Here is a 144,179-nt window from a genome sequence, read left to right on the forward strand (position 1 = left end):
AGTCCACATTTCAACATCAATATAACAAACAACAGCTTCAAAGAGCACCTTCCACTTGATGAAATTTTCATGTCCATACAACCTTGGAATCTTGTTAGTAGAAACTTCTTGCTCTTTGTAACCAGACATCTATTTGGATTTTTTAGAAGATTTTCGCAAAAACAAAGAACAATAGCTGAAAAGCTTAATAGATTTAAAAAAAACTCTTTTGAAAAATAACTAGATCTGTGGATGAAATCCTCAGATCTGATGTATCTAGTCAAATAAGAGAAATATCTAAAATAAAAACTCAAACTTTAATATAAACGAGAAAAAGAAGACACCAAAGGTTGTAGATCTCGAAGAGAAATGAAGAAACAGAGTTGCTGAAGTCACAGATCAATGAAACAGTGCTTCAGCTGCCGTTATTCTTCATCTTCAAATCTTCAACAAGAAGCAACTATTATACACCCAAATAGCAGGACACAAGCTCTCATACCACTTGTCGTTCTCTTCGGATAACAATCACTACACAACTGTCGCTACCCACACTGTGAGATGTTGACAAGACAGGTTAACGTCTTGCTAGTTTGAGTAAAATTAATATCGAGTTAATGGCAGAATCACTAATACAATATATATGTTGCTTGAAAATACTAAAGTATACAAACAAAGACTGTTACTCAAAGATTTCCATTGTAGAAATATTGTTACAAACGGGAGTCAATCAGGGTTACAGAAAGGGAATGTTTTTGTCAGGACGTACTAAAGAACAACCATTGATATTAAATCAGGAATAATATCGGCTGTCTTAATCGTATCCCTCGTCTCTTCTTCATTTTAGGAATGCCCTAATTATTCCTTTTAATTAGAAACTCTAATTAATGAAAACTGTCATTCCTTCTAGAAACTCTAATTAATGATACATATCAAATTACAAAGATTCTAAGTGTAAAACAGGTCTTCGGGTAAGCTTTGCAGCTTTTGTCTTCTTCGAGCAGACTTGGTAACCAAAATTGTGCTGGGAACAGTTCTCCGAGTGGACTTTACTTAGAATATTTCAAAGAAAATGTTCACCTGTTAGACTTCAATCTTCTTAACCATAGCAAACTTTGCCCGATATGATCCTACGAGCAAACTTGTTCTTCTGAGATTCCTTTAACTCTTGTTAATGAATAACGTATAAGCAAACACAAGTGTGCTGGTAACACTGGAGACTTGTGCTGGTAGCATTGTAGCTTGCTCGGAGTTGAACCATGCTTGACAAAGTCCTTAAGATATTCCTTATCAATTTTCTTCAAGCATACTCAGACCACTGTTTATTAAAGAATAACATTGCTAGATCTTCCAAAATACTTGGCTTTAAAAGCTTGGTTTAGCCAAGAGCTTGCTGGGAAGCAAACCTTGCTTGACTATGAAGAACAACCTTGCTAGACATAGTGAACCATGCTCGGGTTGACACTAAAGAAGACTTCAAGAAGATAACCTTGCCCGAAAGGCAAAATACCTTGCTAGGCTTAAGTAAAAGCTTACTCGGAGGCCCTAGTGTGCCCGATGTCCATACTTAGCCATTTTCAGGGAGGTTGAGAAGATTCCAATCTTCCTTATGCCATTTTCTCATCCCAACATAATCGAGTGTGCATACATACATTCGATTCTTGTTGTAGCCGAACATGTATATGTAATCTAGCTTATTATGCTTTCATGCTCATCCATGTTGTTGGGCTATACTTATGTATTGAACAAGCATATTGTATGCGAGCAGTCCTACGTAATCGAATGCATAGTATGTATTTGAATTACCCTATTGCAATCGAGTTTAACTTTGTAATCAGACCATCATGTAATTGATTAAGCGGTGTAATCGAGCTCTGGCCTTATAATTGATTATATGCAATGTAAATGAACCAACATGTAATCGGTTAAGTAGTTTATTTGAGTTCCGACCTTGTAATCGAGTATATGCGTTGTAAGCGAACGAACATGTAATCGATTAAGCCGTGTATTTGAGTTCTGACCTTGTAATCGAGTATATGTGATGTAATCGAACCAATATGCAATCGATTAAGCCGAGTATTCGAGTTTTGACTTTGTAATCGACTATATGCAATGTAATCGAACCAACATCTAATCGATTAAGCAGTGTAATCGAACGTGCTACTTGTTCTTGTTGAATTCGAACGACCTGATTCCTTGGTTCATTTTATCATCATTAACATACATCTCATGAACTTATTACACTATTATGGTTCGGTATTAGCCCATGAACGTTTCCCTAGCCGTTTTTGTCTATATTTTGACCCGTATATATGTAAAATTTTGAATCTTTAGCATAAGAACATTCTAAGCTAGATCTGGGGTTTTCTATAAACAATCCGTACATCACCGTAGGTTCGTTAAATTCATTTCAATCATCAAGTTTATAACTTTATGATTTATCTAGACCCGATCTACTCTAGGATAAAGAATGTACCTTTACTCGTTTCTAGGTTACGGTTTAGCTTGGTTAGAAACAATAGTCCTTGTATCTTGCTTAAATATCCGAGATCTATCAATCTTTATCTTGTTTTTTGCCTTGGATTTCTTTCTTAGCTTGCGGCCGTAAATGAGAGTGTATGTGTGTGTGTTTGGAGTGTGTAGAGAATAAGATGGAGAGAATTGAGGGTTTTAGGAGGTTTAAGGGAGTATTATACTCTCTTAAGCCATGGACTTAAGGCAAATCCCATCCCTTATTCCATCTTTCCCCACCCAAGTCCATACTCATTATATTTTATCTTAATTAAATATTAACACACGTTTCACAAATCCTAACTTTCCTTTATTTAATATTATAAAATTAGGATGTTACATAATACCCGAACCCAATAAAGTAACCCACTACATTTGGGGTTTACCTCGGGAAATTAGAGATATGGTAAGATCTCATTTGCCTCAAGCCGCTAATTCAGCCATGGAATTAGCCGGTTATCTTATTAATGATCTTATCAGAAATCAGGAAGAGGATATGAATGGCAAAGGAAAGAAAGAAGAAACCGGGGAATAGAAAACAAAGAAAACAAAGAAAAGGAGGAAGGGTCGTTTAAATTCACAAGACCATTATGCCAAAGCTGTGGCAGAAGTCATCACGGAAATGTTTACCGACCAACCAACTTTCCCAAAAATATTCCATTGATCACATGCAACTTTTGCAAGAAACTCGGTCATTTGGAAGACGATTGTAATAGGAGAACATTTGTATGTTTTATTAGCGGAGAAACAGACACTTCAGCTCAGATTGTCCGAATAAGACAAACAACTCAAGTGGAAGCGGTGCTAAGAAAGGAAAGGCTAAGATAAATATGTTAAACATACAAGATCCATCCGACAATCAAAAATAGAAGTAGACAAGAGTATGCCAAATGAATGTTAAAGATCCAAAGGCATTAGAAATAACCCTATAGAAATGAATTGGTAGTTATTCGCATCACTACTGTTTACATTGATACACACAAAAACAGAAAGAGACTTTTGAAAAAAAATCAGTAATCTAAACTTGAATTTTAGATTTATTTGAGTATCAAGTCTTGATCAGAAGGTAATTGCGAGTCCATTGATGTTCATACTGTCATGTATGGTACAAATTGAGGATTTAATCGGACAAAATCTGTGATGAATACAAAATGACTAATTGAACTATAAATCTGATCAGTTTAAGCAATTAGAGAATTAGGTTTTGATATCAATGTCTTATCGATGATACTGAGATCAATTTTAATGTAGGAACATGATGTTTTGGTTTATTTGATAATTCAAATTTGATGTTAGACTTTGTCTGTCCTTAATAATTTTGACCTTTTACTAATTGGGTCAAAGAGACCATTCGTTGGTTCACATTCGTAATCAGTAACGAATGAATACTTCATTCGTGTTACTAATAACAAATTTCTACACATTTGTTGTGATATGTAACCAATAAGAATCATTCGTTAGTTTATCTAATGATTGAGGCTTGATTGTTTAATAAATGTGTTCATTCGTTTAAATTGATTTAACGAATGAGATTATTCGTTAATGATTTTAAAATATGAACATGCCTATTCGTTAAAATTTAACGAATGAGAAAGAAATTTTGATCAGAATTTAGAATTTTCAACAAATGTTGGGAATTTTTAGGGTTTTCAAGTATAAAACCAAAATTAATATGTTCGACTTTTACAGTTATGGCAAAGGAAATGAAAGTCGACGCTCCTGATCCTGCTCGAGAACAACCTGTTTTTCAACAAATAGAGGCAGAAGTTCAAGCTATCAAGTTGCCATATGATAAGAAGAACAACATATGTATGTTTTGACTGAAAATTTCTTTGGACGTGTAATTTTCGATGACATCATTGCATTCCTTAAACGTTCAAGGACTAATTATGTCATTTTTGCTGTAACACCCCGGCTAAAGCGGAATACGCCCGAGTGTGACGTACGGATTGCCCAAAACACATGTGACACTATTAAGTGACAATATTATCATTAATGAATTTAAACACCAAGTACACAAGTTTGTAACAAGAAATACAGAAAATACAAGAACAATTAACATCTTGACCATTTATTAATATAACCTAAGTACTAATGTCTTTGTCTCGGCAACATCTTCTAAATAAGGTACCTGTAGCATATATATAAAATAAAGGTCAACTATATGAATAGTTGGTGAGTTCAAACAAGTTTCCAACTATATGAATAGTTGGTGAGTACATAAAAATCTACAATTCCATGAACAAGTGTAAACGAGCAAGTAACGTCCTTTCCAACTGGGATTGTGCACCAGCGTACTCAGATAAGCGCAAGTAAGGTCCTTTTCCAGTTGGGGTTGTGCACCAACGTACTCGGATAATAAGGCCCTTTTCCACTCATAACAACACATGTATTGAGCGCAAAAGGGGGCGTATGATCATACTATATTGAAGTAATCCATGTGCAAGTAATTTTGAGCAAGTAACAAGTAAACACACAAGTCCATGTAGCAAATTGTAGTTTGTAAATAGTGAATAATAAAATTGTAATTTGGATAGGATATATATGCTACCCCCAAAAGTAATAAAAGAGTAAAAAGGGGGTGTGAGAAATTCACCTTGAAATTGAAGACAAACTTGAAATACAAGGGAAAGTGTGTAAAAGGAACCGAAGCAAATGAATCTCACAACTAAAATGAAACATGCAAAATAAAATATTAACTAACAACTTATAAAGTAAACAAATCTATTTGCCGGAAATTAAAAGTGTTTAATGTATATTTTGGAGTTTTGATAATTTAATATTATTGTTAAGCTTTAACATATTTTAACGAATTGTTAATAAATTATGGATTTAATAATAGTTTAAATTATGAGATTAATATCATGTCCGAATATTATAAAGGGTGCGGAAATATTGTGTCAACGATATATTTTATTTTGAAAACGAAGGTGTTAACAGAGTATAAAGTTTAATGAACAAAACATAATATATATAATTTAAACGAGTTTGACGAGTTTGAAAGATTTATATGTTTATGAATTATGGATTTAACGAAATTTTAGTCTTGAAAGTAACTATGCTCACGTATTATAAGTTTAACGAAATATTAGTTATTAATATATATTACTTACGGGATTAATATTAACTTTGAATTTATTAATGTCTATGGCCTTTACCGGTATATTTTAGTTTAGTATAAACGTTGTCGTTTGAAATTTATAAAGTTTACAACGATATTGTATATATATTTATATATTTACTTCACGAGTTTTAACAAACGTTTCGGGTTGGAAACAGCTTGGCTTCCAGATGAAAGGTTAAAATAAACCAAAACAATTTTTATTTAATTAAAAATGATTTTTATTTGATTTATAATATATATGATTATTATATTTAATAAACATAATTTAGAAAAAAATGCAAAAAGAAGTTGCAGTGACCCGAGTTTGAACCCGGGTCTCCATGACCAGACTATGTGTACACAACCACCCGACCAAATCTGTTTTTGTGTTTTATAACTAGAAAATAACATATATTAATAATAGCCAAACTTCATCTTCTACACTACCAAAACCCTAGGTTTTAATTCGTTCATTTGGTTCCAGAGTTTCTAAATCTGTGTTAGGGGTTTTGTAATCGCTCAAAACTATAACAATTCATATAAAATTACCTGGTAGCGCTGATAATCGACGATGAACGAAGTTGGCCGGAATCGGGTCTTATAAGAACAATTACGGGTTATTGAGAGTGTTTTAGGTTAAAACGAGGATTGCTGCAGTTTTAGATGTTAGATTAGGTTCTGTTTATATCTCAATTGAATCAATTTGCGTTTAAATCGTGTTATTTTGATTTTTATTACTACCGACGGTCTTAGTGGTTAATTTGTGTTAATTGGATCGTTAATGACGAAGTTAATCAAGTAATAATGTCTACCATTAGTGGAGGAATCGTTCGGTATGGTTTAACATATCAAACGGAACACGAAACGATGTTTGGTGTACCTCCGGCGCCGGTTTCCGGCCGCCGCAGGGTCGCCGGAAAATCGTGAAAGATGGAGGCACGGCTGCTGCTGTGTTTTCATTATTATTATTATATTTTGAATCAATTTTACACATTCAGTCCTTCATCTTTCATGTTATATTAAAAATATAAGTTAAAGTATAATATACAAAAATGAACCTTGGACTTGGGAATGTTATATACACTTTATGTAAGTTAAATACTTTGATTTATTTTCATGTTATACTCGTATAGTACGGGACTCGTTTAAGTATGCATGTTTGAAGTTGGAGTCTCGTTTTTTACAAAACGAACTAGGTAATAAATGAATAACGACTATAAACGTCGTAATTATTAATAATTTATCGAACGGTATTTACAAATACATTGAAATGACGAAACGGGTCGGATTATCGAATTCAATTTAAAAAATACATAAACGAATTAGAAATATATATATATATATATATATATATATAATATATATATATATATAAATAGAACAAAACCAAAATTTTAAAATGGGTCGGGTTTTCGGGATTGAAAAGTAACGAATGTTACATTTACTAACGTCCCAATCTACTTCAGCATAATCACAGCCTTCTAGAACATAGCTAAATACGTTCCATGAGAAAATCATATTGGAATTATGGTGGAAGATAAGAAGATCCTGATCGACGAGGTGCTGATATGTAATGTATTGCAGTTTCAGGATACTATCGATGATCATTGTGAGTTCGATAATATCTTATCAGAGGGTTGTTTGGGCTTTTAAAGTATGTTGGTACATGTTTGTCAGTAGTTCATAGTCTAGTATTTGTTATCGAGTCTGTAATATAGTTAATGGTTTGTTTATGTTTTGTTTTGTAAACTAGCGAAGTTATCAGCAAGTTCGCTATGGCGAACTTGCTGATTTAGCGAGGTTACTGACAACTTCGCCAGTGGCGAAGTTGTCGTGTTTAAATACACTGTTTCAGCCGAAACAGAAGAGAACGTGAGTTAGGGTTTTGGTTTTACGTTTTGTTTCGTTTTGTTCTCTGTAACAGTGACCTACTGTCACGTGTTTGGTTATTAATATAACGTGTTTGATTCTTTGCTCGTGTGATTCTATCTCTACACTCGTAACTACCTGCGCAGGGATTCCGCACCTGCGTTGTTAGCGATATCCCGTGTACGATCCGCGTTCAGGAACCTTCAATTGGTATCAGAGCCATCGGCTCGATTGTGAGGTTCGGGATTTCACGCGGGTGTAGATTTCGTCTCATTTCGGGTGTTACCGGGACGAGTTTTTGGTGTGTTTAATCATTCAGCTACCTACCAGTGTGTTTAAGCCTTTAAACCTTCAAAATTCTCGTTAAAATCCGAGTTTCAGATCTGAACTGTTCTTCGTGTTCATCGGGCGAAGTTACCGTTCATCGGGCGAAGTTGCTGAATTCAGGCGAAGTTGCCGTCACTGGAGATTAGGGTTTCGGCGAAGATATAAGGATTAGCGAAGTTAACCACAACTTCGCTTACCTCATAAGTTCGCCTTAGCGAAGTTACGAACAGGCGAAGTTGACTTTGGGCGAAGTTGACTTCTCGGCGAAGTTAAAAAAAAAAAAAAAAAAAAAAAAAAAAAAAAAAAAAAAAAAAACTTTGGGCGAAGTTGACTCTCGGCGAAGTCTGGAACGCCCGCTTACACGAAAATTTGCCCAAGCCATTTTTATCAGTCGGGAAGTCCTCAGAAAAAGTTTGGCAAAAATAAATTTTTTTTTTTCGACAAAATTTCCCGGAAATTTAAAAAAAAAAAAAAAAAATTAGTCTTCAAGAAGGATGTCATCAATCAACATCTCAGACTTAGTCAAAATGGAATTCGAAGCGGGATCTGCTACTAAGGCCCCAAGATTGCTGAAAGTAACCGATTTTGTGGCGTGAAGGATAGGTTCATTCAGTATATTAAATACCAGGATGCAAAGATGTGGGTGTGCATCCAGGATGGATATATTCCACCGTCAATGGAACACGAAGGTCGGGATGTGGTAAAGAAGTACAGCCAGATGGAGGAACAAGAGAAAAAAATGTATGAGGCCGAGAGCAAGGCCCATGCTGCGATTACTATGGCTCTTCCTCAAGAGATTCTCCATACATTCAGGAAGTACACTTCTGCACGAGAGCTTTGGGATGCTCTTGAGAATAGATTCGAAGGGAACGCGGGTATTCGTGCCTCGAAGATTAAGCTGTTAAAGACCCAGTTCTCTGTCTTCAAGCATTTGAAGAACGAATCGCTCGATGATATTATCACCCGATACTATCATCTAATGACAGAGCTGAACAATTATTCGATTGCTTACCGAGAAGAAGAGATCGTTGAAAAGCTTCTCGATGCTCTCCCACCGAAGTGGGAAATGTACACCGTTCTTATGAGGGAAGACAGAGACTTTCCTAATTATGATTTGGAAACGGCAGTAAACAAGCTCAGAACTTATGAGCTTAATATGGTTCGAAAAGAGACACCAACTGATCAGGTTCAAGACCCTGGTATGTATGGTGCCAAAGTTAACTCAGGCTCAAGTTCGAAGTCTGAATCTGCTGCTTACTACTCCAAAGGAGAGTCAGGAAATGTGTCAGTAAACATGAACGGTGATGTTTGCTTTGTTGCTGGAGGATCAAGTACTTCAAAGCCTCAAGCATCACGAGTGGTTTCTCTGAAAATTCCTCAAGCAATAATTATTCCAAGATGCCTATGAGTGTCAAATCTGCTGAAGAGCAGTTTGCAGTCTATGCATCATTTATTGCTTCCTATGAAAACTACATCCAAGGGAAGATTATGGACCCTGCTGTTCTGGATGAGGATTATGACCAGATCGATGCTGATGATCTGGAGGAGATGGATTTGCAATGGCAAATGGCAATGATTGTGAGGCGAATTAAACGTTTTATGAAGAAAACTGGGAGAAAGTTTGTTGGTGGTAGGCCTGGATTCGACAAATCCAAGGTAAGGTGCTATAATTGTCAACAGTACGGGCACTTTGCCAGGAATGCAGAAATGAGAGGGTTGAACGAGGACAAGGTCGGCCTACTCAACACTCTGGAATTAAAAGAGAGATTAACGCCATGTTGACCAGAGAAGCAGGTGAGTACAACTGGAACCTGCATTCAAATGAATCTGGTGAGCAAGCAAACATGGCTGAGGCTGAGGTTGAAGAAGGTCAGAAGGTTGGAGAATGTAAGAAGGTTGATAGAAATGAGAAAGCCACTGAAGAAGAAACAGCTTTCATGGCAGATGACAAGGATAATCGCTCCGAGGTAAGTTCTAAATCTTTCTGTACTAAATGTGAGAACTTGTCAGAACAACTTGCTACAATTACTGATCAGTATGTTAAGTTGGATGCCGAATTTAAAACCTTGAAAGAAGATCATCACTTCACAAAGACAAGAGAAAATAATTATAGAATAAAAATTAAAGCTTGTGAAAAAGACGTTCAAAGTTTAAAACAAAATTAGCTGAAAAAATTGTTGTGATCGATCTAAGCTACGAGGTTTTAGAAGAGAAAAACCAAGTTAATCGCTGAGAAAGAAAAACAGATTGCTGATCACCAGGTAAAAGTGGTGGCACTAAATAGGAAACTGGAGCAATTCCGGAACTCCACTGCCATCCTTGATCACCTTGTGAGTGATCAAGGTATCTCTGCAAAGAGGGGAGGAATTGGTTATAACGAGGTGCCACCACCGTATAATCACAACTACACTTTCAATCCTAGTGTTCATGAATCTGTTAATTCGTAGCTGATCCGACAAGTACTGCTAAGGAAACTGGTAAAGTACCGGAAGTTAGTAAAGGCGAAACAAGTTCGCCTGTCTCAAAAATTAAAATTTCAAGTCCTGTCTCATCTGATTCGGATAAGTCATCCGAGTCGGGTAAGACAAAAGAGAAGGAAGTATTACCCACAAGTGGAGAAAATGCTAAATCAACTAATAAGAGTACTCCACTCAACCCATATGTCCCACCTTATGTGAGACGTATGGTTAGTAATACTGCCTCCACATCTAAAACAACTGCTGACAGGAAAGCTGATTATAGATGTTGTTTTAGATGTAATCAAACAGGGCACCTTGTTGCTGATTGCCCTCTGAAGCAGCGTTTCAGAGAGGTAGGCCCTCGAAAACTGAGACCAAGGTTTTTAGTAATCGTTTACATGTTAAAAAAAGAAAACCATTCAAATTTGAGATATAATACCGGTTTCAAAGAAACACATCTCGTTTTCACACTACTAATAACCAAACCAACTGCTATAATTCTTTAATTCTCTTAATGTTCGTCGGTTTGGTAGGCCTCACTATCAGTCTCCAAGGAGGTATCCTTTAGACTCGTGGAAATTTTTATAATGCTAACTTTGGTCAGCCAAGGTGTGTGAGTTCGGTTGAGAAGGTTAATCGACCCAAGACCAAGAGGTCTTGGGTCCCCAAATTTTAATAATCTCTTTTATTTGTGCAGGAACAGTTGAACAGGGTTTCCAATAATCTTTGGGTTGTGGACAGTGGCTGTTCCCGGCACGTGACTGGTAACAAAAATTTGTTACAAGATTTAAAACTGTTCAAGGAGCGAGAGTCAGTTTTGCCGGTGAGAGTGGAGGCAAAATATCAGGAAAGGATACGGTAACTAACGGGAAGATGACGTTAGAAAATGTGAACTTTATTGAGCTAAACGGGATGATCAATCCCGAGTAACCATGTTTTTCTTCTGAGTAAAAAAAAAAAAAAAAAAAAAAAAAAAAAAAAAAAAAAAAAAAAAAAAAAAAAATCGTCACTAATCGCTTAAAATTATGTCGGTTATCTCAGTTGGAAGGACATGTCTTAGATATGTTTTGGTCCTCATTTTCTACTTGTAGATTTTGAGGATAGCCATTAACCTGATGACTGAAAGTGACCGGGGCGATTTATGATGTGTTTTCTTTCTGTCGCTGAAAATTAGTCGTTCATACTTAGTTACAAGGACACATACTAGTATGTGGTCGGTCCAGTTGATCCATTGGATCTTCAGGATTGCCGTTTACCTGAAGACTTTGTCGTGATCGGGGCGATTGAAGTCAAAATGTTTTTTTGGGAAATGAAATTTCCTTTCAAGTCTATTACTTCGTAAGAAGTTCTTTGCTGTGTTTAACAGAAAATTGATCCAACCTTGGAAAATGATATATATACTGATTGTGTGGGCTTAACTAGTGAAGTTATTAAGCTTAAAAGACTTTAGAACAATCATTGTATGTCATGGTGATTTTTATGGTGCGTAAAAGTGTATGTGATACTAACTTAAATTACTCGAGTTTACGTGGAAACTTCTTAAGAGTTTTGTATGTCTTCATACAGATCTTTCCGAATGATAGGCAGAAAAGCAACTACCCAGTCATACACGAGCCCGTGAGTGTTCTGATTCCCGTGAAGAAAGCATTTCAAGACACTGCAGTGATCCAGATTCGGGACTTGCAGTGGTTTCATACTCCGAAGTCGATAAAAATGTTTATAAAAAAAAAAAAAAAAAAAAAAAAAAAAAAAAAAAAAAAAAAAAAAAAAAATACGTGTATATTTTTAAGTACTTTCGAGACATAGTAACAATCAAGACTTCTCAAGTCTGGAGTTAGAAGAAAACGGGAAGCAGACATCGTGTATCTACAAGATAATCAGACACTATGGGTCGAAGTCAATTCGGGGTGACTTGGGTATAGCCAAATACGCTTTGAGAATAGATAGAAGACATCATTATCTCTGAGATGTTGCCATCTTAAATTTTTGAGCTTAACTGAACCTTAATCCGTATCACAGAAACGATGAAAACCATTTAAGTTATTTACATGCTTACAACCTGTCTCTTTATGTCATAATACAGCTAAACACGGATCCAAGTGACAGTCACATAATTAGTATGATTCCTGTTAGGATCTTTTCTAAAAACGTAGTGGTCCCTGACTAGACTGAAATTTGATCCCTTATACTTTAAATGTTTTAAGTTTTTGTACTTAGATAGTTTTATGTTTTTCTAAACTGGTTACTTGGACTTGATCGTTTCATTTAAATTCTTAAAGGGAAGTTTTATAACTTAATTGAAAAATATTCAAGCCTAGTGGAAGCAATTCAACTACATGCAACCCTCCTGGTTGAGCATGGGAAAGTTATAGATGTCTTGAAGGTGTTCTTGGCATCTCAGGGGGAGATGAGGTGTAGAGGCGACAAGCTGAGGACGCAAAGAAGAAATGATCGAGACAATGATCCCAATGCACCGGAAGGTGCAGGTGGTGAGCTGCCAAGAACCTCTCAGGATCTTGGGGCTTCCACAACTGAGGGGGAGTCAACTGATGCAGCGGGTGATGATGTTGTGGATGTTGATGACGATGCTGATGTTGAAGACGTCATCGATGCTTTGAAGGAGTTAGATGAGGAGGAGGTTGATGACTTTGTGAATGATGATGACGATGATGTGTTGCCCGTGGAGGAAATTGAAAGGATTGGAGAAAATATTGATGTGGTGAATGTGTTGGAAGAAGGAGAGATCGTGGATGACGCAGTGGAACATGAGATTCCAGCTGTTGAAAGAGCAGATTTGGGAGATGAGAATGTGGTAGATGATACGGTATGGGAGGAGCAACCAAATTGGAAAGAAGGGTGTGCTCAATGGTTTGTTAAAACTAAGAAGCCTGCAGTGCCAACAATGTTTAGAAAGACGTATAATATAAAGGGCTATGCAGAGTCGAAGAAAGGTATTATATGCTGGTTGTACGACAAAGAGTTGAAATTATTTGTGATCAAAAGGTACGACGGCATTCAATACTTTAAAAGATTATTGAGATCTCTAAACTCCCTACCGGAATGCGAGGTGAAAGAGTTAGCAAGACTGGGGCTAATTAACAGAAGTAACGATAATATGGCGAGAATTATTGAAAAGATCGTCTGGAAAGAAGCCATCAAAGACAAAAAGTTTGAACTGCTAAAGCCTCAGAAAGGAAGATTGATAGAAGATAAAGATAGGGGAATGAGGGCTGACGGAAAACCATGGATGGTTATGAAGTATAAACCAGTCCGACATCTGAAGGAAGTACCAATGAGAGTCATGCCCAAGAATGTCCTAACAGATCTGAAATGGTGGTATGTGGATTGCGAGACAGCTGAGGCGGTTATGGAAGATGAGGACGAACAAGAAGTTCTTCGGGTTTATGACCCGATGCATCTTGTTAATCTATCGCAGGCTGATCTGGAAGTGCTGAACAACAAGAAGATCTTCTACATTCCTGCTTGGAAGGATCAAGCGAGGAAATATCAAGGAGTTGTGTCGGTTTGTGTGAGAGAAGGGGCGCACGCGTGAAAGTGCAAGATTACAAGACTCAGAGATCAAGATATGAAGCTACTGCCAAGGGGGAGTCTGTTGGTACATGTTTGTCAGTAGTTCATAGTCTAGTATTTGTTATCGAGTCTGTAATATAGTTAATGGTTTGTTTATGTTTTGTTTTGTAAACTAGCGAAGTTATCAGCAAGTTCGCTATGGCGAACTTGCTGATTTAGCGAGGTTACTGACAACTTCGCCAGTGGCGAAGTTGTCGTGTTTAAATACACTGTTTCAGCCGAAACAGAAGAGAACGTGAGTTAGGGTTTTGGTTTTACGTTTTGTTTCGTTTTGTTCTCTGTAACAGTGACCTACTGTCACGTGTTTGGTTATTAATATAACGTGTTTGATTCTTTGCTCGTGTGATTCTATCTCTACACTCGTAACTACCTGCGCAGGGATTCCGCACCTGCGTTGTTAGCGATATCCCGTGTACGATCCGCGTTCAGGAACCTTCAAAGTACAAAGGCGAGTTGATGAAGTCCCAATACAACAAGGCATACCTTTGCGAGCATTATAAGTATGTACTACGCGTACAACATTGTCTTGGTGGATGCAAAGGAGGTTTCAATGAATGAAGTATTATGCTGCAATCTGCATTCGTCGCTTTGGTTCTGAACAAGCCGTTCAACTTCTTCGAGCTTGTATTCAATCATCTTAAGGAGAATTGTATGACTTGTCATGTGAAGAACAAGTTTCTTAGGTATCCGAGGTTCCTGCATTTGATGATTAATCACATGGAGCCGAATCTGGTGAAAGATCCAAAGGATTATAAGGATATTTTGATATTGGAGCATATGAATGAGGACACGATGAGACGCGTGAGGACTTATCGTGGTCAGATAAATGAGTACAAGCCGAGGTACAAGAGGCTTATAGGTCATATTGCTCTACCTAATTATGTAGCTCCGCCTAATGATCGTTGGATCCACGACGATTCAGATTCCGAACGTTAAGGTGGTGAAAGTGGGAATGATGGTGGTGGAAATGATGGTATTTGAGGACATTGTGGTTCTGATGATTAGGGTGTTGCGGTTGCGGCACATATGCATAAAGTAAAAGGAAAGGTTGTTGCTACTGAAAAGCTTGCTAAGATGAGAGCCCAAAGAGAATCTGGTGTTGAGATCGTGGAATCCCATCCTAGAACAACGGTTAATGTAACGACTCAACAAACATTAATGGTTACTACTACGACGAGTAGCCCAGTTGTTACATTATCTACAACAGTTTTGACTGATCCGCGGTTCACATCGATTCCACAAGCAATGTGTATGTGACATTCGTGACAAAACGATGTATATTATATTCACTATGTAGCAAGTAAACGATAAATCGGTTAATTCGTAGTGCTTAAACGAGCAACCGACCGATATTATGACCCGTATACATACTGAGGGGTCATATACGAGTTATAGATATATTATAGAGGCTAACATATTGATATTTAGGCCCCAGTATGTTTAAAACTCTTTAAACGAAAAAGGTTTCGTTTATCGATACGCTATAAGCTTAAACGCAATCGTTAATATCAAAACGAGCATTGTAGCATCCGTTAAGCCGAAAAAGATTTATAAAACACTTATATGACATGTTCTAAGAAATCTGTGAAAATATTTTGGAATTTTACAACGAGTCAGTACGTTTTTCTTATTTTACAAAAAGAAGCTGAAAAACACTCGTTTCCGCGCTGGTTTTCGCACTCGAACTAGTTTTCTTGCGAAAAACCAAACCCGAATTAAATTTTGGACCGAAGTTTACGTATGGCACAAATACCGAGGCACCATTGGGCCAAAATGGAGGCCCAATGGGCCTTATACATTGGCGGCCGCAAAGGGGGCAGCCCACCCCCCTTCTAGTATTTTCTATATAATAAAAAAAATTAGAGATATTTTAGACCAAATTTTCCAGAAAATACCTACCCTTGCTGTTCTTCTTCATCCTCCAGCCCAAACCCTAAGGTAAATATTGATTTTTACATTGATTTTAACCATGATTAACATAGTTTAACCATGAAAAATTAATCCTTGATTAGTTTTAAACATGTTTAACCATCCAAAAAGCATAAAAATCAAGTAAAATCATGTTTTGATGTTAAACATGTTTACAAACCAGGAACATATACTTTTTTTTATCAAAAACGCGGATTAGAACATGAATACAACGTTTTTACGGTTTGAAAGTTCGGTTTGAACCCAAAACCGAAACCCTAATTATCAAGGCTGTTACATGGATGATTTATGCTTGGTTTGATGTTATATGATATGTAGATACACTGAGTTTACAACCCGAGACCCGGAAAGTCGTTTAAGCTAGCAAAACTCAACGAAAACCGACAAGGTAAACCCGTAACACTCGTTTAAGGGCTGTTTAGTATTAGGTTGTAACGTGATTGTTGTTAGCTTGTGAAAATTTTCAGGGACATTAGGGATCATATAAATGAGTCCCTGTTCAAATTTGGTAATTTTTCTATAAACGGAGAATATTTGGTGAATTTATTTCCTTTTATGAGATTTTATTTGGGAAAATATCTAAACATATTGAAAAATTATGAAATTTGGATTTGGAGATTAATATGAGATGGTAAGATCAGTGGTAAAGTTTGGGGATCATTGGAAATGCCTAAGTATGGTTTGTGCAATTATGATTTAACCGAATTTTAACAGTCGAAAAACGCACAAAAATGCATTTTTTTCAAAAGATTTAGGTTCTGGAGATTTTGAAGGGGCTATTTAATAACATTGAGGCCATTTTTTAAAATTATCAGATTTTTCGGAGGTCGTTTGATATAAACGGGCCATTTATTACACGGTTATAACCTATTGAATGAATTTTTATAAATAAATAATTAATCATAAAATTTCTGAAAATATTTTTATAAAATTCTACATATTTTAATGTATTTTTACAAAAATTTACATAATTTATATATAAGTACATATTTAGTTATGATTAATCAAAGATTTAAATTATTATTGTTTTAACGAAACCGGCAGTTTGATGTTTAACGGACTGACTGGTACGTCAAAATATCAAAAGTGGTCAAATATTGTATTTTTGGATGGAATTGATAAAAACGAACTTTTTACGAGAATTCCGGACAATTCGGGTGGATTGTACGCGTCTTGTATAATCAAACCCGTGTGAAAACGGAAACGAACCATGCGATAAATCCAGATACCGAAACCTTAAAATTCTTTTATAAATTAAATCATTTTATCAATCAATATGTTTACTTAAGTTTTTATGATCTTACATATTCCCTAAACGCGTAAACGATCAACTTGGCTAGGCTCGGAAAACGGTGAAACTGAGTCAAATCTGATTTTAAGTATTTCACAGTATACAACGTCACAATCTAAGACTATGGTCATGTTTTTGGCCTAACAGCTATAACCAAACTAGTTATACAGCCCGATTTGGTTTAAACACTGTACTAGAATTAACAGTACAATACCGATTATAGGATACAAGCTATAATCGAGGCAAAACACTTATTGACGTATATTACCTGCTCGAACTACAATAAGGTGAGTTTCACGACCCCACTTTCTAAACTGTTTGATGAACTTTTGGGGTGGAAAGCATGTTTACATATACTTATATACTTGAAAACGTGTGATGATGTGAATTATCTAAGTACTAACACTTGACAAATCCCCACAAACACAAGTGATTAACTTCGTGCCGGTGACGTGTGGATAGTACTATCGGTTTGACAAACCCAACTGACAGAGCCGGTGGGGTATGCCGGAACATGTTAACCCAGTTGCACATTGTCATTTAAACTTATTACATACTGCTATGTGGTGTTAGACATAGTACATACTTAGGGCAAAGTGGCTGTTAAATGCCAACGGGAGAGCATGGGCAGGGGTGGCCATGTGTTTTAGCTCTTTTCGGTTTCACTTGTGGCTTAGTATAATACATCATACACATACATGTATACATACACACTGTAAACTTTACGAACTCGTATACTGATTTCGTTGATACTCGTGAAACTTGAAACTCACCAACTAGACGTAGTTGACCCGTTTTAACATGATTTTCAGGTAAAGCAAAGGTGGAATGATTTGCTAACGTTATTGGTGTTAGGAATGAAGTTGAATAGCTGTGAATAGACGCAGATATATAATATTGAATAAGAAGCTCGTAAACCTGTTATGTGATTCTCATCTAGTTTGTAAACATAGTACCAACCCATGTAATATGATGTAAATTAGTTTGTGAATTTCTTTACAAACAATGTTGTTGATACCAGTATTATCTGTTACATTCCCGTTTTACACTTCCGCAACTACCTAGTCAGAGTGTGACAGAAGTTGGTATCAGAGTCATTGGTTATAAAGAATTAGGTTGTCCCTTAGGATACCCTAAGATAACCGTAGGCTCGATTAACTCTGGGAATAAAATAATATTAAATAATATACACTGATGATTCTCGTGATGAACGCGAATGTACAAGTGGTTTATTATGGTTCGAAACGTAATAACGGACTTGTTTGTATGAGGGAATTCGAGAAGAAGTCGGTAAACAATCCAATAAGTAAAAACAGCAACATATGTGCATAAAATATAATAATAATAATAATAATAATAATAATAATAATAATAATAATAATAATAATATATATGTATATAAACGAATATTTGTGTTTATGTGTATAAATACCTGCATGTATTTTACTATGATTAATATAGAAAGATATTATTCTTATTACTAACCATTGTGCAGGAATATGTCAAGATCTACTGATCGTTTATCTAATACCCTACCAATATTGTCTGAGGAGGAGGAGGACCCAGAAGAGGAAACTGGGGAGGAATCAGAGGAAATGGAAGAAGGTTCAGATGCGGTAATTCCTGACATGTCCGAGCCCCGGTGCGGAAGCGTGAATAATAGTCAGTACTAATCAACGGTGTGGAGCTCGGATCTAGGGTTAGGATCGAATCTAACTCGTATTCACTCTTGAATGATGTTAATTGGACGGATGAGGTGTATTGGCAGAGAGCCTGATTTTATTAACAATCAACAATAAAGTAGGATGAATAATTGTAATCAAAACACAAACAAGATAGAAACGGTAGTATGAAATATTAGCCAAATGATTCTCATTAAGATGAAACACTCATACATACATTCATACATAAATATCTCAGCCGCCACCAGGAGAGCTCATCCTGGAGGCAGAGACTCTCTCAAAGGGATAAAACCCTAAATCTCACACATACACAATACAGTCACTCATCCTAGACAAATGAATAAAAACATCTATTTATACTAGCCTAGCATGACTTGGTCTTCTAGCCATCCACCCTTGGTTGAGACCAAAATAATATATTTTTCACCCAAAGATTAATTCGATGTGTCGGTCTAAACATAAGTTCCAACAATCTCCCCCATAGACCGGTGCCATCGAATTTCTTCCATGATCACCTCATAACTCGTTGTCTTTCATTAAAATTCTCCCCCTCACGTTAAGCTTCTCCCATTGTTCATTTCGAATCATCACTCTTATATCACTTTTAGATATAGTTGTATGGGCATATGAACGAGGCTTTGAACTTCAAAGATCAACTTCAAGTAACAAGGTTATCACAAAAAGAAATAAACTCATTGTGATCATCAAATAATCTTCAATTCTTCAAATCTGTTTCTTCCCTTGTAACTCATCTTCAAACCATTCCCTGAATCAAGATAGCATTCAAGTCAACCATAACCCGTTCTTGACTGTTCAAGTGACTATTTCATAGGAGGTTAGACTCTACTGATCATCCTTTCAACATTGTTGCTCGTGATGACTCCATCTTCTCATCCGTACTAGGAAATCTGAAAAACTTACAATGATGAAACGTCTTTGAAAAACCTTGGATTATTGATCTTGATCAACTTTTCCTTAACTTGAGTCTTTTACTTGATTTGAAGCTAGACATTTACAATGAAATTCAAATATTTTTACTCCCCCAATTTCGTTGCTATTGTTTTTAATAAATGTGTCTTCAAATCAAGTGTGGGTGAAACAATCTTGATCATCCTCATCAAGATTGTAAAAATCTCAAATAAACATATTCAAAAGTTGGTTGACACTAAAAGTGATTAAATCCTTAAGCTTGGTCAACACTTGTTCTTGTAAAGCTTTTGATGAAGTCGTGAAATTGGATGAGGTTTGAATTCCATAAGCTTGTTGATGATTGGAGAAAAATTACCAAAATACCCCTGGTATATATCTTCCGTATAGAACAGCTTGGTCAAACGGTCAACGGCACCAAAAATCTCAAAAGTTTCTTTAAAACTTTGAAATGTTTCACAAACTCTGTTTCCTAGCACATAATGTGCTTGGGAGCACTTTCCTAGAACAAAGTATGCTTGGTTTCATTTCCAAGCACAAAGCATACTCTGATTCAATTTTCAAGCACAAAGTGTACTCGGAAGCAAAGTGTACTCGGAAAGCAAAGTGTACTCGGAAAACAAAGTGTACTCGGAAAGCAAAACACTTGTGATTTTTCAATTTTTCACTTAACACAAAGCATGCTCAGGAGCAAAAGTGTGCTCGGGAGTACTTACTATCACAAAGTGTGCTCGGGAATACTTGTGATTTTTCAATTTTAGCACTAGCACAAACTGTACCCGGAAGCACTTTCCTAGCACAAAGTGTACCCGGAAATCAAAACACTTGTGAATTTTCAATTTTCAACTAGCACAAAGTGTGCTCGGATTACTTAGTGCTCGGATTACTTAGTGCTTTTTCATTTTCCACCAAACATGCTCGGGAGCAAAAAGTGTGCTCGGGAGCAAGGGTGTGCTCGACACAAACTTGAGTTTTCTCTTCACAAGCATACTTGTTCAAGACAAAACAAAGTATGCTCGAAAAAGAGTGTGCTCGAATAAATAACAAAGTGTGCTCGAGACTTAAAGATAGCTTTCTTGAGAAGACAAAGGATATGCTCTGGGTTTCACAAAGTGTGCTCGAATTTGATGTGCTCGATATAAGATGTGCTCGAAATAACCTGTGCTCGAGCAAAACAAAGATGTGCTTGGGCAAAACACCTCATGTGCTCGAAGCAACACTTAGTCATTTTCCATACTCGAGTCCAATCTTATTTGTTCATAGTGTGCTCGAGACATCAAAACTTCATTTCTGCGACATCAGTCTCTGATTTTCCCTTGCAGAACCTGCTCGAATATTCACTTTGCATCTGCTGCAACAAACAATGATGAAATTGCCTTTAGTCCTTGTTCATTCTTGACTTGTACATTCTCCTTATCAGTTTGTACCATCGGCAATATTTTTCAACAAACATCTACTGTTCTTTGCATTACGAGCACACAAAACCCTAATTTTTCAAATCCAGAAACAAGTTTAGTAATCTGAAATTAATCACTATAGCCTTATCCAAGTCATCTCGAAACAAAGAAACCTATCTTCATATCATAATCAACCTTTTCAGATCTAGAAATAATCAGATGAACAGTGTTGCCCCAAAACGAGCCAAATAACACTGTTACATCAAATCTGGACCATTTTGACCAAATAAACATGAAATTGATGTTGGATCTCCAAACGAGTCATCAACCCAAACATCAATCCATATACTTTTCTTCGAATCATCAAATAATTTCAAAACCCCCAAAAAAATAATTTCAACAAACTTCATCATTTAACGTCCATGGTGGATTCAAAAGCGAAATGAATCTGTTCAGCGGTTAGTCTGAACGATTCGGTAACCCAGGCTCTGATACCAATTGACATGTCCGAGCCCCGGTGCGGAAGCGTGAATAATAGTCAATACTAATCAACGGTGTGGAGCTCGGATCGAGGGTTAGGATCGAATCTAACTCGTATTCACTCTTGAATTATGTTAGTCGGACGGATGAGGTGTATTGGGAGAGAGCCTGATTTGATTAACAATCAACAATAAAGTAGGATGAACAATTGTAATCAAAACAAAAACAAGATAGAAACGGTAGTATGAAATATTAGCCGAATGATTCTCATTAAGATGAAACACTCATACATACATTCATATATTCAATCAATTAAGAAATATCTCATCCGCCACCAGGAGAGCTCATCCTGGAGGCAGAGACTCTCTCAAAGGGATAAAACCCTAAATCTCACACATACACAATACAATCACTCATCCTAGACAAATGAATAAAAACATCTATTTATACTAGCCTAGCATGACTTGGTCTTCAAGCCATCCACCCTTGGTTGAGACCAAAATAATATATTTTTCACCCAAATATTAATTCGATGCGTCGGTCTAAACATAAGTTCCAACAACTTATGATGGCCTATCCACCTGACCCAAATAGAGTTACTATTATCCAAAATGTTACAAACATGTGTTAGCATTAAAGCATTATTCCAAACTCTTATAGAAGGAACAATCAACCCACCCACCTTTTTAGGCAAACAAACCACTTCCCCTCTAACGTTAGCGCTACCCATTCTAAGATCACCTTGATAAGAATTCGTTCAATACCAACAATACCCTACCAGCATAAGAAAGAAACTTGTTTTTCCAATTATTAACCCTAGCTTTTACCTTATCCACAAGAGTCTTGCAATCTGTTACATAAGGCGTTTTTGGCAACAAAGGCATACCAAAGTACTTCATAGGCAAACTAGGAAGCCTAATACTCTGTTTCCGAGTTAATTTAATGGAAAATAATATGAAATGGACGGAAGGAAAAATACTATTGTGTTCCAAGGGATTTTTTTAAGAAAAGAAAATAAAGAAAAGGAATTTAGAGTAAATTGTGTGCCTAAGTTTATTAAATAGAGGAAAGGAAAACAGATGCAAGGAAAACAATGAGAAATAAATAGCAAGTTGAAAGAATGCGTTTTCTTTCTAATTTGGAAAGAAATAGGAATACAAAGAAAAGAAAGGAAAAATAAAATACGAAATAAATGAAGAAAAAAAATTCCTTTATTTTCTTTTCTCTCGTTAAGTAAACTCGAGAACAAAGCGTAAATGACTAAATCTGAAGAATATCATCTTTCAATTGCTCATTCACACTACCAAAAATAACTTCACTTTTAATCATATTTGGAACCAACCCGGAAACAGTACTAAACTCCATCAAGGCCAACTCAATAATCTTAATAGTCACAATAATCCCCACAAAAGACTCTTTTTGATTAGGCATGCAAACGGACATGATATTAAGTAACCTGATCGTGAACTGTTTAGGTGAATATGTGGAAAATTTTTTACATCATTTTTCTAAATTTGATTTTATCATCATCTGCTAGTAAATTTGCCTAAGGATTTGTTTCCTTAGGCATCATTTTACATTTTTTTATAAGCAAATTTATAATCTTAGCATCATTTTTATACAATTGTATTAAAGTCCATTCTACATCCGTGAGTTCTAACGGATCTACTAGACGAATAATAAACTCACCGTAATAACTTATTTAACTACAAATCTACTAAGTTTAACAACCTTGTCGCAACGCGGGAGGGTCTAATAAATTTTTATATAAAAAATACAAAGTGGTTAGTGAGTTATTTCAAGTTTTTTAGCCCACTCAATTTAGGTACTATGCATTTTTTTCAAAGAAAAATACGTAATATACTTTAAAATTTATATAAATAGAACAAAATCAATAATTGAGTTTACTTATTTTCACATTTTTGGTTGTACATAGCATCTTTTGGATTTTAAAATTTACTATGATTGATTATTGGATACCAATAGTAGTTAGAGCATTCTTATGGGTTATAAATAGTAAGAGAATTCATAGTCAATCTCTCTCATCAACTTTATAACTATACTAAAAATCAATTTTTTTTATTTTTTAATTAAATAATATCTTATTATATATTTATCATTAAATATTCTCTACTCTATTAACAACCACTTTTAAAAAATATTAAAGAGTTAATAACATGAATATCATCTTTCCAAAAATACTGATAAATAATAAAATTTTAAAGAATTATTTCCTATTTACTCAGAATCACTCATAAGTCATAACTACACTACAATATGCAGCTTCTTCTCACAAATATATTGTATGGGGATGAGTTGGGGGGAATGCTCTTAACATAGTGGATTTCGTATGTATACAATTAACAAGGTGGTGAAAGTTGTCAAAAATTATCTTTTGACATTTGAAGTATATTTTTCACATTGCAAAATATTTTACTATGGCATTAACTTTCTACATTTTATGATTGAAATAAGTATTAGCATATCTCATGGGATGTAAAATAGTTTCTTAAAGATATATTTAAAGTCTTGTGTTTAGTTTTTGACTAAAATACAATTTTAGAAAAATGATGCTAAGATTTTAAATTAGTTATCACATGTTAGCTTGGTATTTTACATCATTTTCTAAATTATATTAAAGATATATATATATAAATGACGCTACTGTGTAGGTTTTATAACATTCGTGTTGGGCGGGTTTGTGTATATACTACAGTTGAGGAAACTATGTAGACCGCATAGGGTCTTAGTAGTTCTAGTCGAGCATGTTGCAGCATTGCGGCATGTCAATGCCCCAAATACTCTAACAATAGCCGATTACGTTGCGGCGTGTCAATACCCCAATACTCTTAACAGGCCAACTTTTTACCCATTCTCTATTGGCTAAAATCTAGTTTCATTACATATATACGTCTGACGAAGGGGGTAGCCTAAAGCCCAATAAAATGACTTTCACACATTAACGCTAAAAATGTTAAATGGTTAAGAGGTTCGCCAATTCAGGAAAACAAGTACATGAACAGTAAAAAGCATGTAACAGTAAAACGTCACATCACGGATTACTTGTACAAGTCTCTCAGTCGTTAAAAGGACACATACTCAGAAAGCATACTATTAACTTGTCACACCCCCATCTAGGGCCTAGGAGTGCGACCCATAATTTGGTATTGTATTTGTAAATAAATCAGAGTTGCGTTATGTTGCGGAAGACTTATAAAACTTTAAGGATCGAAAATTTAATTTATATAAACATTTAAAAGACGGGAATTATAAAATACCCGCTTTAAAGTTGTTAACAAAAGATTACTTGTTTATGTTTACAAACCACCATATTAAACTTATACAAAAAGAATCCGAGCCATCGGATATTAGTACTTCGTCATTTCCAAGCTCTAACTTTGTTCACCTGCAAAATGTAAGAAAATACGTCAGCAACGAATGCTGGTGAAAACGCTGATGCAAAAATATTTCTTTTACTTTATTACCCCTCGATACTACGCTTGCCTCGGCCCAACGTGGCTTAGGAATAACAAAGTCAAATAACACATTATAAATATGAGCCTCTACGCTAGGTCACCTAAGCAAACACCGCAGCGTTCGACTTAATTAAGTACTTGTAAATATACACATAAGGTCGTACTCCCTGCAGGAGAGCGTCCTACGACCAAGGGTGGTGCGATCATGCCCATACATCGCATAGTACCACCTATGTAAGGATCCAGACATACGTGTACCACAGCCTGCATGCTAGGTTTATACCCTTATTCATAACGGTTTTAGGAACACATAGTTCCTTGTAAATAATTTCAAATAACAAGTTTGACTCATTTTAAATAATTAAAAGTTTGGGGGCGTATTCACCTTCTCGGTTTAGGATCGGCTTCACTCACCGTCCAAGGGTCTTTCCCTTTCTTTATCTCGCACCTATAGTACGAGTATAAATTTTTGTTAGTCGGATACACTATCCGGCTTAAGACCTTTAGTCTATATCTCAATCCTCGATTGAACCTTTAGTTCAATTCTTATTTATTTGAAAACCTTTAGTTTAAAAGTAAATTATAAACCTTTAGTTTATATTAAAAACCCGACGTTTCTTCTTCTCCAAGAAACGTAATCATTTTCTTTTATTATTTAAAAATACTCATTATTCATTAAATAATATTTTCATAACAAAGAATATTTACATATATACTTACACACATATATACGTATTCAACAATATTCATAATCATACTTTCATTCGTTTCTTTGTTATGTTTTCTTTTCTTTTCTTTTCTTTTATCGAGGTATCGAGTATATCCTCGACTTAAGGCTTAAGCCTTGAATATAATATTAAATTATACTGAATTCGATATTACGCCTAACCTTAAGTGGCGTATAGAATCTCTAGGGACTCGAGTAGCACTCCAACGATGCTTGAACTCTTTGGTCGTCAATCGATAATGCCAAACTTCAACTCTCGACAACACGCTTATCGAGATTCATTGCCATTATAACAACACCTTCTTGGTATGTGGGTGAGGGTGGCACAACTTTGAGGAAACGTCGGTACACAAAAGAAGGATCGTAACACGCTTTACGATATTTGTCTTGGCACGTTTTACGAGGATTTTTAGAGAGAGAGATATTTGTAGAGAGAGGTTAGAGAGCTGATTTGGGATGCTTGGAATGAGATCCCATGGCCGCTATTTATAGACGATTTCTGGGTCCCTATCGCGATACGCAATAGGTTCCTCAGCAGACCTATCGTGTATCGCGATATAGATCTGCTTACTCACAGCGTAGACCTGCCACGTGTCGACATGTGGCAGGCACCGCTCCACGTGGCAACACGTGGCAGCAGTGTTGCCACGTGGCGATAACCAGTGCCACGTGGCACACGTGTCAACATGTGTCAGGTACCCCATCGCGATACGCGATGGGGCTCTCCTCTTACTCATCGCGTAACGCGATGGGTCAGGAAATCAGAATTTTCAATTTAAACCCTCAACTCTGGAATTTTGGCAATTTTAGTCCCTAGACTTTGGAAAGTTGATACTTTGAACTCGAAATTTTCACGTTGTTACATAACCACTGGTTAATAACCTTCCGCGCCTAAAAAGGTCAACCCTCTACTACAACAAAGATTTACTAGTTTAACCACCAGACAAAAGCCTTACATTTCTTCTCTATATAAGAAATGTAACTTAGTCAAAACAAATACACCAGATCTGGGAGTTAACTTATACTCTCTGATCTTCCCTTCTTCCTTGAGAACTTGCACTTTAAATGTTTCTTTCTCACTTCAAAAATAACATAACTTCACTAAGAATCTACATCCAAGAACCGGCTCTTGCATCTCGGTCTTGGATCCTTAGTGAACCATAACAAATAACAACTAAACTAGTGAACCTCTCTCTACGTTTTGCAAATGTGGAGGGACCCGATGACCTATGTTAGGTTAACCAGAACCCTTGAAGCCTGTTAGCCTAACCAGCCTATTCACTATCATTGGTCTTATAATTGTTGGAGCAACAAGTTGGCGCCCACCGTGGGGCTACGCCGCTTACTTTATTTTAAAGACCAGTAGTGTAGCTCCATTTTCATCAAAATCATCAAGTCGGAAAGTGAATCTCCCGAAGAAGTTGACCAGCTGTCAAGAACACCAACACCAAATGCTAGTCAGCTAGCTCCGGCTGAGACCACGCCTCTTTCCACACTGGGAGGTACTCCGACGGGACCTATGTTCTTCAAGTTTTCACCTTTCCAAACTCCAACCCCTTCAGGATCGGGGGTTCCTTCTCCTCACGTAGGAATCACAAACTTCCCAGAACGTGTCGACTTGACACCAAAAGCGGTATCACGACATTTCTTACAACTAAGATCTCTTCTTAACCAACACGAGAGCCAAGCAAGAGAAAAAGGGATAAGAATAAGGCTGGATTATGACCATCCGAAACCCTCACTGTCACTCGGACCTCCACCTCCCCTTTTACCAGCTCACGACCAGATGCTTCTCATTTGGAAGCTGGTCCAAGTATAACCTGCCAACCTTTTAACCCAACTCCTTATGACTATGGGAGGCCAAGCCCAACGGCCTTCCCTTTGTTCACTTCAGAATCCCTCGGGCATGAAACCACTCTCGAACAAATATGGCAGTCACCAGCTTCAAATGTTCCTCCTCCTACAGCCACTACATGGGAGCAGGCCATGACGGTCCTGCCCTTGGCTCGGAGTGCAGCAATGAACACCCCCATGGGAACAAACCAAACAGCAGAAACTACTGAAAGCCTTCAAGGTTTTAACCTCATGCCTCAGATGATGGCTCAAATGATGGCACACTTCCCTTGTACCCTGCTCATCAACTAATCGTTGAGTACTCACCAAGGAGCAACAAGTCATAATCTCGCTACAAGGGTAAAAAAAGACCTTGCGAAGCCCTACAAGCCCAGTAACCTATCTTGTTTCTCTCAACAAATCGCCGATTATGACTCTCAAATGAAAATCAAGATGCCATCCCATATAAAAACATATGATGGGACCTAGGATCCTGAAGACCACCTCCAGATCTTTACCGGTGCTGCCAGAATTGAAAAGTGGTACCACGCTGAATGTTGTTTAATGTTCATGCAAAAATTTTTTGGATCAGCCCAGATATGGTTCAACGACCTTCCTGCCCAAAGTATTCGAAGCTTCGATGATCTGAGCAAAGAGTTCTTGGCCAACTTATCACAACAAAGGAGGTTCGTCAAGGATGTCACAGTAATTTTTCAGTTAAAACAAAAAGATGATGAAAACCTTCGAGAATTCATTGAAAGATATAAGAAGGAAGGGTTGACATATGTGGGGGCCGACGAAAAAATAAGGGTGGCAGGATTCATGAACGCCATCACCTCCAAATACCTCACAAGGGACTTTAACAAGTGCCTGCCTAAAACCCTTGAAGAAACCATCAAACGAGCTGAGGCTCATATCCGAGGAGAAGAGGCCATTGATATCAAAGAACAAAGAAAAAGAGCTCCTAGTTGGCGAGGCAACAGCCCCAACAGAAAGAGAGGGAACTTCAAAACAAACAAAGCCAACATTGACACAGGGACAGCCACATAAATCATGTTTGAAAAGTTCTTCAACCAACTAAGCAAGGAAGAACGTTCAAGTCTTCAACCCTCTGGGTCATCTATAAAAGGTATCGCCGATATACCCTTAAATCCTTTGTGCCAACTAACCCTTGATGTCTGTTTTAGTGAAGGCAAGATGAAGAAAACTAAACCACTCACTTTTGTGGTTATCAAAATACCTTCCAACTATGATTTAATCATAGGAAGGCCAGGACAATGTTCATTCAATATGGCTGTCTCGGTTGGTCAAGGTGCCATAAAGTTTTCCACTAAGAGGGAAAATGCAACCCTTCAACCCACCCAAGAGGTTTACACGGTTGAAGGGGAAAGTTCAAAAAACGAAGACGACGAACAAGGCTTGATCTTAAACCCCAAGTATCATGAACAAAAGGTACGGGTAAACACGAGCCTTTCCAAAGAAACTCTCTCACATCTTGAAAAGTTGCTGATACACTATAGCGATGTCTTTGCTTGTGCTCGGAAGGCATGACGAGCATCCCTCGAAGCACTGCAGAGCATGAGCTAAAAATACCCCCCCCCATGTCAAACCTGTTGTCCAAAAGAAGAGGAGCCTAGCTCCTGAACAAAGCTTGGCAGCATGCCAAGAGGTTGAAAAGCTTGTTCTAGCTGAGATCCTACGTGAGGTCAAATATCAGCCTTGGGTTGCTAATCCAGTCATGGTTCGAAAGCCCCACAAGTCTTGGAGGATGTGCATCGACTTCAAAGACGTGAACAAAGCATGCCTGAAGGATTGCTATCCCTTACCCGAGATAGACCTCAAGGTTGACTCTTTAACCGGCCATCCCTTTATGTGTTTTCTCGACGCTTACAAGGGTTATCATCAAATTCTCATGAAAGTAGAAGATGAAGAAAAAACCGCATTCCACACGGACAAGGGTATTTTTTGTTATCAAAAGATGCCTTTTGGTCTAAGAAATGCCGGGGAAACCTATCAACGTTTGGTTGACAAAGCATTTGCCAGCCAAATTGGCAAAAACATGGAAGCTTATGTCGATGATCTAGTAATCAAGAGCAAGACCGAGAATCAAATGCTCGATGATGTACAAGAAACATTCAAAAACCTGAGTAAGATCAACATGAAACTCAATCCCGGAAAATGTTCATTCGGATTCAAAGAAGGCAAGTTTTCGGGACACGTCTTATGGAAACAAAGCATAAAAGCCAATCACGACAAAGTCAGGGTTGTTCTTGATAATAAATCTCCACAAAGCAAAAAAGAAGTGGAGAGCCTGAACGAAAGGCTTGCAGCCTTGAAGCTTTTTACCTCCAAGCTCGCTAAGAAATCCCTACCCTTCTTCAAAACACAAAAGGGTTGCACCAATAAAAAAGACTTCAGGTGGATGAAAGAAGCAGAAGAAGCCTTCAATCAAATGAAGCAACACTTGGCTTCACCTTCAGCTATTGCAGCCCCCGAAACGGGAGAACTGATCTCCGTCTATCTCTCGGTCACTGATGAAGCATTAAGCGCGGTCCTAACCATCGAACGAAACAAAGTTCAGGCACCGGTTTATTTCTTTAGTAAAACATTAAAACTAGTAGAGATCAAATATCCTACTTTGGAAAATCTTGCTCTGGCCTTAATTCAAACTGCCAGAAGGCTTCAAAGTTACTTTCAAGCACACCCTATACAAGTGGTCACCGACCAACCCATCAAGAGTTTGCTTGAAAAGCCAGAAAATTCACGACTATTGGCCAAATGGGTTGTGGAACTAGGTGAACACAACATCACCTATGTCCCAAGAAAAGGTGTCAAGGCCCAAGTCTTGGCGGATTTCATTGTAGAAATCCCAAAGAAAGTCATTCCGGAAATACATACAACTGCCACTGAACCTTCTGGCCCTGAAGCCTGGAAGCTTTTTACCGATGGAGCTTCCAGCGTTGAAGGGTCAGGAGCTGGGCTCATTTTAATCAACCTCGAAGGGTTAGAATTCACATATGCTCTCCGACTTGAATTTTAGACCACCAACAGCGAAGCTGAATATGAAGCATTGATCGCAGGTCTGAAAATTACCAAAGAGATGAAGATCAAAAAAAGAAATACAAGTCTTCACAGACTCGTTGCTTGTTTCAAGTCAAGTCAATGATAGCTATGTATCAAAAGAGCCCAACATGAAGAAGTATTGTGAAAAGGCAAAGGAATTGATGAACACGTTTCAAGAATGCACTATCAAATAAGTCCCAAGATCACAAAACAAAAGAGCATATGCCCTGAGCAAACTTGCATCCCTCACATTTGCACACCTCACCAAGAAAGTATTGGTAGAAGTGTTGAAAACTCCCTCAATTCAAGAATTGGAGGTTCAAGATGTAATCACTGAAGAAGGTCCTATCTGGATGACTCCCATAGAAAAGTTCCTCAAAAATGGTAGTTACCTCTGGACCAGACAGAGGCTGAAAGGGTTCGAATCAAGTCCCGACAGTATGTGCTTCAAGAAGAAACCCTCTATAAAATAGGTTACCTTGCACCACTACAAAGATGTGTGGGCCCTGAACAAAGTCAATATCTGATCAAAGAGGTTCACGAGGGGATATGTGGAGCTCATTTTGGGCCAAGAACGGTGGTTGCAAAATTGATGAACCTCGGATACTTCTGGCCCACGATGCACCGAGATGCAACATAACAACTTAAGAAATATCAAGCTTGTCAAATTCATGCACCGGTTCCCAAAAGCCTAAAACATGATCTAGTTCCCATCTCCTCGGCTTGTCCATTATACAAGTGGGGAATGGATATCGTTGGTCCATTCCCACCAGCCAAGGGTGGGGTAAAAGTATTCCATTCTACAAGTGGGGAATGGAATACTTCACCAAGTGGCCTGACGTCAAACCACTTGCAAAAATAACGGCAAACAAGTCATCGACTTTGTATGGGAAAGCATCATTTGTCGCTATGGGCTTCCAGGAGTGTTGGTCCTGGATAATGCTAAGAAGCCTTTTAGCACATGGTGCAAGGAATTCAGAATCACCCAAGTGTTCAGCTCAGTTGCATACCACAATCCAACGGCCAAGTTGAAAGAACAAACAAAACTATTGTGGAAGGAATCAAAGAAAGGTTGGGAAGACATGAAAACAATTGGGTTGAAGAACTCCCAAATGTTCTATGGGCAATAAGAACGACCAATAAAACAAGCCACAAACAAACACCTTACAGCTTAGTGTTTGGATCGGAAGCTGTAATCCTAGTGGAAGTCGGAGTTGTGACTCAACGAACACTCAACATGGACCTCGAATCAAACAACAATGAGATCATGTTGAACTTGCAACTCCTTGAAGAAATCCGTAACCATGCCGCAGTACAAGAGGCTAAGTACAAACAAAAAATGGAAGCTTATTACAATCCAAGAGTGAAACATGAACGTTTCAGGCCTGGAGATCTTGTACTCCGAAACAACGAGGCCAGCAAGAAAGAAAACCACGGAAAACTCGGCCCAAAGTGGGAAGGGCCATATACAATCCTTGAAGTTCACAAAGGTGGATCCTACAAACTGGCCGACGCAAAAGGCAGAAAGCTTCCCAGACAATGGAACGGAAAAACCCTTAAAAGGTTCCATGCCTAGTCAAGAACTTAAAATGTATTTCTGAGATGCACAACTCTCCTTTTTGTAGCAAAAACCTCTTGAAAGAGTGATGAAGTCTTTATCATAACTTGTCTTTACTATCCTATAATCAGGTTGAGAACCTAGCAAGAAACTCCATGGCAAGGGCCATGTAAGGGGATGAGCTCCCAGGCCACATCGCTCAATAGGGAAAGGGTTAAATGAACCTATATAAGGGGTGAGTTCCTATATCAATCCAACTCCATGAGACTTAGAAAATTTTTTTCAAACAAAACTTGTCTCATAAACGGGTCTGAACAGCCTACATCAATTCGTTCCTTAAGATTTGAAAAAAGTTTACAAGACAAATATACACAAAGTAATGATATAAAGGATAGATAACATGTGTTTTTTACCTAATGAAGCCTTGAAGCTAAAGTGACTGTAGCACTAAAACTTCTTAAGAAAAATTAGCTAAATAAACACATAAAATAAACAAGACAAGCAACAACAATACAAAACATCAAATGCTACGATTCATAAAAAGGCCCCTAAAGGCCATAACCAACATTGTTTATAACAGCCATTCAGGCTAAACGAGGAAATCATAAAGATTCCCATAAAATTGTTCAAACGGCCAACAAGGCCAACCACAACACTGGAGCATAAACCTTAAGGGTTCCATGCAAAATCTAAATTGTTTGAGTACATCACATTGTTTACAGTGCTAAGATAGCTACGAATTAATTGTTCAAACATCAGAAACAGGTTTTGAAACACCGGCACCACCACTCTTACCTTTCTTAAACTTCTTCGCTATTGAGTCACCACCAACAACAGCTGAACCTTCGAGACTGGCCGCATGAGACCCACCAATATCTCCGGACAAAGTCTCTTCGATGTCACCCGAGCGAGAACGTTTATTGGATAAAGACACAAGCACCTCATAACAAATCTTCTCATCAAGCCCTGCTGGTTTTAAACCCTGAAAAACATAAATGGGTTTACCAATACAAAAGGAAACTTCTCCCACGTAGGGGTAAGTAAGCCTCTCCATTGCATGAACAGAATCTTCAAAAAGCTTGGAAGCTTCAGGATTGAACATATATGATTGCTCCAAGGATTTACCAGACTCATGAAGTTTGAAGCCAGCAACTAAACCCAAGTGTTTCCCATAGTTCAGCAATTTTGTGTAGACAACACCCAAAACTGAATTAAATTCGGACGAGTGAAGAAGGTAAGTCACAACTTGATGAAACCCATGCTCAATCAGCCATCGGTTGTCATTGGTAGCTTGAATGGCCGAAGCCTTTACACCTTCTTTCTCCAAAGCGAAGGTTTTCTTCTGAGCCTCCAAGGCTTCCCTATCAGCTTCCAGCTGAACTCTATCGGTTTCCATCTTCTTTTTCAACTCCTTAATCTAAACCTCATGATTACGGGAAATTTCATCAATTTTCTTCACCCAATCTTCCTCTTTCTTCGAAAACCCATCAACATCCTTCTTCATCATTGCCATGCAGGCCTTCATCCTATCCTTTTTCTTGGAAAAATCTTCATACTCTTGCATCCCTTTCCGAATGCGAGTAACGCCCTCAGCCAAAAGGGAAGAAAGGTTGCAAGAGCTAAGAATCAGCCTTGAGAGCATGGTATCACCCTCCATCACAGATATAGACCTACGAACTCCAGGGGGAGAAAAGTTAGCCAAAACTTCAGCACAAAAATCCGGGTCTTTAAAACTACACCCACTTTAACACTTCAGTCAGGAACATAAACTTCGTCCCCTCCCAAATCCCAAACACCCATTCTAGATGACCCCTGAACAGAGGGTACCACAACCTTCTTAGAAACTGGCTTCTTCTTCTTAGCCACAACCAACCTTTTCTCTCTCTCTGCATCAACACTCGGAACCTGATTCACATCCGTCTCAACGTCGTCACTAACATCTACAGGTTCATGTGAGGACGGTGGACCAAAGAGTTTTGGCAAACACCGATTGGAACGACGAGTAGAAACCTTGGGAGCAGTGGCCTTGGTAAAACCTTTAACATTTGAAACACCCACGTAACCAGAACCTTCAAACCTATGATCCGCCCCTCGAACAACAGCATTTTCACCAACAGTAGCTGCAACATCTCCAAATGCAACATCAGAAGTATCATTGCTTTTCACAAAGTCCAAAGAATACATAACTACAAAAACAAAGGAAATTTGTCAAAAAGCATATTGAAGAAACAAAACAATGCAAGATAAGCAAATGCATACCCTTATTCTTATAAACACGTGATCACGATTAGGCTTATCCCACAACTTGCTAAGTCCAAACAAAACGGGAAGATTTTCGGGAAAGGGACGAAGCCGTGACGGACACTTCTTAATGGATTTCAAAAATAGATTGCACCAACTCCGAATAAGATGGCTCCGGCTCATTCAAAACGGCGTCAGGCTGCCTCCAAACAAGTTTAAATGGAACAACTGAATCGGAAAAAAATAAAAACCAACGTTTCCAGGTACCAAGGGTTGTAACCATTGAAGAGATTAAGCAAGTATCAACCTGAGAAGTCTCAAAGGTATACCAACCGCCGTTCCTCGAAAGACAGAAGAAACGGCGAAAAAAAACAACGACGGATCAAACCCTAAAGCCCTACATAAAACTTCATAATGCAAAACCCTAGCAAGCCCCAAGGGGTGAATCTGACCAAAGGATACCCGATAATATTCTAACACATTCAAAAGAAATATTGTAAAAGGGTGACGGAGGTTAGAGAACTCGAAATGGCGACAATAAAGAGTAACCGAACCGGTCGGACAACGATCGATCGAAGCGTCAACCGCCGGAGCCACCGGTTTAAACTCTAAACCTATACCCCATTCGAGGCAAAACGATTCGACTTCCTCCTGGGTCAAACGATAATAGCTCACCGATAAATCTTTATGAGCACCCATAATTTTGAAAGAAAAGTCAAAAATTTGAACTAACCTGGGCAAAGGATTGAAAGAAACTTGATAATATGTTTGGAGAATAATGTGGGTATTTAAAAAAAAACTAAAAGTAAAATAGTAGGTGATGATATTAAATGGTAGGCATTGGGAACTGCTACCTGCAGAAACCACCCAATCAGTCACATCACCTGTCTTGTCAAAAATTCAAAAAAGCAACCATTCAAGCCTTGAAGCCTCTAAGAAATACAAAGAATGTGCAAAAGTCAGATGTCTTTGAGCTTACAACCAAAAAACCTCTGATTTGGGGGGCTGACGACTGGGGTAGCCTAAAGCCCAATAAAATGACTTTCACACATTAATGCTAAAAAGGTTAAATGGTTAAGAGGTTCGCCAATTCAGGAAATCAAGTACATGAACAGTAAAACACATGTAAAAGTAACACGTCACATCACTGATTACTTGTACAAGTCTCTCAGCCATAAAAATGACACGTACTCAGAAAGCATACTATTAACCACTGGTTAATAACCTTTCGCGCCTAAAAAGGTCAACCTTCTACTGCAACAAAGATTTACTAGTTTAACCACTGGACAAAAGCCTTACATTTATTCTCTATATACGAAATTTAAATCAGTCATAACAAATACACCAGATCTAGGAGTTAACTTATACTATCTGATCTTCTTTTCTTCCTTGAGAACTTGCACTTTGCATGTTTCTATCTTACTTCAAAAATAACATAACTTTACTAAGAATCTACATCCAAGAACCGGATCTTGCATCTCGATCTTGGATCCTTAGTGAACCATAACAAATAACAACTAAACTAGTGAACCTCTCTCTACGTTTTGAAGAGGGACCCGACGACCTGCGTTAGGTTAACTGGAACCCTTGAAGCCTGTTAGCCTGACCAACCTATTTACTATCATTGGTCTTATAATTGTTGTAGCAACAATGTCAATCATTTACAAAGAGTATAATTTATTAGTGAAAATAACATGGAAAAACCTCTACACAAACACATCTAATTATCACTTTTGTAATTGTATCCACAACTCCTATTATTTATTGTTTCGCTTCTAATCCAAATACACCTTCATTTGCTTCAACTTCATTATTGAATTCCCTTCAAATCCACACACCTTCATTTGCTCAACTTCATTCTTTAGTACTACAATTTGGTCATTTTCATCTCTCATAAGTCTTTATACCACTTAAATTCTGAGACAACACAAACCAATATCATCTCGTATATTCATCAATCAAGAAAAACTAAAAATAATGTTTAGATTCATTTATCGTGTAAAACTTGTATCAAGTGGCAAGATTGGAGAGTACTAAACTACGCACAATCATATAGCAAGAAAACACAATCAAAGTACTATAAACAACCAAAAAAACCCCCTTAAAAGTAGCATATTAACTTTACCAAAGCATACCCAATATAAGATGACGACACAACTTCGTTGTACAATGCTGATATCAATCACCTAAGCAAAGACAAATTAAAAAAAATCAGATAACCAGTGTAATCTCAAAATCATTTTAAGCTAAATAAAGATGTATTTTATACAAAGGATAATCTAATTCATTCATTTGCGCTATTAGAAAATACAATTAATTTAACAATATGGTTCCAAGGTTTAAGATCATTGCCAACATCACTCGCAAAATCGAATTACTCCAATTTCCAAAATCATTTCTCAAGATTTTTAATTTCATAATCACATTAGTTAAAAAAATTGTTTGCCATATGCAAACGATAAATAAAAAACAAACGAAAGAATTAGCCTATTATGCAGTCAATAATTAAAAACTCAATTTTTACCCTAAAGCCCAAGACTACAAATCAGATGAACCTAAAGATAAAAATGCAGTAAATATAGACCAAATCCTAATAAACCCTAGAAATGGATACATAAATTTCCGAACAATAAGATAAAGAAAAGAAGAAGTGAACATTTTATTAGTGAGGAGAACATAACAGTCGACGCCCGCCGTCAGAAACAACTCTGTATCACTCTCACTCTTTCTATCTTTACGAAACGTCATGCCAGAGCTCTCAAAAAGTGCATTTATCATATATGAAAGAAGAAGAAGAGGGAATAGTTATACAGAGGAATCAACATTCAGAGAAACAATCTTCGGAACCGATGGAAAGTCGGTCACCGTCGCCATAGACCGGATTTTTTAATCGGAGGAGTAAACACTAAACAAGATAGAGTTTTTTGAACAAAACAGGAGGGAGAGAGGGATATCGGTGGTACCAAAAAGGTTGGAGTTTAGACAAGTGTGTTGTGTGATAACACGTGGAAGTATAATCAACAAGTGGAACATGCAGAGATTTGGTACAATAATATAAGCAACATATACACACTTATAAAGCAGTTTTATGTTGTGGTTCGATCGGCTAAGTAAAGAGAATGAAACGACAGAGAAATATAGAGATAAATGTTGAGACATTTTCTGCATAATATTGTCAAAATGGAAAATCCCTTATAAAGTGTACAAACAAACTACTCCACTGCTAATCAAATTATCTAGGAAAATGGAAAACATGTGCACATGGAAAGCCAAGCATAACCCGCGAATCCCTTTATTCTCTCACCGTTAACTTAACTTGAAAAGTATACAACTAAAAAGTAAATAACTAAATTAAATAAGAAAAATTATCCCATGTATGCATGCATGGGTCTTCTCCGGTACTCAACTACTTGTGCATGGTCTTGTTTGTTTTGCTAGGGCCATAACTTTAAAGTGTGCTCCTTTTCCAGCAATGCTTTTCGTTTACCAGGCATTTGGTTATTCAAAGAGGTCTTGTGTCATCTGCAAGTAGGAGTATAATATATTGTGAATTAATATATGTATATATATATGGGTGCAGTTACTGTACGCTAATGTCTTTGCGTACGGTATATTCTGAATTAATATATATATATATATATATATATATATATATATGTGGGTGCGTTTGCTGAGCGTTTAAGTTTTTGAGGGTTTTCTGCGCGTTTTAGGTTTTTTGCTTTGTTTTTTTGCCTTTGAGCGTCTCGCGTATCTACCGTACGTTAAGGAATTAGCTTATAGTAACTACACCATATATATATATATATATATATATATATATATATATATAATTTAGAGTATATATGTTAGTAGTACTTACTTGATATACGGCGCTATTTCAGGCGTATTCTGCAGCACATAGGAATGTGCTCTCTTGAAGAGATTAGGAGAAACTTCAACTGATTTAGAGCCTGTGACAGGAATTGTCTCCCCATTATCATCATGCTTATCATGTGGAATACCAACAATTCTCTTGATGTTTTTTTGGTATTCGCTCAGAAACCCGATTGTTTCTTCCGCAATGTTCTCCTCAGCAATGCACCCTTCTGGATAAGTTTTGTTTCGCACATACCCTTTGATAACCTTCATACACCTTTCAAAGTGATACATCCAACGAAAGATTGTGGCCCACATAATTTTATCTCTCTAACAAGGTGCACGGTTTAGTGAACCATGACATCAGAAAATGATGGAAAAAAGTACTTCTCTAGCAGGCACAGTGTAACTATTTGTTCTTCCTGCATTTTATCAAGCTCTTCTACAATGATTTCTTTGCTACAAATTGACTTAAAAAAAACAAAGCATCATTATAGCATTTCTCATTGGTTCTGGCATGATGGACAGTATTGCAAGGGGCAGAAACTTTTGCATAAGCATGTGATAATCATGTGATTTAAGGCCTTGAAGCTTCCTTTTCTTTAAGATTCACCAAACTAGAGAAGTTAGAATAATACCCTAGTGGAGCCTTCAGTTTATACAATGTTTCAAGAAACATGTCTTTTTCTTGTGCTAATAATGTGAAGCATGCTGCAGGCAGTTCTGTATTGTTTCCTTTTGCTTTTGGTTGCAACTCCCTTTTAATCCCTAAAAACTCCAAATCCTTTCTATTTGTCAATCCGTCTTTTGTCCTACCGGGAATGTTCAGCAACGTCCCGACAATACTTTCTGCCACATTCTTTTCAACATGCATCAAATCAATATAATGTTGGACCGGTAAATACTTCCAATAGCTGAGCCGTTGGAACCATATGTTGAACTTCTTCCAATATAGCTACGGCATTGTGTTATCCCTTTTTCTCTTACTCCCACTTAGGGATTCAGATCCCTTTCCCCATTCATTATTAATGTTTTTGACCTCGTCGTATATCTCTTCCCCTGTCATAGGCTCTTTAGCGGTTCTCATCTCCTCTTTTCCGTTGAAGGTCTTTGTTTGTTTTCTGAAAGGGTGGTCATGTGATAAATACCTTCTGTGGGCAGCATAACTCTGCTTCTTTGTGTGATAAAGTCGAACACACTGAGTGTCACCCCGACACACTACAAAACCTTTGAATCCACTGTAAGGGCAACCACATAGTGCTCATCATCATCCACATCCTACAAGGATGTCCTCAGGAGGCTAATTGAGGATCAAATCGAGGCAGATAAAGCTTGTCGGGAAACTCTTACTGAAGAATTTGTAAAGACTAGCAACAACTTAGATGCCAGGGATGTCATTGCAAAAGTTTTTACTCGAATACCCGCTAGTACTATCCGATATCTTGTTGTTTAGTTTATGGTTGATGTAGGATAGAGAGAGCTTGACCAGTTAAAACTTTTGGGCAAGGGAATTCTTTAACTGAATTGCTCAATGGAAATGAAATTGATGTTACTTATATCACTAAGAGATTAGTATGTGATGGTGTTTCATGAGTATTTATGATGTAGTGATGGTGTGTTTATACGTGTGTCACTCACAGATTAGTAGTAATAAAATTTGTATGTATGTGATGGTGTATTTATATGTGTGTTTTGGTAATAATAAATTTTTTATGTTTGTGTTAAAACATTGATTCAACATGTAACTATTATCTTAAAGTACATTACAAAGTGGTAACATTAGACTACAGATCTCCATAAGTCCATATCATAACAAGTATCTTAAAGTACATAGCAGTAAGTTTTGAAATCATTCAAATTTGTTGTTGCCTTTTCTTAAGTTCCGCAATCAACTCTTCTGTGATTAAACCCGTGTCGTTATTTTCATGGAATAGCAGTGCTTTCTTGATAAGAGTATTTCTGTGTTGGTTTACATACGGGAGGAGGATTTTGCACAAATACTTTGACCTCAACCATTTTAGCTGTTTTTGTTGTTTACGGCCTTCCTTTTTGAAATTACACCCCCATGGTCTCTTCCCATCATATGTCTCCATGTGTCTCATAGCAAACATACCACAATCTATTCCATTATTTCTTGTTCTCCATGTCATTTTCAATCTACTGATTGTTGCTACTTGGATTTGCTGAGCAATGGGGTGTTTGATTGTCTTAAGATACATGAAAAAGACATTTTTCTAAAAAAAAATAGAAAGCAATTTATGTATTTTGACAATTTTTATAACAGGTATGTATGTTATTTGGGTTAAAGGTATATATGTTTACCAGTATATTAGGAGTTTTTATGTATCTTTCTTCAAAATTCTCTCTAATTGCTTTTGATTTGTCTTCTAAGCTTTTAGACTGCATCAGCTGGTATTTCTTAATTTGCACCGTTGTCAAGTAATTCTATCACTCCCGTTTGAAGATTGAAGGTAACCACAAAAAAATTTTCATGTTGTAGAATTGGCACGATCACTATAGTAACCTCCTTGAGTGATAGAATTCCAAAATTTGCCATTTATTTTTCGATGTTGTCTGAAAACACATCCAGTATTTCTTAGTATGTGTAACCCCTTGACTCAAGATAATGGCCACTTGTCTGTATAATAATTAAAATGCAGATTATTAAAGCTTTTATTGAGCATTTTCTAAAAGTACAAACAAAATAGATTAATTTGTACCAGCAGAGTGCTTGAAGCAAAGAATTTGAACGGTGATGCTGCAGATTTGTTCTTTTCTTCATAGATCATTAGTTCAGTGAATGCATCCATTGCATTGGTGGTTATATAAATGCCAGGACAGTAGCTTTCAAAGTCTGTGTGATTGGACTTGTAGACCTCCTCCCAAATGTCTTCAAGACAAAAAAAATATATACTCTGAAATTATTTCTTCATCTTCTGTGACACTAGCGGATACGTCAACCTCTCTCAGAAGATATGAAGATTTCAGTGTAATGAGTTTATCACTTGTTGACAATCCGGTGTCAACTGTTAAACATAAAACAACTCATTTTAAATTTGACTGAAAATAATTGTAACTATAATTAAATACCTTCAACCCCTTTTGTTTTTTATTTATTGTTGTTGGCAATCAAAGTCACAAAACTGCTTTTGTATTAAAGGGATTAAACCACCACACTTATTTAAGACACTTTAGCCACCTATTTATACTAAAACATAACAACATAAAATCTGCATAATCATAAAACAACTTGCATAACTAGTTGCAAGTTACAACCTTATCTTCCTAGATATGCTAACCTCCATTATTTTAAGTTATCCTAATATAACAACTTGACAAACAAGTTGTTTACACAAAACATCATTATACTTAATCACTGTATTAACAATAATTAAATACCCTCTTTAGCCCACTCAACCACTGTATTAACAACTTTATCAATATCTGCGTATGAGACATTGTTTTTGTCACACCCCAAAATACGGCCTAGGAGTGTGACCCCTAATGTTGGTACCACAAGTGTAAATAAATCAGAGTTTCATTATATTAGCGGAAGACTTGTAAAACTTGTGGACTAAAGTTGTAAAGATTACAAAATACGGGATTATAAAATACCCCTTTTAAGTTATAAAAGTACTACTTGTTTTACATTACAAAACCACCATTTATATAATTAAGTTTATAAAAAACAAATCCGAGCCATCGGATATCATAGTAGCACTTCGACACTCCAAGCGCTATGTTTGGTCACCTGCAAAATGTAAATAAAATACGTCAGCAACGAATGCTGGTGAACACGCTGACGCAAAAATATTTTATTTTACTTTATTACCCCTCGAGACTACGCCTGCCTCAGCCCATCGTGGCTTAGGAATAACAAATTTAAATAACACATTTATAAAATAGACCCTCTACACTAGGTCACCTCAGCAAACACCGCATCGTTCGACTTAGTTAAGTACCCGTAAGTATACGCATGGTCGTGCTTCCTATAGGAAAGCGTGCTACGACTAGGCGTGGTGCGATGTGCCCACCGCGTACTACCACATATGTAAGGATCCAGACAAACGTATACTACAGCCTGAGGGCTAGGCTTATACTCTTATTTATAACGGTTTTAGGAACACATAGTTTCTTGTAAAACAATTTTCATATAACATGTTTGACTCGTTTGAAAAACAATTTCGTAAAAGTTTGGGGGCGTATTAACCTTATCGCTTTGTGATCGGCTTCAACACCGTCCGAGGGTCTTTCCCTTGCTATCTCGCACCTATGGTACGAGTATAACCATTTGTTAGTCGGATATACAATCAGGCTTAAGACCTTTAGTCTTATTTTATAAACTCTACTTCGATGAACCTTTAGTCCATAAATTTCTTTTACTTGAAAACTTTTAGTTTAAAAGTAAATTATAAACCTTTAGTTTATTTATAAAACCCATCGTTTCTTCTTCTCAAAGAAACGTATTCTTTTTCTTTTATTATTTAAGAATACTCAGTATTACTTAAATAATAATTTCATAACAAAGAATATATATACTTGCACACATATATATATTTATCTATCACAATATATCTTTTACTCTTTTTTTTGTTATGTTTTCTTTTATTTTCTCGAGGTATCGAGTATAACCTCGACTTAAGGTTTATGTCTTTAATAAAATATTTTATTATATTGATTTTTCGTTACGCCTTACCTTGTTGGCGTTTTTAGAAACCCTAATAACTCGAGTAGCAATCCAACGCCGCTTGGTTTCTTTAGTCTTCTCGATCAATACTTCTTTTCTCGTTGCCAAACGTTAACACCAATCTTCAACACTCGTTGGCACGCTTTTTGAGACTTATCACCATCTTATAACAACGCCTTCTTAGTATGTTGGTAGAGGGTGGCACGAACTTCGAGGAAACAAGGCACGCAAATCGAGAAAATCGGGGTACGCTTATCGAGGAATCGGAACACGGTTTTCGAGGTTAGCCGAGTATGTGATTATGGTATTGTAGAGAGATGTTAGAAAGAGAGAGAGAGATCAGCTGAATTGGTATGTCAAATGAAGATCCCAGACTTTCTATTTAGAGGCAAAATCTGGGATCCCATAGCGGTACGCGACGGCCTCCTGGGCACCCGTCGCGTACCGCGATGTAGCCCTAGCCAGTCACACTGTAGGTCTGCCACGTTTCGCCACGTGACAGACGGTGTGCCATGTGTTGGCACGTGGCAGACGTCGTGCCACGTGTGGCCACGTTGCAGGTCACGCGTCTCACTGTCAGACACCCCATCGCGATACGAGATGGGTTACACTTCTGATCCATCGCGTAGCGCGATTGGTCAGGAAATTAGAATTTTCATTTTTAACCATCAGGTTTGGAATTTGGCAATTTTAGTCCCTATACATTAGAAAGTTTACATTTTGAACTCGAAATTTTCTCGATGTTACATCCTCCCCACCTTGAAACAAATCTCGTCCTCGATATTGCTTTACAAGAACAAGTGGGGGTATTTCTTTCTCATTTAAGATTCGAGTTCCCATGTATATTCGGGCCCTCTACGCGAGTCTCATTTGACTTTCACAATTTTCAATGTTCTTCTTTTTAATTTCTTTGTTTTCGAATCTTCTATTTGGATTGGACGTTCTACGAATTTTAAGTTTTCATTTATTTCCACGTCTTTTAATTTCATAGCTAACGATTCATCAGTTAGACATTTATGCAGATTCGAAACGTGGAATACATCGTGTATCCCTTGAATTTCCTCGGGCAGTCGCAAGCGGTATGCAACAGTGCCGATTCATTCGAGTACCTCAAAAGGTCCAACAAATCGAGGACTTAACTTTCCTTTCTTACCGAAGCAAACAATGTCTCTCCAAGGCAAGACTTTCAATAACACTTTGTCACCAACATTAAACTCTAACGGCTTACGACGAACATCGGCGTAACTCTTTTGGAGATCACGTGCCGTTTTAAGTCGTTCTCGGTGTCGGTGGTTTATTGGACAATCTCGGGCCCAGATAATTGATTGTCTCCGGTTTCAGACCAACACACGGGCGTTCTACATTTTCGACCATATAACGCATCGAATTGTGTGGCTTGAATACTTGTATGATAACTATTGTTATACGAAAATTCCATTAGGGGTAAGTGGTCATCCCAACTTCCACCTAAGTCTATCACACAAGCGCGGAGCATATCTTCCAACGTTTGAATTGTCCTTTCGCTTTGCCCATCGGTTTGCGGATGATAGGCGGTGCTAAGGTTTAACTTTGTACCAAGCGCTTGTTGGAAGTTATTCCAAAAATGAGACGTGAAACGACTGTCTCGATCAGAGATTATTGATAATGGTACTCCATGCAAAACAACAATGTTTTTCACATAGATACGCAGTAGTTTGTCCATTGAATATGACTCATTGATGGGTATGAAATGTGCAGATTTTTTTAGTCGGTCCACAATTACCCATATAGCATTATGTTGTCGAGTCGTTTTAGGGAGTTTGGTAATTAAATCCATAGTGATTAACTCCCACTTCTATACGGGAAGTTCCGGGTTGCTCAAGCAATCCCGAAGGCTTTTGGTGTTCAGCCTTGACTTTCAAACAAGTTAAGCATTTCGCAACATGCGAAGCGATGTCCTTTTTCATCCCATTCCACCAGTAGTTTGGCTTGAGGTTTTGATACATTTTGTCACTACCGGGGTGCATCATGTATTTGGACTTATGAACTTCGTTCATGATTTTCTCACATAAGTCTCCAACGATTGGTACCCAAATCCTATTACCGAATCTAAGGATACCATCGTCACCCTTGACTAGCGAGTCAATGGTGCCGTTACGTTTTTCATCGGAGATTTGATTTTCGGCGATCGCTTGAATTTGAGCAGATTTGATTTGTTCGAAGAGGTCAACATGGAATTCTAGCCTCAACGCTCGGACCCTTTTTGGCTTTTCGTGCTCTTGCGACTTAAGGCATCAGCCACAACGTTGGCTTTACCTTCATGATATACTATTTCGTAGTCATAATCGTTGAGAGTTTCCATCCAGCGTCGTTGGCACATGTTAAGCTCTTTTTGATCAAAGATATGCTTTAAGCTTTTATGATCAGTGTACACGGTAAATCTTACTCCATAGAGATAGTGCCTCAATATCTTAAGTGCAAAGATTATGGCGCCTAACTCTAGATCGTGAGTCGTATAGTTCTTTTCGTGTACCTTGAGTTGACGAGAAGCGTAAGCGATTACTTTCTTGCGTTGCATTAGTACACATCCCAAACCGGAGTGAGATGCATCACTAAATACCACAAAGTCTTCAGTACCTTCTGGAAAGGCCAGTATAGGTGCTTGGGTGAGCTTTTTTTTAAGTATATCGAACGCTTCTTTTTGCTTTGTTCCCCATTCATACTTGATGTTCTTACGAGTTAAGGAGGTTAGAGGAACAACAATTCGAGAAAAGTTTTCAATGAATCTACGGTAATATCCAGCCAAACCAAGGAAACTTCTAATTTCGGTTGGTGATTTTGGGATCTCCCACTTAGATATGGCTTCAATATTAGCGGGATCGATTTGAATACCATTGACGTTGTTGATGTGACCAAGAAATTGTACCTTGCGTAACCATAATTCGCATTTGGAAAATTTAGCATACAACTTCTCGGTTCTAAGAATTTCGAGCAGAGTTCGAAGATGGACATCATGATCAGCATTAGACTTAGAATAAATTAATATGTCGTCGATGAATACGATCACAAATTTATCTAAGTAAGGCTTGCAAATACGATTCATCATGTCCATGAACGCGGTTGGCGCATTAGTAAGTCCAAACGGCATGACCGTGAACTCATAATCTCCATACCTTGTTCGAAAAGCGGTTTTCGGAATATATTCGGATTGGACTTTGAGTTGGTGATAGCCGGAACGAAGATAGATTTTTGAAAAGAAGCTAGCACCTTGAAGTTGGTCAAAAAGATCGTCGATTCGAAGGAGTGGATATCGGTTTTTGATTGTGACTTTGTTCAACGCACGATAATTGATACACATACGCATGGATCCATCTTTCTTCTTGACTAATAAGATTGGTCCTCCCCAAGGCGATGAACTTGGTAGAATGAAACCTTTCTCTAGTAGCACATCGAGTTGTTTCTTTAACTCCTTCATCTCAGTTGGCGCTAAACGATACGGAGCTTTGGCGATCGGAGCGGTACCTGCAATAAGATCGATCATAAACTCTACTTCGCGATAAGGAGGAATTCCGGGAAGTTCATCAAAAAAGACATCGGAAAAGTCGGAGACTATAGGTAAGTCCTTTATCTCCTTTGGCTTTGATTCTTCAGTGACGTAGGCCATGAATGCTAAGCATCCTTGATTCAAACATTTGTTAGCCCTAATAATAGAAATTATGCTAACTTGGCCAGCGTCTTTATCCCCTTCAATTCCAATTGTTCGTTTATCGGGGGCTTGAAGTTCAACGGTTTTGCTATTACAGATGATATGGGCATGGTTATCGGATAACCAATCCATACCAAGTACAATATCAAAACCAGCAAGTGCCATAGGTAAAAGTTGGATAGGCAGAATATAACCAGCTAAGTGAATTTTTCCATTTTCAAGGGCTTCGGAGATCTTAATGATTTCGCCACTAGCAGTCTCGAAGCTTAGAGTTTTATCTAACTTTATTAAGGTTCGTTTAATATACTACAAAAGCTATAATCTATAAAACTTAAATTGGCACCCCAATCAAATAAAACTCTAGCATAGGTGTCGTTGACTAGAAACGTACCGGTAATGGTTTCCGGCATGTCAGCGGCTTTCTTTGTATCAAGTACAAAGACTCGTGCATTTCCTTTCTTTTCTTTGCCACTTCCACCCGCACCACCAGTCGTGGGTATGTTCTTTGGGCATTCAAAACTCAAGTGCCCCATCTCCTTACAGTTGTAACACATCATCTTCTTCTTCCAACAGTCAGCAGCATCATGACCCGGTCGTTGACATGTTTCACACACTTTTGAAGGTGGAGTGAAATTACATAGACCCCTATGATACCTTTTACAGGTTTTGCTTGGAGTGACGTTTGAATTAATCGGTTTTGGTTTACGCCCTTACCTTTGAATCGATTGTTTCCTCCAGTCCTTCTCTGGTCATTGGTTGACATAACCTTCTTATCCTCTTCCTTGTTGTGGACCATGCCGCCCATCAAATAACCAGCTAACTCCATCGCGGAGTCAGCGGTTTGTGGTAAGTGTGACCTCACCATCTCGCGAATTTCCCGCGGCAGTCCCCAAATATACCTTGTAACCTTGCTGGATTCAGGATTCACCAGCTGGGGAACCAAACGACAATATTCGTGAAACTTGGTGTTGTATTCACGAAGATTCGTCCCCACGACCTTAAGATTTAGACATGTAGTTTGGATTTGGTCGGTTTCATGCATGGGACAAAACTTTCCCATCAACACAGCCTTGAACTCATCCCAGCTAAAATTATACATCACCTCTCTCCCTTTTCTCATCATCATTGTGTTCCACCACTCGAGCGCTTCTCCCTTGAACATAAGGGCAGAATATTGAATCTTTTCTTCGTTGGTACACTTGCTCGTTAACACAATCGTACCCATCTCCTCAACCTACCTCACGGTTGTGATGGCTCCTTTGTCACCATGGAACTCTTTCTGTCCATAGTATTTGAAATCCTTGAACGAACACCCACTAATCTTAAGTTTCTTGAATTCTTGTCTAACTCCTCCATCAGCGTTAGACTCATGAACACTTTCCTCGACTCGAGACGGGTTCGGACGAGACTTAACGGACTTTCGGGAAGGATTAACGGAATGAGAATGTTTTGAGTTTTTCGATTGACACCTAGCCATGGAAACTTCTCTAACCGCATCCTTAATCATCTTTTGTATTTTATTCATAAATTTTTCGGGAATTTCTTCTTCTTGATTTCCCACGGGGTCTTTCCCCCTTTCTTTTCTTATCTCTTTCTCTTTTTCTTTTCTAACATTTTCGTTGTTGTTACGTTGTTCAGACATTATATCGTTTTCTTTTTTATTTATATCTGAAATTCAACAAATTTTTCTTTCTTAATACAACATTTTATTCATAACAATATATATCATAATTGATATATATTTTTATTATACAACACAAAGATATATATATATAGGTGTATATATATATATCGTGTCACACAATATATATGTATATTTATAGACCTATCTTTATATAAGAACGTCTCAGCGTTCTTTATTATACATATAAAACATACAACTATATTACACACATACTTTTATCTTGTCTCCTTCTTCATCACCTCAATCCTTTATGAACTTTTTCACCACCTTTGTCAGCTTATTACACTTACGAAGAAGCTTCTCTCCTATCTTCTTCTTTTTCTTTCCTTCATTAGCCACCTTCTTTCTCCAATCATCTATCTCATGGATAGCACGGTCCAAGTGTTCTTCATAAGACTGTGGGACTTCGTTGGGGTATCCATATTGTGGAGGTGGGTCGCGATAACCCAATATCACCATCTCGTAGTGATTCCTTGGTTCTGGAAACGGAACATCGGTCATGTCGGACGAAAGATAGAAGAATGCTTTAGCGGCTTTGTTCTGTTATCAGATCTCATCAGTTTGCTCTTGAATTGATGGAATCTCCCCTTGCAATGGTGGGAAGCTTGATGAAGCTTGGTTCTTGAGAGCTTCGAGATATCGGGTATATTGATCCATAGAACCGTAGCTTGGGTTTTGGGAAGTGAGTGATCCATCCATTGATGTTGATATCTCATTGGGATTATTGGGATGCTCTTCTTCCGGTTCAAACTCTTCCTCAGGATCCTCCTCTTCTTCGGGGTCCTCCTCCTCTTCTGGTTCCTCTTCCACCATAGGTTCTTCCTCTTCTTCAGGTTCTTCCTCTTCCATATGTTGAGTGGTCTCGTTGATCATTGGGGGCATTTTGAATTTTTCATAGGGCATTATCACCCTCATTCTTGGTTTGCGGGACGACCCTTCACCATTAGTGGTTTGAGAATTGACCTCGTTAATGGTGGAGCTTCCGGTATGCCACCTTCGCTGATCTGAGTGGCACTGCATCCAGTCGGAAGATGGGGATCTTGGTTCCTCCTTTATTGGTCGATTTGAGAGGAAGGCATAGGATGGGTGAGGATTTGGTAGGTATCTAGTTGGGTAGTACTACAGTATCTCCGATGGTTGGTAAGCGGGGATCTCTGATGGATGGTACGTCGGTACTTCAGTGGGTTGGTACATGGGTATTGGTGGTGGATGATAACTTGAGTGTCTTGGTGGTTCAATTCTTTGTTTTGTGGACTATCGGGAATGTCTATTGGGTAGTGTCTACTTTCAGGGTAGTATACAGGCTTGGTCAAGTCATGTTCTACATCTTGATCGAAGTATGCTTCATAGTATCCGTCACTCATGTTGTCTTCGGGGAAAGGTTCGACAATTCCCGCTTCTTTAGCCTTGCGCACAAAGCTCTCCATATAAGCTTTAAATGACATCTAACAAGTGGGTGGTTTAGAATGTGGAGGGAAAGAAAAGGTTACCAGCCTATCTTATCCCTAAGACAATTAATCAGTTAATTCCTATACTTGGATCGAAGCTTGGTTATTGTTTGATGATACCAATTCGCTAAGATCGATGGCTCTGATACCAACGCTTGTCACACCCCAAACCACGGCCTAGGCGTGTGACCCCTAATGTTGGTACCACAAGTGTAAATAAATCAGAGTTTCATTATATTAGCGGAAGACTTGTAAAACTTGTGGATTAAAGTTGTAAAGATTACAAAAGACGGGATTATAAAATACCCATTTTAGGCTATAAAAGTATTACTTGTTTTACATTACAAAACCACCATTTATATAATTAATTTTATACAAAACAAATCCGAGCCAACGGATATAATAGTAGCACTTCGACACTCCAAGCGCTATGTTTGGTCACCTGCAAAATGTAAATAAAATACGTCAGCAACGAATGCTGGTGAACACGCTGACACAAAAATATTCTTTTATTACCCCTCGAGACTACGCCTGCCTCGGCCCATCGTGGCTTAGGAATAACACATTTATAAACTCGAGCCTCTACACTAGGTCACCTCAGAAAACACCGCAACGTTCGACTTAGTTAAGTACCTGTAAGTATAAACATGGTCGTGCTTCCTATAGGAAAGCATCCTACGACCAGGCGTGGTGCGATGTGCCCACCGCGTACTACCTCATATGTAAGGATCCAGACAAACGTATACTACAGTCTGAGGTCTAGGCTTATACTCTTATATATAACGTTTTAAGGAACACATAGTTTCTTGAAAAACAATTTTCATATAACATGTTTCACTCGTTTGGAAAACAAGTTCGTAAAAGTTTGGGGGCGTATTAACCTTATCGCTTTGTGATCGGCTTCAACACCGTCCGAGGGTCTTTCCCTTGCTATCTCGCACCTATGGTACGAGTATAATTGGCACGAGCACTATAACAACCTCCTTGAGTGATAGAATTCCAAAATTTGCCATTTGTTTTTCGATGTTGTCTGAAAACACATCTAGTATTTCTTAGTATGTGTAACCCCTTGACTCAAGATAATGGCCACTTGTCTGTATAATAATTAAAATGCAGATTATTAAAGCTCTTATTGAGCATTTTCTAAAAGTACAAACAAAATAGATTAATTTGTACCAGCAGAGTGCTTGAAGCAAAGAATTTGAACGGTGATGCTGCAGATTTGTTCTTTTCTTCATAGATCATTAGTTCAGTGAATGCATCCATTGCATTGGTGGTTATATAAATGCCAGGACAGTAGCTTTCAAAGTCTGTGTGATTGGACTTGTAGACCTCCTCCCAAATGTCTTCAAGACAAAAAAAATATATACTCTGAAATTATTTCTTCATCTTCTGTGACACTAGCGGATACGTCAACCTCTCTCAGAAGATATGAAGATTTCAGTGTAATGAGTTTATCACTTGTTGACAATCCGGTGTCAACTGTTAAACATAAAACAACTCATTTTAAATTTGACTGAAAATAATTGTAACTATAATTAAATACCTTCAACCCCTTTTGTTTTTTATTTATTGTTGTTGGCAATCAAAGTCACAAAACTGCTTTTGTATTAAAGGGATTAAACCACCACACTTATTTAAGACACATTAGCCACCTATTTATACTAAAACATAACAACATAAAATCTGCATAATCATAAAACAACTTGCATAACTAGTTGCAAGTTACAACCTTATCTTCCTAGATATGCTAACCTCCATTATTTTAAGTTATCCTAATATAACAACTTGACAAACAAGTTGTTTACACAAAACATCATTATACTTAATCACTGTATTAACAATAATTAAATACCCTCTTTAGCCCACTCAACCACTGTATTAACAACTTTATCAATATCTGCGTATGAGACATTGTTTTTGTCACACCCCAAAATACGGCCTAGGAGTGTGACCCCTAATGTTGGTACCACAAGTGTAAATAAATCAGAGTTTCATTATATTAGCGGAAGACTTGTAAAACTTGTGGACTAAAGTTGTAAAGATTACAAAATACGGGATTATAAAATACCCCTTTTAAGTTAAAAAAGTATTACTTGTTTTACATTACAAAACCACCATTTATATAATTAAGTTTATAAAAAACAAATCCGAGCCATCGGATATCATAGTAGCACTTCGACACTCCAAGCGCTAAGTTTGGTCACCTGCAAAATGTAAAAAAAATACTGTCGCAGGTCCCAACTTTCAATGTATGGACGATTCGGATCGGATCTTAATCAATCATGTCATAACTCACACAAAATTAATCGTGTTGACAAGCGAGTTAATGATGGGTTACTATGTTTAGAAAGATGACCGTTTGTTAAAGGCGGAATCAATAACAAACATACGGTTGCAATGAATATTCAATGACAGAAGACACACACCGGATTCACTCAAAATATTTCCATTTATATAATGTTAATCATACAAAAGGATAATCGATTAGGGTTTAGAAGGAATCCTAGGACTGCCGTCACACACAAAATATTCTCTCAATTAATCTGTCACACCCCCGGCCAAAGGCGGAAAGCCAAGGGCGTGGACGAAGTCGCAGATTGAATAAGCCATAACACAGGTTAAGAGTCTAAATGAAATGCATACATAAATATTCAAGTTACATTGTTCAAAAGATACAAATAACACCACAATTGTCCAACAGATACTAAATCTAGTACTACGCCTTCGGTCTTTTCCTAAGGCCATCTAGAAATCCCTGTTCTTCATCTATCAGCATTACCTAAAAATATGCAGGAAAACGTCAACTACAAAAATAGTTGAGTGAGAACATAAGTTTGTGGTAAAAAGAAAAAGGGATTTCATACACAAGCATGCTAGACCAAGTTGTAGGGGTTTATATATAGGGTGTACCAGCGGCTAACCCACCACTCCTACAACTTGTTCTACCATGTTTGAGTATGATCCCGGTTTTTAGGAAAAATAGTTAGAAAAAGAACAAGCGCACCAAAATAGGTTGTAGGGGTTTATATATAGGGTGTACCAGCGGCTAACCCACCACTCCTACAGCATATTTTGTTGTGCTTTTTGGTTTATAAATCCAAAGTGAGAAGACAGATCATAAGTAAAAGCGTAGTGCGGGTACATGGATCATTACAGTTCATAATAGTGCGCGAAAAGCGTGCACGTGGGTCATTGAGTGGAGAGGAGAGTCCAGAGTTACGATGTGTGTGAGGCAACGCAATAGTTCATAATACTCGAGATAATTGCACATAACAGATAGACCAAAAGAGCAAGTAATAACACATAATACACATAAGAGGCCACGCGAGAGAGAGGCGAGACTTACATGGATTCACACAGAATCCAAGGCCGTCGAGTCAGTAGTGGAGCGAGACTTACATGGGTCCCGCAGGATACCCAAAGCAGTCGTGATAGTGGCCGTGGTTCATAGAGCAACAGTGTAGAGAGCATATAGTTCATAGTGCAATAGCGCGTAGAGCGAACATGTATAGTGCAACAGTTCATAGAGCAGCAGTTCATAGAGTAATACAATTTGTAGAGTAAGTAAAGTAATTGTGATAGTGCTTACATTACGTTAAGTTATAAGTGAAAGCGAGTAAAAGCAGAGAAAACAGTGTGTAAAGGTTTTGAAGTAAAGTGTTTTTGCATATTTCCACCCCGTGGTTTGATAAAGCAATACAGTTAAAAAGGGGTTATGAACTCACCTTGATCTCGGGTTAGGATGGTGCTATAATAGATCTCCTTAGCCTAGAATTTGACATATATATAAGGTTAACAACGCGTTATAAGTCTAAGAAAACGAGCTTACGCGACCTCGAGCAAAAACTAGGTTTTAAGGACGAAAACAGCTTGGTTCTGGCTTGATTCGGTCTAATAGGCACACATTCGGTCGAATCTGAGGCACACTCGATCGAACTAGACACACACTCGGTCGAACCAGCTGGGAAAACTCGTTCGGTCGAACATGGCACTTGTTCGGTCGAATAGACACTCGTTCGGTCGAATACGAAGCTCATTCGGTCGAATGAGGTGGAGACCATTCGGTTGCTTCCCTATTCGGTCGAATGGACTGGTTCGGTCGACTGGTTCGACCGAATGAGTCCTGAGTCGACGCCTTCAAGCCGGGCGACGGAGAAACCTACGGGATTTCGCGATTTTCATGATTTTTCACCCAAAATCGAAGTTTTTGACATGGAAATGCTCGGGATTGAAAGAACTAATGATTCCTAGTGTTTTTATACACAAAGACCTGCATTTTGACACCAAAACAAGACGGTTTTTGACCCGAAAACTCTAGAAACGAAAATGGGTGTTTTTGCTCGATTTGAGGCCGAAAATGGTTATGAAAACGGATGATTTTCGAGAGGGACTTACCAAAAAAGAATTGCTACAAGATTCCGGGCTCGGGTTTGCGTTTTGAACACTTTCTCTCTCTAGCTTCTCTCTCTAGAATGAGAGCGTTTGGGTGTGGGAGTGGGAGAGAAGAAGAGAAAATGGGGGAGTTGTCTTGAACTTACGTTTATATACTCGGTTTCTTGGGTTCGGGTTTTGGCTCGGGTTGGTTTTTCCTACGGGTCAAGACGGGTCGAGTTCATAAAATTTATAAAACGAAACATTTTTCTAAAAAAACTTTTATAAAATAACTTTAAATAAAATATCTGAAATCTTTTAAAATAATGAAAATATCATTTATTTACGAAAGATAGATTTTTGGTCACCGGGTTAAATTTCGGGATGTTACAGTCTCCCCAACTTTAGGGAATTTCGTCCCGAAATTCAAGCACACGGTCCAACTTATGAAATAGATTCTACCAAATCAATACAGGTCATTCTTTTGATGTGCACTTTCAGGGATTCACAAATTAACGAGGAGGGGGCTTATATATAGGGTGTACCATCGGCTAACCCACCACTCCCTCATCGTAATTTGAGAATTTCTCCTTTCCATGCATGACGTCCAAATGGCCTATATTAACTTTTAAATATCATGAAATTTGAGCATGAGATAACTTGGTTCGAGATAGAGTAATCAACCCAAGAGAGAAAATAAATTGCGCATAGTGGTTCAAATAGTGAGTTCATGAGCATAAATAGTCCATTCGCGATCCTAGTGATTAGCGCAACTTAGTTCATCCAAACACAAAACTATGAGCATTCACCCATGACTTGCTTCGGGCACATCCACGTACTGCTGAAGGGGTTTATGTATAGGGTGTACCATCGGCTAACCCACCACCCCTTCAACTTTACCCGAATGTTCCTTTCCGCTGATCATGGACTAGGACTCACAGTGACACTCCTACTCCCCTCACAAGCCCTAAATTTCCAATTTTCGTATTCGATCATATTCAATTCCAGTTGTAGGAGTTTATATATAGGGTGTACCAGCGGCGTACCCACCACTCCTACAACATTCCTTGAATACTCTCTCAACTGCCATTGGGTTCAAGACTTGCGACACACTTTACTACCACAAGTCCCTACCTCCAATACCCGCTTCAGAACTACACACGCCCTGTCGAAGGGGTTTATATATAGGGTGTACCAGCGGCGTACCCACCACTCCTTCGACATTCTTTGAGTAGCCCCTTACTCCACGAATATTGGGCTCAGGACTCACAGTACCATGATGGAACATCTGCATACGTACGCACCTGTGACTTAACAATTATATTCCGGACTATAATCGTTATTTCACCTTGCATCGTCCTTGCAACTGTCACTCCATCGCGTAAGTGCTTAAGGGAAAACTCTACACATAATCACATAACCAGGCAATCACATAAGCGGCAGCAGTATAATGCGTAAATAGTTCGATCGGTCGTGAAGCACGTTTGCTCGTTGGTCATAGTGTGAGGGATACGAGAGTATTGCGTTTGTGCGTGGTTCGTGTAATAGTGCTTAGTGTACAAAGTGTAGTAGTGATAATAGTGGAAAGTGTGTTGATCATAAGTGGTGTTGTCAAGAATTCGAGTTAAACTAGTTGTGCGGGCGTGTAGGGGTCAAAGGCGAGCAGCTCCGGCAAGGGTTAAAGTCGTAAGAAGAGAGCAAGGAGAAAAGGGTTAGAATCGTGTCGAAAGGAAAGGAAGAGAACATACCTGGAGCGGCGTCTTGATCTTGCTGGGCTGCGGCGGCTCCGATCCTGTAAACGCGTCCTCTTGCAGGAGGAATCTCGACGGTGATGCGGGGGCAGCGATTCCTGAGGTGATCGGTGGCTCCACACTCGTAACAGGCTCTTGCGTTGGAGGCAGCGTTGTTGGCGGCGGCAGGTGCAGATCTGCAGGTATTAGCTAGGTGACCGAGTCGTCCACAATTTGTGCATCTGTAGCATTGGACTCCCTGGGGGTGATGACGTTGGCACGTGTGGCATTTGGGATGGGCACCGGCGTATCCCGCTCGGGGTCTGTTGGAGGCATCAGGAGCAACTGTGTTCAGGGGAACAGCTTGAGTGACAGTAGTGGTGGCGGCAAGGACCTTCTGCATCTTGCGATTCGGTTCGTCAGATAGTTGGCCGGCTTTGATTAGGCTCTGGGCCACAAGAGCGGTGAGGTGAACAGCGGCTTGGACCGTCTGGGGATCAGCTGCGATGAGGATGGCGCGCATGCAATCGGGAAGGCCACGGATGTAAGCTTCAACAGCACGTTCTGCGGGAGTAACCATATGTGGTACCAAAAGGGCGAGCTCGTGGTAACGTTCGGTGTATCCTTGGTAGTCAGCCCCTTCCATCTTATGTTCCCAAAACTCTGCTTCGAGCTTCTGTTGCTCGCTACGGGGTACGAACTCTCGGGTGACGACTTCCTTGAATTCGGTCCAGGGCAAAGCGTTGGCAGCTTCACGGCCACGAGTTCTGACTTCGTTTTTCCACCAGTTTAGAGCGCGCTTGAGGAACATACTTTCAGCATAGCGGACTCTCAGATTTTCCGGGCAAGCAACGATATCGAACGTAACTTCCATCTTTTCGAACCATTGTAGAAGACCAGCAGCGCCTTCAGATCCTTCGAAGTTCGTCGGTCGGGCACTTTGGAAGGCCTTGTAATGTCGATCGGTTGCATTAGCGTTCGGGTTCTGGTCTTGGTTTGCAGCGGGTTGAACTCCCTCTTGCATGGTCTGGGCGATTTGGGTCACCATTCCAGGAAGGACAGCAGCTATCTGCTGTGCGATAATGTTGGCCAGCTCGGCAGGGTCAGTGTTATCAGCGCGTCGGGGAGGCATTCTGGGAATAGACAAAATGAGAGACAAGTGCAAAAGAGATACATCGAGGATATAGCAATGGAGTAAGGCGATCACAAGATAAGCAAACAATGTGTAGATGTGATACAAGTGGCGATATAGTGATGTGTGGCATCATGCTCGAACATAGATCAGAGTGGAGAGACAAGCGATTAAACAGATAAACATGTAAGCAAGTAGCAAGTAAATAGTTGGCAAGTAAGCAAGTGTGATATGTGCAAGTGATGCATGAAACTATCCAGAGTATGGTCCCTAAGTTATAGTCTAGGTCATACCTAATTCTCTATAACCTTGGGCTCTGATACCAATCTGTCACACCCCCGGCCAAAGGCGGAAAGCCAAGGGCGTGGACGAAGTCGCAGATTGAATAAGCCATAACACAGGTTAAGAGTCTAAATGAAATGCATACATAAATATTCAAGTTACATTGTTCAAAAGATACAAATAACACCACAATTGTCCAACAGATACTAAATCTAGTACTACGCCTTCGGTCTTCTCCTAAGGCCATCTAGAAATCCCTGTTCTTCATCTATCAGCATTACCTAAAAATATGCAGGAAAACGTCAACTACAAAAATAGTTGAGTGAGAACATAAGTTTGTGGTAAAAAGAAAAAGGGATTTCATACACAAGCATGCTAGACCAAGTTGTAGGGGTTTATATATAGGGTGTACCAGCGGCTAACCCACCACTCCTACAACTTGTTCTACCATGTTTGAGTATGATCCCGGTTTTTAGGAAAAATAGTTAGAAAAAGAACAAGCGCACCAAAATAGGTTGTAGGGGTTTATATATAGGGTGTACCAGCGGCTAACCCACCACTCCTACAGCATATTTTGTTGTGCTTTTTGGTTTATAAATCCAAAGTGAGAAGACAGATCATAAGTAAAAGCGTAGTGCGGGTACATGGATCATTACAGTTCATAATAGTGCGCGAAAAGCGTGCACGTGGGTCATTGAGTGGAGAGGAGAGTCCAGAGTTACGATGTGTGTGAGGCAACGCAATAGTTCATAATACTCGAGATAATTGCACATAACAGATAGACCAAAAGAGCAAGTAATAACACATAATACACATAAGAGGCCACGCGAGAGAGAGGCGAGACTTACATGGATTCACACAGAATCCAAGGCCGTCGAGTCAGTAGTGGAGCGAGACTTACATGGGTCCCGCAGGATACCCAAAGCAGTCGTGATAGTGGCCGTGGTTCATAGAGCAACAGTGTAGAGAGCATATAGTTCATAGTGCAATAGCGCGTAGAGCGAACATGTATAGTGCAACAGTTCATAGAGCAGCAGTTCATAGAGTAATACAATTTGTAGAGTAAGTAAAGTAATTGTGATAGTGCTTACATTACGTTAAGTTATAAGTGAAAGCGAGTAAAAGCAGAGAAAACAGTGTGTAAAGGTTTTGAAGTAAAGTGTTTTTGCATATTTCCACCCCGTGGTTTGATAAAGCAATACAGTTAAAAAGGGGTTATGAACTCACCTTGATCTCGGGTTAGGATGGTGCTACAATAGATCTCCTTAGCCTAGAATTTGACATATATATAAGGTTAACAACGCGTTATAAGTCTAAGAAAACGAGCTTACGCGACCTCGAGCAAAAACTAGGTTTTAAGGACGAAAACAGCTTGGTTCTGGCTTGATTCGGTCTAATAGGCACACATTCGGTCGAATCTGAGGCACACTCGATCGAACTAGACACACACTCGGTCGAACCAGCTGGGAAAACTCGTTCGGTCGAACATGGCACTTGTTCGGTCGAATAGACACTCGTTCGGTCGAATACGAAGCTCATTCGGTCGAATGAGGTGGAGACCATTCGGTTGCTTCCCTATTCGGTCAAATGGACTGGTTCGGTCGACTGGTTCGACCGAATGAGTCCTGAGTCGACGCCTTCAAGCCGGGCGACGGAGAAACCTACGGGATTTCGCGATTTTCATGATTTTTCACCCAAAATCGAAGTTTTTGACATGGAAATGCTCGGGATTGAAAGAACTAATGATTCCTAGTGTTTTTATACACAAAGACCTGCATTTTGACACCAAAACAAGACGGTTTTTGACCCAAAAACTCTAGAAACGAAAATGGGTGTTTTTGCTCGATTTGAGGCCGAAAATGGTTATGAAAACGGATGATTTTCGAGAGGGACTTACCAAAAACGAATTGCTACAAGATTACGGGCTCGGGTTTGCGTTTTGAACACTTTCTCTCTCTAGCTTCTCTCTCTAGAATGAGAGCGTTTGGGTGTGGGAGTGGGAGAGAAGAAGAGAAAATGGGGGAGTTGTCTTGAACTTACGTTTATATACTCGGTTTCTTGGGTTCGGGTTTTGGCTCGGGTTGGTTTTTCCTACGGGTCAAGACGGGTCGAGTTCATAAAATTTATAAAACGAAACATTTTTCTAAAAAACTTTTATAAAATAACTTTAAATAAAATATCTGAAATCTTTTAAAATAATGAAAATATCATTTATTTACGAAAGATAGATTTTTGGTCACCGGGTTAAATTTCGGGATGTTACATAATGTGTCGGTCTTATCCGTATTGTGTCGTCTCTCCTCTGTCTCCTTTTTCTCGTCCCTTGGCGGCATGCCCTAATTATTCTATTTATAGGCCTGCCAACCTAAGACAGCTGTCATTCCTTCTAGAAACCCTATCCGATAGTACATATTCAATTTACATATTCAAAAATATACTAAGTGTAAAACAAGTCTTCCGGGTAGGCTTTTCATTAAACTTCATTCTCCGAGTACGCAGTGTACTCGGCCTTCCTTCAGACTTGGTAAACATAGAAGTGTACTCGGAATCAGTTTCCGGGTAGACTTTACTTAAAGAATATTTTACCAAGTAAAATATTCACCGAGTAGACTTCAATCTTCTTGGACTTATCCAACTTTGCTCGACAAATCCTTACGAGCAACCCTGTTCTTCTATGGTCTTGTTCGGTTCATTTTCAGTTGAACAACTTATTGATAAGGCGTACTCGGGAGTACATACCTTACTTGAGCAGAACCTTACTCGAAATAACTTAGAGATATTCAATTAACTCATCAAGTAAACTCGGACCATAATTATTAAAGAATACCTTGTCCGGTCTTCCAATTACTTGGCTTCTTGGACTTGGTTGACCATACCTTACTCGGAAGAGTAAAATACTTGGTCTTGAAGAACAACCCTGCTTGACAAAGTGAACCTTACTCGGATATGCCAAATCAATGAACCTTACTCGGAAATCACTAAAAAGCATACCTTGCTCGGATATCCACTTAAGAAGACTATTTGAAGTAAACCTTGCCCGGGAGGCAAAATCTCATACTCGGCTAAGTAAAAGCTTACTCGAAGGTCCAAGGTGTGCCCGGATTCAATACTTAGCAGCTTCTGAGGAGGTTGAGAAGATTCCAATCTTCCATATTCTTCATTTTCGGTCAACTCTCCTCATTTGGGTCAAATTCTTGACCCAACAATCTCCCCCTAGATTGGAACACCTCAGCTGACCCAAAACACTCCGTGGTTACATACACTTAGAAAAATACACACCAAATTTCATAATCAAATTACATAAACAAAAATACACAAGCAAAAGCTAAACATTCTTCAATTTAGCCAAAGATGCTTGTTTAGGCATGGAAAGTCCAATTTTTGCTGCTCTCTCAAGAATCCTAGCAACTCTGATTGCATACCACTTGTAGGCCTTTGCCTTTTCTTGGAATCAGAGAGATACAGTGCTGCAAGAACATTCAATTGCCATAGATTGAATTTTCTGAAGTCAATTTTAGAGAAGATCTTCACAATCTCTCCATTTTCCATCATAACATTCAGATGTTCAGTCCTGGAATCACAGAATATTCCACTTGGCATAACATTGTGGTTGGCAGAAGGGTTTTTGGCTTTTACAGCAACCTTGACAAAAGGTTTATCCATCTTCAAGTGCATCTGCTTTGGTTTTTCTTGAGTAGTCACAGACATCTTCCTTTTCTTTGTATTGTTCTGTTTTGAGAGTGAGGATGTTGTCTGTTTGCAGATTTTCTCTACTTTAGATTTCCCCTTCATTGTCATCTTTGATAGATCATCCGTCTTTTTGGACATTCCTTTGTTCTTTCCAACCAGAGACTGAGCGGATCCCTTCTTCATGTTCAGCTGTTGTCCTTTCATTTTCTTGAAGTTGCTCAAAATCTCTTTTCTTGTCATTACTTTTACATAATCAAAAGGTATTCCGTTCTTCACCAAAAATTTTGGTTTACCACCATATTTGCTTAAGAATTTTTGAATTTCCTCTTCTTGTTCCAAGTCATCTTTCAATTTCAAACCTTTTAGTTCATTGTCTTGAGTATTCTTTTCTTTACTTAAAGCCTTTGAAATCATGTCAATGACAGTGTCTAGTTTCTCTTTCACTTATGTCTCGGGTTCTTCTTGTTTAATCAACTTGAGTAGAGATACTAGCACACCATTTGGAATTTCTTTATCATTTAAGCATTTTTCAATCAACTCTTGAGGCACATCCTTCTGATTAACATTCTTCACTTCATCTTTTAGCCTTTTCTCATCTTCAAACATTTTCAACAAATTTTCTTGTTCTTTAAAGTCTTTATCAGACATCATTTGACTCAGAAATTTTCTGTCATGAATTTCTGTCAATCTTTGCTCATAGACTCTTTTGGCTTCTGATTCAGATTCATTCATTTCAGAGTTCATTGTATTTATTTCAAAGTCCATTGTCTTAATTTCAACATCCTCCTGTGCAATTTCTTTTCCTTTCAATTTCCTCTTTTCCTCACGATCCTTCCTTTCATTTTCTGGAACATTGTCAGCTTCATCATCTGAGCTGTCCTTTTCATAAATTGAGAGAAGCTTCAGCGAATTCTCCCCCTGATTCAGTACTTTCTCCCCCTGTTTTGGGGCAGCTGAGATCTTCTCAACCTCAGACATTAGGGTTTGAACTCGTTGCAATGCTTGCTTCAGTTCTTTAGAAAGATGATGTTTGTAGGAATCGGAATTACTTGGAATTGGATCCATTGCTGATTTTATATTCAATCAACGCATTCATTCAAGTATGCTTGTATACATAGTGTGCTCGAGCACTCTTTCAAATGTAAAGTGTGTTCGGACAACAAACTTATGCAAAGTATACCCGAATAAATTTCATATAGTACAAAGTGTGCTCGAAAAGAAATTCTAGCAGACAGTGTACTCGGAAAGTTAAAGTTTTGAAAATTACCAAGTATATTGAAGGAACACAAGTGTACGCGAAATATAAAGTGTGCTCGGTAAACAAAGTTTGCCTGAAAACATTTGTAATTTCAAAGAAATCATAAACACACATATCACAGAGCATGCTCGGAATGAAATTAAACACATAAACATTTAAGTGTGCTATTGTCTAAAATTTCATAGAGCTTGCTCGAAAATCCTAAGTTAGCACTAAGCTTGCTAGGATAAACACATTCAATCATCAGGTATGCCCTTGCTCGAGGGAACTTATCATATCAAACCATACCCGAAAAATGACAAACTTAAACAGTAACATCTAAGCGTGCCCGAAAAGATTAACAAACCTTTCCTTACAACATATTCACTCAAAGCTTACTCGGTGTACTCACTTAAGTTCACAAAGTTTGCTTGGAAACACAATCAGCATATAATATGCATAGCTTACTCGAAACTAGCATATAACATGCATAGCTTGCTCGAAACAAGAACTTCTTGTTAAAAGATAGCTATTTCATCACATAATCATCTCAAGACTTCAAGCTTACTTGGGAAAGTGAGTGCAACAGTGTACTCTACCCGAAAAGTGTAAACACTTCAAAGTATGCTCGAAAATCATAAAGTTAGTCAGAAATGACTAAGCTTACTCGGAAAGTTTGAAAATTATCAACCTTACCCGAAACAACATATTCACACATAGACAACTGTTTTGTACTCGGAAAGGTTAAACCTTACCCGAAAATACATATTCAAACAGTTTGTGCTTGAGAAGGTTATAAATCATCAAACCTTACTCGAACTTACATATTCACACATAATCAACTGTTTTGTACTCGGAAAGGTTAAACCTTACCCGAAAATACATATTCAAACAGTTTGTGCTCGAGAAGGTTATAAATCATCAAACCTTACTCGAACTTACATATTCACACATAATCAACTGTTTTGTACTCGGAAAGGTTAAACCTTACCCGAAAATACATATTCAAACAGTTTGTGCTCGAGAAGGTTATAAATCATCAAACCTTACTCGAACTTACATATTCACACATAATCAACTGTTTTGTACTCGGAAAGGTTAAACCTTACCCGAAAATACATATTCAAACAGTTTGTGCTCGAGAAGGTTATAAATCATCAAACCTTACTCGAACTTACATATTCACACATAATCAACTGTTTTGTACTCGGAAAGGTTAAACCTTACCCGAAAATACATATTCAAACAGTTTTTGCTCGAGAAGGTTATAAATCATCAAACCTTAATCGAACTTACATATTCAGCCTATTTTAGGCAAAATGCAACACTTTTTGACTTAAACCACTTTTCAAAGACATTTCTAAGTTATGTATCATTTCAGAACATAGTTTAAGAGCAAATGGTGCATTTAGAGATCAAATTTCATTTATACTTCACTTCAAAACAATTTCTTTTATAAACTAAAAAGATCTCAGGAATGGGATCATATTGACTAAGTAGCTTTCTCAATACTTCACTCTCAGCATTATTATGACAACTTAGATAGGTTAACAGCAGGTATAAACTTTGCATGATTTTCATCTCTTTGGTGATATGATTAAGGTTCAATTTGAGCATAATGCAATAATGGTCAACACTGTGCTCTGATGCCTCATATCTCTTCTCAAAGCTTATTTGGCTTTCCCCAGATCACCCCAATTTGACTCCAACCTCCTGTATTTGGTCAAAAATAGTTTTTGTATAACCGAACTTATTGTATTTTTGCATTTTTGATATTCAAACATGTATAGAGGTTGAACGTTGGACTTACAGTTAGCAACATGCCTTTCATTCAAGATGAGACAGATTTTGTCAACATCTTTGTAGTTCTTGTTGTAACCCTCTTGTTTGATAAAATATTTAAAACATTTATCAACTTTTGGTTGATTTATTCATTCTTCCCCTTGTTTTTGATATTTTCTCAAATTTTCTTAAAGCATGTTCTTTGTCATATTTAAAAAATGTTTCATTTTTGTTGACCAAATAACAACAGGCTTGTGTATGACTGGGTAATCACTTTTCTGCCATATCATTCGGAGAGATCTATCTTGAGACATGCAAAACAACTATGCATCTCCACATAAAGATTAGCATATTCATTATGCTTATATCACCTTAGATTTTACATCATCATGGGAAAGCAACCATACATGTTAATGACTATACTAAGGCCTTTTTAGCCTATTAATTCCATATGATCAGCTAACTAGTCAAGGTACTATCATTTCCCAAAAATACAGTTTAATATTCAATCACCCCAATACCTCTTTATTGTCAGGTTAATGGCTATCCTGTTTGACCAAAGGTGGTCAACAGGACCAAACATACATGTGAATATATGTCCTATCAAAGTCAGAGTTATTGACATAGTTTTAAGTGAAGAAATAAGAAACAAGTCATAACTGCCCCAAATGCATTCAGTTTTCCGGTCAATGGCTATCCTTTGAATCTGTAGAGATTTAAGGACCAAACATACACAAGTGCATGTCCTTCTAACTGGGCAAAGGACATAATTTTCAGCAAAAATAACTACTTGAGACTTTCCCTTTTAAAAGAAACCTTCTTTTAAGCTTCTTAAAAGCTTGAACTGAATAATCTTATCATATCTCTCACCATTAATCAACTTGCTCATGTTTTGACCAAAATATAGTATTTATGCAAAATTCATTATAAATTTCATTGAATTACTTAATTTTGACATAAAACACATTTTGACACAAACAGTTGCTTCACATACTCAAATCTTAATCATTCTTTCATTATCAAGAAAAACAGACTGTACTAGCGTTCAATGTCTATTCTATCTTAACAACTTCAGAAGATCAGATTAAGAACATATTCAAGTAACCATAAACATGTGATTACTCATGACATTATATAAGCAATTAATCTCACCTAAACAGATCAAACTACTTATCATAACATCAGATCAGTTAATATGATAGTCAAGAATTATCATCAATTTCAAACAAATTGCACAGATATTTACTTAAGCACCTATCAGTTAACATCAAAACAGTGACATAATCAAAACATATTCAATCAACATTCAGTTGAAACATATTCAATATGTGTAATCTCTAATAGAATAATCAGTTATCACAGAGAGACACACATAAAACAGTTAAGTCACATAACATTTAACAAACTCAGTAACTTATTCAGCAACATATTCAGAAACTTATTCAGAAACATATTCAACATGTGTGACCTCTTCTAAAATATTCAGTTAGCACATAGAGGTTCACACCCAAGCACACATCCTTAATCAGATTTCATCAGAGTTGATCATCCCCAGGGCTTTCAAAAGAAAGTTGAACCTGGTTCTATCAAGTGGTTTGGTGAATAGGTCAGCCAGATTATCACTTGTATCAATTCTTTGCATTTCAATCAAACCTTTTTCACTGCAATCTCTGATGAAGTGATGTCTGATTTCAATGTGCTTAGTCTTAGAATGTTGCACAGGATTCTTAACAGTAAAATATGCAGCAGTATTATCCATCAGAATAGGGGTGTTTAGAAAATTCAAACCATAGTCCAGCATCTGATTCTGAATCCAGAGAACTTGTGCACAGCAGGCAGATGCAGCAACATATTCAGCTTCTGCAGTGGAGATTGACACCGTGGTCTATTTCTTGCATTGCCATGACACAAGCCTTTCACCCAAAAACTGGCATCCCCCTGATGTTGACTTTCTACTCATATTGCATCCATCATAATCATTGTCTGTATATGCAATCAGATCAAAGGATTGGTTATTTGGATACCAAATCCCTAAGTCTGGTCTTCCCTTCAAATATCTGAATATTCTTTTCACAACATTCATGTGGGAGACTTTTGGATTTGATTGGAACCTAGCACATACACAAACAGCAAACATGATATCTGGTCTTGTTGCAGTCAGATACATCAGAGATACAATCTTGGCTCTGTATTCATGTTCATCAACTGACTCCCCCTTTTCATCAGCTATCATCTTTTCTTTGGTGTCCATTGGAGTTGAGGCAGCCTTGTAATCATGACAGTTGAACTTATTCAAAATGTCCTGCACATACTTAGCTTGGTGAATGAAGATTCCTTCATCCTTTTGTTGAACTTGCAGTCCCAAAAAGAAATTCATTTCACCCATGGAACTCATGCTGTACTTGGACTTCATCACCTCTTCAAACTCCAAACACATATTTTCATTTGTAGATCCAAAGATGATATCATCAACATAGACTTGTAAAAGCAGCAAATCTGACCCTTTTCTTCTGTAGAAGAGTGTCTTGTCAATGGCTCCCCTTGTGAAGCCATTTTCAAGTAAATGAGTTGATAACTCATCATACCATGCTCTAGGAGCCTGATGCAATCCATAAAGGGCTTTGTTTAACTTATACACCCTGTTTGGATACATAGGATCCTCAAAACCTGGTGGTTGAGCCACATACACTTCTTCATCAATCTTTTAATTAAGGAATGCAGATTTGACATCAAGCTGGAATACTTTTATGTTCTTTGAGGCAGCAAATGCAAGAAAAATTCTTATGGCTTCCAGTCTTGCAACTGGTGCAAACACTTCCTCAAAGTCTATCCCTTCCTTTTGAAGACATCCCAGAGCTACAAGTCTAGCTTTGTTCTTAATCACCAAACCCCTTTCATCCCTTTTGTTTCTGAACACCCATTTGGTTCCAATTGCATATCTGTCATGTGGCTTGTCTACAAGATCCCATACATGTAAATCTCTAAACTGGGCCAATTCCTCTTGCATTGCCTCTACCCAACTATTGTCTTTTAAAGCTTGAGCAATATTCTTTGGTTCTAATTAGGATAGAAAGCAAGAGTACAGACAGATGTTTGCTATCTCAGAATGACTTCTTGTTACTCTTTCATGCAAGTCACCAATGATATTTTCAGCAGGATGATTCTTTTCAACAGTAGGAGATTGTATTATCATATTTGTAGACAAATTTGTGTCAAGATTTGTTTCATTGATTTCAGGTTCTTCAATGATCAAATCAGCTTCTGCATTATGAAACTCTGGTGCTTCATCATTGGTTTGTCCTGAAGTAGATGCACCATTTTTTCCCAGATTCAAACTATGAAACAAGTCTTGAAATCTTATTGTGGAAGCATTCTCAACTTCATTTGATTGGTTACTTGTGTCACTCCCATTCTGAACATGATCATTTGTACATAAGGACTATCTTGACTTGTCATTTCCTGATCTTGTTCAATGTCATTGTTTGAGGAGCTTTTCACAAAAGTGTATTCCTTTCCTTTCCTAGCAACCTTTTTCGACAATTTTTCCAAGTCCAGTTCTTTCTTCTTATTTTCTTCAAGTACACTGGTCTTGTAGAATGTATCATCAAAGTCTTCAGAATAAATCTTGAATGACTTAATTAACCTCTCATGATCAAACAGCCATGTTGCACCACTGACTGTGTTGAATTGATTCTCATTAAAAATGATGTCAGATGACTCTATCACACTCAAGTGATCTCTCACATATACTCTGTATGCCTTTGAGTGAGTAGAATATCCAACAAAGAAACAATCTAGTGACTTAGTTTGAAACTTGTTCAAATAATCTCTAGTGTTCAATAGAAAACATTTGCAACCAAAGGGCTTGAAAAATTTGATGTAAGGGTTTATGTTATTGAAAATTTCATATGGAGTCTTGTTATACCTTTTGTTTACAAGTACCCTGTTCTGAACATAACATGCTGTATTGATTGCTTCAGCCCAAAAAGTGACAGGCAGATTTGCATCAGCCAACATGGTTCTGGCAGCCTCTATCAAAGTTCTGTTTCTTCTTTCTGCCACACCATTTTGTTCAGGAGTTCTAGGAGCTGAGAATTGTTGAAGTATTCCTTTCTGTGTGCAGAATTCTTCCATAACTCCATTCTTGAACTCTGTACCATTGTCACTTCTCCTCATCTTGACTTTCTTATTCAGTTTATTCTCAATCATTGTGACACAACCTTTGATCAACTCAGCAGTCTCATCCTTGGTACTTAGGAAATAAACCCAAGTATATCTTGAATAGTCATCAATGATCACCAGACAGTATCTCTTCTTTCCAATACTTGGCACACTCACAGGACCAAAAAGATCCATGTGAAGTAACTCAAGTGGTTGATCAATTGAGTTGATGAGCTTTGTCTTATGAGTAGACTTGTGTTGTTTTCCCTTCTGACATGAGTCACAATGATCATCTAACTTAAATTCTTTGGTAGGTAAACCAATCACATGTTCACCCTTGACCAGTCTATTCATGTTCTTTAAGTTTACATGACACAGTTTCCTATGCCACAATTTTGACTCATTTTCAGTGGCTTTGGAAACAAAACATGCACCACCTCTTGAAATAGCTTCTTTCATATTCAACTCATACAAGTTGCCATTTCTGGGTGCCATCATCATAATCATCTCAGGTGGAATTACAAACTCAGGTTTTAAGATGAAACAATGAGAATCATCAAAACTAACTATGTAACCTATATCACACATCTGTGATATGCTCAGAAGATTGTATTGAAGTCCCGCAACATGAAACACATTATCAAATGACACTTTTCCATTTGTCAAGATTCCTTTTCCCACAATCTTTCCACCATTTTCATCACTCCCAAAAGCAACAGGACCTTCATATTTCTCTTCATAGTTCACAAGTGACCTCTTGTCACAAGTCATGTGCCTAGAACAACCACTATTCATGTACCATATATCATTCAATGGAGTGGCCTGTTCCTTAGATGAAGATGCAGAGTCTATGGCCATGAATGCCACATTAGCTCTTCTGATATCATCTGCTATATCTTCCTTATGGTTACTCCAGTCAAAGCTTCCCTCATGCTGAGTTGTTACAGCCACATTGCCTTGATTTCTTGGTTGATTTTGGTTCGTTGGAATGTTGTTAGTTGCAGAGTTTTGAACAGCTTGATTCTGAGTGTTGTTCATTGGATACACTTGATTCTGATGCATACCCTGCTGGTTGTTCATCTGAGGCTGATATTGGTTGTTAAAATTGGGATTGAAGTTGTTGTTTGGATGGAAGTTGTTATTGTTTGGATGGAAGTTGTTATTGTTGGGATTGAAGCTTTGGTTATTGTTGAAGTTCTGCTGGTTGTTGTTTCTTTGCACATTCTGCTGGTATTGTTGTTGGTTTCTTGGCTGTTGGAATTGATTGACTTGAAAGTTATGAATTTGCAAGTAGTATACCATTCTTTCGGCATTGAGTTGAGCAACTTTGTATTCAAATCAAAGTCAGTCATTACATAATCAGTTGTTCTCAACTCATTCACAATACTCAGAAAACGTTCTAGTATTGATTTCAACATTTCTCCATCTTTATACTTGAACCTTTCCAACTGTTGCTTCAATCTTTACTTCTTAATGTTCTTCAATTCAGTGTTCCCTTCATACATCTCAAGGATGGCATCATACATTTGTTTAGCAGTTGTGTGATGAGCCACCTTGGTCAGAATCTCCCAAGACAAACCTAGCTTAATCATAGCCAAGGCTTTGTCATCCACCTTTCTCATCTTTTCTCTTATAGCAGCAGTTGCAGTAGCATTTGCACCTTCTTCAACAGTAGTTTGTGGACCATTCTTGATGGAGTTCCACATGTCAATGTCATTGTAGCATACAGCTGCTTCAAAGAGTACCTTCCATTTGATAAAGTTTTCCTGTCCATACAATCTTGGTATCTTATTAGTAGACACCTCTTGTTCCTCATATCCAGACATTTTGAGAAATCAAAAATCAGTTTCTTATTAAAAAATTTTCAAAATAACCAGATCTGGAACCAGAGTGTTCAGATCTGATACGTCTGATGTGATGAGAACAAGATTTAGATATAAAGACTAAAACTTTAAATGAAACAATGAAGAGAAATCTTATCAAAATTGTAGATCTGGAAGAAAAATGAAGAACAGGGCAGCTGACGTCACAAATCAATCGAACAGTGCTCTGCATACGTCATTCTTCTTCAAATCTTCAATCAGCAACAATCTTTCTAAAAATAGTAGTAACTGGCTCTGATACCACTTGTCGCAGGTCCCAACTTTCAATGTATGGTCGATTCGGATCGGATCTTAATCAATCATGTCATAACTCACACAAAATTAATCATGTTGACAAGCAAGTTAATGACAGGTTACTATGTTTAAAAGATGACCGTTTGTTAAAGGCGGAATCAATAACAAACATACGGTTGCAATGAATATTCAATGACAGAAGACACACACCGGATTCACTCAAAATATTTCCATTTATATAATGTTAATCATACAAAAGGATAATCGATTAGGGTTTAGAAGGAATCCTAGGACAGCCGTCACACACAAAATATTCTCTCAATTAATGTGTCGGTCTTATCCGTATTGTGTCGTCTCTCCTCTGTCTCCTTTTCTCGTCCCTTGGCGGCGTGCCCTAATTATTCTATTTATAGGCCTGCCAACCTAAGACAGCTGTCATTCCTTCTAGAAACCCTATCCGATAGTACATATTCAATTTACATATTCAAAAATATACTAAGTGTAAAGCAAGTCTTCCGGGTAGGCTTTTCATTAAACTTCAGTCTCCGAGTACGCAGTGTACTCGGCTTTCCTTCAGACTTGGTAAACATAGAAGTGTACTCGGAATCAGTTTCCGGGTAGACTTTACTTAAAGAATATTTTACCAAGTAAAATATTCACCGAGTAGACTTCAATCTTCTTGGACTTATCCAACTTTGCTCGACAAATCCTTACGAGCAACCCTGTTCTTCTATGGTCCTGTTCGGCTCATTGTCGGTTGAACAACTTATTGATAAGGCGTACTCGGGAGTACATACCTTACTTGAGCAGAACCTTACTCGAAATAACTTAGAGATATTCTATTAACTCATCAAGTATACTCGGACCATAATTATTAAAGAATACTTTGCCCGGTCTTCCAATTACTTGGCTTCTTGGACTTGGTTGACCATACCTTACTCGGAAGAGTAAAATACTTGGTCTTGAAGAACAACCCTGCTTGACAAAGTGAACCTTACTCAGATATGCCAAATCAATGAACCTTACTCGGAAATCACTAAAAAGCATGCCTTGCTCGGATATCCACTTTAAAAGACTATTTGAAGTAAACCTTTCCCGGGAGGCAAAATCTCGTACTCGGCTAAGTAAAAGCTTACTCGAAGGTCCAAGGTGTGCCCGGATTCAATACTTAGCAGTTTCTGAGGAGGTTGAGAAGATTCCAATCTTCCATATTCTTCATTTTCTGTCAAATCTCCTCATTTGGGTCAAATTCTTGACCCAACAAATACGTCAGCAACGAATGCTGGTGAACACGCTGACGCAAAAATATTTTCTTTTACTTTATTACCCCTCGAGACTACGCCTGCCTCAGCCCATCGTGGCTTAGGAATAACAAATTTAAATAACACATTTCTAAAATAGAGCCTCTACACTAGGTCACCTCAGCAAACACCGCATCGTTCGACTTAGTTAAGTACCCGTAAGTATACGCATGGTCGTGCTTCCTAAAGGAAAGCGTGATACGACTTGGCGTGGTGCGATGTGCCCACCACGTACTACCACATATGTAAGGATCCAGACAAACGTATACTACAGCCTGAGGGCTAGGCTTATACTCTTATTTATAACGGTTTTAGAAACACATAGTTTCTTGTAAAACAATTTTCATATAACATGTTTGACTCGTTTGGAAAACAAGTTCGTAAAAGTTTGGGGGCGTATTAACCTTATCGCTTTGTGATCGGCTTCAACACCGTCCGAGGGTCTTTCCCTTGGTATCTCGCACCTATAGTATAAGTATAACCATTTGTTAGTCGGATATACAATCTGGCTTAAGACCTTTAGTCTAATTTTATAAACTCTACCTCGATGAACCTTTAGTTCATAAATCTCTTTTACTTGAAAATTTTAGTTTAAAATTAAATTATAAACCTTTAGTTTATTTATAAAACTCGTCGTTTCTTATTCTCAAAGAAACGTATTATTTTTCTTTTATTATTTAAGAATACTCGTTATTACTTAAATAATAATTTCATAACAAAGAATATATATACTTGCACACATATATATATTTATCTATCACAACATATCTTTTACTCTTTTTTTGTTATGTTTTCTTTTATTTTCTCGAGTTGTCGAGTATAACCTCGACTTAAGGTTTAAGCATTTAATATAATATTTTATTATATTCATTTTTCGTTACGCCTTACCTTGTTGGCATTTTTAGAAACCCTAATAACTCGAGCAGCAATCCAACGCCGCTTGGTTTCTTTTGCCTTCTCGATCAATACTTCATCTCTCGTTGCCAAACGTTAACACCAATCTTCAACACTCGTTGACACGCTTTTTGAGACTTATCGCCATCTTATAACAACGCCTTCTTGGTATGTGGGTAGAGGGTGGCACGAACTTCGAGGAAACAAGGCACGCAAATTGAGGAAATCGGGGGTACTCTTATCGAGGAATCGGAAGACGGTTTTCTAGGTGGGTCGAGTATGTGATTATGGTATTGTAGAGAGATGTTAGAGAGAGAGAGAGATCAGCTGAATTGGTGTGTCAAATGGAGATCCCGGACTTGCTATTTATAGGCAAAATCTGGGATCCCAAAGCGGTACGCGACGGCCTCCTGGGCACCCGTCGCGTACCGCGACGTAGCCCTGGCCAGTCACACCGTAGGTCTGCCACGTGTCGCCACGTGGCAGACGTTGTGCCACGTGGAGGACGTCGTGCCACGTGTGGCCACGTGGCGGGACACGTGGTGACCGGTGTGCCACGTGTGGCCACGTGGCAGGCCACGCGTCTCACTGTTAGACACCCCATCGCGATACGCGATGGGTTACTCTTCTGATCCATCGCGTAGCGCGATGGGTTACTTTTCATTTTTAACCTTCAAGTTTGGAATTTGGCAATTTTACTCCCTATACTTTAGAAAGTTAACATTTTGATCTCAAAATATTCTCGATGTAACAGTTTTCTTGACCTGCATCACCTGCATCATTTTTTACGACAGCCAAAGATGTAATAAATTTAAAATAACAGCCTAAGCGTTTTATGAGTGTTTTTATTTGTGATTATAATTAAGATGGAACATATACCTTTTTGAATAGCCACTGGATCACCAATACCAACACCAACATCTGAATCAACTGCATCATACTGATGTAATAGTTTAAAATAACAGCATAAGCGTTTTATTAGCGTTTTAATTATACTTATAATTAATTTAGCCCAAATACCTTTTTAAGCAGCCACTGGATCACCAACACCAACATCTGAATCAACTGCATCACAAAGATGTAATAAGTTTAAAATAACAGCATAAGCGTTTTATGATCGTTTTAATTATACTTATAATTAATTTTGCCCAAATACCTTTTTGAGCAGCCACTGGACCACCAACACCAACATCTGAATCAACTGCATCACACAGATGTAATAAGTTTAAAATAACAGCATAAGCGTTTTATGAGCGTTTTAATTATAATTATAATTAATTTAGCCCAAATACCTTTTAGAGCAGCCACTGGACCACCAACACCAACATCTGAATCTTGTGTTTTAGGGACCACATTATTAATGAAACTGCTTTCCCATTCACAACATCTAGCAAGTATATTGTGATTTGATGGATGTCTATCCTTTCCCTGACGGACCAAATCGTTGATTTCTAAGCAAATTTTATCAAATGTCTTCAACTTTTTATCCATTGCCTTATTCCAAGACTGTAAAAAGAAAATATAGTTATTGTTAATTCAAAACATATTCAATTTATCCCAACCAGTTGTAATGGGGTTAAATAATAGTCAACCAGCACGATAGGCATTTGCAAACTTAATGGTGAATAAACGCTTACATAATCATCCAAATCTTGTTCAGCTGTTTGATCGGCATATCTATTTCAGTAGCAGCAGCAGCCGCAGCAGCAGTCTCATCAAGTTCCTTCCCGAAAGCACTAACTGTCACAGCAACAGTATCAGTAATAGCCGCATCAGCAGTCTCATCAAGTCCCTTCCCGGTAGAAGTAACGGTCACAGCAGCAGGAGCAGCAGCAGCCGCATCAATCCCCTTCCCGTCAACACTAAATGTCACAGCAGCAGCAGTAGCAACCTCAGTAGCATCTTCTTCTAAGGGAGGACCACTATTCTCCAAGTATTTTTCCATCTTATTAAGAGTAGTTGTTGTTATGTAGTTGACTGCAGGCATTGTGACGGGAGTCCCAAATGGACCATATTTTTTTGGTATTCATGCGTGTAAAGCATCATAAGGAAGGTGATCGGACCGTTGTATTGACTATTGATATCTCTCATATGCTTAAACAGTTCACCAACTCCTTAATCTGCGGCCAGTTTGTCTTTCATATTCTTTGTATTTATTCTTGAATTTGTCGGGAATTGCTTTTTGAACAAATCTATAGTAACATCTTCCCCCAATCTTGGTCTACTCTTGTCTAAAACAGGAATCTTACCCATTGGTATCCTAAACACTTCAGGTACTTTTTTGGTGTTATCTTAATAACACCGCTCCCAATGTTCAATTTATTTAAACTGTTATTATAGTTCATGAGCAACCAATATCCCAAAGTTTTTGGAGTTTGGGTTACTTGAAGTCTTAACATTGACCCGAAACCCATTTCTTCTACACAAGTTTTTTGGGCAGTGGTCATTGCCTTCACTGCATCAACAATATTACAAGGTGCACACCTATTCTTCAATTTTTTGTCTACAAATTCAACAAAAGGTTTTCCCCTCTCGATTGGCTTCTTTTCTTTAATGGCTTTCTTTTTCGGACGCTGAAGGTCCGGGTCAGAGGTGCCGTGTTCCACCTCTTTCCGCTTTGACAACAACCTGTCGATTTTTGTGTCAAGGTCTGAATCAGAGTCTGCTTCCACAACATGTTTTGTTTTTACCTTTTTCACCACCGGAGCAACTTTTTTAGTCTTCCTTTTATCTCTTTTCTCGTGTAGATGCTTAGCTTTATCAGTCTTGTTTTTTTTACAACTAAATCACATACATGCAATAAAACATAGGGGTAGGGGATAACAACACGAATCACAAGGAAACAGAAAACTCTTATCAAACATCACATTGATAATTCTCATACCAAAGCCATAACACGCTTAGCATACGCTTATAACATGCTTTAATATTATACATAGATTTTATAAAAACAAACATATGTATTACAACAACAACACGCTTATAAAAACGCTTTAATACATAAGATGATTTAAACAAATGCTTACATTTTAAGATTAATTATACCTAAAACGCTAAAAAAAATCAGAAATTAACACATGTTTCATTTTTATTCTGAGACCTATCGTGCTTGTGCTTCGTCCATAGTTCCGTTCCAGAAGTAGATGAGTTAGGTTTCTTCATTTTGGTTATGTTCCAGAATAATTAAACCACTCGGACTTGTGGTTGGGCTTGTGGTTGTGCTTGTGCTTCACAGTAGAAATATTGACTTACAAGGTTGAATTTTGGGTAATTATTTTACCATTTTAAAAGAAGGCGCATGCTTTTAAATTTTAATCGTAAGATATAAATATATATATATATATAATATTAGTGGGGGGTGGTGGGTTCAGGTGGTCATGAGGGTGGTGGACGACGGCGGAGGTGTGGCGGTTCGTGGTGGCGGATGTGTGGTGTGGGTGGTGGTGGTGGGTAGTGGGTGGTGGTGACGGAGGTCGGTGGAGGTGGTGGTGGCGGAGGTCGGTGGTGGTGGTTGTGGGTGGTGGTGGTGGGTAGTGAGTTGTGCTGGAGGAGGTCGGTGGTGGTGGTGGTGGTAGGTGGTTGGTGGGTATAAACATATATATATATATATATATATATATATATATAATATTAGTGGGTGGCAGAGGTCGGTGGTGGCGGAGGTCGGTGGTGGTGATGGCGGTGGTGGTGGGTGGTGGTGGCGGAGGTGTGGTGGGTGGTTGTGATGTGTGGTTAGTGGTTAGTGCTGGAGGTCGTTGTGGTGAATGTGGCCGGTGGATGGTGGCAGTAGGTGGTGTGTAGTATGATTGCGGATATGTAATCCATGAGATGATGACGGTACTATCCCGTATGATGACCATGATGATTGGCCCAATTATGAAGACGACGATGCTAATATAATGGTACCCACATGAATACATGGATATAACAACCTGGGTTGGTGGTGGTTATCATAATGATGCTGCTAACCTATATGGTATGGTATGCTTACGCCAACCCATATGATGGAGAGTGTAGCTCGTACGATGAGCATGATGTCTATGATGATGATCACACATATATATGATGATGATCAATTATATGTACCTATATGATAATACGCCACACAGACGCGGACACATACACACACACAAACACACACACACACACACACATATATATTTATATATGTTGATGATGATGGTGACACCGTTACATGTAACCCGTATGATCGACGACGACCATGATAACGTACACGATGGTCATACTAATGGTAGCCTGTACGACTGATGATGTCGTTTGATGACGACAACAATTAATAAGATGTTGCCGACAGTGATCGCTAATATTGGGCGTTTTGTTTACGATAACCCATACGATGCTGACTACATCCCGTACATGGAAATAGGTTGATGATGATGCTGATGATGATGATGATGCTGTTGACGATGATGATGACACTGATAACAAGATATATGTTACCCGTATGATCAACGCCGACTACGATAGCCTATACAATGACCACGTTGATTACCCGCACGTCTGATGATGATGCCGTTTCATGGTGACGGTGATCGATGATTATGATGATGATGATAACCACTATAATACATGATAATGATGATAACTTTATGATGTTGATCATCATCATAACACATATGGTGATGATGATAACCTAAAAGATGATAATGATACAAAACTACATAATTATTCATTATGATAATGATAACACTAGAATGTTATGAGCTTCTCTATTACGAAGTTGTAAGTCTTATCCAGAAAATCTTACTAATAGTTCAATAATGGATAAAATTTTAATTTTATTCAAAAAATGCGATTTATTAAACGAACTCAACTTTTAACGAAATTTATAACGGAATTTTAGTAAAAAAAAACTAAAAGTAAAACTATGTTTTTATACTATTTTTTAAAAAGTTAAATATAATAAGTTATAAAACAAAAACCAAAATATTTATATAATTAAATGTGTAGAAAAAATAATAAAAATTCAAACCATTCTCAATGATATGACCCCTTTACTTCAAAACCCTAAATCAACTTCTAACTTCGCTTTACTGTAAGAATATTTGTAATTCGTATTTACTGTAATTCGTAGACATCGCTTATCCTTGTAAGAACATACAGACTCGTCTGACATAAAAATGCCACGTCTCAATAATGGAGTTAAGTTCCTGGTAGATATCGACAGCGATTCCATGAGTAGGATGGTATGTTAAGCTTATCTGGTTAAATTTTTTTTATGAAACATTTTACTGTTTTGCAACATATACATTCTAAGAACATTTTTTGTGTTACTTATAGCTCATTCCTAAAGCTGTTCAACCAATGTTTGCTGACATGAAATCGAATACCGGCTGTTGTTTGATTTATGATCAAAGTGGTATAACGTTTTCTGTAGTTATAATCAAAGTACTATATGACTTTTATTTTGGAACCGGTTGGACTGAATTCATCAAAGAATGTTGTATAGAAGCTGGAACATATGTTGTTTTTGAGGTTAAGTCAACATCTATGTTGAACATGTTTACTTTCAAAAGAAACGTAAATGATCAATCCTGTACAATGTTATGCATTCCAGTCAGAAACCGACACGTTCATTACTTGGTAAGTTTTAATTTCTGTTTTTAATGATTGTTACCAAATTCAAATGTCTACTAATTAACATGTTTAACAGGATTTCCCTGAGTGGTACGTGATTCAAGAATTTTGGTGAAAGTTGCATGAATTTGCTTTTCGAGCTTATTGCTCCAGATAGAGTGTTGTTTAACGTTTCATGTCATTGGGATGGAATGGGTTATAGGCTAGAGGATGGATGGAATGAGGTTTTTAAACAAACCAACTTGAAAGGTGGTTCGTTTGTTGTGTTTGAAGTCATATCAGATTTTACATTTCATATTAATGTATTTCATGAAGATGGCATAGAGTTTATCCTTTCTGGTCCAAATCAGCTGTTTCTCAACTATCAATTAAGCAATCAAGGTAGTTCCTCCCAAACCCAATTCATCTTGATGAGAAAAATGATGACTCTAAAATCGTCTTCCACATGAACGTCACCAAGAAATTGGTAAATTGAATTTTTAAATTTCTTTTTTATTTACAAGTATATTCGTTTAAATTTTAACTTTATAATATATTTGAATTTTGCTTTTCACAGCGTCTTCCGGGTCACATTGCTACCAAGATTGATGCCTATGATGGAATGCTAATAACTTTGGTCAATCCTGAAGGTCGTAAAAAAAATGAAACTTCATGGTGAATTGTCGGAAATGAAATTCATATATTGTTTACCAAAATGGAAAATTTTCAAGGAGGAAAATGAATTACAGATTGGTGATAAGTGCAGATTTGTATATGACATCAATGAAGGTATTTGTTAGTTTCAAAAGTTGATTAGTGCAAGAATGCGCGTTGTGTTTGGTGATTTTTGGAACATTTGTGATTTGGTGACTTTGGGAAACATTTGTGATTAGGTGACATTTGTGATTTTTGGAATATTTGTTATTTTCATGTTTAGATGGTTGTATTGATACATTTTTTAGTTTATTGTTTTGAATGTTGGTTGGTTAACTTTTAAATGCTTTACTTTTATAGTTTCTTGTAACATATTGTTTTGAATGTTGGTTGGTTACATATTTTAGTTTATTGTTTTAATGGTGTCTTTTGTATGAAAACTTTTAAAGAATTGTAAGTATGGAGTATCTTAAAACAAATCGTAAAAAAAAAACACTTTGTTGAAAACGCTTGTGATACGCTTATTAAATCGTAAACAACACTTGGTTAAATCTAAAAATAAAACAAAAAATACTTTGTTAAAAACACTATTACACTTGTAACACGCTAATGTACATAAACATATATAAATGTCATAATACGCTAGTAACACGCTTATCCCCTTTAATTTATATTAAAAACCATCTTCTATCAAGATGTCTATTTTCAGTCACAGGTTCTCTTCCATAAAAACTATGCCAATAATCTATTGGTTCTTAATTAAAAGGTATGCAAAACCCAAAAAGCTCCAAAATATTGGCTCCAAATATTCAAAAACTCCAAATTACATTTAACACTCCAAAAATCAAATTACACTCCAAATTATTAAAAAACTTTTCCACTCCACAAATTAATCAGACGACACAATTGAAGAAGAACAATCGAGGATGAAGCTTTTAGATGAAACAATCGAAGAACATGTTTTATGCTCCAATGAGGAAGCCAACGACGACGACGCTCAATCAGACGACACTGAAGGCTACTCCAGCGAGGAAGCCAACGAGGACGACGGTCAAGCACACGATGATATAACGACGATGGCTATCGAACCCATCAACAGTTTTGCTACTACTTAAAAATCTACATGGGGTTAACGAGGTTACCTAAGCTACGTACCGATTATGCAAACTCTGGAGGTGTCAGACTAGCAGTGGAGCTTGATAATCTGGGTAGGTTCACTGGCCAAACCAGATCAAAGTTTGCAAGTTTTTTAGGGGATGTTGTAAGAGAAATAGTTGGCTTGAGATATTTAAGTTGGAGGGAGGTCACAAAGGAGCTTAGAGATAAATTGTGAGAACAAATAACGGTTATTCTTAATTTTTATTTGTGCATTTTATATTTTGAGAAGTAATTTACCTTTACTGTATTATATTATGCAGAAATATTTTGAGATTGAGGCGTGTCATAGACCTTCTGTGATGAATCGTCTCGGACACCTTCTTCAGGATTTCTGAAGAAAAATGTATGCCAAATACATTATGCCGAACATCGTTAAACCTCAGAAGCTGAAGGCGATACCCAAGGGACACCGGACGATGATCAGGCAAGAAGACTGGGTTCGCTTCATTGATTACACACAATCAGAGCAGTTTTAGGTATAAATCCTCTACTCTGCAAACGTAGATTGATCGAGTATATATGGTTTATGTTTTTTTTAAATATAATGAAATGATTATAATGTGTGGTTGAAGAAAAAATCAGCTTCATCAAAGGGAGCTCGAGCAAAGAATGTTTTTGATCATCACATGGGATGAGGGGGTTATACCTACCTTCGAGAGAAACTGGTAATCACGGTCAGCTGCTTTCTCTCTAGTTCAGTGATTTGTTGGTTATATGTCTAATGCATGACCGTCAGCTGCTTTCTCTTGAATATTTTACAAGGTCAAAAAGAAGGAAATTGAACCGGATGAGATTCCCGGCCGTGCATTAATGTGGATGAATGAAAGGGAGGACAAAGATGGTGCATACAAGAATGTTGTTGTCAAAGGCGTGGCAACCAAATTAATATGTTTTAGTATTAAACTTTTTAAATCATGTTAAAGTCAATTCATTGCCTTAAACAAAATTTGAGTCTGTCTAACTTGTCTCAACACTTGATGTGGATACATAAGTGTGTTACTAGCATATTAGAATATTTATATATTCTAATCGTTTGAACAAATATATAACATATTTTAACCTAATCGTTTACAAAGTGTTTATTTACTTACAGTAGTTCATGAAATCTGACTTTTTATGCTTGTAAGGAATCGGCAGTTTGACATTTGTTTTCTTGCAGGTTCAGCATGAGGAGCAGATCGCCTCCGGAGCCCTGACACTTGAACCGTGCACAGATGTCGTCACCTTAGTGCTTGGCAAAGAGAAAGGTGGGTTTTTAAAAGGGATTGGGTACGGATTGACAACAGGTAAATATTGGGGTATGAGTCGGGTAAAAGGCTCGTTTAAGCAACGGATTGCCCAACTTGAGTATGAAGCGGTGCAGAGAGATGAAGTGGTGAACAGGTTGACGACTCTAATTGAATCCACGAATGCTATGCTAACAAGCCGTGAGAAAGAACAGTTAGCATTTGAGGCCAGATTCAGACATCTCGAAGAATTGTTGCCGCAAATGTCGGCAAGTCAAGTAAGTGACGTATGCTACATATTAATTAATGCATTCGACATACATAATTGGCACTGTTTTTTGTCACAATTCGTAGGTAAATCATGTTCCTAATCAGGTTGGTTCTAACCAAAGTACTAGTGATGTGGCGCAAAATAAAATGCCAGCACCAGTAAGTATCTGACAGTTTCTTTGTTTATTACAACTTTCCATGTGATTTTTCATTTTCCACAACCTAATAAATTGATTTGTAGGCCAGTTCTGTGGGAAACATCTTAACCTCAGGTGAGGTTGTGCAACAAGCATCCGCTACTCAGGTAAGCATTTGACAGTTTGATTGATTTTTTTTAATAATTAACTTTCCATGTGAGTGTGTTGATTTTGCATAAGTTAATTGTAGGCCAAGTCTGTGGATAAAATAGTTGTCGAAACGGTACTCGCTCCCCATATCGCTACATCAGTAAGTATTTGACAATTTCAGTACTTTTTATAATTCGTTTCCAATGTGAGTGTGCTCATTTTCTATTACCGAATTGCAGGCCAAGTCCGTGGAAAAAAAATGTTGACCAAACGGTGGTCGATCCCCATAGCGCAACACCAGTAAGTATTAGGCAATTTCAGTTCTTATATTTTATAACCTAATAAGTCTAACAATTCCAATTTCTTTTATACTACCAATGAAGCCTGTAGAGAACAATGTTGAAGAAACATCAACACAACTACATCATACTCCGGATAGTAACGGCTCGAAAAAACCATCAGTAAGTGTTTAGCAATTTCAGTTTTCCCTTTAATTGTTGATTTATTTCCATCCATAAGCTGATTCGTTGAATGGTTTTTAGATAAAACGGAGAAGCCGTAAAAGAAAAGTTGATGTATCTGCGGATGAAGCTTCCCCACCTGCTAAAATAAAGGTATGTACTGCGCGAAACATTGTTAATTTCCCACCAACATGGCATATCCATGGGTATGTACTTATATATTGACTTCAACATGGCATATCCATTGTTAATTTCACATGCTTGTTTATAGGTGTATGAGTGTCATTTGTGTGTGCATGACAAGCGTAACAAGGTGGCACGTGGTACAGTTCATTGGTCACCGGTTCCACAACAGCTGCATGGAAAAGCAATCCCGGAGGGTTGCTATAAAGTTAGTATTGATGAAGTCATAAAGGAACAAGCAATTATTCCTTGTGAGGCAGGTGAAATTGTGACTGTTGGTAACGCAACTGGTACTTTTGTTGCTTGGCCAGAACACCTAATCTTATGTGACCAGGAGGTTTGTTCCCTTTTAACTTAACCGAAGAAATATCTATGTTCATTTTCATTTAGTTTAAAAAATGAACCCTTGTGTTCCTTTATGTTTGTTTGTTTATAATCTAAACTAACGTAATTGAACAAAGATAAACGAACATAAAAGAACTTCCCGCCGAAAGGTTCATGAACAGGTAAACGAACGTTCAGTTCGTTTGCAGGCCTACTATTTTGTTCTATTCAATTACAAATATGACATTACTTATACATATATGTTTTTCATTAACTGTTGTTCCGGCTGCCACCACTCCCATCCTCAAAAGAACCAGACAGAGCTGGTAAGAAGGCAAAGTACACAACGATAGACAGGGTGACCAAACAGAAGACAAGGAGCAGTGCCAAGAAAACCGATGCCTTGGCTAGTATATAGGTAGTCGTTATTTTTGTATTTTGTAAGATATTTTGCATATACATTTGCTTAAGTGAATATTATTGTTAATATAATTTGTTTCTAATTTTGTTTTGTCATGCTTGCTTATAGCTGTTTTATATTACTGCACATAAAATAAAAATAATTATATATTGCCTAATTACACACAATTTGGCCACATAGAACACATTAAATAGGTGTGGCCAAAATAAAGACAATAGCCACATCTGAAATTACAAAAATTAGAGTCTATAAATGACCATTAGCCACAACAAAAGCATTTTTGTGTGACGAAAGGGTACTGAAAACATCGGCCACACTTTCATTAGTTGGTTTTTGTTTGTGTGGTGGAACGAGATCAAACATCATTGGAAAAATCACTATGTGTGACGAAAAGTATGATAATAGCCACACTTTATATTACAAAAGCATTATGTGTGACAAACGGTAAGACAATGGCCACACCACAAACTACAAAAGAGTGTTTGAGTGGCAACTTCACATTTTTAGCCACATTGACAATAACCTCCAGTGTCTATATGATATGTTTGGCCACACAATACATCACTATGTGTGACGAAAATTTTGACAATAACCACACTTTAAATTACGAATAGCATTATGTGTGACAAACGGTAAGACAATGGCCACACCACAAACTACAAAAAAAGTTTTTGACTAGCAAGTTCACATTTTTAGCCACATTGACAATAACCTCCAGTGTCTATATGATATGATTAGCCACACTGTACCTCACTATGTGTGACGAAAAGTTTGACAATAGCCACACTTTAAATTACGAATAGCATTATGTGTGATAAACGGTAAGACAATGGCCACACTACAAACTACAAAAGAGTTTTTGACTAGCAAGTTCACATTTTTAGCCACATTGACAATAACCTCTAGTGTCTATATGATATGATTAGCCACACAGTACCTCACTATGTGTGACAAAAAGTTTGACAATAGCCACTCTTTAAATTACGAATAACATAATGTGTGACAAACGGTAAGACAATGGCCACACCACAAACTACAAAAGAGTTTTTGACTAGCAAGTTCACATTTTTAGCCACATTGACAATAACCTCCAGTGTCTATATGATATGATTAGCAACTCAGTACCTCATTGTGACAAAAAGTTTGACAATAGCCACACTTTAAATTACGAAAAGCATTATGTGTGACAAACGGTAAGACAATAGCCACACTATAATCTACAAAGGATTGTTTGAGTGACAACTAAACATATTTAGCCACTTTTAATGTAATATCCAGTGTCTATATCATATAATTAGCCACTCTATTATTAAATTTAAGTGGTCATTTCTTTGCTATATCCTCACGGTATAGGTCACAATGCAAGCTTAACACAACCCTATTGGCCACATTATTGTAAAATTCATGTGGTTGAAATATTAATTCGTGTGGCTATATGCGTGCATTGGTCACTCATAGTAAATAGTCATGTGGCCATTTTCTACCGTTTAGCCACACTTATTCGAGAGGCTTCTTGATTGCTGGCAACTAATGCATGTACCCTTCAGCCACACTTATTACCACATAAGGCCACTAAAAACTATGTGTGGCCATATCATACGCACGGTGTCGCGGCCTTTGGCCACATATGACCTAAACCAAATGTGTGTGGCTAAAGGCCTACGGCCACACCTTTTTCGTGTGACCAAAGGTCAATTTCACGTAGTGATAATGGCTCGGTATAATAAGCTTTCCTTAAACGTAGTTATTTAATATCCTCGAATATACAGAGTTTGGATTTCATCCGTTCAAAGCAAAGGCCTACGAGACATAATTTATTCGTGAAGTTTAAAACAAGTTATTCGCACCCATGAATGATTCAAATTCCATTCATCTTTCATTTGTACGTTAAGTGTATCCAAGACGTTCATCATGATGAAAACTGTAGATTTTGAACAATAGTTATTTGTCGACTATGGTGAAGATTAGTGGCAATTCATTATGAATCAACTTCAAAAGTCATATTCTTTATACATGAATATTTGTAGTAAAATATTCAAATATGTACCTCCTCAAAGCGTTCAAAATAATAGACTGCTTGTTATAGGTTCAAAATAGTTTTACTAATAATGTAAAACTTAATTGAAGTAATATGTTTAGTAAAATAATTCAAATATGTACCTCCTAAAGAATAATTATGTCTCTCTACATAATGAGACTACTTGCTATAGGTTCAAAATAGTTTTTAAGAATGAAAACTGTACAGCTGACTAAATCTTAAAGACGATTTTAACACGTTAATCTATAGTTAGAGAATAGTTATCTTTCTTCTTCTCTAAAACAATCAACTTAAATTGATAGCTATATTTAATACTTATCTTTGTAATTGAGTAATAGTTAAGATAATAATCAAACATTGTTTGACTACTCAATTATATTCTATCATCAAATTAGAAAGGCATGTGAGTAGGGGTGTTCAAAAGTATCCGAATTTGAATCCGTATCCGAATTATCCGAAAATCCTAATCCGAAATATCCGAAAATTCGGATATCCGAAATTTCGGATATCCGAATCTAGGATATCTGAATTTTTGGATTCGGATTCGAATAATGGTTTTGATATTTTTCTGATATCCGAAATATCCGAATTATCTTTTTTAAAACCTAAAATTATTGAATATTAATTTATTATTTTTACTTTTAAGTTGTTGTCTGCTTGTGAGCATTGAAAGAAAAGCAAAAGCAATTCAATTTTAATACCCAAAGTCTCATATTCCTAAATCTTCATCACGATACCACCGGCAACCCTCAACTTCGCCGTCCAAACTCCACCATTGATCTTTGAATTAGTTGATGCAACTTCACCAAAATCGCAATCATATATTTCTCCACCATTATATAGCCCATATCGAAATTTGAAAGCACCATTAAATAGCCAGATTGAATTTCAAAACCCTTTCTCCTCTCTGTCATGTCCGGTAGTGTGGTGGCTGTTAATTTATGTTGTTGGGTAGCGTGGTGGCTATCAATTTATGTTGTTGATAGGAACAATTTTGTTTTTCATCCGAAATTTCGGATACAAATTCAGATTATGAAATCCACTATCCGAAAGGTTTGGATATCCAGTTTCGGATATCCGAAATTTCGGATATCTGGTTTTGAACAACCCTATATATGACTATGCGAGGTTATTAATTAATTGAATGGAGCTTGGATAAAGCCCAAAATCAAAGCCAACCGAATTTAATTGAGATTGTCCACCCCTTCTACAATCTACATATTCTGGGTATGTTTGGTAAAGAGCTTTTAAAAACTTTAAACTTAAAGCTTTTAAGAAAAAACTCATATTTATTAAAAAGTCTTGTTGTTTGGTTGGAGTAATTTGAAGCTTTTAGGTTATGAAAAAATGTTTGAAGCTAAAATCTCAAACTAATAGCGTTTAGAAAAAGTTCCAAGCTTTTAGTATTTCAAATTTTACAATTTTTGTACTTGAACTTTCATTACCTTTTGTTAATTCATATCATAATTACATATTTAACTCTTATTCAAAACCAACCAACTCATGACTTTTTAAAAGGCATAACTTTTTCACACGTTAATACTTATTTTAAAAAAAATATATTATAAAATCATACATTTTATTCTCTTTAATTTGAGTATGGTATTGTTATATTTCTTTAACTTTAAATAATTAACATATTATGTGATTACTGGGTAGGATCGGCAACCAGTCGAGTCAGGCAAGTCTAGGTCATGTGTAAGACCAAATTATTTTCAGAACGGGTCGATGCAAAAGGGACTAATTTAGTTCGGTTCCTGTTGTTACGATTTTGAGTCAAAAGGGGTAAAGTCATAATAGGTTTCAGATCAGAATTGTGCACCGCGCGAACACCTAGCTAGTTTTATTAAAAGCTCCAGCTATTATGCCAAATAGCTAAATATTTATAAAAAAAACTACAGCTAACGGCTACAGCTACCAACTACCAGCTTTCAACCAACAGTCACCAACTAGTTTTGCCAAACATACCCTATGTCTTACGTCACCTTCTAAAATGTGAAATCAAAACTTGTCATGTTTTATCATTTAATTTTTTTTTCAAAAATAAGTTAAAATATTTAAAAAAAAAAGTTCAGAAACATTAAATAACTTTTATTAAAAAGTCTTTTTAATACAAAAGAAACTAAAAAAATGGTTTATCTAAAAAAATTAAAATATCATTTCTCTAACCAATATTTTCACTTTTTATATTTTAAAAATAATTATATAACATTTTTGTATAAGACGTATTCTCCTTTACCACAAAAAATGAAATCGAATTCAATTTGGTTTTTTTCTTGTTAGGGTGTAGGTAGATGAGATTAATGTCATTAAAGAAAAGAACCGAATTCATCGACCAAACTGAAAGTTATAAAATCTTTTTTTATTTTTTAGACCATGAGTAGTCATAAAGTCTCACTACCAGGCATTACGCGACACGTGATTCCCAGTCAAAGTTATGATTTTTACAAAAACAAGGTGTAGTCATAAAGCCCCACCCCCAGGCATTATGCGCCACGTGGCGCCCAGTCACTATTAATTTTTTTTGTTTTTTGTTAAAAATAATCAAATGATAATAATATTTATTAACTAAATATTACTTTAAATAAACCAAAATTCAATCCATCCCTTCCATCCAACATCCATCAAGTTCCATCGAAGTGATCAACTCGCAGGAAAACATCAACTCGCCGGAAAACATCCAACCACAACATCACCACCACCCAAACAAAACCCTTACCGGTCACCACCACCAACAGAGGCCACTGTCAAACCATCTCCGGCCACCGTCAATGCCTACACCACCACCAACACCTCCTCCTCCTCCATAAACCCTTCCAACAGTTAGAACTTTGAAAATGGTGTCATTTCTCGCGTTATATACAAAACGCCGGAGAAAATGAAATACCCAAAACTCCGGGGGGGGGGGGGGGGTGTGCCCCTGGCGTTATGCTCCAAAACACCGAAAACGTGCCATTACGAATTGTCTTAACTAACTAGCTTTTGAACCCATGTATTACACGAGATTTGTCAAATAATAAAAGTAAATAAGGTTAGTTATTTCAGTTGTGATACTCAAAATACTTATAAATTAATTTAATGTATAGTTAACGGAAAAACAAACTGGGTTAACGAAAAGTATTAAAATAGCATGATTTTAATGGAAACGTCAGGTGTTAATATGCAAGAAGTTTAAAAGTATAATAAAGATGCGTAGTTGGTCAAACCTCAGGGATGAAAATGACACTTAATTCAATAATGAATAAAATCCACACTATGCTATAACCCACTTAACAAAATGGTTTTGACCCATGACCCGTGGATAGCTAGAATGAATGAAATGAGAGATTAGAAATTAGGAGAAATTTAAGCTTGACACCTAAGATTCAACATTTTCTTTTATTAGTATAGTAAGATGATATGAAAAAAGTTTTAAATAAATGTAAACAATTTGAAAAAAAAACACTCATAGGGGTGTTCATCGAATAGAATAACAAATTTTCAAGTTAATCGAATAAACTGAATACTTTATTTGATTCGTGTTTAACAACCAAAACCGGATAGTAAAAAGTAATTTACAAAATTTTGTTACATAAAAAAAAGCTTTAAAAAAGTAAATAGAACAGTTTTGAGTCTTACATGCACATAATGTTCATACACTTAAAACTAATATACCCAAGTCGAGGTGCAACTGCCCACTTGATTAACAACTTCCATACCTCTCAGATGTACAACTTTGTTAACATAATAAAACTAATGGAGGCCTCCTCAATAAGTTCAAGCAACAAGAGATTGTGTTCTTTATCCTAAATTCCTAAATTCAAAAATAGTTTTTTCAAGACACAAATGTTAGTCACTCTTGACTTTGCCAGAAGGACTTTAATGGTCAAAATATGTTGAATCAGCTTTAGAAAGTTTGTTTTGATGACCTCCACTTAGCAGCCAAAACAACCTTTGACCTCATATATTTGACCACCAATTTGCCTTAAACATAATTTTTTCAATAAACATTTTGCCCTTATGTATCTTATTTGAAAACCACCCTAGATAAAAGGCTAAAGACATCCTATCATTGTGTCAAGCATCTATATCCACATCTTCGCTACCACTGTAATTAAACTTGACTACCAAAGAATCATTTACGAACAATTTTCTACAGGTTCTATTCTCTCTTCACACACCTCCATCTGCAGCCCCTAATCGCGCAACTTCTCCACTGTTGCTTCATCTTTCGAATTGGCTGGGACCTAATTTGACCCACCGCTCACCATCATGTCAAGGGGATTCGGTAAAATATAAGAATCAATAACATAAAACATGAAATATTGATAGAGCAACAGCCGTCACTTACTTTTTGTTGAATCATTGTTAGACTCTTTATGTTCCTCTCTGTACAAAACATCACATTCATACCTCAACCACTGCTACCATGTGACACACTTACACAAACAAAAAAAACGACATTTTTTACACATTACCTGGTTCACCCGTTAGGCTCAAATTTGCCAATTAGACCGCCATGGCTGCAACATAGGTTGCAACTTGCAAGTGCGAAATCTCTCACTTGCCGCCCTCCAATCTTGCCAAGCCAAGAAAAGGTCTAACAACACTCATCATAGCCTTTTAAGAATGAACCTGACGATAAACCAGACGTAGCAAAGCCAATGCTTTCAACGGTACAATAGTATCAAAAATTAAGGAAAAACAGCCTCATATAAAGACCATGTTGATGATGCACACAACCAAACCAACTGTAACAGCAGGTCTTAACCAACATCAAATAACAGGATACAACTCAAAGACAATAATAGATACATAGTGCAGACAAACCTTTTTTTTGTATAACAAAAAGTAAGTCCACTCGCCCAACACGACACCATCGCCACCAAGAGTCCGGAAATCGGACCCGGCAAGGTAAGGAAGACAAAGGTGGTGTGAAAGCGGTGGAAAAGCAATCAAGGTGGTGGCGAGAGGCAGTGAGCATGTCAAGGTTTTGTGGATCAGACAAATAAATGATCGGTGGTAAAACTGGTAATGGAATCAAACGGTGGAGAGTGATAATGGAAAGTTTGGTCCAATAAAAAAAAGATTATAACTCTAGTTGCATAATGCACAACTTATGGATAAGAGCACCCCGGGCACCGCGTGATGGAGAAACCATCATGCGTGATGGGCTTTGCTACACCGCCGCCACTACCTAATCACGCTTGAAGGAGGGAGTTTGCGTGATGACCATCACGCGTGGTGAAGGGTGAAAACCAAGAAAAGGAGCCGTTGGGATGACCGTTGGAACGTTGGGAAAATTAAAAAACAAAAAACAAATTTTACCTATATAAATAACTACAATATATCTTCAAAATACACAAATCCAACTCAAATCCAACTCAAAAACCTCCCCTTCATTCACAACAAAAAAAATATGGAATTTCCAAAACACTCGATGCCCTTAGACACCGATAGCTCTTCGTCTTCGGACGATGACATTCTCGAATGGTTCCCGTTGCTATATAACGAACTTGAAGGCCCGAGCCGTCCAAAGAAAAAAAATGGTGGAGCGTGATCGTATACATGCCCACGACGTGCTAATGAATGACTATTTTGTGGAGGAGCCGAAATACAATGACGAGACGTTTAGGGAACGCTTTCGTTTGCCGAAATCTTTATTTTTAAAGATTGTAGCCGATGTCGAAGCAAACGAAGAATGGTTTCAAGAATCTTACGACGCGAGGGGTAAACGTAGTTTTACGGCGCTTCAAAAATGCACATCCGCTATTCGTCAACTAGCGACAGGTAACCCACCCGACCAATTCGATGAATACTTAAAAATGGCTTAGAGAACTTCACGTTAATGTCCACAATTCTTTTGTAACGTGATTATAAAATTGTATGCCAAAGAGTTTCTACGAAAACCAACAAGACACGACATTACATGTCTTTACGCCGCGCACGAGGCTAGATGACATTTTCCAGGGATGCTCGGTAGCATCGATTGTACACATATCAAATGGAAGAATTGTCCACGGAAGTTACGAGGGGCGTATGTTAGGGGTGATATCAAACGACCGACCATCTCACTAGAAGCGGTTGCGTCAAATGATTTATGGATTTGACATTCTTATTTTGGTGTTCCCGGCTCAAACAACGACATCACTGTTCTGTACACATCACCGTTGTTTCAGAGCGTAACAGAGGGCACCGCACCTTTCTGTCCGTACTTTGTCAACGGGAGATATTACAGACGTGGCTACTCTCTTGTCGACGGTATCTACCCGCAATGGTCTGTTTTTGTGAAAGCCTTTTCGTTTTCTGTCGAGACCAATGAAAAGGCGTTCAAGAAGTTGCAAGAATCGGCAAGAAAAGATGTCGAGAGAGCTTTCGGTGTTTTAAAGGGTAGATGGTGCATACTCAGTCGACCGGTTCGTGCAATGAAAAAACCCACAATCTCTAGCTACGTGTATGCGTGCATCATATTACACAAGATGTTAATAAAAGAATATGGAAATGCAATTTCTCCAGATTGGGTACCGGATCCTCCGACTCAAGTTCCCGTTCCCGATGACGTCCAATTAGACTTGCGGGATGAAGATATTCATTATCGGTTGAGGTGGGATCTTGTTGTGCATATAGGTTCTTTAGGTCTGGAATTTCCGGATTCAGACGAGGAGTAGACGTTTATTGTAATTTTATTTTTTATTTCTAAATTTTAAGTTGAATTATGTTCTATTAAACTATTGTTTTTATTTTTTTAAGTTTTAGTAAAATATATATATTTTTTAAGTTGCAAAAAAAAAAACAAAACAAAAACAAAAAAATTCCATCACACACCACCACCCCTAGTAAAAAACCATCACATGTGATGGATTTGAGGTTGGTGATGTGGCACCAACTGATTGGATGGGGTGTGTGATGAGTGATGCCATCACATCCACCACCCCTCCCCCATAACATGATGTAACTAATCTACAAACAATGAAGCTCAAGTTACAACTGTTGATGCATCAAGTTTGATGAAAATGTAATATTATAAATAACATTTTTCTAAATAAAAAAAGTTAATATAAAAAGAGAGTTTAAAAGAGAATCTTTCAAAAATAAAATAAAACGTTTACTAAATTAATAAAAAGGATAACAAAATGATAAAATAAAATATAAAACAAAACAAAAGGGTATTATAACATTATAAACGTTAAAGACGAGACGCATTTACAGATTTACTAAAATGGGTTACTTTATAGAATAGTAACCAAATTTTGAAACTGTTCCAATCGAGTCACTCATTTCCGATTATACATCCAGTTAGGTGCTGTTTGTTTTTGCAGACATAAACTGTCTGCAAGCTGATTTCATCTGTTTTCATGTCTGCAACTGAAGATGTGGTCTGAAGATCTGCAAGCTGAAAATATAAGACTGTTTGTTTTTATAAGCTGATACTGTCTGCATAACTGTCAAACTTATCTCACAAGATAGAAGTCATTTATTCAAGTTACATCTAGTTTTTAGTCTTTGCTTTCCATGCCGATTTGGTTTTGGTGGGTGGTGGAAGGTGGTGGTGGTGGATGGTGGTAGTGGCGGCGGACGGTGGGTAGTGGCGGTGGATGGTGGTGGTGGACAATGGGTGGTGGTGATGGATGGTTTTGGTTGGTGGTGGACGGTGGTGGTGATGGATGGTGGTGGTGGTGGGTGATGGATGGTGGTGGTGGCGGTGATGGATGGTGGTGGTGATGGATGGTGGGTGGTGGACGGTGGTGGTGATGGATGGTGGTGGTGGTGGCGGACGGTGGTGGTGATGGATGGTGGGTGGTGGACGGTGGTGGTGATGGATGGTGGGTGGTGGACGGTGGTGGTGGCGGTGATGGATGGTGGTGGTGGTGGCGGTGATGGATGGTGGTGGTGGTGGGTGATGGATGGTGGTGGTGGCGGTGATGGATGGTGGTGGTGGTGGCGGACGGTGGTGGTGATGGATGGTGGGTGGTGGACGGTGGTGGTGATGGATGGTGGGTGGTGGACGGTGGTGGTGGCGGTGGATGGTGGTGGACGGTGGCGGCGGGGTACGGGGGTGGTGGTGGCGGCGTACGGTGGGTGGTGGTGTTGGCGGACGGTGGTAGGAGCAGTGGATGAGAGGGTGGCTGCAAAGGGAGAAGAGTAGGGTTTTTTTGTGAAGATGTTTTAAGCAAGATTTCCTTGCTTTTCTTTTAAGATGAAAGAAGATAACTTCAGATCTGTATTAAGAAAAAAAACAAACAGTCTTCAAGGGTAATGTCTGCGCGCCTGCAGACATTAGCTCCCTTGAAGATGTTTGAAGAAAAAACAAACACCCCCTTAATGTAAATAAGATATCTTAAAAGATATAGCTGTAAAACTATAATAATTTTTTTCTCTTTCTTTCAACTAAGAAACACTTAAAATCTATAATCATTTTCTTTCTTTTAAACTCTAAAAATGCGTATTTAAGTTTGTTTTTACACTTGCTCAAGTTAAATAGTCCGTATAAACTGCTCAAATGACTAAGAAAGTCCTATAAACGACTTATTGCCTAATACCCGAAATTTGTGTACTTTAACTCGCATATTCATGTAGTTGCGCTTTCTCAATAACCGTCTCCACTCAAACCGGCCAACAATGAGGCAAACTCATATGATCTGTATCCAATAGCTTACATGCTTGTTGGAGAAAGAGATTTAAGTGACGAAGGTTGTTTTATAGTAGAAAACGATTAAATCGAGTTGAGGGCTTGCAAAATGCGAGCTTGGTTTTTGTCTTAGTTGAAAATATTAGTCAAGCTAATTGTGTCAAACAACACCTCAAACAACGTTACATACTAGACAATTATGCTATTGTCTAGTATTATTATAAAACTTTATAACTCGTGTAATTTAACACGCATATTCATCTTCATCATTAGAAGATGAAGATGATAAAAGCAAATTTATAATCTTAGCATTATTTTTTTAAAACTATATTAAAGTCCATTCTACAATGATGCAAACTTAGAATGTATAGGCATATCTTTCTAAATAAACCTAAAACACATCTATAAGGATTTGTTTCCAACTCCAAGGATCATCCCTTCTTTCTACAATCTCCCAAAAACACTATCCCTTAGACTTATGATGGCCTATCCACCTGACCCAAATAGAGTTACTATTATCCAAAATGTTACAAACATGTGTTAGCATTAAAGCATTATTCCGAACTCTTATAGAAGGAACAATCAACCCACCCACCTTTTTAGGCAAACAAACCACTTCCCCTCTAACGTTAGCACTACCCATTCTAAGATCACCTTGATAAGAATTCGTTCAATACCAACTATACCCTACCAGCATAAGAAAGAAACTTGTTTTTCCAATTATTAACCCTAGCTTTTACCTTATCCACAAGAGTCTTGCAATCTGTTACATAAGGCGTTTTTGGCAACAAAGGCATACCAAAGTACTTCATAGGCAAACTAGGAAGCCTAATACTCTGTTTCCGAGTTAATTTAATGGAAAATAATATGAAATGGATGGAAAGAAAAGTACTATTGTGTTCCAAGGGATTTTTTTAAGAAAAGAAAATAAAGAAAAGGAATTTAGAGTAAATTGTGTGCCTAAGTTTATTAAATAGAGGAAAGGAAAACAGATGCAAGGAAAACAATGAGAAATAAATAGCAAGTTGAAAGAATGCGTTTTCTTTCTAATTTGGAAAGAAATAGGAATACAAAGAAAAGAAAGGAAAAATAAAATACGAAATAAATGAAGAAAAAAAAATTCCTTTATTTTCTTTTCTCTCGTTAAGTAAACTCGAGAACAAAGCGTAAATGACTAAATCTGAAGAATATCATCCTTCAATTGCTCATTCACACTACCAAAAATAACTTCACTTTTAATCATATTTGGAACCAACCCGGAAACAGTACTAAATTCCTTCAAGGCCAACTCAATAATCTTAATGGTCACAATAATCCCCACAAAAGACTCTTTTTGATTAGGCATGCAAACGGACATGATATTAAGTAACCTGATCGTGAACTGTTTAGGTGAATATGTGGAAAATTTTTTACATCATTTTTCTAAATTTGATTTTATCATCATCTGCTAGTAAATTTGCCTAAGGATTTGTTTCCTTAGGCATCATTTTACATTTTTTTATAAGCAAATTTATAATCTTAGCATCATTTTTATACAATTGTATTAAAGTCCATTCTGCATCCGTGAGTTCTAACGGATCTACTAGACGAATAATAAACTCACCGTAACAACTTATTTAACTACAAATCTACTAAGTTTAACAACCTTGTCGCAACGCGGGAGGGTCTAATAAATTTTTATATAAAAAATACAAAGTGGTTAGTGAGTTATTTCAAGTTTTTTAGCCCACTCAATTTAGGTACTATGCATTTTTTTCAAAGAAAAATACGTAATATACTTTAAAATTTATATAAATAGAACAAAATCAATAATTGAGTTTACTTATTTTCACATTTTTGGTTGTACATAGCATCTTTTGGATTTTAAAATTTACTATGATTGATTATTGGATACCAATAGTAGTTAGAGCATTCTTATTGGATACAAATAGTAAGAGAATTCATAGTCAATCTCTCTCATCAACTTTATAACTATACTAAAAATCAATTTTTTTTATTTTTTAATTAAATAATATCTTATTATATATTTATCATTAAATATTCTCTACTCTATTAACAAACACTTTTAAAAAATATTAAAGAGTTAATAACATGAATATCATCTTTCCAAAAATACTGATAAATAATAACATTTTAAAGAATTATTTCCTATTTACTTAGAATCACTCATAAGTCATAACTACACTACAATATGCAGCTTCTTCTCACAAATATATTGTATGGGGATGGGTTGGGGGGAATGCTCTTAACATAGTGGATTTCGTATGTATACAATTAACAAGGTGGGGTGAAAGTTGTCAAAAATTATCTTTTGACATTTGAAGTATATTTTTCACATTGCAAAATATTTTACTATGGCATTAACTTTCTACATTTTAGGATTGAAATAAGTATTAGCGTATCTCATGGGATGTAAAATAGTTTCTTAAAGACATATTTAAAGTCTTGTGTTTAGTTTTGGACTAAAATACAATTTTAGAAAAATGATGCTAAGATTTTAAATTAGTTATCACATGTTAGCTTGGTATTTTACATCATTTTCTAAATTATATTAAAGATATATATATATAAATAGCGCTACTGTGTAGGTTTTATAACATTCATGTTGGGCGGGTTTGTGTATATACTACAGTTGAGGAAACTATGTAGACCGCATAGGGTCTTAGTAGTTCTAGTCGAGCATGTTGCAGCATTGGCGGCATGTCAATGCCCCAAATACTCTAACAATATCCGATTACGTTGCGGCGTGTCAATACCCCAATACTCTTAACAGGACAACTTTTTACCCATTCTCTATTGGCTAAAATCTAGTTTCATTACATATATATGTCTGACGAAAGGGGTAGCCTAAAGCCCAATAAAATGACTTTCACACATTAACGCTAAAAATGTTAAATGGTTAAGAGGTTCGCCAATTCAGGAAAACAAGTACATGAACAGTAAAAAGCATGTAACAGTAAAACGTCACATCACTGATTACTTGTACAAGTCTCTCAGCCGTTAAAAGGACACATACTCAGAAAGCATACTATTAACCTGTCACACCCCCATCTAGGGCCTAGGAGTGCGACCCATAATTTGGTATTGTATTTGTAAATAAATCAGAGTTGCGTTATGCTGCAGAAGACTTATAAAACTTTAAGGATCGAAAATGTAATTTATATAAACATTCAAAAGACGGGAATTATAAAATACCCGTTTTAAAGTTGTTAACAAAATATTACTTGTTTATGTTTACAAACCACCATATTAAACTTATACAAAAAGAATCCGAGCCATCGGATATTAGTACTTTGTCATTTCCAAGCTCTAACTTTGTTCACCTGCAAAATGTAAGAAAATACGTCAGCAACAAATGCTGGTGAACATGCTGACGCAAAAATATTTCTTTTACTTTATTACCCCTCGATACTACGCCTTCCTCGGCCCAACGTGGCTTAGGAATAACAAAGTCAAATTAACACATTATAAATATGAGCCTCTACGCTAGGTCACCTCAGCAAACACCGCAGCGTTCGACTTAATTAAGTACTTGTAAATATACACATAAGGTCGTACTCCCTGCAGGAGAGCGTCCTACGACCAAGGGTGGTGCGATCATGCCCATATATCGCATAGTACCACCTATGTAAGGATCCAGACATACGTATACCACAGCCTGCAGACTAGGTTTATACCCTTATTCATAACGGTTTTAGGAACACATAGTTCCTTGTAAATAATTTCAAATAACAAGTTTGACTCATTTTAAATAAGTAAAAGTTTGGGGGCGTATTCACCTTCTCTCTTTAGGATCGGCTTCACTCATCGTCCAAGGGTCTTTCTCTTTCTTTATCTCGCACCTATAGTACGAGTATAAATTTTTGTTAGTCGGATACACGATCCGGCTTAAGACCTTTAGTCTATATCTCAATCCTCGATTGAACCTTTAATTCAATTCTTATTTACTTGAAAACCTTTAGTTTAAAAGTAAATTATAAACCTTTAGTTTATATTAAAAACCCGACGTTTCTTCTTCTCCAAGAAACGTAATCATTTTTTTTTATTATTTAAGAACACTCATTATTCATTAAATAATATTTTCATAACAAAGAATATTTACATATATACTTACACACATATATACGTATTCAACAATATTCATAATCATACTTTCATTCGTTTCTTTGTTATGTTTTCTTTTCTTTTCTTTTCTTTTATCGAGGTATCGAGTATATCCTCGACTTAAGGCTTAAGCCTTGAATATAATATTAAATTATATTGAATTCGATATTACGCCTAACCTTAAGTGGCGTATAAAAACTCTAGGGACTCGAGCAGCACTCCAACGTCGCTTGAACTCTTTGGTCGTCAATCGATAATGCCAAACTTCAACTCTCGACAACACGCTTATCGAGATTCATTGCCATTATAACAACACCTTCTTGGTATGTGGGTGAGGGTGGCACAACTTTGAGGAAACGTCGGTACACAAAAGAAGGATCGTAACACGCTTTACGATATTTGTCTTGGCACGTTTTACGAGGATTTTTAGAGAGAGAGAGAGAGTGATATTTGTAGAGAGAGGTTAGAGAGCTGCTTTGGGATGCTTGGAATGAGATCCCATGGCCGCTATTTATAGACGATTTCTGGGTCCCTATCCCGATACGCGATAGGTTTCTCAGCAGACCTATCGTGTATCGCGATATAGGTCTGCTGACTCACAGCGTAGACCTGCCACTTGTCGACACGTGGCAGGCACCGCTCCACGAGGCAACACGTGGCAGCAGTGTTGCCACGTGGAGATAACCAGTGCCACGTGACACACGTGTCAACATGTGTTAGGTACCCCATCACGATACGTGATGGGGCTCTCCTCTGACTCATCGCGTAACGCGATGGGTCAGGAAATCGGAATTTTCAATTTAAACCCTCAACTTTGGAATTTTGGCAATTTTAGTCCCTAGACTTTGGAAAGTTGATACTTTGAACTCGAAATTTTCACGTTGTTACATAACCACCGGTTAATAACCTTCCGCGCCTAAAAAGGTTAACCCTCTACTACAACAAAGATTTACTAGTTTAACCACCGGACAAAAGCCCTACATTTCTTCTCTATATAAGAAATGTAACTCAGTCATAACAAATACACCAGATCTGGGAGTTAACTTATACTCTCTGATCTTCTCTTCTTCCTTGAGAACTTGCACTTTGCATGTTTCTTTCTCACTTCAAAAATAACATAACTTCACTAAGAATCTACATCCAAGAACCGGCTCTTGCATCTCGGTCTTGGATCTTTAGTGAACCATAACAAATAACAACTAAACTAGTGAACCTCTCTCTACGTTTTGCAAACGTAGAGGGACCCGATGACCTATGTTAGGTTAACCAGAACCCTTGAAGCCTGTTAGCCTAACCAACCTATTCACTATCATTGGTCTTATAATTGTTGTAGCAACAAGTTGGTGCCCACCGTGGGCTACGCCGCTTACTTTATCTTAAAGACCAGTAGTGTAGCTCCATTTTCATCAAAATCATCAAGTCGGAAAGTGAATCTCCCGAATAAGTTGACCAGCTGTCAAGAACACCGACACCAAATGCTAGTCAGCTAACTCCGGCTGCGACCATGCCTCTATCCACTCTGGGAGGTACTCCGACGGGACCTTTGTTCTTCGAGTTTGCACCTTTCTAAACTCCAACCCCTTCACGATCGGGGTTCCCTCTCCTCACGTAGGAATCACAAACATCCCGGAGCGTGTCGACTTGACACCGGAAGCGGTATCACGACATTTCTTACAACTAAGATCTCTTCTTAACCAACACGTGAGCCAAGAAAGAGAAAAAGGGATAAGAATAAGGCTGGATTATGACGATCCGAAACCCTCACTGTCACTCGGACCTCCACCTCCCCCTTTTACCAGCTCACGACCAGATGCTTCTCATTTGGAAGCTGGTCCAAGTATGACCTGCCAACCTTTTAACCCAACTCCTTATGACTACGGGAGGCCAAGCCCAACGGCCTTCCCTTTGTTCACTTCAGAACCCCTCGGGCATGAAACCACTCTCGAACAAATATGGCAGTCACCAGCTTCAAATGTTCCTCCTCCTACAGCCACTACATGGGAGCAGCCATGACGGTCCTGCCCTTGGCTCGGAGTGCAGCAATGAACACCCCCATTGGAACAAACCAAACAGCAGAAACTACTGAAAGCCTTCAAGGCTTTAACCTCATGCCTCAGATGATGGCTCAAATGATGGCACACTTCCCTTGTACCCTGCTCATCAACCAATCGTTGAGTACTCACCAAGGAGCAACAAGTCATAATCTCGCTACAAGGGTAAAAGAAGACCTTGCGAAGCCCTACAAGACCAGTAACCTATCTTGTTGCTCTCAACAAATCGCCGATTATGACTCTCAAACGAAAATCAAGATGCCATCCCATATAAAAACATATGATGGGATCGAGGATCCTGAAGACCACCTCCAGATCTTTACCGGTGCTGCCAGAATTGAAAAGTGGTCCCACGCTGAATGTTGTTTAATGTTCATGCAAACATTTTTCGGATCAGCCAGGATATGGTTCAACGACCTTCCTGCCCAAAGTATTCGAAGCTTTGATGATCTGAACAAAGACTTCTTGGCCAACTTTTCACAACAAAGGAGGTTCATGGATGCCACGGTAATTTTTCAGTTAAAACAAAAAGATGATGAAAACCTTCGAGAATTCATTGAAATATATAAGAAGGAAGGGTTGACATATGTGGGGGCCGACGAAAAAATGAGGGTGGCAGGCTTCATGAACGCCATCACCTCTAAATACCTCACAAGGGACTTTAACAAGTGCCTGCCTAAAACCTTTGAAGAAGCCATCAAACGAGCTGAGGCTCATATCCGAGGAGAAGAGGCCATTGATATCAATGAACAAAGAAAAAGAGCTCCTAGTTGGCGAGGCAACAGCCCCAATAGAAAGAGATGGAACTTCAATCCCTATGATAAACATCTAAGGATCTCAGATCAACGAAGGCCTGAAGGTCGGAACCTTCCAAGCAGGGAAAAGACTGTGAACTTCACAGCTCTAACCAAGACCCCTCAGGAGATCTTGCCACCGAAGAAGTGAAACAAAGCTTCCGAACTCCTCGACCCTTGCCCGAAAGAAAGAAAAACGAAAGATCCACCTAGTTCTCTGAGTTCCACGAAGAAAAAGGTTACCACAACAACGATTGCTTTCAACTCAAGTGAAGAACTGAGGAAGCTATTAAGTCCGGAGAATTGGCCCATTTGGTAAAGGGGGTCAAGGACAAGATGGTCGAAAGAAAAAGCAAAGAAGTGAATATGGTGAATATAGACCAAGGTGTTCCCCACAAACGACAACGCTTGGAGGCTTGGGAGCTTCAATGCGTCTGCTTCCCGCCACCACAAGGTGACTTACTCTCAAACCCTTTGGTGGAAGAAGCGAACGTGGTAACAATCAAAACAAACAAAGCCAAAATTGACACAGGGACGGCCACAGAAATCATGTTTGAAAAGTTCTTCAACCAACTAAGCAAGGAAGAACGTTCAAGTCTTCAACCCTCTGGGTCATCTATAAAAGGTATCGCCGATATACCCTTAAATCCTCTGTGCCAACTAACCCTTGATGTCTGTTTTAGTGAAGGCAAGATGAAGAAAACTAAATCACTCACTTTTGTGGTTATCAACATACCTTCCAACTATGATTTAATCATAGGAAGGCCAGGATAATGTGCATTCAACATGGCTGTCTCGGTTGGTCAAGGTGCCGTAAAGTTTCCCACTAAGAGGGGAAATGCAACCCTTCAACCCACCCAAGAGGTTTACACGGTTGAAGGGGAAAGTTCAAAAAACGAAGACGACGAACAAGGCTTGATCTTAAACCCCAAGTATCATGAACAAAAGGTACGGGTAAACACGAGCCTTTCCAAAGAAACTCTCTCACACCTTGAAAAGTTGTTGATACACTATAGCGATGTCTTTGCTTGGTGCTCGGAAGACATGACGGGCATCCCTCGAAGCACTGTAGAGCATGAGCTAAAAATACCCCCCCATGTCAAGCCTGTTGTCCAAAAGAAGCGGAGCCTAGCTCCTGAACGAAGCTTGGCAGCATGCCAAGAGGTTGAAAAGCTTGTTCTAGCTGGGATCCTACAAGAGGTCAAATATCAGTCTTGGGTTGCTAATCCAGTCATGGTTCGAAAGCCCCACAAGTCTTGGAGGATGTGCATCGACTTCAAAGACGTGAACAAAGCATGCCTGAAGGATTGCTATCCTTTACCCGAGATAGACCTCAAGGTTGACTCTTTAACCGGCCATCCCTTTAAGTGTTTTCTCGACGCTTACAAGGGCTATCATCAAATTCTCATGAAAGTAGAAGATGAAGAAAAAACCGCATTCCATACGGACAAGGGTATTTTTTGTTCTCAAAAGATGCCTTTTGGTCTAAGAAATGCCGGGGAAACCTATCAACGTTTGGTTGACAAAGCATTTGCCAGCCAAATTGGCAAAAACATGGAAGCTTATGTCGATGATCTAGTAATCAAGAGCAAGACCGAGAATCAAATGCTCGATGATGTACAAGAAACCTTCAAAAACCTGAGTAAGATCAACATGAAACTCAATCCCGGAAAATGTTCATTCGGATTCAAAGAAGGCAAGTTTTTGGGACACGTCTTAGGGAAACAAAGCATAAAAGCCAATCACGACAAAGTCAGGGTTGTTCTTGATACTAAATCTACACAAAGCAAAAAAGAAGTGGAGAGCCTGAACGAAAGGCTTGCAGCCTTGAAGCGTTTTACCTCCAAGTTCGCTGAGAAATCCCTACCCTTCTTCAAAACACTAAAGGGTTGCACCAATAAAGAAGACTTCACGTGGATGAAAAAAGCCAAAGAAGCCTTCAATAAAATGAAGCAACACTTGGCTTCATCTTCAGCTATTGCAGCCCCCGAAACGGGAGAACTGATCTCTGTCTATCTCTCGGTCACTGATGAAGCATTAAGCGCGGTCCTAACCATAGAACGAAACAAAGTTCAGGCACCCGTTTATTTCTTTAGTAAAACATTAAAACTAGCAGAGATCAAATATCCTACTTTGGAAAAACTTGCTATGGCCTTAATTCAAACTGCCAGAAGGCTTCGAAGTTACTTTCAAGCACACCCTATACAAGTGGTCACCAACCAACCCATCAAGAGTTTGCTTGAATAGCCAAAAAATTCAGGCCTATTGGCCAAATGAGCTGTGGAACTAGGTGAACACAACATCACCTATGTCCCAAGAAAAGGTGTCAAAGCCCAATTATTGGCAGATTTCTTGTAGAAATCCCAAAGAAAGTCATTCCGGAAATACATACAACTGCCACTGAACCTTCTGACCCTGAAGTCTGGAAGCTTTTTACCGATGGAGCTTCCAACATTGAAGGGTCAGGAGCTGGGCTCATTTTAATCAACCTCGAAGGGTTAGAATTCACATATGCTCTCCAACTTGATTTTTAGACCACCAACAGCGAAGCTGAATATGAAGCATTGATCGCTGGTCTGAAAATTGCCAAAGAGATGAAGATCCAAAAAAAAATACAAGTCTTCACAGACTCGTTGCTTGTTTCAAGTCAAGTCAATGATAGCTATGTATCAAAAGAGCCCAACATGAAGAAGTATTGTGAAAAGGCAAAGGAATCGATGAACACGTTTCAAGAATGCACTATCAAACAAGTCCCAAGATCACAAAACAAAATATCATATGCCCTGAGCAAACTTGCATCCCTCACATTTGCGCACCTCACCAAGAAAGTATTGGTAGAAGTGTTGAAAACTCCCTCAATTCAAGAATTGGAGGCTCAAGATGTAATCACTGAAGAAGGTCCTAATTGGATGACTCCCATAGAAAAGTTCCTCAAAAATGGTAGTTACCTCTGGACCAGACAGAGGCTGAAAGGGTTCGAATCAAGTCCCGACAGTATGTGCTTCAAGGAGAAACCCTCTATAAAATAGGTTACCTTGCACCACTACAAAGATGTGTGGGCCCTGAACAAAGTCAATATCTGATCAAAGAGGTTCACAAGGGGATATGTGGAGCTCATTTTGGGCCAAGAACGGTGGTTGCAAAATTGATGAACCTCGGATACTTCTGGCCCACGATGCACCGAGATGCAACATAACAACTTAAGAAATATGAAGCTTGTCAAATTCATGCACCGGTTCCCAAAAGCCCAAAACATGATCTAGTTCCCATCTCCTCGGCTTGTCCATTCTACAAATGGGGAATGGATATCGTTGGTCCATTCCCACCAGCCAAGGGTGGGGTAAAATTTCTGTTAGTAGCCGTGGAATACTTCACCAAGTGGCCTGAAGTCAAACCACTTGCAAAAATAACGCGAAAACAAGTCATCGACTTTGTATGGGAAAGCATCATTTATCGTTATGGGCTTCCAGAAGTGTTGGTCATGGATAATGTTGAGAAGCCTTTTAGCACATGGTGCAAGGAATTCAGAATCACCCAAGTGTTCAGCTCAGTTGCATACCACAATCCAACGGCCAAGTTGAAAGAACAAACAGAACTATTGTGGAAGGAATCAAAGAAAGGTTGGGAAGACATGACAACAATTGGGTTGAAGAACTCCCAAATGTTCTATGGGCAATAAGAACGACCGATAAAACAAGCCACAAACGAACACCTTACAACTTAGTGTTTGGATCAGAAGCTGTAATCCTAGCGGAAGTCGGAGTTGTGACTCAAAGAACACTCAACATGGACCTCGAATCAAACAACAATGAGATCATGTTGAACTTGCAACTCCTTGAAGAAATCCGTGACCATGCTGCAGTACAAGAGGCTAAGTACAAACAAAAAATGGAAGCTTATTACAATCCAAGAGTGAAACATGAACGTTTCAGGCCTGGAGATCTTGTACTCCGAAACAACAAGGCCAGCAAGAAAGAAAACCACGGAAAACTCAGCCCAAAGTGGGAAGGGCCATATACAATCCTTGAAGTTTACAAAGGTGGATCCTACAAACTGGCCGACGCAAAAGGCAAAAAGCTTCCCAGACACTGGAACGGAAAAACCCTTAAAGGTTCTATGCCTAGTCAAGAACTTAAAATGTATTTCAAGAGATGCACAACTCTCCTTTTTGTAGCAAAAACCTCTTGAATGAGTGATGAAGTCTTTATCATAACTTGTCTTTACTATCCTATAATCAGGTAGAGAACCTAGCAAGAAACTCCATGGCAAGGGCCATGTAAGGGGATAAGCTCCCAGGCCACATCGCTCAATAGGACAAGGGTTAAATGAACCTATATAAGGGGTGAGTTCCTATATCAATCCAACTCCATGAGACTTAGAAAATTTTTTTCAAACAAAACTTGTCTCATAAACGAGTCTGAACAGCCTATATCAATTCGTTCCTTAAGATTTGAAAAAAGTTTATGAAACAAATATACACTAAGTAATGATATAAAGGATAGATAACATGTTCTTTTTACCTAATGAAACCTTGAAGCTAAAGTGACTGCAGCACTAAAACTTCTTAAGAAAAATTATCTAAATAAACACATAAAATAAACAAGACAAGCAACAAAAATACAAAACATCAAATGCTACGATTCATAAAAAGGCCCCTAAAGGCCATAACCAACATTGTTTGTAACAGCCATCCAAGCTAAACGAGGAAATCATAAAGATTCCCATAAAATTGTTCAAACGGCCAACAAGGCCAACCATAACAACGGAGCATAAACCTTAAGGGTTCCATGCAAAATCTAAATTGTTTGAGTATATCACATTGTTTACAGTGCTAAGATAGCTACGAATTAATTGTTCAAACATCATAAACAGGTTTTGAAACACTGGCACCACCACTCTTACCTTTCTTAAACTTCTTCGCTTTTGAGTCACCACCAACAACAGCTGAACCTTCGAGACTGGCCGCATGAGACCCACCAATATCTCTGGACAAAGTCTTTTCGCTGTCACCCGAGCGAGAACGTTTATTGTATAAAGACACAAGCACCTCTGAACAAATCTTCTCATCAAGCCCAGCTGGTTTTAAACCCTGCAAAACAGAAATGGGTTTACCAATACAAAAGGAAACTTCTCCCACGTAGGGGTAAGTAAGCCTCTCCATTGCATGAACAGAATCTTCAAAAAGCTTGGAAGCTTCAGGATTGAACATAGATGATTGCTCCAAGGTTTGACCAGACTCATGAAGTTTGAAGCCAGCAACTAAACCCAATTGTTTCCCATAGTTCAGCAATTTCGTGTAGACAACACCCAAAACTGAATTAAATTCGGACGAGTGAAGAAGGTAAGTCACAACTTGATGAAACCCATGCTCAATCAGCCATCGGTTTTCATTGGTAGCTTGAATGTCTGAAGCCTTTACACCTTCTTTCTCCAAAGCGAAGGTTTTCTTCTGAGCCTCCAAGGCTTCCCTATCGGCTTCTAGCTGAACTCTATCGGTTTCCATCTTCTTTTTCAACTCCTTAATCTCAACCTCATGATTACGGGAAATTTCATCAATTTTCTTCACCCAATCTTCCTCCTTCGAAAACCCATCAACATCCTTCTTCATCATTGCCATGCAGTCCTTCATCCTATCCTTTTTCTTGGAAAAATCTTCATACTCTTGCATCTCTTTCCGAATGCGAGTAACGCCCTCAGCCAAAAGGGCAGAAAGATTGCAAGAGCTAAGAATCAGCCTCGAGAGCATGGTATCACCCTCCATCACAGATATAGACCTACGAACTCCAAGGTGAGAAAAGTTAGCCAAAACTTCAGCACAAAAATCCGGGTCTTTAAAACTATCACCCACTTTAACACTTCAGTCAGGAACATAAACTTCGTCTCCTCCCAAATCCCAAACACCCATTCTAGACGACCCCTGAACAGAGGGTACCACAATCTTCTTAGAAACCGGCTTCTTCTTCTTTGCCACAACCAACCCTTGCTCTCTCTCTGCATCAACACTCGAACCCTGATCCACATCCGTCTCAACGTCGTCACTAACATCTACAGGTTCATGTGAGGACGGTGGACCAAAGAGTTTTGGCAAACACCGATTGGAAAGACGAGTAGAAACCTTGGGAGCAGTGGCCTTGGTAAAACCTTTAACATTTGAAACACCCATGTAACCAGAACCTTCAAACCTATGATCCGCCCATCGAACAACAGCATTTTCACCAACAGTAGCTGCAACATCTCCAAATGCAACATCAGAAGTATCATCGCTTTTCACAAAGTCCAAAGAATACATAACTACAAAAACAAATGAAATTTGTCAAAAAGCATATTGAAGAAACAAAACAATGCAAGATAAGCAAATGCATACCCTTATTCTTATAAGCACGTGATCACGATTAGGCTTATCCCACAACTTGCTAAGTCCAAACAAAACGGGAAGATTTTCGGGAAAGGGACGAAGCCGTGATGGACACTTCCTGTCACACCCGGCCCTAAACGGCGGAAACAGCCGGGCGCGCGCGAGTGGGGATTGATAGTCAAGCACGGGTCATTGCAAACATTCAAGAAAAATAAAATTTCCATTGCGCATGAAATGTCTAGTACAAAATACATTACATTGTTTAGAATTACATAAAAACATCCAAGTATGAAAATCATTGAAGATTTCCGCGCCATATCCCCTCGCACGGCGGGGACAACCGCGCGTGTGGAAGGGATAGAACTAAAATCTTCCAAAAAGCTAATTTTATAGATGTTCTGCGTGAAGTGCTCTATGTGTGACCCCTTGCGCTACCTAGCTATCCCCTGAAAGACACGTAAAAACATTTGAATCAGTATAAACTGAGTGAGTTCACAAGTTTTGGTGACTTGATAAATTGTATTGCAACATAATCTTTGATAAAGCCATATTGAAACATATTTCTGATAACATTGTTTAAACATATGCTTGATAGAACCGTCCCACGGGTCACGCGCAGACATTCCTGAAAACCGTGGCGCTGCCACTACAACAATTTAGATATACCGTCCCGCGGGTTACGCGCGGACGTTGTGCCGGAAAACAAGGCGCTCGTCTTTGTAAGAGGTGCGACCTCTACGAGCGGGCTCAATCCCATAGTACTACCCCGTGACATACTAGGCACTCGTCTATGCAAGGGGTGCGACCCCTACGAGTGGGTTGATCAAACACAGTAGTCCCTACCCTTAGAGTTCCAATGGTAAAGTGATCACTTACTCGTATCTTGCGCACTTACATCGAAAACCAAGATAAACATAGATAACCGTTTGCATTGCTCGTAAATACACCATGATAAAACATAATTTAAACACGTGTCCCTCGCCCCGAAAACAGTTTTAAAAACAGTGAAAATAGTGAAAATAGGGGCTGTGAGACTCACCTGTGATTCTTGCTAAGTATGGTTTAGATTAAACGAGATTCGGGTTCCTTGGTGTTAGCCTTGAAATTGGGAGTCTAGAATATGATTAAATAACAAGAAATATGTATATTAAGATCAAGAAATCGAAGAATATAAGGGCTGGTTAGAAAAGTAATCTCAAGACTAAGGTTTCGGCTTACCTAGTGATGGAAACGGAAATGGAAACGGATGCTTGGGAGAGAATTACAGATTTAAGAGAGTTTGGGGTGTGTTTGTGTGATGTTTTATTCAAGGATTGATACATATTTATAGGCAAATTCAAGGGAACACAATCCCTTGATTTAGGGGATTAAAATCTTATCATATCTAGGTGTAATGATGACAAAGTATGGGATTTATTATTATTTATTCAGGGATGGGGGTGATAGTCCTAGGGAGTGGTTAGAAAGATTCTGATTGATTTTTGACAGGACATGCAGGACTGTGGTTGGTGGGAGTAGGTGCGGCTGACAGCTGACATTTCGTGTTACAGTATACTTTTCCTGGTACTGTTGTCAGTGTGTAGTCAAAAGGTAAAAATATCTGAAACACGCTACTGGTCCCTTCTGGGCGAGGGAAATCCCCTTACATTTGAGAAATAGACTTAAGTGTTTTGTGCGTTTAGCCTTGCGCGTATAGCCTAATGCGTGTAGGCTGTTTCTTTGCTGCGGGTAGGTGCATAACCTTCTCGCAGTCAGGGACGTTGAGTTTCATTTGTAGATTTTCCATGAGGTCTTGGTATTTCAACATAGTGATCAGTTATGTTGAAGTCAATTCCATCCTGGAGCTTCAGACAAACTAGCTCTCAATGTTCCCGCCATGCGGGGAGGTTAGCCCCCTTTCCGCACGCGCATAAATGATTTGGGATGCACCCGCCTTAGCATCAAGCAGGGCGGTCAATCCATTAGACACGACATAAAGTTAAGTTATATGAAAACATAAAGCCAAAACATCCGCGCATGGCGCATATAACATATGCCCGAGGGCGCATATAACATGCACGCGCTGATTCTAACATGGCGCGCTCGCGCAGGGCGCATATAACATAATTACCTAATAATTAGGTTGATTACTTGGTTTATGGGATTGGGAAATTACCGGGTGTCACACTTCCTAATGGATTTCAAAAACAGATTGCACCAACTCCGAATAAGATGGCTCCGGCTCATTCAAAACGGCGTCAGGCTGCCTCCAAACAAGTTTAAATGGAACAATTGAATCGGAAAAAAATATAAACCAACGTTTCCAAGTACCAAGGGTTGTAACCGTGGAAGAGATTAAGCAAGTATCAACCTGAGAAGTCTCAAAGGTATACCAATCGCCGTTCTTCGAATGACGGAAGAAACGGCGAAAAAAAACAACGACGGATCAAACCCTAAAGCCCTACATAAAACTTCAAAATGCAAAACCCTAGCAAGCCCCAAGGGGTGAATCTGACCAAAGGATACCCGATAATATTCTAACACATTCAAAACAAATATTGTAAAAGGGTGACGGAGGTTAGAGAACTCGAAATGGCGACAATAAAGAGCAACCGAACCGGTCGGACAACGATCGATCGAAGAGTCAACCGCCGGAGCCACTGGTTTAAACTCTAAACCTATACCCCATTCGAGGAAAAACAATTCGACTTCCTCCTGGGTCAAATGATAATAGCTCACCGATAAATCTTTATGAGCACCCATAATTTTGAAAGAAAAGTCGAAAATTTGAACTAACCTGGGCAAAGGATTGAAGGAAACTTGATAATATGTTTGGAGAATAATGTGGGTATTTAATAAAAACTAAAAGTAAAATAGTAGGTGATGATATTAAATGGTAGGCATTGGGAACTGCTACCTGCAGAAACCACCCAATCAGTCACATCACCTGTCTTGTCAAAAATTCAAAAAAGAAACCATTCAAGCCTTGAAGCCTCTAAGCAATACAAAGAATGTGCAAAAGTCAGATGTCTTTGAGCTTACAACCAAAAAACCTCTGATTTGGGGGGCTGACGACTGGGGTAGCCTAAAGCCCAATAAAATGACTTTCACACATTAATGCTAATTAGGTTAAATGGTTAAGAGGTTTGCCAATTCAGGAAATCAAGTACATGAACAGTAAAAACATGTAAAAGTAACACGTTACATCACTGATTACTTGTACAAGTCTCTCAGCCGTAAAAATGACACGTACTCAGAAAGCATACTATTAACCACCGGTTAATAACCTTTCGCGCCAAAAAAGTTCAACCTTCTACTGCAACAAAGATTTACTAGTTTAACCACTGGACAAAAGCCTTACATTTATTCTCTATATACGAAATTTAAATCAGTAATAACAAATACACCAGATCTGGGAGTTAACTTATACTATCTGATCTTCTTTTCTTCCTTGAGAACTTGCACTTTGCATGTTTCTTTCTTACTTCAAAAATAACATAACTTCACTAAGAATCTACATCCAAGAACCGGATCTTGCATCTCGATCTTGGATCCTTAGTGAACCATAACAAATAACAACTAAACTAGTGAACCTCTCTCTTCGTTTTGTAGAGGGACCCGACGACCTGCGTTAGGTTAACTGGAACCCTTGAAGCCTGTTAGCCTGACCAGCCTATTTAGTATCATTGGTCTTATAATTGTTGTAGCAACAATGTCAATCATTTACAAAGAGTATAATTTATTAGTGAAAATAACATGGAAAAAACCTCTACACAAACACATCTAATTATCACTTTTGTAATTGTATCCACAACTCCTATTATTTATTGTTTCGCTTCTAATCCAAATACACCTTCATTTGCTTCAACTTCATTCTTGAATTCCCTTCTAATCCACACACCTTCATTTGCTCAACTTCATTCTTTAGTACTACAATTTGGTCATTTTCATCTCTCATAAGTCTTTATACCACTTAAATTCTGAGACAACACAAACCAATATCATCTCGTATATTCATCAATCAAGAAAAACTAAAAATAATGTTTAGATTCATTTATCGTGTAAAACTTGTATCAAGTGGCAAGATTGGAGATTACTAAACTACGCACAATCATATAGCAAGAAAACACAATCAAAGTACTATAAACAACCAAAAAACCCCCTTAAAAGTAGCATATTACCTTTACCAAAGCATACCCAATATAAGATGACGACACAACTTCGTTGTACAATGCTGATATCAATCACCTAAGCAAAGACAAATTAAGAAAAATCAGATAACCAGTGTAATCTCAAAATCATTTTAAGCTAAATAAATATGTATTTTATACAAAGGATAATCTAATTCATTCATTTGTGCTATTAGAAAATACAATTAATTTAACAATATGGTTCCAAGGTTTAAGATCAATGCCAACATCACTCGCAAAATCGAATTACTCCAATTTCCAAAATCATTTCTTAAGATTCTGAATTTCATAATCACTTTAGTTAAAAAAAATTGTTTGCCATATGCAAACGATAAATAAAAAACAAACAAAAGCATTTGCCTATTATGCAGTCAATAATTAAAAACTCAATTTTTACCCTAAAACCCAAGACTACAAATCAGATGAACCTAAAGATAAAAATGCAGTAAATATAGACCAAATCCTAATAAACCCTAGAAATGGATACATAAATTTCCGAACAATAAGATAAAGAAAAGAAGAAGTGAACATTATATTAGTGAGGAGAACAGAACAGTCGACGTCCGTCGTCGGAAACAACTCTGTATCACTCTCACTCTTTCTATCTTTACAGAACGTTATGCCAGAGCTCTCAAAAAGTTCATTTATCATATATGAAAGAAGAAGAAGAAGAAGAAGAAGAAGAGGGAATAGTTATACGGAGGAATCAACATTCAGAGAAACAATCTTCGGAACCGATGGAAATTCAGTCACCGTCGCCATAGACCGGATTTTTTAATCGAAGGAGTAAACACTAAACAAGATAGAGTTTTTCGAACAAAACAGGAGGGAGAGAGGGATATCGGTGGTACCAAAAAGGTTGGAGTTTAGACAAGTGTGTTGTGTGATAACACGTGGAAGTATAATCAACAAGTGGAACATGCAGAGATTTGGTACAATAATATAAGCAACATATACACACTTGTAAAGCAGTTTTATGTTGTGGTTCGATCGGCTAAGCAAAGAGAAGGAAATGACAGAGAAATATAGAGATAATTGTTGGGACATTTTCTGCATAATATTGTCAAAATGGAAAATCCCTTATAAAGTGTACAAACAAACTACTCCACTACTAATCAAATTATCTAGGAAAATGGAAAACATGTGCACATGGAAAGCCAAGCATAACCCACGAATCCCTTTATTCTCTCACCGCTAACTTAACTTGAAAAGTATACAACTAAAAAGTAAATAACTAAATTAAATAAGAACAATTATCCCATGTATGCATGCATGGGTCTTCTCCAGTACTCAACTACTCGTGCATAGTCTTGTTTGTTTTGCTAGGGCTATAACAATCCACCCCGCTTAAACCCACCTTGCCCTTAAGGTGGAAATATGGATAAGACTTCGCGAACCACCATTCCGTTTCCCACGTAGCTTCTTCGCGACCCTTACGAACCCACTTAACCAATAGCTCCTTATGTGGCCCGTACTTCCATTTATGCGCCACCATTTGATCAATTACACATTCAGGTTGAGGCATAATAGGATTGTAAATTGTTTCATCAAGACCCATAGATGATGTATCGACAACTTGCTCTTCGCATTTAGAGACTGACATGGAAAACATCATGGATTAAAAAACCTGGAGGTAATTGGAGTTGATAGGTAACCTGACCAACCCGCTTTAGAACTTTATACAGACCGAAAAACTTTGTAGCAAGTTCGTAGGAAGACCGATTGGCAACTGTGACTTGTCGATACGGTTGAAGTGAATTTCACAAAAACAAGATCACCCTCCTGAAACTCGATATCCCGACGCTTGTGATCCGCATGAACTCCTATTCAGAGCCATAACCAAGTTTACTCTTATTTGTCAGAGAAGAGTATCTTGATCACCAAAGTACTAATCAACGGCTTGAACTTTGGTTATACCCGGAGCATAGGGAAAAAGCTTAGGAGGCGGTAGCCTATTGGAGCAAATCCACCCACTTTCTTGGTAGAAACCCGCTTCTTGAAACGGGTAGTTGCGACACAGCATCGTCACCGTGATTAGAAACCCCCTTCTTGTACTCGATAGTGTAATCATACCCCAAAAGTTTTGGATGCCACCAAGCTTGGGCCGTCATGGTAAGACGTTGCTCAAGGAGATATTTTAAACTCATATGATCCGTCTTAACCACGAAAGGTTACCCAAAAAGTAGTGTCGCCATTTACGCACGAATTTAACAACTGCCACCATCTCCTTTTCATACGTGGACCATGAAAGCATCGACCCTTTTAAAGGAGCACTAAAGTAAGCATAATGTTTACCAAATGGGTTACTACCGCACCAATACCCACCCCGCTTGAGTCACACTCAACGGTAAAAGGCTTGGACCAATCTGGAAGTCCCAAAGTAGGGGTAGTTGTGAGGGTGGTTTTCAAGGTATTAAAGGTAGAATCCGCCGCTTTATTCCAAACAAAAGGGCATTTTCCCAAAAGTTTGTGTAACGGGGCCGCTATACTCCCAAATCCATTTATAAAATTTGCCGGTATCATATAGCTCACTTTCTAGCTCAATCACTCACTGTCGTAACCCACACATAGGTGTTTACAAGAAGCTTACGACTTACTATTTTTGTGAAAAACAATAGAATATTAACGGAAGAATCAATAATACTCTAAATATTGCACAACGGACATGAAAGTAACAAACACATACAATAACTCAAAATATTTCCATATATATTGTGAAGGATACAATGAAAATCGATTAGGGTTCAAAGGTGGAATGTTAGGATTTATGGCAGCTCTCCATACAGGAGGGAGACAGCCGTCAAATCACGATATTTGCTCTGGTCCGTTGTTGTTATAGGCGTGCCCTAAAAGGTTCCTTTTATAGGCATTCCCTGACACCTGACATTCCTTCTAGAAACCCTAATGATTGATATAAATCATATTCAAACATATTACAGAAGATTCTAAGTGTAAAACAGGTCTTCGAGCAAGCTTTGCAGCATTGTCTTTAGCGAGCAGACCTGGTAACCTTAAGTGTGCTGGGGAACAGTTCTCCGAGTAAGCTTTACTTAGAATATTTTCCTTAGAAAATATTCATAAAGCAGACTTCAATCCTCTTGACCATACCAAACTTTGCTTGATAAGGTCCAACGAGCAAACTTGTTCTTCAGAGATCCCTTCAACCTTTTGTTAACTTAACTTATTTGAAGAAACCCAAGTGTGCTGGTTAGAAGTCCTTAAGAAATTTCTTTATTAACTTCCTTCAAGCTTGCTGGGACCACTGTTTTTATAAATGAACCTTGCTCGATCCACCAAAAGACTTTGTTTTAGCTTTGTTTAGTCAAGAGTTTGCTCTGAAACAAACCTTGCTTGACTTGTTAAACAACCTTGCTTGATAAAGTGAAGCATGCTCATTCTAACACTTAAGAGGAATTCCAGAAGATAACTTTGCTGAGATAGCAAAATACATTGCTTGATCAAGTATAAGCTTGCTGGGAGGCCGAAGTTTGCTCGGTTTCCATGCTTAGCCATTTTCAGGGAGGTTGAGAAGATTCCAATCTTCCTTAAGTCTTTTCTCATCCCAACAAAATTCCTATAATAACCAGACAACCCCAAAAAACCCTGAAATCCCTTAGCATTCGCAAGAGTTGGCCACGATAGAACCGACTGAACTTTGTTTGGTTCCACTACCACACCTTCAACTGAAATAAGGTGGCCCAAAAAGTGAACCCGTGAAACTCTGATGTGGTCAAAATTATACATATTATTATATAACTATTTCCTACACTTTTATATACTTTAAGCTAGATTTTTAATGAATATTATTCTTAGTTGGTTTATATGTAGATTTTAAAGGGTTCAATAGACAATGATCTACAATGAAGTATTTATAATAAACTTATGACCAACTAATAAAATAATAATAACAACTAATAATAACAACAACAACAAATAATAATAATAATAATAATAATAATATGCTTGACTTTTTTTTGAATGCGTGATGAGATGATGGAATAATTATTTAACAAATTGAAAATACATATAATGCATTTGGTTCAATTATTTTGAAGGGTCAGTTGATGGAACGAGAGATTTGGGCTGTTATTGGGCTCTAAGATCAAAACGGGCTCCAACTTTTGTGATCATTAGAGAATTAATAAAAGGAGCCGTAAAAAGAGGACCCTACGACCAGGAGAAGTCATCCGCAAACAGAAAGGACAAAAAAATGCAGAAGCAAAGAGAAGAATTAGATAGCTCGGGTTCAACACCTACTCATCCAAACATCTTAATTATTTGGTTTGAAGTTATTGTTTTCATCATGTATTTATTATTTGAATTTGGTTTGTTCTTGAGAATGGTTGTTGGCTAAACCTTTAGACCACCTAGGCTTATGATGAACTTTTGTTGATTTTGGATTTTGGTTTGGATTTTGTTTTTGTCTATGGATTTATGATTAAGAGGTTTATTGATTTCCATTCGATGCATATGTGTGCTTAGTATTGTTTGATGAGTTTATTGCTTCATAGTTTCCTTGGTGATTGTCTGTCATATAGTAGGATTCTGTTAGGTCATTTACTGTGTCGGCCCCTGATTGATCACTCAATCCATCTTTGTCGAAACCCACACTATTAGTGTTGACAAGAAGGTTAACGACACGGCTAGATTGGAGAAGAATAATAGTGTATTAAAGACGGAATAAATAACACACTGATTTTTGCTTGAAGGACACAATAAAGACACACACACAGATTCACTCAAAAGATTTTTATATATAGTATGTCTATTAAAAAGTGCAAATCATTAGGGTTCTAAGAAAGAAATGATATGATTCGAGCCAGAATATTCGTAAGAATATGTTAGCCATCAAATCGTTGTCAATCAATTCAGGTGTCTGTCAAGAATCTCTTTGAGGCATGCCCTAGATCATTCTTTTTATAGGCCTGCCACCTGACAGCTTTCATACCTCTCTAGAAACCCTAATCATTAATACATATTCAGAAAAACATATTACAAAATATTCAAAGTGTAAAACAGGTCTTCGGGTAGGCTTTGGAGCCTTTGTGTTTATCGAGTAGACCTGGTAACCTTGAAGTGTGTTGGAGAACAGTTCTCCGGGTAGCCTTTACTTGGAGTATTTTCCTTTGAAAATACTCACCTAGCAGACTTCAATATTCCTGATCATAGCAAACTTTGCTTTGTATGATCCTATGAGCAAACTATTTTTCATGAATCCCTTCAACTCCTTGTTAAATAATAACTTATTAAGCAAACCAAAGTGTACTAGTAGCACTGTTTGACTTGTGCAGGAAGCACTGTAGCTTGCTCGGAGTTGAACCTTCCCAGAGAAAGTCCTTTAAATGTTTCTAGAATAACTTTCCCAAAGCATGTTTGGACTACTGTTTATTAATCAAACTTTGCTAGATCTTCCAAATTACTTGGCTTTATTAGATTGGTATAATCAAGAGTTTGCTAGTAAGAAAACTATGCTTGATCTGAAGAACATCTTGCTAGATGAAGTGAACCCTGCTCGGATTATCACTAAGGAAGACTTCAAGAAGATAACTCTGCCCCGAAAGGAAAAATACCCTGCTAGGATTAAGTAAAATCTTGCTCGGATGTCCAAGTGTGCCCGATGTCAATACTTATCCATTTTCAGGGAGGTTGAGAAGATTCCAATCTTCCTTAAGCTCATTTTCTTATCCCAACAATCTCCCCTAGATTGGAACACACTCAGCTGTACCAAAACACATCTATGGTTACATACACTTAGATTAAAATACACATCAAATCAAAATTTAAATTGCATATCAGAATTAATATATTACAAAGTGAGAATTCTATCCAGTGGACATTACAAAGTATAGCATAAACTAAACATGATCTTCATCTTCTTGAGTTGTAGGCCGCTTGTCTTCTTTCAATTCTCACTCCACCTGCCTTTTCCTTAAATATGAACATTTTTTGCTGATGAGGATGATTGCCAGTAAGTGTTAGTGAACGATGTCTTTTAGATCCTCATCATGAAGAAAGGGCAGGTCTTCATCAGATTTAATAGTGGCCAAAGTTGTTCCATCTGAGTTCCTGTGAATGTAGAAAGCATTGTTCTCATTGTAGTCGATTCTTGCAATTCTACCATTCTGCTGAACTTCATGGTTTGGCCTTGTCATTCTTCTTCTCATACTGATGCAAGTCATCATGTTGGCCAAGGGATTTATGTTCCCTACTTTGAAAATATAATTAAGCTCAACATGCTTGATGTCACTAAGCCTTTTTCCTTTTCTTGTCTTTTTATTTTCCGTTAATCTCCATTTCTTCTTCTGATTTAACAAGGGGAATCCCAATTCAGCATCCCTTTTCAAGTGCTTTGACAGCTCATTTTGTTGCCTTCTTGCAAGTTTGTTTCTACCATGCTAGTCATATAAGTTCAAACTTTCCATTTGTTCATTGGACGTACTTTGGCAAAAGAAACGGCATAAAACATCCTTCATGCTTAAAAACTCTATCACGTTATGTCCTTTGACAGTAACCTCGTTAATTTTCCTTTTTAAATTTAGTCAAATGAACCCCACTTGAGGGCAATAGTGTCTTTTCTCATCCCTCATTCATTTCCCTTTAATAAAAAAAGATATATGTTAAATTTTAGAATTAATAAAAATCCATCTCTCTCTCTCTCTCTCTCTCTCTCTCTCTCTCTCTCTCTCTCTCGCTCTGAAGAGTTTAATAAGCCAAAACACCACTACTTTGTGGCCACCACCACCGCCACCGGGTTGCCACCACTACCATCGTCCAAGACAACTGCTAAATAACCCAACCCTGGCCTACAACCATCACCATCCTGTCTCTCCACCATATTCAACATGTTTAAGATCTTTGAACGAGAACGAGTGGTTGAAAATGTGAGAGGGTGACGATAATGGTCAGATATGAGAGTTTCAGATCTAAGAGTTCCTTTCTCCTATCACTGACTACCCCACCACTGCCGTCTCCGACAATACCACCGACTATGTAACACCCCGGCTAAAGCAGAATACACCCGAAAGTGACATACAGATTGCCTAAAACACATGTGACACTATTAAGTGACAATATTATCATTAATTAATTTAAACAACATGTACACAAGTTTGTAATAAGAAATACAAGGAAAATACAAGAACCATTAACAACTTGTTCATTTATTAATATAACCTAAGTTCTAGTGTCTTCTCCATTTCATCCTCTAATAATTGTACCTGTAACATATATATAAAATAAAGTCAACTAAATGAATAGTTGGTGAGTTCACACAAGTTTTGGTATACATATATAAAAATCATACAATTTCATAAACAAGTGTAAATAAGCAAGTAATGTCCTTTCCAACTGGGATTGTGCACCAATGTACTCAGATAAGCGCAAGCAAGGTCCTTTCCAGTTGGGATTGTGCACCAACGTACTCGGATAATGAGGCCCTTTTCCACTCATAACAACGAATGTATTGAGCGCAAAGGGGGCGTATGATGAAGCTATCTTGAAGTAATCCATGAGCAAGTAATTTGTAGCAAGTAACAAGTAAACACACAAGTCCATGTAACGAATTGTAGTTTATAAATAATAAATAAAAGAAATTGAATTGTTGATAGGATATATATGCTACCCCCAAAATAGTTAAAAAGGGTGAAAATGAGGTGTGAGAAACTCACCTTGAAGTTGAAGACAAACTTGAAATAAAACTGAAAGCGTGTAAATGAAACCAAAGCAATTGAACGTCACGAACTAGAATTAAAAGTACAAAATTAATCATTACTAACGTCTTAAAAGTAAATAGATCGGGTTGTCGGGAATTAGAAGTGTTGAGTGTATATTTTATTATGGAGTTCGACAATATTATTTTTATACGTTAACGAATTTTAACGAATCAATATTTTAATAATAAATTACGAGGTTAATATCGAGTTCGAATATTATAACGTTTATAGGATTTTTGATGTTAACGGTATATTTTATCTTGAAAGGGAAAATGTTAACGAATTTTAAAGTCTAACGAACGATAAATAAATATACAAATGTTTTACGAGTTTAAACGAGCATTGACGAGTTTGAAAGATTGGGTTTTAGCTGACAAATGATAAATATGGTTTAAAACTAATTTTATTTGACTTATATCAAAATTAAAAGAATGTGATAGTTAAAACCAAAATGTTACCTTCAATATAGCAAATCTATCATCTCTAGTTGGCAAACCAACCCCTCAAAACGATTTGCCCTCAAAAGAGCAGGATCAATAATAACCCTTTCTATTGATATATAGGAACTAAAAGTAAAGCATCAGTGATCAAGCTTAACCAAAACCATATGTATAACCTTATCTAATAAAATCACACCACTATAAAAATGGGTGTGTATTGCCTAGTTGCAAACTTGTAGAAAACCTATGGGTTTGCAATTTGTTTAGCCAAGTTGTAGATATGCAATAAGCAAGAGAAAAATGCATAAACGTCTAGGCTCATATGTCCATTATGGTCGCAAAATACGCGACTGTTCCAAATAACAGACCATCATCAAAGCCCGTGCATATGATTCGTTGCCAACATCACACGACCATCACCTAAGGTTCCGATACAGAATCCGACAACAACATCGAGGCCAGTTCCAGTAATTCCGTAAATGACACCTGCACAAATGCAACAAATATAGAGCTTCCAATCCGTCAATTTACTAAAATTTACATCAATTGAACACAAATTTTCAAATACCATCGACAGAAAACTCCACCGCATTAGTCAGCCAGAATTCTAGAAACATTTGCCAATATTCAAGCTGCATGATGGATTACAAAACCCTAGGGTTAATGCCGATTTGGAGAATGATTCGGTGGAAATCATACTCTCTCCACCAATGTCCGAAAATTGCACCATCACCGCCACGCCACAAGCACACTACTGCCCCCCTAGACCTCACAAAGCACCGCCACCGATGGTTTCCAAAATATAACCATTGGTGGACCTTTTGAATAAATTTCAGAAAGTTGTGCATAGTAATGTATCGGCACATAAGAATTGAAACTTTGTTTTTACTAGGATTGAGTTTGCTATCCAAAAGGGGGTTGCGGCGCAGTTTGTTGCCCGCTTACCTGCCACTTCATTGTAAACCGTTTGGATGTTTCTATGATATTTAAGTAATTTCACAAAAAAAAAAGACGACGATCACGTTAGGGGGGTCGAAGACATTGGTATCGGATGTCTGGCGATGGCGGGGTTGAAGATAGTGGTACCGGAGGTTGAATGGCGGAGAACAATGAGAGAAGGAGTGTGATTGTATGCCAGATGCTAGATTCCAACATCAAATGTGTGTAAAACATAGATATGGGATGAAGAAGAGTCATCAAAGTGTAAAATGTGTTGGACGAGCATTAGTGGATGCATCTGACGATGAAGGAATACAACAAAAACAAGTTGTATAATTTTATGCACACTTTCCAGTCAAGTCTTGTACATACAGCTCTACATCATGTACTAAAGAGAAACCAAACATGCACTCATATTTTACTCAAAGCTTTAAAATAAGTAACTTAAAAGGAACAATGCCTTTGTGTCTTGTCTAGACTTTGCAAATTATAATATTGGGTTTAGTTATAATAAGAAGATTAGTTTTCCTAAGAAGAATATGAAATAATCTTGTACATTCATTTTAAAATTGAATGGTTGAGATTAGATTAAAAAGATTATAAAGTGTAAAACAAGGGTAAGTGCATAATAGGGATAACACATTTGTTGACCTTCTCTCTCCACATGCAAGACACATGTCAAATACCCCCATCATTTTAAAACGCCCATAACTTTTTTATACGACATGTTTTTTTTCAAAACAATTTCACCATAATAACGAGTGTTTTTTTATCTTTTATATGAGTACCATATTGCTTTATAAAAATAAAAAAAAAATTCGTGGGTTTTTACAAGGTGTGTTTTATCATAATTGTGTTTTACAAAATTGTGTTATACAAGTGTGTTTCATTTTTTCATAGTGTTTTTTGTATTGTGTTTTTTACATTGTGTTATTTAATTGTGTTTTCATTGTGTTTTTGTCATTGTGTTTTTATTTTCATAGTGTTTATTCCATTGTGTCTTTTACATTGTGTTTTTCATAGTGTTTTATTTTCCGACGAAATTTCCGTATACTTTTCCGGCAAGGTGGTGGCGGTGGGTGGCGGTGGGCGGTGGTAGTTGTAGGAGATGAATGAAAATTTAAGTGGGTTTTAATTAAGTGTGTTTTAATTAAGTGAATTTTTGAAATTAAATTAAGTGGGTTGGTAGTAGACTAAAATACCCTCATTCATAGCCTTCTTAGGAAAACCAAACTTCTTATTTGATCCTTTCTCATTATAATATATATATATATATATATATATATATATATATATATATATATATATATATATATATATATATATATAATCAAATGAACTCAAATTCAACTTTCTAACTAGGAGCAAATTTTTATGTGGACAATAATTCGAATCCAATTCTAATCAAATTCCAATTCAGCCTCAAATTTTAAAGTCGAATTCAACTTTAAATATTCAACATTCGAATAATTCGATAAAGTTGAGTATTCAAATTTGATCCGTTGAAAACTTTAGTTCCAAGAAAGTACAATGTTTGAAATGAGCTTAAGCCGTCTTTCGAATCGCAACCTACACCAATCCGCCATGTTTGGAAGCAACACAGAACCGGGTGGTTGACTACATTTATTTTATGAAATTTACGTTTTGCAGATAGGCGCGAGCTGTTGCAAAAGTTCACAAACTTTATTTCATTTTATTGTTTTAAGACTATGCTCTCTTAGAGTTTCCATATAGAGCAAGTTTGCCTTCACGCTAAACTTTTGAGATTGCTTACCCGTGAAATTGTTGAACTCCAACATTTCAATGTCAAATTTTGCATGAGAGAGTTATATGATTCAAAGTATTATTTCTTATTTGACCCTTTGAATTCGATGTTGCAATAGGATTTATTCATTATAAAGAATCGATTCAATACATTTCTTACGTACCTATAGGTGCTATGTTGGATTCGAATCTAATTTCGGATATATATTAATTGACGCCTCCATTATGTTGCTAGCAAATACCACAACTTTTGATTTTGGCTCTTCCAAAAATCATTCATGCAGGAGATCTGGACCCTTATTTTTTCTTTTTGATCATTTGATAAAAAGATTCATTTGCTCCATAAAAAATAGGAAATAAAACCAATAAAGATGCCGTTTTCCATTCATACCCCATTCAAAAATTGTTTTGGTTTTAATCCGTAGAAATCATAGAAAAGGTGATTCTCTTATGATAGACCAGATCCTAAAATGCATCTAAACCACATAGAACTTCCTATAAATACGTCAACTGAATGCAATATTTTCTTTAATTACTTTCCTTGACTCAACAAACACCCATGCTGGAAATTTTAAAACTCATAATCTGATCTTCCCTATTTAATTTGTTCTTTGGAGATGTCCCAACAGCAACCATCTTCCAATAAAATATGTTTCTTTGGGAATGCTATTTTGCGTTCGAATATGAGGATCACCAAGGGTGGACCTACATAGAAGCAACGATACGCAAATGCATGGCTTTGATGTAGCATTTCAGTGTTTTAATAATAAACAAAAAATTGTGTTATTGTGGTACATTTACAGAATTTTGTTATCGTTTGGGAAAAAAAAGTAGATCAGACAATGACACGAGCATAGAAGTTTCTTAATATACAATTCTAACCGTTTATGGTCGAACAATTTTAACGAGGGCCTAAGGTTTCTTGAGAATGACATAGCTTTAATAGGTTACATTAAAAAGACTAAACCAGATACATTGGTGATGTTGCAATGGTTAGGAATGTGTCACTGTACATACATTAGAGAGTAAACACAAAGTGGAGCAACTGCAAGACAGTTTCTGCACCAAAACATGTGGGAGGCTATCTGTATTCTTCTTTTATGCCAAACCTCATTAAAGGACTCAAAAGTGTTGTATTTGTTTGTGGATGACAGTTTCTTCATTCCAAAGACATGCACATGGTGTTTCACATGTTCTAACTTCTAAAGATGAATGCATGCCCACTTTTGTTTGTATAAATAGAATAGCACACAGCATTTTAGTAATCATTATTAACATTTCAAAACGGTTGGTTAAACCGTTAACAAGACAATGGCATCATTGCCATCATTTTCTTCATCTCCATCGAGCAAATACCATGCCATTAGGTCAGTTAGTCTTCCAACCAGATCACATAACAGCATACTTCAGGTAGAAGAGGAACTCAAAAACCTTAAAACGTGGGAAACATCTATGTCATCAGCTCCTGATGCTGTAACATTTTGCGTAGGTCTAACGTATCTGGAAAGGTTGTACACATTTGTTGACAATCTTCTAAATTCTCAGATGACACAAAAAGCCCTTTCTCACTATCAACATAAAAAACTAGTCGACAAGTTGCTGGTTCGGTCAATGAGACTTTTGGACATATGTGGTTCCATTAAGGATGTTGTGTCACAAGTTAAGGGACATGTACGCGATATTAAATCCGCTCAGCGTAGGCGAAAGGAAGATTTAAGCATAGATGGTTCGTTCTTAAGGAAGCTGAAAAAGAATGCTAAGAAAGCAGTCACTGAGTTGAAGCAAATCAATCATATTTACTGCTCAAAACTGGTGAATGTTGATAGCCACATATCTTCGGTGATCACAATAGTAAGAGATGTTAGTGAAGTCAGCGTTTTGGTGTTTGGATTGCTCTTGGCGTTCATGTCTGTGTTTATTTCTAAGCTGAAATCATCAAGTAAGTGGTTCATAATCTCGAAATTGATTCAGAAAGGAACATCTGGACACCATCAAATTTGTGTTGAGGCTTTAGATTTTCATGTTGAAGAAATTGAAAATGGTCTAGTGCCTGTGTTTAGGAGGCTGATTAGCACAAGGGCTTCCCTCCTAAATATACAATCAAACTAAATGTGCATCAAGTAGCATATGGTAAAATATTATATTATATAGGTATATAAACCTAAATTATACGTATCATACTAGATATATCTACACATATATACATATGCAAAAAAAAAAAAAAAAAAAAAATTATAACCTTTTCAAATTGCTGGTGTCCTTCGGACAATTTTTTTTATTTATTTTGGTTAAGAAAAAGTTGGTTTTTTTTTAAGATTCCATGTGAAAAATTGGGCTAGTTGCTCTTTGTTTTGCAAAAGTAGGGTCTTTTAAACAAAATTGTTCCAACAACGAACTGTTTTTATATAATGCATTTACTTATTAAATTCACTTTTTATCACCCAAGAAAGAGGCGTGTGTATATGTGTAAGCCATTTCCACTGTGGTGGATGGTCAGGAGTTTTACCTTAGGTTCATCTAAGGGTTTCTTCTATTTGACGTCGCAGGTTCGAAATCTCATTCATGTGTCATATTCCCAGGTTTTAACCTGAGTGAAGCATCACAAGGTAGATTAGGCATCACGGCATCAGACTCCTTGAGAGTTTCCAGGGGTTTAGCAAAGTGTTCGTCATTAAAAAAAATATGTATGTGTGAGTAAATAAAACAAAATGGGTTAAGCGAGAAGCTATAAAAGTGTAAGAAGAGGGCCGTGGTTACATGGAATGCAAAAATACAAAGTGACTTTGTTTGGCAGCCTATTGAGACAGATTCTCCGGTAAAACATATTATTTTTCGGGGCACACATGGATCCATAGGGAAGCCATCATAGAAAACTTTCATTTATATCCTTTCCCTTTTTATATCTTTTATTTATCCTTGTTATATCTGTTCTGTAATCTATTCATTTGATATATGCATTTCAAGTTTAAGCAGTACTTTGAGTGCTAGAAACTACTCCCTTGCTAATGTGAATATGACGAACCTCATTGACTCTAAAAGAGTAAAAGGTCCTTGGAAACCATCTATTTTCGAAGGACTTCGTGTCAATGCTTTTCTTAAAATATATCTTAACAGAAATACTCCATCCGTCCATCATTAAGTATCATGGTTTGAAAAACACAAAATTCAAGGTGGATTGAATAATTACTGTATTTTTTTCTTACCAAATGACAATAATGCCCTTAGATATTGGGTCTATTAATATGGTTTATTAATGCTAATTGTGTGTGTTTAAGGGTAACTTGAAAATTGGCTAATAAATTTTGAAAGTGGGCATTTGTAATGAGACAAATAAAAAGGAAATATGGACACTTTAATGGGACAGAAAGAGTCGCAAGTATGGTCGATCATAAACAAATACGAATGGCCGTTGGGTACCCATCATGAACATGTATTTGAATAGATTGCACGATTCAATAACTATATTATTAAGTCAAATGTTAGCCCAGATTACACACACAAACAATTTCTGTTTGATAAACCCAAACACAGTCCATCATACTTGCCGATCATCAATGAACTAATAGGATTAACCAACTAAATTAGCTTCATTCATTATGTATTGAACAAAAGTAAAAGCATCAGTAATGGTTGAATGGTAGTTAAAGGTTATAGCAAACCTTGTACCCACTTGTACTAAAAAACAATTAAGCGTAATCCCCCCTAGACAATAAAAATATATTTACATGAGAATGAACATATTTCATAGTTATGTCATCCGCGATCGCCTAAATCTCGAGACACTTTTCAAACCAATCATAAAATTTATTGAGATAGGTGTGATCCCCCATCCGAGAACTATACATGAGACTTTCATCTCATACAGCTCAAGCAAAAACACCCAAATACTGGTTGGAACGAATATCTAATAGAAAGTTTAAAACTTCTGTCAGGATCTCGTGACACAATTAAACTAATCGGACAAGAACAATCACGAAACACAATATCTGAAGACCTCTGGAATGTGGCCGGCGGAACAACCACAAACAGAATGTTGCTAAATATAGTAAGTAGAAGAACAAACCACAAGTAACTTAAAAGATTTCCATTATACGTGGTATTCAGAAAGATACAAGGAAAACTTAGGGTTTCAGGTGGAAAGCCGCCAGGTGCGGCTGTCAATTCTAGGTCAGGGTATAATCAGAGGTGTTAACTCATAAATGAGACGTATCATTCTATTTATAGGCACCTTCCATCCCTTCTAGAAACCCTAATCATAACAAAACATTCTAAAATAATTACAAGTGTAAACTGTTCGTCGAGTAGACATATACCTTTGTCGAGCAGACCTTGTAATCTTGAGTATAGCATTCTAGAAACTGACACTTAGAAGATTACATGATGATTATCTTGCTTGGAATGCATGAGCTTGCTCGAGTTCCGTACTTAGCGTTTTCAGGGGAGGTTGAGAAGATTCCAATCTTCCTTTAGACCCAACAATCTCCCCTAGATTGGAACAAACTCAGATGCACCAAAACACACTTGGGTTACATACACTTTTCAAAAATACCCATCAAATCCGTTAAAACGGTTAATTACATTGCAAAACAAAAGGAAATGATTACATATTCAAATTCTTCTTTAAGGGAATTACATATCAAAATAAGGCAAAATACATAAAAATAAAAAATAAAAAAATACAAGAACCTAAGAATGGCCTTCAAGGCTGGTTTTCCAACATTTCTGCTTTGATTTTCACGATTCAACATGTTTATTTTGTAGTTTCTGACTGTAGCTGCTCTTTGTTGAAGTATTGAGAGCTCTTGATAGAATGGATGGTCTTCAGGTAAGTACCATTGTCTAATGTGCATGAAGTCAGCAATGTGAATGTAGTGCAGTTCATAATCATGTTGTACTACAACCAAAAGAACACTATTAGAGTTCCTAAGGTGGAAGCTATTTATCTTTTCATCATGTACAATCTCTGAGATTCCCATCCTTTAGAACTTTATCATTAGGCTCCACAATATGTCTTTTCATGTTTATGTATTCTCTCATGTTCCATATAGGCTTGCTAAAAGGAATGTTGGATAATGAGATTTCACTTAATCTCTTCTGTCTTCTCTTATTTTCAGCTTCAGAGAGCTCCAGTCTTCTTTTCTTATTGAGCACAGGAAACCAATTCTGAACTATTCCATTAAGTATTTAGAATGTTCATTGTGTTGAGCCACAGAAAATCTACTCCATTGCTAATAGTCATACAATTTCATTTGAGCAAGTTTGGAGAGCAGTTCCACAGAGAAATGTTAAAATCATCCTTGAATATCACAGTTTTGACTCTTCCACTCTTTATCATAATCTTCAAAGTACCAGTCTTAGGATCATAGAACACATCCTTTGGCATATCTTCAGTGGTTTCTGGACTTTGTTATGTCCTAATGGCAGATTTGGTAATTTGAATAGCAAGTCTTGAGGTTGAGGGTCTTCTTAAAAATGAGGATCCCTGCTACTTTGGAAAATAGCCAAATTTTTTATTAGCCCTTGTAATGTGCACTCTGGCCTCTTCAAGAGTTTTGTTTGTATCACCCTTCAACCTCTCAGCCTCCTTCTCAAACTCAATGTCTCTATTATACAACTTTTAGTACTTCTCTAGATCATTGCATTGTCTAACTCTACCAACCAAATGTGTTGTCATCCTCATGGTTTCATCATTTGGATCATCAATAAACTCTTCTTCTTTTTCAGGTTTGGCATCAATAGGTTCCTTCACATCTTCCCTTTTTCTTTTCTTATCATTGATTGGTTTGGGATATGAAGGTTTAGACTTTTAAGGATAATTTAGTTCAATATTTTTTCAGCTCTTCTCTATACTTCTTCAATTCTTTGTTATAAATCCTTTTCATTTGGTTTCTGGTCAACTTGTCAATCTCAGCATGGTCAACTCCTCTGCATCTCAATAATCTTCTCAAAACTCAAAAGATTAGTCTAGTCATCAGAGAAGACATGTTCTTCTCTCTCCTTATTCTTATAATCTTTATTTTTCTTTGGTTCTGGTGGCTTAGAAGATGAAGCTTTAATAGGTGACACCCTTATAGGTTCCTTGTGTTGTTGTGAGGTAATTTTCTCTTCTTTAGGTATTTTCCTTGTAATTCTATGGAATTGATCCTCAACCTCTTTTCTTGGCATAATCTCAACTATTTCATAAGGGTAACCATGTTCAACTAGGAAGCCCTTCTTTCCACCATACATCTTCAACACTTTCTGTCTTTTCTCAATCTCAACTTTAGCTTCCTTTTCTTTTAACATAGCCTTCAATTCATATATTTTTACTCTATTTGTCTTCTGGCTTCACACAATTTCTCTATCTCTTCATCAGACATTTTATCCACATGTTCTGGAGCATAATTGTAGCTCCTTAAGAACTGTTTTTGATTTTCAATAAGTTTCATCTCTATAGCTTTTCTTTTTTTCATTCTCCCATCAAACTGATGTTTCTTTCTAATTAGTAATTATAATCTTCATCGTTTGATTTCTTCAAATTTCATTCCATGCCCCATTAAATAGATAACTCTTGGATCTCCTCTTTTGATCTCCTCCATTATCTTCTCAATATTTTCTGATATGATCTTCAGTAAACCTGATTTAAGGAGACAAAGATCTTGTGGACACAACTGCAGGCTCATCCTTAATGTTTTCATAATTTAGGCTCAAACCACCAGATAAGTCATCCAAATAACTTATGTGCGGGTCATTTTGCTGAGCAAAATCATCAACCTTCTTTTTCAATATTTTTTTTCAAACGGAGTTTTCCCTTTCTTAGTGCTTATGGCTGTTGATTTTTGTCTTTTGGCTTTGGGGGCATCATCTAGAATCTCTTCATCTACATTTTTAGTATCTTAGTATCAGGCATGAACTGCCTTATTGGTACAGCTTCAGTGGGATCCTCATCTAATGGAATATCTTGATCAGGTACAAATGTACTTGTCCTTTTTCCTTTTTCTTGCATAATGGATAACATTCTCTTGGCATTCTTTGACACTCTTGATTATGTTTCCAATTACTTCATCAAGATTTTTTAAAGCCTTTTGTTTAAGATCTAAATCATTTTCATTATGTTTATCATCCCTTTTTAAGTTCATTAGAGATTCTAAGATCTCATGGGAAATTTCTTCTTCTTCCTTTTCATCCTTTTCATCCTTTCCTTTCAATTTCATTTCAATATTAGCATGTTCCAGCAGTATCCTCTATTCTTCAACTTCTTCATCAGTGAAGGAAAAGAATTGGAGATTATGTTCGTACATTTTGCTCATCCTTTCCTTTGCTAGATTTCTTACACTGAAAGAAGTAGGATCAATATCAAGGAATTGATCACCGGAGGTAGGTTTAGGAATGTTTAAGGGTTGAAGCTGACTCTCATTCTTAGAAATAGCTTTACCCTTATTATTTCTCTTATCTGCTGCCTCTGAACTTTCCGGTAATTCAGCATTCATTCCAGCTTCCACATTTTCAGTTTCACCTTATTTTAAAACATCATCAATAATTTCTTCATCTTCTTCTGACCTGCCATAATTTTCACTTATCAAATTCAAACCAACAGATACTTCAGCTACTTCATCTCTCACTGGATTCATAAATTTCTCCAATCGTATTTAGGGCATTCTCATCAACTTCTTCAATCATTCTCATCAGAATTGTATTCAGACAATTAATTATGAGCATTCTCCCCCTGTTTTGGTGCATCTGAGGTTTTCTTAACCTTAGTCCTTTGAGCTTCCAGGGTTTGAATCTCTTTCAAAGCTTTCTCAATTCCTCTTTCAACTTCTTGTTCTTGATCCTAAGATCAGTATTTTCAATTACAAGATCAAAGTTTTTAAATAGGAGGGCAGTATAAGCATCAGATGGTTCAGGTGAATGGGTTGGTAATTGATATGGTGAGTAGGGAAAAGGTTCAGGGTAGATTTTTAAAAGTGAAGTATGTTGGGAATAATGAAATGTTTCATGTATAGGAGATTGGGTTTGGGTTTGGGTTTGGAGGTGTGAGTGTCTTCAAGGTTTGGTAAATGAATTGGTGTTTAATAGTCAGATTGTTCATTTAGTGGTGAATTTTGGTGGGATATGAATAGTGAACCAGATTGATGGTTAGAAGAAGGATCAAAATTTTCTAATATGGATGGTTCATGAATGGGTGAGGTAATTGGTGATTAAGGTGGTGATGGTATTATTGGTTAACGGAAAGGTATTTGATTAAGTGAATTAGGTGGAGAAATACCATGTACATTATCATCTACTTGTTGCACAACCCCATCTTCTACAATATGCTCATTAACAACATTTTCAGCCACATGCCCAACATTCTTAGTAATGTTCTCAATCATGTCATCTCCTGATACACCATTATCATTGTCATCATCATAATCATCATCGTCACTACTTGCACTTTCACTCTCCTCGTCAACTTATTCATCCCCCATAACTTCTGGTTCAGGTTAAGGTGGAACCTCCATTATCTCCAATTGGTCATTTAAAAGCCAAGGCAGTATATCAAAGTCAACCTCTTGATTTAACTGGCTTGTTGGTGCCTGTCTGCTGATTCTTCCATACATAATAGAATTTTTCTAGGTAAGAGTGGCATTGGTTCTTGCAAGATCTTGAAGCTCTTCATTTATGATTATTTGCAAGAACATTGGATACACCAAGAACTTATCCCTTTCATTCCTCTGAGCATTAACTACCATTCCTTGAATGATTATAGGGGAAAATTTGAATAGTTTCATGTATAGAATAGCTATAGTAGTAGAGGAAAGCTTTATACTAAGAAATGTCAATGTTCCTGGTGTGCTAAAAGTAATCAAATAATTATTAACTAAAATTATACTAATCTAGACACTAAGTAATACTCTAGACCCTTAAACTTAACTTAAACTACTAACCGGCAAGTGAACCGGTCGACTCTAGTACAGCTAAGTAAGTCCGGATATCGAACCCACGAGACTCTTTAAATTACGAAACTAACAAACAAGACTCAACTACAAGACACGATTATTTATTAATAATATTTGAGGGGAAATTTTTTTCTAATTAATTAAAACTCTAAATAAATAATTAACTAATAATTAGAACTTACTAATGATTACTTTAATTAAACTAATTATGAAACTAATAATAAACTAATAAAACCTAACCCTAATTAATATAATAATAATAAAACATAATCATAACCTTAAACTAATTAATTTAATAATAAAACTTAAACCTAATTAATTAAGCTAATAAACAATTTAGAAAACTTAGATTGATTCAGATGATAAAAATAACTACCTAGTCTAGAATCCACAAAGTTACGGTTACTAATTAAATGAAAAACTCAAGTTATGGAACTGGGATCATGAAACAGGCCCTTTAAAGAAAACCCGAACATGACCCTTGAACTTCAAGAAGACGCCTATAGATTTCTAACAAGTTTTAAGACTCATCAGTTTTATGAATTAAACTTCCTCAAAGCTATTTAATAACTTATGTGTAAGTATCTTTTATGACGAAAACCTACCTTACAGCGCGGAATTCAAAGATAGCAAAGCAGACTCAATTAACTTAATAGACTAAGCTAACAATCAAATCTAGACGGACTCCTTACGAAGAACTAAATCTAGTAATCCCGACAAGCAAAGATCTATCAATAGCCTATCACCTTATAGCTTTCTAGGCTAGCAGCTCACTTTTATCTGTTTAATTTATTTTATTGTTTCTATGATATTAATCGATATTAATCACAAACTAGTCAAGAACACATAGTAAATGACCTAACAAAACCCTATCCTATGAAACAATCAACAAGGTCAATGTGAAACAATAAATCCAAGTAAACAAAACCAAGCAATCATACGCATTAATTAAATCAAGCTCAACAATTTACTTAGAACATAAAACCCATAACGAAACGAAATCCAAACAAAATTAAACCGAACTAAGGTTCATCACAACTTAGGTAGTTTATGGAGTTTTAGCCTAGCATCATAAAGTCTAAATCAAACAAAACAAATAAAACTGAAAACATGGTGAAAATCTAATAAACGAAAGATTAAAGGCGATAAAACCCGTAATCTCCAAACGTGAACGTGTAAGTCTTAACCGGCTGTCCTCTTGCCTTGAAAATCACCACGAAACTCGAAAATATGCTCCAAGAACTCTCAAATTCAGCTGGTGGCTTTAGGTTTTTGTCAGGTTTAAGTTAAACATGTTTAAATACCCAAAACAAGGCCAAACTTGAAGCAAAAATGAATTAAAAATCCACCCGCAGCCTCCTAGGCGCCGCGCGACCAGGGGTTGAGGGCCTGGCCGCGCGGTGCGGCGTGTCCCATCAATAAGGGCGGCCAGACCAGCTCGGTCTGACCGGTTCTCTGTTCTGTCTCCTTCCTGACGCGTTCCGGATCTCCGTTTCGGTTCTTTTTAACTCGTTTTTCGCTCTTTTTAATCACGATCAAATCCCGGAACCTACGAAACATAAAAATGTTAGTAGTATACAAATCTCGATTAAAAACGAACAAAAACTATTAAAATATTAAATAAAATATACACGGGAAACATAAACATTTAGCATTATATCAAATATCCCCACACTTATTCTTTTTTCGTCCCTGAAAAAGTTTGATGCAGTTGGATCAGAATCGGAAAATTACAGTCTTACTGTCACACCCTCAAAATCCACTAACGGAGTTTTACCGTCAGAGGGTGTGAACTAACAGGATCGGAATCATCTGTTATAATCAAACCATAAAAACAAAGTTTTCAAACCACGAAAACGTTTACGAGTAATTAAATGCGGAAGCGAAAAAAACCATGAAATAAATGTTGCGTCACGCAGGACGACTTAAACCAATTGATAACAGTTTTAAAAATAGTTTGCATAACAAAAGCGTTTCAAGCAATGCATGATCCTATACCGCGCGCCCGCCTTGGCTACCTGAGAATAACATACTAAAAGTGTCAACACAAGGTTGGTGAGTTCACAAGTTTAAATAAAATAAAGCGTTTAGCGTTTGCGTTTGCGTTCAGCGTTTTGCGTTCAGCGTTTTGCGTTACCAGATAGTGTTAAATCAATTATATATCGATAGGTAGCTAGCCTATACAACAAGTATTACTAACAAAATCTTAAATGCGTTTTTCGGAGTATGTTATCTCCCCCAAGTGAAAAGCGTTTAAAACAGTTTAAAAGGGGTAAGTGAAACTCACTGTTTGCGAAGAATTCCCAAAATAAATCACCAAGTGATGCGCGTCACAGAAAACTCTCTCTAGCGTTCTAAAACAACAAGGAGATTTTCTAAGTATCGGAACTAATATCGAGTCTCTAGACCCGGCACATAATTCCTAATCACAAGATACGTTTCGTGTTTGTTTGTGAATCGTGTGTGACTTAACGAGTACAATTGTGATACGATACGTGTGTGAGCAATTATTTACGTGTCATGTATTAATAATGTACATCACTAGCAATTACTCCCCGTAAGTGCAATTTGGTCACACATAACAATTAACTAGCAATTATTCCCAGCAAGGGCAATTTGGTCAAAACACGACAACTATTTAGCAAGTATTCCCCGCAGGGGCAAATTGGTCAAAACATAACAATTAACTAGCAATTATCATGTTTCATGCATTTTCACAAAATTCAGCAGCTAATTTCACCGAGATAGAAATTCTACTTGAAAGATTGTACTATTCCACCGATCATAGCATCTCAATTAATTTACCAAAAATCATCACTAAAGCATGCATGTGTTAGGTTTCCAGAACATATTTTATTTTATTTTTATTCCACTTAGATTTCTCATAATGATCAAAACACTACAGCAAGCTCAGAACAGTCAAATTCATGCGCAACAGAATTTTATTTGAAATTCCCGTTAAATGAAAAATCCAACAAATGCAAGACCACTTGGGTTAGGTTCCTAACTCAACAAGTCAACTTCCAGAAGTGGAACCAACCCAATTGGTATCGTAGTTCATGAGATATAATATTTAAAAAACAACCTAACAGCAGGTCTAACAACTCAGCTTTGCACAACGTTTTTGTAAAATCATAAAGGTTAACTTTCACACGTCCAAAAATTGCAAATTTATATTCTTTAGAAACTAGACTCAACCTAGTTTACTGTAGTATCAATTATCTCGACCAATTTTTACATTCACACCCTGTTACAGTCAATTAAACATCAATAACATAATCTGTCCAGAAACTGTTTGCATCCAAACTCAACATATTAACTATCTATGGACCATAATTCATTCATATAACACTCTAGACTCCATAATCACTATCCATGCACATCAATTACACATTACATACATGATTAGGGTTTTTGTTTGAACTCAAATCAAAAACACAAACAATTAACATGTGATAACATCAATTCTAGTTATCAATACATCATCTAATCAAGATAAAACATATAAACACATATACATATGAAAATCGGACCTAGGGTTTATAATTATACCTTCAAAAACACCAATACAAGCAAGAGGAAGGTAGGATATGGCTAGAAACGGATGTAGGATGCTTCAATTGTGAAAAACCAAGATCAAAACCAAGTGATATGTGTGTGTATGTGTGCCGATCGCAAGGAGAGCAATGGGGGGGGGGCTACCGTCGACTTGGGAGAGAAAGAGAGAAGGGAGTTTAGGGTTTAGGTTAATATTAATAATAATAATATAATACACTTTGGTCCCTTAACTTTCAAATGTTACTTTTCTAGCTTAATTAACTAGTTCTTGCATATTAAGTTAATGTTTATAAGAATGTTATCACATAACACATAAGTCTAACACATAATTATCACATAATTATTGTTTTGACGTTTTTCGTTTATTCACCAATCGTTTGCGTCAACTCGTTTGCGTTTCGGTGCAATTCCCGAAAGACTACACATGTAGTAAGTGTTAAGCGTCTTTTAAACCCTAGTTTAAATGTAATGAGGTGTGCGTTACAGATTCAATGATCTTAAGTTTGAATTGACGGAGTTGAGTTAACGGAGTTAACCTGAAATTGACGATTGTCACATCATTCCCATGTTAAAGAATTTTCGTCCCGAAAATTTGAGTCAAGTCGTAATGAGTGTCTGAAAAAGTGAGAAAAAAATTTTCAGTTTGTCATATCATCCCCTAGTAGAAAGAAATTTCGTCCCGAAATTTAATTCATACCTCCGGTGATTTCTGACGGTTTGCCGAGTTTCGCGGTTTCCGGTGTTTGGTCAGCCCTTCAAAAAGGTGAGGATACTTTTTCATCATTTGATCATCGTGTTCCCACGTGAACTCCGGTCCACGTCTCGAGTTCCAACGAACCTTAACAATTGGAATCTTGCTGTGCTTGAGTGTTTTGGTTTCCCAATCCAAAACCTCGACTGGTTCTTCAATGAAGCGTAACTGTTCATCAACTTTCAGTTCGTCCAAAGGGACTACTTGGTTTTCATCAGATAGGCATTTCTTCAAATTGGATCGTGAAAAACATCGTGTACACTGCTGAGTTCCGCTGGTAAGTCCAGCCGGTACGCCACCGGACCAACGCGTTCCGTTATCCGGTAAGGACCAACATATCGGGGGTTGAGTTTGTTTCTCTTACCAAAGCGAACCACACCTTTCCAAGGTGAGACTTTGAGTAATACTTGGTCATTCACTTGAAATTCGAGAGGTTTTCGGCGCTTGTCTGCGTAACTCTTTTGGCGATCTCGTGCTGCTGCCATGCGGTTTCGGATTTGAACAATCTTTTCCGAAGTTTCGAGTACCAGTTCTGGACCAGTGATTTGGCTGTCACCCACCTCTGCCCAGCAGAGAGGTGATCGACACTTCCGTCCGTACAGTGCTTCAAACGGCGCTACTTTAATACTTGCGTGGTAGCTGTTATTATACGAAAACTCTACCAAAGGTAGGTGAGGTTCCCAACTTTTTCCGAAATCCAACACACATGCACGCAACATATCCTCCAGGGTCTTAATAGTTCGTTCACTTTGCCCATCCGTCTGAGGATGGTAGGCTGTGCTCATATCAAGACGTGTGCCTAGTGCGCTTTGTAGTGACTTCCAAAAGTGCGAAGTGAAACGAGAATCTCGATCAGAAATGATTGAGATAGGCACTCCGTGTCTAGACACTACTTCCTTCATGTAGACGCGAGTCAATCTTTCCATTTTGTCCGATTCCTTAATCGCTAAAAAGTGTGCGGACTTAGTCAACCGGTCAATGATCACCCAGATGGTATCGCATCCCGTCGGTGTTTTAGGTAATCCCGTGATAAAATCCATTGAAATGTGTTCCCATTTCCACATTGGAAGTTCCGGTTGTTTTAGTAGGCCAGATGTTTTCTGGTATTCTATTTTGACTCTGGTACAAATCAAGCATTTGCTCACGTAGGTGGCAATGTCGGCTTTCATATTCGACCACCAGTAAAGTGCCTTTAAGTCATGATACATTTTATCTGAGCCAGGGTGGATAGAATATCTGGACTTGTGTGCTTCGTCCATCACCAGAGTTCTCAACTCTCCGTATCGTGGAACCCAAATCCGGTTCTCAAAATATCGAACCCCGTCCGATTTGGTTTCAAGTTGCTTGTTCATGCCCCGCATGAGTTCCGATGGAAGATTATCATCTTTCAAAGCTTCGAGTTGCGCCTCGCGAATCTGATCGGGTAAGTTGGTATGAATCGTGAGTTGCAATGCTCGCACTCGTCTGGGTTTATCTGTTTCTTTTCTGCTGAGGGCGTCGGCCACTACATTGGCCTTGCCAGGGTGGTACTTGATGGCACAATCATAATCCTTAAGCAGCTCGACCCAACGACGCTGTCGCATGTTCAGCTCCTTCTGATCGTAGATATGCTGGAGGCTCTTGTGGTCGGTGTAAATGGTAAACTTGGTACCGCAAGTAATGCCTCCATATCTTAAGGGCAAACACCACAGCTCCGAGTTCCAAATCATGGGTCGTGTAGTTCTTCTTGTGAATCCGTAGTTTTCGAGAGGCATAGGCTATAACCTTCTCGAGTTGCATCAGCACACAACCGAGACCTTGTATCGATGCGTCACAATGTACCTCGAAATTCTCTGTTCCCTCGGGTAGGGCTAGAATAGGGGCGCTACAGAGTTTGGTTTTCAACAGTTGAAAAGCGGATTCTTGCGCGTCTCCCCAATTGTACTTAGTACACTTGTGAGTCAAAGCGGTGAGGGGTTGAGCAATCTTTGAAAATCCCTCGATGAAACGCCGGTAGTAGCCGGCCAGTCCTAAGAATTGCCGCACCTCAGTCGGAGTCTTAGGCGCTTCCCAGTTTTTGATGGCCTCTACCTTACCGGGATCGACATGGATACCGTTCTCGTTGATCACATGTCCTAAAAAGTGAACCTCGCGAAGCCAAAATTCGCATTTCGAGAGTTTTGCGTACAGTTGTTCATTCTTCAATAATTCCAGAATTACCCTTAAGTGTTCCTCGTGGTCTGTCTTGTTCTTGGAATAGACCAGGATATCGTCAATGAACACAATCAAAAATTTGTCGAGGTACGCCTTGCATACTCGATTCATGAGATCCATAAATACGGCTGGTGCGTTGGTTAGTCCAAAAGGCATAACCGAAAACTAGTAGTGACCATACCTTGTTCTGAAAGCCGCCTTTGAAATATCTTCTTCGCGCACTCTTAGTTGTTGGTAACCAGATCGCAGATCGATCTTCGAGTAATAACTCGATCCTTGGAGCTGGTCAAACAAATCATCAATTCGGGGTAAAGGATAACGGTTCCTGACCGTCACCTTGTTCAACTCCCGGTAGTCGATGCACATGCGGAAAGTCCCGTCCTTCTTTCGGACAAATAAGACAGGGGCTCCCCATGGTAATGAGCTAGGTCGAATAAAACCCGTATCCAACAAATCTTGTAACTGAGTGGACAGCTCCTGAAGCTCCGCCGGTGCGAGCCGATACGGGGCTCGTGCTATGGGTGCTGCACCGGGTGTCAACTCGATTTGGAATTCGACTTGTCGAATAGGAGGGAGTCTGGGCAAATCCTCCGGGAAAACTTTCGGGAAATCCCGCACAATCGGTATATCTTCAATTCGTTTCTCCTCCGCGGGTTTCTCAACAATCTGCGCCAAAATTGCAGGATGACCCTTTCGTAGATACTTCTGCGCCTTCATGAGGGTAATGACGCTGGTGGTCATACCACTTCTCTCGCCCCCGGATCGAAATGATCTCGCCGAAAGGGGTAGTAATGTAGACTATCTTATCGTGACATATAATCTCCGCTCGGTTCTCGGATAACCAATCCATGCCGACCACGACATCGAAACTACTAAGCGTAAAAGGAATAAGGTCGATATCAAAAACATGACCTGACAGTTTTAACTTACATCCCGCAAGTACATGAGTCGTTATTGTAGTCTTACCGTCAGCTAATTCAACAGGAAACTTAGCATCTAACGGGGTTGGAGTTAGGTCTAAGAGTTGACTAAAGTTTTTCGACACAAAACTCCTATCAGCTCCAGTGTCAAACAATACAGAAGCAAAATAATCGTTCACAGGGAACTTACCAGTCACCACGTACGGATAATTGCGGGCTTGACCTGACCCAATAACAAAAGCTCTTCCTTTACCATTGTTTCCACCACCACTGCCACTTCCATTACCTCCATTGTTGTCGTTCTGTTTCAGCTTGGGACAATCTTTCCTGAAATGACCTTCCTGCCCACATTTGAAACATCCCTTCGTCGTCATAGGTGGTTTAGAAGCACCCTTTGCCGCAAGGTCTCCTCTACATTCCTTTGCCTGGTGACCCATCTTTCCGCATCTCAGACACTTGACACGGTCACACGGGCCAGCATGATGATAGTTGCACCTGTTGCACTTCGGATATTTCCAAGCATATCCGCTCGAACCTTGCCCGCCAGCGTTGTTATTGTTGTTGTGACCCTTATTGTTGAAGCCCCGAGTGAGTTCGGGCTTACGGTAGTGTTGTTGTTGTGGGGGGTTCGAGGATGAGGATCTGGTGTTGTCAAACTTTCTCTTTCCATAGTTCTGGTTGTTGTTGCTGCTGTTGTCAGTGCTCGGGTTGTCACGGGCTTTAGTGGTTGAACCCTTAGGTGGTAGCGCACCTTGGGTCACTGCTTGATCCGTTAGTTTGTGAGCTAACCGAATCGCTTGTTGAATCGTGGCTGGTCTGGAAGACGTCACCATGCCCTGAATCTGCGGTGCTAACCCATCAATATACATTTCAATCCTTTTACTCGGCGGGTCTACCATCCGTGGACACATCACAGCCAACTCGTGAGAACGGGTGGTGTAGGCTTCGATTTCTGAACCCACCATCTTCAATGACTAAAACTCGGATTCCAACTTTGCAATCTCATCCCTAAGACAGTACTCTTCTCACGTTTGAATTCCTCCCAGTTCATAGCGTTAGCCAGTTCCAATCCAAGAATCTGTACGTTTGAATTCCACCAAGTGAGGGCATAATCTTCAAGTGTTCCAGCAGCAAATTTGACCCTACTGGCAGGGGGAAAATTACACATTTCAAACGCCGATTCGGCCTTCTCAGCCCAACGAAGGAAGCCTATAGCTCCCTCAGTGCCCTTAAACGTACTGGGCTTGCAGTCAAGGTAATTCTTGAAGGTACACGTTCCAATTGGACCTCCAGCTTGGTTCTGTACATGTGCGGCTAGAGCGGCCGCCGCGTGGTCATTCAGCAGAGTTTGGAGTTCTGCTGCAATCAGGTTGATGTTACCACGTCCGTGTCCAGCGTTTCTTCCTGCCATTTCCTAGGATCACAGCATAAAATGTTAAACATGAATTTTTCTTTCATATGAAACACACCATACATGTAATAAAAGATAGGTAAGAAAGAAATAAAAGGAACAAACATCACATCACAACCATATATTAATCCAAATAATAATTCATGATTAAAACCATTGTATTCGCTACATAGTATTTAAAACCAATCCTTAAAAGCATAGAAAAATAATAGTTTGGATGGAGACAACCCCTCCATCTAAGTGTTATCATCCTTAGATGTCATCGTCTAGGACACCTCTGAGTGTGCCTCCTCCTCTGCCGGTTCTTCCTCCGGTTCTTCTTCAGGTTCCTCCTCGGGATCTTCCTCGGGATCCTCCTCGGGCTCCTCTTCGGGATCTTCTTCGGGTTCCTCTTCAGGCTCTGCTTCAGGTTCTGCCTCAGGCTCTGCCTCGGGTTCGGCTGTGTTCTGAGCAATTTGCATTTGTAAGACATCGCAGCGCTCTAAAGCTATCTCGGTTCGGGTCATTGCTACTTGGAGTTGCTCTTGCAAGTCTATCATCTCGGCTTGCATCTTTCTCATAATCTTCATCTGTTGATCACTAGCCTCTTGCATTTCCTTCATTGCTACTGTCATGCGGGAAATTTCCTCTTTAGTTTCGGTTCCATCTTTTAACAGTCTGGAAACGTTCTCTCTCGTATAGCGCATGTAACCAACATCACGCTCCAAACAAGAAACAACAGCTGCGAGCACACGCTCTACAGGTTCGGTTATGGGTGGTAAGGTGTTGGGATAAGCAGGATGGCTCGGATGAGGTAGCGGGGGAACTTGTTCGCGATAGACCATACGTCTGATCATATTAGGGTACCAATCCCAGCTAACTTCGTTTTCGTACATGCCTCCGGATAAACAATACCTCTTCGGTGCGGGAGCTTCGAGTTCCGAGACTACACGGGGTGGCGACGAGGTAGGTAACTGCGGTTTTTTCCCGTGAGCATGAGTCATCGGATCGGATGATGATGATGATGGCGGCGTCGACATTCCTACAGGTAAGCCATGTATGCGCGCGTATGAGTGAAAGGGGTAAAGAGATAAGATAACAAAGACTACACAAATCTATGCAGTGCGTATCATTATAACTAATGGGTCGTCGCGGTTATAGTCTAGTATGCATGCAATTTCTAGTTCGCTATAACCAATGGCTCTGATACCAATCTGTCACACCCTCAAAATCCACTAACGGAGTTTTACCGTCAGAGGGTGTGAACTAACAGGATCGGAATCATCAGTTATAATCAAACCATAAAAACATAGTTTTCAAACCACGAAAACGTTTACGAGTAATTAAATGCGGAAGCGAAAAAAACCATGAAATAAATGTTGCGTCACGCATGACGACTTAAACCAATTGATAACAGTTTTAAAAATAGTTTGCATAACAAAAGCGTTTCAAGCAATGAATGATCCTATACCGCGCGCCCGCCTCGGCTACCTGAGAATAACATACTAAAAGTGTCAACACAAGGTTGGTGAGTTCACAAGTTTAAATAAAATAAAGTGTTTAACGTTTGCGTTCAGCGTTTTGCGTTACCAGATAGTGTTAAATCAATTATATATCGATAGGTAGCTAGCCTATACAACAAGTATTACAAACTAAATCTTAAATGCGTTTTTTCGGAGTATGTTATCTCCCCCAAGTGAAAAGCGTTTAAAACAGTTTAAAAGGGGTAAGTGAAACTCACTGTTTCCGAAGAATTCCCAAAATAAATCACCAAGTGATGCGCGTCACAGAAAACTCTCTCTAGCGTTCTAAAACAACAAGGAGATTTTCTAAGTATCGGAACTAATATCGAGTCTCTAGACCCGGCACATAATTCCTAATCACAAGATACGTTTTCGTGTTTGTTTATGAATCGTGTGTGACTTAACGAGTACAATTGTGATACGATACGTGTGTGAGGCAATTATTTACGTGTCATGTATTCATTAATGTACATCACTAGCAATTACTCCCCGTAAGGGCAATTTGGTCACACATAACAATTAACTAGCAATTATTTCCCGCAAGGGCAATTTGGTCAAAACATGACAACTATTTAGCAAGTATTCCCCGCAGGGGCAAATTGGTCAAAACATAACAATTAACTAGCAATTATCATGTTTCATGCATTTTCACAAAATTCAGCAGCTAGTTTCACCGAGACAGAAATTCTACTTGAAAAATTTTACTATTTCACCGATCATAGCATCTCAATTAATTTACCAAAAATCATCAATAAAGCATGCATGTGTTAGGTTTCCAGAACATATTTTATTTTCTTTTTATTTCACATAGATTTCTCACAATGATCAATACACTACAACAAGCTCAGAACAGTCAAATTCTATGCGCAACAGAATGTTATTTGAAATTCCCGTTAAATGAAAAATCCAACAAATGCAAGACCACTTGGGTTAGGTTCCTAACTCAACAAGTCAACTTCCAGAAGTGGAACCAACCCAATTGGTCTCGTAGTTCATGAGATATAATATTTACAAAACAACTTCTAACAGCAGGTCTAACAACTCAGCTTTGCACAACGTTTTTGTAAAATCATAAAGGTTAACTTTCACACGTCCGAAAATTGCAAATTTATATTCTTTAGAAACTAGACTCAACCTAGTTTACTGTAGTATCAATTATCTCGACCAATTTTCACATTCACACCCCGTTACAGTCAATTAAACATCAATAACACAATCTGTCCAGAAACTGTTTGCATCCAAACTCAAGCATATTAACTATCTATGGACCATAATTCATTCATATAACACTCTAGACTCCATAATCACTATCCTATGCACATCAATTACACTATTACATACATGATTAGGGTTTTTGTTTGAACTCAAATCAAAAACACAAACAATTAACATGTGATAACATCAATTCTAGTTATCAAATCACAATCAATACATCATCTAATCAAGATAAAACATATGAACACATATACATATGAAAATCGGACCTAGGGTTTTATAATTAATACCTTCAAAAACACCAATACAAGCAAGAGGAAGGTAGGAGATGGCTAGAAACGGATGTAGGATGCTTCAATGTGTGAAAAACCAAGATCAAAACCAAGTGATATGTGTGTGTATGTGTGCCGATCGCAAGGAGAGCAATGGGGGGGGGGGGGGCTGCCATCGACTTGGGAGAGAAAGAGAGAAGGGAGTTTAGGGTTTAGGTTAATATTAATAATAATAATATAATACACTTTGGTCCCTTAACTTTCAAATGTTACTTTTCTAGCTTAATTAACTAGTTCTTGCATATTAAGTTAATGTTTATAAGAATGTACATAACACATAAGTCTAAACACATAATTATCACATAATTATTGTTTTGACGTTTTTCGTTTATTCACCAATCGTTTGCGTCAACTCGTTTGCGTTTCGGTGCAATTCCCGATAAGACTACACATGTAGTAAGTGTTAAGCGTCATTTAAACCCTAGTTTAAATGTAATGAGGTGTGCGTTACAGCGTCAATGATCTTAAGTTTGAATTGGCGGAGTTGAGTTAACGGAGTTAACCTGAAATTGACGATTGTCACACTTACAAACATATAGGTTATAATTTTTAAAGCTCAGAATAACGCAAAAACCGTAATCACCAATATTGTTTTCCACTTAAACCCATGCCTTAATCCTTACCGGGACAAATAAGATCCGACAATAATAGTACTCAGTGGTTTACACAATTAAGACCGCTATTTTTAGCTTTTACCAGACCAAGCCACCCCAAATTGACTTAAACCTCAAAATTTGCAGAATTAAAACTTTTGGTTGCTCTAATTTTTTTTCATGAATAGTTAAGAAGATCAAGGGTTTTGTTTATCCACCTAAGCTTAAACATCAAAGTCTACCAAGCAGCCATTAGATACGATTAAAGGTTCAATTAATTAATAGCTAGTGCTCCCCACAACATGACATACCCCCGTTATCAAGCAATACTCCGAACCCATCACCATAGGTGAGTATGCAAAATTTCATCTGTAGGGCTTACATGTAGCGTGTCCCTTGTGGTCCGTTTGTTAATGGTAATGAGACGCGAGCAAGGGGACCCTACATGGCTAATAGCGTGGATGATCAAGTCTGTAGTGTATTTGAACTTTTGTACTTTTGTGATCTACGGTTTATAGACTTATAAGGGTTTTCTCTTTTTGGCTTTATTTTAAATATCCACAACCCCATTTAGGAATTGTGAATACCCAGATGAATAGATTGCATACAGACCCATGGTCTCCAGACCCGAAACATCCCATCAATACAAGATTTAGGGTTATAAAACCATACGCCAATGAGGTGTAAAACACTAAAACTACTAGTTTTAAGATTTATATCACAGGCTACACGGCATACTCTAACGTGTA

General features: G+C 37.8%; 1 protein-coding gene across 1 annotated transcript; it reads left to right on the forward strand.

The window, feature by feature from the left end:
* The first annotated feature begins 123,345 nt into the window (after positions 1–123,345).
* LOC143597068 (uncharacterized) lies at positions 123,346–124,143 on the forward strand. Its single transcript, XM_077075674.1, has one exon. It carries the CDS (start codon positions 123,346–123,348, stop codon positions 124,141–124,143), a length of 798 nt encoding a protein of 265 aa, XP_076931789.1.
* The last annotated feature ends 20,036 nt before the right edge of the window (positions 124,144–144,179 follow it).

The sequence above is a fragment of the Bidens hawaiensis genome, unplaced genomic scaffold, assembly GCF_021521415.1.
Source record: "Bidens hawaiensis isolate Kalapana, Puna unplaced genomic scaffold, B.hawaiensis_p1.1 tig00047537_1, whole genome shotgun sequence".
Taxonomy (NCBI): Eukaryota; Viridiplantae; Streptophyta; class Magnoliopsida; order Asterales; family Asteraceae; genus Bidens; species Bidens hawaiensis.

Bases quoted from the DNA above. Each gene is read 5' to 3' on its own strand.
- LOC143597068 (XM_077075674.1), top strand. From the start codon at position 123,346: ATGGCATCATTGCCATCATTTTCTTCATCTCCATCGAGCAAATACCAT.